Consider the following 144,179-nt stretch of genomic DNA (forward strand, 5'->3'; position numbering starts at 1 on the left):
TATTTTTATTGGCTTTTATGCGATGTTTAGATTTCTGATCACATGGTTCTCAATTAACACACACAGCAACTTTATGTTTAAAACTATACTACGAGGTAAAAGAAAAAAGTATAAACGAAAGTTTTAAGAAGCTACAAACTTGTAAAATAATATTATCAATAATACTTATTATTATTTAAACTGCAATTTGCAAGAGAAAATTATGCAAATTCTCATTTTTTACGAATTCATTTTTAGCAGATTTTATATAGAGAAAAGGCATGTATGAATTTTCTTTTACTTTAGACTGCCTGAAAAGCCATTTTTCTGGATTTGCATAAAGTTCTTAATTTTGCATAACATGTATGTTATTTATATAATTTTTGAAAAACAAAACATTTTAATGAAAAAAATGTCAACAGCATAAAGGTTAATTATCTAAACCTAAACCTAAACCTAAACAAATCATGTTTTTATTAGTATTTGTACAGTGCAAAATTACCGATAAATTAGGGGATATTAAATTAGAAGATTGTTCCAATTTCAGTACCGTTTTTCTATTTGTTTAGTAATCGGATACAGATTCATATTAATACATTCGTATTAATTTATTATGTTCTGAAATAAATACATATATACGTATATATACGCGCGTGCGCGTGGGTATGTGTGTGTGCGTTATTCTTATTGTCAAAATTTCATTTTAAATTGTTTTTTTGTTTTTAATAAATTAATATATAATTATAATTATAAAAGAATCATATATCTGTTGTTATATTATTTAAGTAGTAAAATATCTAGACTCTCTCTCTTGAATAAAAGCCATTTAATCTTTCTTTTTATAAAAGCTATCAATTAGAGTTTTATTATAAAGTTATTATAAAGTTATTAAGTTTATTCTAAAAACTTTATTAAAAAGAATTTTTTAGACTCCATTTTTTCATTACTCTATTCAAAAAATTTTTTCTTAATAAAATGAAATGAAATTGATTCAGTCCCGATACCCAGTATATAGTGTATGTGTGTCTGTGTGTGTGTGTATGAATTTTTATAAGTTAATAAATAAGACAAATAGATAGAATCACATCTTGATAAATTTGGAGAATAAGCTGTAATGGATACAATAATTCCTTTTTTGGAAATTTTTTCAAATATTTAGTAAGATTTCCCTCTTGCGTTAATATGTGCGCTTCTTAAAGATAAATTACAAATATATTAGATATATTTTCACTAACAATAAAATATGTATACGAATATTTTTATTGTTAACTCTTTAAAGACGAATATCACAAAATGACATAATTTCACGTATTTTATACATCACAACCGTCTCGAAAGTTGGATCAAATTATGCTATGAAATTCTATTTCTTATAATATATGTCATTATCATCCTTTATCCTATTATGCACTAGATAAAGAAAAAAAATTTTTAGCCAGTTTCTATTACAATAAGCAAGACACAGTACGATCATATTTGTTAATTATGCATATGTTTATTCTTATATTGATTAATAAATAGTGATCACTTTTATCTTTTATAAATAATAGACTTATTGCTTATTTTGTTTTATTTGATTAGTTTTTTTCGATTTGGCTTCGATCCTGTTTTTCAGTTTATGAATCAATTCATCTAATTCGTCCTGATAAACATAAATTATTATAATTACTTTTAGATAATTTATTTATACTTTGCATATATTATCCCATACAGCATTAAGAGAACTTTGCAGAGATATAACTATGTTGAGGGAATGTTAGAATGTGAATGTTTTTATAATGATGAATGTTATATTAATTTATCTTTATTTTCATTGTTATATTGCTGCAATATTAAAACGATTGAACAAATATATTTAAATAAATGATATCTTTTAAAAATTAAAAAAAATTATATGTATTATTATTAAATAAATTTATATGGATAAAAAATTAATTTATATTGTTTTCTAAGTAGCAAATTATCATTTTGATATCAATATTTTATCATTTTTCACATTATTTATTTTTTATTTATTTAAAATATAGTAATGCACAATTAAAACAATTTAATATTTTTTAAAAAACCCTACTACTTAAATTAAATATTTTACAATATTTTTATAAAGTGTTATCAAAGCCATGAAAGTTTTATTCAAAATGTTTTTGCCATATCTCTAATAGTTTAGATGATATTCGCTTATAAATGTATATGGGTTGTTTTCAAAAACTAAAATTGACTAAACTATTTAAAACTCTAAAACTGGTTTTGTATACCAATGAAAAATTGTTTTTACTACATGTGCGGGTTATTTACACATCCTTTTTTGTTCAAAAAATTCATTTTTCCACAAAGCATTTTTTTCACACAAGAAATTCAAATTATTTCATCTTTTCTGTCCACCTTTTTGTCTTGCTAATGGATGGTGTAAACCGTGCAGTAATCTTCTTCGCATGCTTATCTCGTTTTTCGCATGCTTGCCTTCGTTATTACACTTGTATGCGCGCTAATTCGCAGCACACATACGATAACGTAAACGAACATATTTCGCGGCATAAATATCGCAGAAATAAAAGATTTCATCCAAATTTAGACCAATCCGTTCTCAATAGATTATCAATTAAAAAATCAATATAGATTCTAAAAACATTCGCCCTTTAACATTCAACATTGTCTCATCTCAATGTTCTGTGTTAATGTGCTATATGGGTAAGGTATTAATTAATTAGTTATAACGAATTGTTATACTTACTTCGTCGTACGTGTACATCAGGGTACAATGTCTTAGAATCTGCTTCTTACAACTAATTAAATGCAATGCATGCGGTAAACAATAAACGCTATCATCTTGTGAATTGTTTACCAAAGAGACAAATAAATTCGCTCTGCACGTCTCACATTCAAAGTCACCATCATCTTCCTTTACTTTTTTTCCTTTCTTCCCTTTTCCACTTTCTGGCAAAGGCAATCTTTTTCTATTAGTAAGACCAGCATTTTCCAATTGTTTACGATAATCCAATTCCTTTTCACGAATTTTTATCACGCTCGGCAATATCTAAAAATATAATAGTCGAATGTAACGCTAAGTATTTAAAGGTTGTTGTTCATGTGACAATATGTGACTATTTAATAAAGAAATTTTATTTCTTATAAGAACTTGATGAAGTTTTTGAGAATATGTATTTATGATAAATATATAAACATTCTTGAATTTATGCAAAATTTGATGGTATAATTTTTTATGAATAACTTTCTAAAATTGCATTGAGAGTCTTATTGCAAAGATGAGTCTTAAGTAATTAACAATCGCAAACAAAATATATGAATTCTGAAAAACTATATAAGAAAAAATAGAGTTTTAAGAACATTTTGAAATTAAAACGTTAAGTTTTACTACACCATTTTTCAAATAAGTCATTTTGATGTTAAAATGTCATCAAAGATATTTTGATGGTCAAATGGCAATATAACGTCAGTTTGCTATTTGAGATTCATAAAATATTCATGAATTATACAAGTGTTTAAATATGGTAATTTCACACTAGTGAAATGAGGCAATGTCATCTGTATTACATTTAAATCATTATCATTACATAACCATTCTTTTTCAAATTATTTCTCATTAATATTTATCAATATTCTAAAAAATTTTTAAAATAATAAATTACTAGGTTTTGTTGTTAAAACTTTGTTCATTATTTATTATTTTAAGGGTGACAATGTCCCAAGTTTCTTTAAAAGATATACGTAAATAAATTATAAGTTATGTAGACTTATTTTAAATTAGAGAATTTCCTTAATCTTAAAATTAATTTTCTAATAATTATAGCATAAATTTATTCCTACCTGTTTTAATATATCTACATGAGATCTGGTATCATTAATAATATTAAACAATAATCTTTCGAATGAAAAGATGGAAGGTTCGCAGCTGTCTTGTATGTCCTGAAAGCATATCTTATTTTAATATCATCAAATAATAATGGAAAACAATGGTATAGTCATATATAATAAATCCTCCATTACTCTCATATGAGGCGAACGCTTAATTCACATTATCCGTTTTATACCCCCCCCCCCCTCTGTGTGTGTGTGTGTATCTTATTAATTTCATTTTTTCTCAACGATTACCTATATGCTCTCAAAAAACTATGTGGCAATACAGTGATACATATGTGCGTACTAATTTCGTTTGTCGAACAAAAGTAATGGAGAGATAATCATATGCAAATAGATACAGAAAATAAATAGGTCAAATAGAATATATTCCCATCGATTAAAAAAGCAATGTGAAAATTCTTTTTCTAATTATTATTATCTACATTTATATAAAACCAAAGATTATATAAGATAAAGAAATCATATATAAATATATTTTACATATAATTATAAACTTAAAATCTCATATGAAATATTTCATATATTTCTTGGATATATATATACATATATACCTTAAATACTTGTTCTGCAGTTTCTAACCATGATGACTGTGCAAAATATACGCTCTCGGATACCACATAACCAGTACATATGCTTGACGTAAATGCTTTTGGAAATACTATTATAAATTGCCCCGGTTCTTGCACTATCTGACATAATGACACACCGTTGCTCACTAATAAATCTGGCGGAACCATGGCAGTATCAGAGGGTAACCATATGGTCTTGTTTTTACAATATCGCGGTACCATTTTCGAGAGAGCTTCTTGAAAATTATTATTATGCTCATTGGGTATCCCATACCAAATCTTTTTGGCGCCTGTATGTAGATATTCGATCCATGGTAGACCATGTGGATCACGATACCAGCAACAAGCGCTGAATAACATACCCACATGTAATGTTGGCACAGTCACTCCTAAAAATACGAAAATTATATTTATATAAGAATATTATAAATGCATCTTATTAAATCATAATAATTTTAATAATATTCTGTCAAAATTTTATTCATTTGATCAGCAATTTATCAAAATATAATAAAATCTTCACTAGTTTAACAAAATTAATTTGTCATGTTTTTTTCATTAATCTATAATTTTTTGTATATTTTTATAAAAAATTAATTACAATTTCAATAAAATTTCTTTATTCTTTCATTAAATAGATAGTATTAATAATTTGCAATCCATTTGCTACCTTCGTGCATGCTTGACATGATTTTAGTTAATTTGACGGATGATACTTATCAAACAACATATGAAATACTTGACTGCATTATAATTTATAACTTTTTAATTGACGTTACATAACGTTACATAAGTTGACATAACGTTGCTTCATATTTCGTTGGTCCGAATTTATTAAGTGGTTATGTCGATCAATTTGCAAATATTGTATTTGTAACCTGAAAAGGACTAAGGGTCGAAACTGTTTCTGTAATAAACGGAATTTTGCCAGAAAGTCGACTTTTCAACATTCATTTATCGTTATAATAATTTATATTTTTAAATTAAATTATCATTAAAATGTTATTTATTTTTTATTAAATGCAAAAAAATGATCTTTTCAGTAAAATATAATTACAATTTTATTGCATCAAAATTTTATCTAAACTTCACAAAAAATTTTCTATTATCTAAAATTATCCAAAAATGAAGATTGTTAAATTATTTATTGCTTATTCTTTCATCTATATAAGTCTATATAATCTCTCTAAAAAATTTTTAATAAAATTTTGATAACATTTCGATAAAATTAAACTTTATGTTAGTTTTGAATATTTTAATCATAATTTCATCAAAATTTTATAAAAATTTATTAGCTTAAATAAAATCTTAATTTGTTTTACGGAGTGTCTGCTATGTTTCGTTACAATTTCATAAAAAATTTCAATAAAATTTCTTTACTGTTTAAAAATAGTGTTGATAACTTTTTGTTTAAGAATTTCATTATTTTTTTATCGAATTCTCATTACCCCCTTTAAAACTTACTGCACATAACTATAATGTATAGTTTGGTCCATAAGTTTCTGGATTAAGCCCAGATAAAAGAAATAAAGCAGGTGCAGTTTTACTAGTTATTTACTCAAAATAAGTTCTCTCTGATACAATACATTGGTGAGCACCTTCAGACTATGTTCTGTTTCCCAAAGTTACAGTTGAAGAGTTTAAGGTTTGACACAATTGAGGACATTTAAAAGGCAGTGACCGACCATCTGAAGATTCTCGCGAGAAATTTTTTAAACTTTTTTATGGTCTTAATCCTGGAATTTAGTCCTAGACTGTGCATATTCACTTCGAGTTCTTCCCAATCAATAATATATCGATTACACATCGTGTGTGTGTATCAATAACGCATAATACTCGTTCAATATAATACTCTTGATTCATTCTAGATGGAACTAGATTCTTTGTCCTAATTCAAAATATAATAAAATTTCATTGAACAAGTAATTTTTATGAAAATTCATGAATTCATTATTCAAGAAAACAGATAAGAAACTGATAATTTTTCATTTTCTTATCTATGGACGGAATTCATAGACTGATCTTAAGTTCAAGAATTGTCTTAAGTCTAGCTTCGAGCCAATTTGAGACTTACTTAACCAATGAAATAACAGTATTGACGTCTCAAACTCGTGCGTAAGATGGGTCTTGAATAAGATTCGACTATGAATACCAGCCTAGGTCATCTTAAAGTATAAGATTGGCTTTTCATGATCATTATCATAATATAAAATATTTCATTCTATAGCTGGGGCATACATGTGAATATAAATGTTTATAATTATTGTACATTCAGAAAATCATATTTCTTAATGATTAATTTTATTCAACTCACAACATTCTTCATCGGGAGTATCTTTTAATGTCGTATTATGAAGAAAAACATTTATTTAAATGAAATCGAGCTTTAATACCTGAGCTTTAAAGGATTAAAATGTCATTTATATTTTATTAAAACACAAAAAATAATTTTTTTGTTACCAGTGCATCAAAAGTCCCTTTCGCCATTTTTTCGTACGTAAAGTCGCCAATTTAACATTATTACATAGTTTTTGTCCTCTAATAGGCGTAAGTCATGGAAAAATCTTCCAACATGACTTTCTCTACACGTTTCATCATTTTTCATACTTTTGCCTTCGTACCACACTCATATGCATATCATCTCGCGACACGCATACGGTAACTTACAGAATTACCAACGTTTCATCACTTTCGCGAACTTAACTTTAGCTAACCTGTCAATTTGTGAGAACCCAAGAACCGTATTTCGACGCACAGGTAACAGAAAGTACAGCATGTAACACGTGCGGATCAACTTTTTCCTACTCATGCGGGTGAATACACTCGTACTAAAAAACCCGACCTTCTGCACTTGTCAACACAATGTACTATTATTAGAAATACAAAAAAAAATATCTTAATGCTATTGTACTATTTCAACAAAATATAATTAAAATTTAGTTGTATATTCATTGAAAATTTATCAAATTTAATTAAAATTTTTTCTATCGACCATATCCTGATTATGATAAAAAAATTGCATACCCATTAGTGGACCCAGAGCTCGCAGCACTGATCCAGCATTGTTAGTGAGAACTTTAAGATTCCAAGGATGTCTAGCAAACGGGCTATTCTTCGCAACGGAAAATCCAAATCCACGACCGCTTGAATCGATGCTAGCTGCATGCACGCAAATATGACGTTTTCTTTCAGCAACGTGTTTCCAAAATGCACTCTCTACCTCATCAGCGGAAGCACCCTCTGCTTCATTTCCTCGTTGATTTTCGCCAAACCACATACGTTGCGTATTGCGGGCAATTCGATAAAAAGCGTTCAACGGCATGTTTCTTCCCTTTGATATTACAAAGATACGTATATGTATATATATATATGTGTGTGTGTGTGTGTGTGCGCGCGCGCGCACGCGCGCGCACACACACACAGAATATTTCATAATTATTGACATAACGCTTATAGATAGGTAAAACAAACTGAACAGAAAACTGTCCTGTACCATTTTACGATTTTCGTAAATTATGATAAAGAATTTATAAAGATTTGCGAATCAATATGCGCAATTCAGCGACAAGATCAACATTTACGGTTTCTTGGTACACTGTGAGATAGTGAAAGGAGCGCTCTATAAACGCCTAGTAAACCCTGGACTGTCTTTTTTCACCGAATCGCACAGACAATTTACGAAATATTAAAACTTCAAAAGCACAAATAAAAATACTTTCTACATTTGTCTTCTAATAAAAATAAGATTGATAATAAATTATTGTGTTTTATACTTTCACAATGCATTCTTCAATTTCATCAGAACTGTCCTCATCCTCTTCCTCATCGTTATCATTGGATGACATCTCTTGCCTTTGTAAGGCTTTGTTTTCTTTTCTCATCCATTCAGTTTCAACTTGATCAAACAATTTATCACGTTCATCTAAACAAAATATTTATAATTTGTAATATAAATTTTTCAACGTTTAAAAATAAAAAATTGTTATATAAAATATACCTGGAGATAATGTGTCGTATGGCAGTAAATATTTACAATAAATATCATCTAATTTAGTAACGCGATCCTGTGCCGATTTTGGTATTTTCATGCCATCTGCGACTTTTTGCCATTTCTTCTTCTCTATAACTTCTTTCAATCCACCCAAACTTTGAACTGTTTGATACAAATGAGGTAAATCTACCTCCATTCCACCAATCTAAAAGAGTGAATAAAGAGTTGATCGAAGTTAATAAAGGGGACTTTATTTTTAAATATTATTTTTAAATAATTTTTTAATTTTCTCAAACTGTACAATAATTACTTAAAAAACAATAACAATTTTACCCATGGAGGTTGAGTCAAAGTAATACTCTGAGTAGCTAAATATTTCTTGATAGCCATCATTTCTTTTACGTTAGGACCCCACCTGTGGAGCATGCGATGTACGTATTGATTATATGCGGTAAATCTCATATCATCAGACACCTTGCATTCTGGCTAAAAAATTTTAAAAAATTATCATATAATACATAATTAAAGTAACTTATATTATTTGTTATTTAGTAAATAAAGTACATTGTTTTATATTACTTATCTAATATAGCTCTATTTCTTCATGCAATATTTACCTTAAAATTGGGTGGGGGCACCACTCTACATATCCCAAATTTTTCGGCGATTGGTCTTATCTTGTCTATATACTCCAATGGATCCTGGAATTCTTTTTCTGTTGGATGAAACGTTGGCGCCTCGACTACGCGAGTTTCATTGTTCGTGATTTTCGTGCCTAGAAGCATCGTATTGTTGCTCGAAGAGCTCCGATCTTGTAACTCTGATCCTTTTTGTTTGCATTTCACTTGTGACCTAAAAGTTTTTTACATAAGTGATGGAGATACGCTACAAAAATTTTGTGTTGATATTGCTTGTGTTATTTGGAAAATATAACATTACTCTAAGAACAATTATTCTCATAATATAATTATAATATTATACATTTATTATAATATTTTTAAGAATTTTTCTTCTTTATATTTATTTCTCAAATTTTATGCAAAAATAACATTTTTTTGTTTTAAACAATCGTTTTCTTAAGAATGGATAAATCTAAAATTATAAATTATATAAACTATATAAAATCACATTAGAACAAAATTACTTTTTTAAATAAAAGAACAAAGAATTATTCTTTTTCACAAAAATAGTATCAAGAAAATACGCCAAATATAAAAATAAATATTTATGCAGACTAGAAAATTTATTATCCATTGTTGTTTTTATTATTCTTCTATATTAAAATGTTATATTCGATAATATAATTTTTTTAAAAATTATATTAAAAAATTACATGCAACAAAATTGTAATGCAATCAAAAGTTGAATAAAACAAATTTAAAAACAAAACTTGATGTGCCCGATCGCATTAAAATGCAATAACTTAAATCAATGTTTACAATATAAAGTAATTAGTAAAAATTAAAGAAAAAATGTATGTACAATATTTACAAAAATACAATTAAGGGAGTTCCGTTGCTAAATCAAAATGAACAGATTTTCATGAAACTTTATAGAGAAGTTTAAATTAGTGGTATAAATTGACTGTCAAAATTTTAGAAAGCTGAACTAGCTAGTTATTTAGATATTAAATATTTTATTTACATGGACTCTTGTGGAAATCGGTAAATTTTCACGATTTTTCGATTTTCATCATCGTATTAACGTAGAAGTAATGAACAAATGTTAGTAAAACTTTACAAGTACATCTTAGCTGTCCAGAAAAGTACTGTTAAATTTTTGAAACAATGCACTTGTTTGTTTGAATGAAATAATTGATAGGATAAGAAAAATTCACAATAATCGCAGCAATACAGTAAGTGTAGTAAATGTGTGCTAGTGATATAACATAAATTTCAAATTGTTGTATTTAGTTATCTAAGGGTGGTATAATAGTGAAGAATGTTAGTCTCAATAAAAAAAAATTTTTTCAGTAATGAAGGTAGTACTTTATAGGCAAATTTTTTCTCATAATCACTATTATTAATTTTAAGTCATATACAGCAAAAAAAGAAAGTAACAAAATGGTTATTTGAGTTTTTTTTTTTACTTGAACCCCTGTGCCACTTGTGCCAAACCTGAGCAGAAGAACTCTCTTAAGGCAAATTGTTCCTATTCTCACATTTAAAAATCTAGCTCAGTGAGAAGAAATTCTATTTTTGGAACAACTACATCGTGCGTTTCAAATTATCGAAAATAAATAATACTTCATTTTTTGCTGAAATTTAATCTAGGAGAAGAAGGGATTGAACTCTAACTTCGTAATTTGCGATTCATATTACATTCATGAATAATGTGGACAAAAAATTCGTCAATTCGTCATTCACACTGATTTGCTAGCCGAGACGTTTTTTGATAAATCTTAAAAGATGCGAATCAACACGAATCAATATATTTGTGATACACTATTTCGCGATGATTTGTGGTTCTTATTCTGGCTGTTATAATAGAAACCGACTCGATAAATAAATATAATCGTATCCTTGCACTTTTAGAAGATATTTTGGATACAAATAATAATGATTAAGTAAACGTCTGTATTGCTGAAACTGGTTGAAGTAACACGAACTAAGAAACGACGAATTATAAATTACGAATGATATCCTACGAATCGTAAATAGTGTAAAAAGGTTTACGAAAGATGAATCTTCCCGAATGTCAAACAAATCTTTACAAATCGCGAATCGTGAATTATGAATTACGCATAGTCTGGCCTTAGTATAAGAATTTTAAGAAAAATTTTAAGAACAAATATTACCTCTTTCCGCTTTTTGCCGAGTCTATGGAAGCTTTTCTCTCCCTAGATGACTTGGGTGACTTTGTAAGCTTTTCTACATTGCTATTTGCGCTCGTGCTGATATTCTGATTCGGACTTGACACGGAGATTTCATTTTTCGCGGTTGTTCGCAGTGATGAAGGTTGTGTTTCCGCATTTACTACCGTGGTTGACATAGTTGCAGTTGTTGACGTCGACGGTACTTGTTGCTCTACTGTAATTGTCGTAGGAGTGGGTGGTATACGCGTGGTCGGTTGTACCGTTCCTATCGGTGGACAACGTGCCACAGATAACGGTGTTTTAGTCACCAATTTGGCTCGAAGAAGAACTCTTTGATTAGGACCGGTCGGCCCTTCCGTGCCAAGTTTAACAGCCACGCCCTGTATTAACTGTTGACCTTGCACCAGATTCGGACCGCTTCTCGTAACAGCCTGCAATGGAATGTAAAATAGCTGTCCGTCGTTGTCATCGTCGTTCTCGTTACTCGTCTCAGTTTGAGTAGATATCTCGGTACTTTTCTGTTGATTCACATCATTCTCCTGTTCCTGCGTGGTTTCGTCAAGATTTACTTGCACTGCTATGGAAGCACTGCAATTTACATTGCTCCAACTCGTTGTGAGTTTGTCGAGCGGTAGCACCTGAACACTAGTTAAACTCGCAAAATTTTTGGGCAGCTCAAACTTATTCACGCTTGGATTTGCTGCATTCATCAACCCTTGCGTCTCATCTTCCTTCTTCACGGGTGTAGCAAGATCGTTAAATGGTTTTTCCTTGTTATCCAATAATTCAGAATTCTCCTTTAGACTTGATTTATTGGCTTCAGCCGCTTTGTCGATAAGCTTGGTCTCAGATTTTGCAGCCGCTGCGGGCATTATTGCGGTTGAGCGGTTTGCATTGTCTCTAATTTTTCTTCGAAAAGGTGTGCTAACAGGAACTTCGGTGTCACTTTCAAATGCATAAACGCTGCTTTCGTTTTCCGGTGAAAACGCATTCGCGTTTGGTGTTACAGTCTTACGTTCCTTAACCTTGGGCAAAAAAGGTTTCCGCGGAAATATTTTCTTTTCGGTCGGTGACTTCTTCTCTATAGAACCATCCATCGAGTTTTGATCTGATTTGGACACTGTATCGCTAGTATCTTCAACTGGACAAGTATCTTTTTTCTCAGTCTTATTCTTGTCACTGACAATATCTTTTGCCTCGGTAACGATTTTACATTTGTCGACAATTGCATTTTGTTGCTTCACTTCGCTATTTTGCATATCAGATGCTATCACATTTTTACTGTGTATTCCTACACGATCCTTCAAATTCATCTTATCCGATAATTTTGAAAGCGTGACATTCACCGGGCGTACTAAGTGTTGAATTTTCGTCGAAATAGACAGATGCGAGATATCCGCTTTCAACTTTTCTGTAGAATCATACCTAAAGTTGGAAACGTTTTCCATCTCCAGCTTGCTCTCTTCCTTAGCGAGCGAACTTTCGTTCAACCATTTTTCTATTTGTTCGGTCGACATATTTACTCGTTCTTTTCTCGTATTCAAAGTAGATAATGGCATAAGATTAGAAGAAATTTTGTTTTCATGATTACATTTTTTGCTTGTCTGTTCCATAGATGGGAACAATGAACTTTGAGTTTTAATGGATAAATCCAATACCGATTTTTGATCTTGCACAGATACACTGTGCTCATCATTTAACAAATTTGCGTCTAAGGAATCGGTTTTGATCGGTGATGTTTTTACTTTACTTTCCCGTGAAATGGTACTTTGATTCGCTGTTTGTGACACGCTGTCAAATGTTTTAGGCAAATTCAACTTTTCATTAGACTCTGTGACTAATAAATTAACATTAGCATGCGTCTGACATGAATTTAAAACTTTTGATATTGCCTTCTTAGTAAATCCACGAAAAGATTCCTCGTCATCTGATACCTTTGATAAATCCACTTTTACGTTTTGTACATTCCCGTGAACTGTCTTTCCATTTTTCGTATTGTTAGCATTATCAGGAATCTGTCTTTCTTCTTTCTCTTCCTTTTCAACGTTTTCTTTCTTCTTCTTTATTTTACTGAGTAGCATTCCCAATGTTTCCTCTTCGGATTCTATTTTCTCGGTTTCATTACTTTTAAGGCTTTTTTGCTTAGTCTTATCCGATAATGTTTTAGGTAGATTTTGTTCGCGTTTACGTTTTATCACAAATTTTTCCTTCGTTGATTTTACATAATTTTGAACTTGAGCCTTTGATTTGCTATTTATGTTAGTTTGTACTGCTATTTGTACAGTTGTATTTTTGGAAGATGATCTAAGGCTTCTGCTAATTGGTTTATCAATTTTTCCAAGACTCTGTCTAGTAATGGGTCTTGTATTATTCGCTTCTATTGAACTCTCGGATTCTTCATCGCTGTCCTCTTCGCAATATTTCTGTAATTTCATCAAACGTTTGCTCTTTAAAATTAGCTTATTGTTTTTGTTTTTATCCAATTGCTTATTAGTACTACTATTGAAGGAGCTAATTTTAGAATCCTTAGCTTTAGAGCTAGTTTTAGTATTATTCTGTTTCACTTTAGCTTTTAATTCGCTTTCTGTTTGTGCTATTCTACGAGAATTTGGCAATTCAGGAAAGCTCTCAACCGAAACATTATCATCATTCTCTAAATCTGGGCTCACTAATTTTCTTCCAAGAATTTCCATATATACAGCGGCTGCTTCCTTCGTTTTTCTGGTCGGCCTTCTAGACAGATTTTGCGAAGGGACTATGCCACTGGATGATCTCGTAACTCTCCTCATTTCTGACTTACTTCTAGTACAAATCTTTTTTTGGATGCCTCTTTGTATGTTGCGCTTTACTTGCAATGTCGATTTCTCCACATGTAATTCTTCCTCTTCATCATCCTCGATATCATTGTCCTCTTCAAATGACGCGTCTGTATTCGACATATCGCTATTTTTCGGTTTTAGACTGACTTTCTTCTTTGGTTTGGTTAACACTTTTGTTTTTGATAGAGATTTGTTGGTTTTATCTGTTGGTAATACACCGCTTCTTAGACCATGTCTCTTCGTCTTGATTTTAGGTAAAAATTTTCGCGGTGTCAATTGAAGACCAACTTTCAACATAGCTCTTTCTGTACATGATCTTGTTCTCATAACGCAAGTGGTTTTGAATTTATTTTTAATTCTTTGCTTAGCAAGACGTTGTTCTTGGTATTTCTTTTTAAGCGCTTGGACTGTAGATGTAGCAGTCTTAAGCTTAGTAATGTTTTTGTGTAACGTGCTAGTCACCTTTTTCTTATTTGAAACAATAGATTTTACTTTGGTCACATTCTTTTGGCATGTATTTTCTTGTTTCTGAATTTCTGAGAAAGTAGTAGCAGTAGTAGCAATAGTAGTAGTAGTAGTAGTGATAGTAGTAGTAGTAGTAGGAGCAGTAGTAGTAGTAGAAGTAGAAGACAATGTCTTCTCTGTAGAAATTCGAGCACGTTTAGACTCCTGTTTTTCCTTTTTATTGCCAATATTGAAAAAATTTAAACTAGGTGGCAAAATAGATGTTCCTAAATTTGAAGAAAAAAATTTGTTATCTAAAGAACATATCTAATGTTGATTTTATCAAAATTAAGATATACTATAGTAACTACATAAATCAATAATATGTTTTGTAATAACATAAATTCTTACAATAATTTTTTGAACAACTAATGTTAAATAGAAATTCCCAGAACATATATTTTATACATTTCACAAGATATTTCATTTTATATCTTATTAGAGAAAAGTCATCATATATAATTCGCCAATTCCTTCACAGTTTTTATATACCATATTTTAAAATTAATTTACATATTTGATATCATTAATTATGTTCCTAAGATTTGTATAAATATGTAAATAACATAAATATATAATTGTTTTTTTATGTGCAGACATCAAAAAGATAAGTTACTTCAACTTTTTTAGAAAATCTTGCTGAAAACTGTGTTAACGAGTCTTGATCTCTTCATTATCATTTAACAGAAAATATTTTTAAATTTATTTGAGAAAGAATAAATAAGCTGTTAAATAAGAAATTCAATAATAAAATAATATAATAGTATTTGCAACTGTCCTCTAATAAAAAAAAATATATATAACTAAACATCTCTCTAAATGTTAGATATCTCATATAGATACCTCAAAATTTATCACATTGTATAATCCTTCAGAAGAATATTTACATCTTTTTGGCTAAAGATTAATTTAAATTAAAAAATTAATATTTTTAACTATTATAAATGACTCACCTCTAAAGCACAAAAATGTTAAAAAATCCTCTGTATTTGGACGTTTGTGCGTTATTAATTCTGTGATCGTGGCAGGTTTAGTTTTCTCCTTGTCCTTAACAGGTGTGGGCGATGTATTAAGCACTGTGGTTGCACCCTGTGCAAACTTTCTTTGTGCATGAACTTTGGTCCTATAGTGAATAATTAAAAACTTAATTTCATGGCAAGCTTTTTGAAAACTACAAATACATAGAATCACTAAAACCTGTTTGCACTAATGCAGAATAATTTTAATCAATTTAATTTACTATCTTTCTCTAATTCTTAAAAAGATGCTGGAGTTATCTAAATTACTGATCAAGTACATTCATATTTTTATTTTTATTTTGTTCTCTCTTTCCTTATGCAGAATAAAAAAAACTTCTCAAAAATAAATGTGAAAATTTTTTTTCTTTTTCTCTTATACTGCATCATATGCAGATATGCATGAAGATTAGTAATGTACACTCAGCTTGTATTTTTTATTTCTTTTAAACTTTAGAATCACAGATTAAAAGTTGTAAAAATGTAACAATTTTATTATGTTTTTTTATAATATATTATTCAAATATAAGCTGGTGCTTTCAAATTAAATTGTATTGTTTATATCACATCAAAGAAGTTATGATATATATTTTAAGGTTGTGTTTTTACATATATTTTTTTACGCGTTATCTTTACAAGAATCTTTTTCATGTAAACACAATACAAACAATATTAATTAATATAAATTGGATAATATAATATGGAAAAAGATAATTAAGTTATAAGATTATTAATATATCTAACTTTAATAATAATAATAAAATATAATATAATATTAAAAATAAAAATGGAATATAATTTTCAAATATTGATAAAATATATATCTAATAAAATTTCAATCTTCTACAATCCATAATGTACTGTTAGCTAAATGATACGTAAAACATTGTGTATATTGTATGTGCCGTTTATTCGTCTATCTTTATTTAAATTATGTTATTACATATATGGTCTTTTACTTTGAATTTTAAAGAATAAACCCATTTTTTTATTATGGGGGATTACTGACTGCAATTCTAATACACATATATATAAAATATGTATGTACATATGTCATACATATATGTATTAAGGTTGCAGTCGATAATTCATGATAAAAGGTTAATACATCCATTAAAATTCACCCTGTATGTTACACAGTGGAGCAACAATGTTTTTATGTCTGATCAAAAATGCCAATTTTTATATTAACGTGTATTAAATTTACTTTGTAGAACATAAATATTTGAAAAAGTTATAAAAAATTGTAAACTTTTCTTTAGAATTCATTGCAGTAAGATATAATTCTTTAAATTTCTGAAATTCTGTATGAAAAAAAAAGAAAAGTCCACCAGTAGTTCACGTTCTCGAATCCTAGGGCACAACGAAAACTGCTACATATGCATATCACTATTTAAATTTATGCTTCTATTCTAAATGTGTACTTCACTGGAATCTGAATTTTGAGTATAGCGATTTAGTATACAAATTCTTATAATTTTATGTAGGGTCTACAATGTTAGCAGGAGTAATGGAGTAAGAAGTAAGAGTAACAATTGACCAATGAAAAACCGAGAGTAAACAAAATCTCATTTCATATTTCTTACTTCTTACTCCTACCCCATTACTCCTGCTGACATTGTAGACCTTGCATTAGAGATAAAAGTTTGAAGTGTACACAAAAACAAAGTCTAGGTTGTACTATCCTTTTTTCTAATTTTGAGACTCAAGAAACAAATTATTTTGTTTCTATGTCAGACATAGAAAAATATTTAATGTATTAACGATTTATAATAATAAATTAATATACTGAAAATTAAAATTACATTTTTCAACTAAAAAGTTTATCAAATTCAAGCTGTCATTTCAACCTGTGTGTCATTCAAACTTTGTGATCAAATCATTGTAATTCAGAGCTTGTTTAAAAAAAAAAATCTTGAGCTCTATTCTGTACTACATACCGACAACTATCGGTGTCATTGCGCAGATATTTTATATAGCAAAAAGCCTGCGCAACGATACCAACAGTTGTTGGTAGCAGGTACAGAATTGAGCCCCTTAATAATAAAACCCTTTAACATAACTTTTATGTTTATATAAGATAACTATAGCCCCTTTCTATCAATGTGGATTAACTTTAATCCCGGTTTAACTTGTTTTCTTATTCTAGTCAAAAATTAGAAAAGAATAAAAAATAAATTATAAACTTAAAGTTATTCTCCATTGGTGGAAATAGATCTATATCGAAGATATTCTATGTTTTTATGTATCTAACAATTTCTGAAATATAATTGCACATTTTTATGAGCTACTTTAGGAGATTAAGACAATTTTTAAAACTACTTACTTTATATACACATAGACAATAAATAATTATGTATATAGCAGTGTAGTTCCTTTTATTATTAAAATTATAGGTTATAAAACATTTTAGTAACCAAACAGTGAAATCTATAATTTATTAAAATATACAACAAATAATTTTACAAGTTAACATGTTCATAAGTACAATGGGTCAAAAAAATATCTTTCCCTTTGTTTTCAGTTGAAGAGGCGATACCATTAAAATAAAATATTAGTACAGAGTTGAATATTAGTACGAAAAGAATTGTGTTACCTTTTCGGAGATTCAGAGAGTGGCTCCATGAGGTCCACCAGGTCTCCTTCCTTCCTTTTTCTCTTATCGTTGCGACTCAACACCATTCTGGTACAACGTGCAACGGGGATTGAAACATCAGCAGGCACAAAATTCCGTCGTTTCAATTATTCCATGAAGCGTTTTTAGAGCATGTCGTATCCTAAACGCATTCCTCGCACAATCTCACTTCTCAATTTCTCAGTCACTTACGCGAACCTATATTCCGGACGATCGATGAAAATCATCACCATCACAATAATAGCCACCGCGTTGTAAAGAAAACTTATGCCAAACAGCACAATTCAAGCTAAATTATTCTAAGTGGCAAATTCATCTTGATTGGGATTACAAGGAGAAAATCGCAGTGTTTTACACTTTGTTATGAAAATCGCATTTCTCTATATGATCTTTCTCATCATGCGATTGTTTACTCGAGATCAAATTAAATACCTCAATTCTCTGATCTGCGACCAGTCACCAGCGATGCAAAGTGATGCAAAGATTTCAGACTTCTGTCACAGTTGTGGAGGGGATGATGAACTAAAGCGCCTTGTGTCCACGATCACAGACTTCAAATAATAGACTGCTAACTCACACCAAAATAGAGTAAGTTTTCACCGAGGGTTCAAATCGGGTCAGAGTCGGGCCAATTAGCCAATGGCTATGATGGTCACACCGGAAATTAGGTTACTTCCGTTGTAACCAGCATAACTATTGGTTAATTGGACCGACTCTAACTCGATTTGATTCACTCATACTTGACCGGAAGTGAACGTTTTTTTAAATAATTGCTATGTGTAATCGTTTGTATTTTGTATGAAGAGATTTGAAGTGTAATTAACAAGTTTGTGAGTCATTTGTTTATTTGTAATTAATTAATTATTTTTTCACCCGACACTTAGCCGGAATATATTGATTGAACAAATTAATTAAGTTATTATACAGAATTTGAAGTTTGTATAAAAAGTTACCTAGTTTGATTAAAAAGGTTTGTGAGTGATCCAAATACATTTTATTTAATTCGTGAAAGTTAGCCGAAATTTACCGACAATATGTAACAGCATGAGTATGCGTAGCTGTCACATTTGCACGCTCCTTAGCTGTAGACGCATGCTCTGGCTGCATTCCGATATTACTGCCAGTACTGAAAATCTATAGTGTACGTAACGGAAACTATAGATTTTCAGTACTGGCAGTAATATCGGAGGTTTGGTTTTTATTCCTGCACTGCTGCACTGGTGCAATGAGATAAAATAAGACAAACATATTTTTTCTCATTCTAACTTGGCTGCGTTCCGATATTTACTGTTAGTACTGAAAATCAACAGTATATGTGACGTAAACTATAGATTTTCAGTATTGGCAGTGAATATCGGAACACAGCGCTTATTGCACTAGTGCAGCAGTGCAGAAATAAAAAACAAACCTCGGAACACAGCCTCTGCAGACACAAGTATGCAAAAAGTGCGCGAAATTCAAATGTGTATGTATTTAATGAGAATCTCGTGCATCTCGTTTTGTGTTGAAAGTCGCAAACATATGTGATGCAGAGAATGTTTCGCATGCGCGCGCGCGCATGCACACACACACACGCACGCACGGTGCAAGGGGGGGGGGCTTTGGCCCCTTCGCAACCACCTCGTCTAAGTCACTAACCCATGTACACTGTATTGAAAATTTGCAACACATATGAACTTTACTCACCAAGAATTAAAAAAATTTTTCAGATTGCTCTTTTAAAACACGAAATATTTACCAATGTGTATCTTTTTTATTAAAACACTTAAGGGGATGCTAAAGCTGTCCTGTTTTATCGATTATTTTGCTTATTTTCAACTCACTAATCTTTTAATTGTATTTTACAGAATTAAAAATCCTTTTCCACAATTAAAGTATAGACGGTAACATATATAACACGCACGTAAAAATTTTATATAAAAAACGAAAAAAAATTTTAATGTAATTTATAAATTAAAATTTTTCGTTTTTTATATAAAATTCTTACGTGCGTATTATGTTACCGTCTGTACTTTAATTGTGAAAAAAGATTTTTAATTTTGTAAATGCAATAAAAAGTTGGACATTGGAACAAATTGTACAATTTTGTTGGTAAAACAAACGACTTTAGGATCTTTTTAATATAGGTATTAAAAAAATTTTTTAATTTTATATTTTTAATTTATTTTATTATCAATGTATATTTTCATACGTAGCAAATAGATATATGGTATACTGTAATGTTTTTTGTTGATCACAAAATTTGCAAAACAAACTTTCAAAATTTGAAAATATTGCATTGGCTATATATTACATTGGCATACAATAAATGCTTTTTATTAAAAAAACAAAATCTTAGAAACGACAAATATTAGATCTTTGAATACATCAATAGTAAGTAATACAACAGTGTTTTTAGAACAGTATTTTTAGAACATGATTTTTTAAATAAATAAGTACTGAAGATATGAATAAAACACGTTAATTATGTGATATTTATCGATTTTTTTGACAATGTTGAAAATTACTTATCTAAAATAACTTTTTATGTCGAATCGTCATTAAATCGGTATTGAAAACATGAAAAAAAATTTTTTTAATCTTGAAAAAAGAATGCTAAAACTATTGTTATCAACAAATACTGTTTATATGTACACGACATCACAAATTATCTTACATTATCTAACATCAAAATAATCTTAAAATATTTGAAATTTCGATATTTAATAATCCAACAAAATCAATAAAATTTGACCGAATCAATTGTCAAATCGACGTTGACCAATTTTCACTGGGTAAAAACTGAAATTAATATTTGTTTTCCTACTCATTAACCTTTTCTTGTCAATCCTGTTAATGATAATAATTTATAAGTTATATGTAGCGACATTTTTATCAACAATATTGACACTCATAAAATCTATATAGTTTCACACTTTCATTTTTGTACTTCACATTTTTTAATAATATTTGTATCTTATTCTTAGATGACAATAATATATAGAAATAGTACATTTATACATAACATTTCACAGCAAATACATATTACATTACTACTAATTAAATCTTTCGTGATGTGTTGAATGTTGCAGAGAGAAAGAGAGAGAAGATGGGCGAGAGACATTATTTAAATATTTAGAAGAATCATAAAAGATTAAAACAGTCTATAGTCTACTTGACGCTACATTTGCTACAATTGCTTTGAAACATTTGATTAATTAATGACAACAAAGTATTTTATATTGATTAATCAATCAAAAACTGCTTCTATCTAAAAGAACGAGATTATTATCACCTTTTTAACGTAAAAGGTTGTTTAAATCTGTGGCATGTTATTTCTAGTTGTTAGCAAAATAGAAAAAAATATTTTTGAAATATTTTTCCTGGTTTCTCTGGTCACTTTTTAGAAAAATTTTGTGACTTAAAATAATTTAATAAAAATGCAAAAAATTTTGTATTAAACACTAACGGTACAAAACAAATAAAATAAAACTTAACTTTTATTATATTTTTAATACAAAGCATTTTTAACACAACTAATTTCAATATTGCATTATAAAAAAGAGCATTTATCTTTCTAGTTCTGCAATTTTTAAATTATGTCGAACACAATAATTTTGAATCACATGATTTTTAATTCCTTTATTACATTAAATTTCTTCTTTTTTTGGGCTTCCCTTCTTTTTTAATAATTTAAAATATTTCTATATAAGAATTTCACATTTTTCAATTATCAATTTCATTATATTTTTATAAATTTAAACTCTACAAAGAGACAATTAACCTTCCTACATTTTGTTCAATTTTGAATATAATAAGTATATCTTTTCCACTAATTCACAATAACAGAAAATGTGATAAAGTCCTGATTGTCCTGTCATAAACCATTTGTAATTTGGATTTGTATAATAGTAATTGATGCAATAGCTGATCGAATGACTTGATTTTTTACTTTAATGTGTATTTGGTCTTTGTTCTGCATTTAAATGTTTCAACGATTTGAAACAAAACTAAAACATCTTTCACAATAAATCGGTTCACGTTAAAAAATACACAATTGCAACGCTAAAGCAATATTTTTTGTAATTTCTGTAATATTTTACAATATTTTCTGTAATAGTATGTGTATGTTTTAAATTCTATTTTGCTGTAATTAGCAAATTGTCATTAATATATACATTATAAAATTTAAGATACTACATATAATAATTTTTCTTTTTAATTATATTAATGACTGTAAATCAAAGATGCAAAATTAAAAAATAAAATAATCTTAATCATTTCCTTATTTAATTTTAAAAATTCCATTTAACAATTTTTTAAAACGTCAAGTTCAAAGTTAATATTACAATCATTTAATCTTGTTTTAATAAATTTATTGATTCTTTGATTTTTCCCGATGTTCCTTAACTTTTTAAAATTTTTTCGAATTTTCACAGATTTTCCAGTTTTCTTTGATAATTAATAATCCATTTCTGTCATATGTGTCGTAACCAAATTACAAAATATTTTTTTATAAAACGCTTGATTATTTTATAAAATGTTAATAAGCAACATGTATATTTGTCAAATGCAACATAAGTTATGGCTAGTTCATTTTTTTTTTGTGGAAAATAGAAAATCCTCATAGACCTCGTTTCGCGTGGAAAGTCGAAAACCTACAGTGTGGAACAGATAAATGTGAGTGGGATGCAAAAGGAGAGGCTGTGTTCATTCCCTACATATTCGCATAAAAATTATAACATCGTATTTCTGTGCATTTAACAATGTAGAAACAAACAACGTGGACTTATCCTATTTGTTTGTTTTTATAGAATTTATAGAATTCGTTTTTGCACGTATTTGAGAAATTTGGCAAATCGCTTGTTAACATTTTATAAAATGATTAAAATTCTTAACCAGATTGTAAAATATATCATATTTAACCACAATTTGATAACAAAGCCGTACTTTATCAAACGCTTAAATGTTTTATAAAAAGACACGAATTTATAATCCGACTTATATTAGAGACATATTAATTTTATAAAACAAAAGTTTGTAATGTAAAATTCATGATATCGATAATTTCACTATTGACTGTACAATGGTTGTATATTGGCAGTAAAATTTACACTGGAAAAATATAAAATGCTATAAGCTATAAATGTATATCGTTTGGAATGTTCGCTTTAATAAAAAATAGTTTCCTATATTTGGGTTTATATAAAACTTTACTGTAGCTGTATCACTGTTCTCTGCGCTGCAAAATATCTGATAATATTTGGGTTGAGTTATCATCCTCCTTCAAATCGTCCTCGTCTGAACTAAAGTCGGCATTAAGAAGATTCATTAAAGATGTTGATTTTTCCGTTAATAACGGCATATTAGAATCAGTTCCCTCTTCATGTTTAGCACTGTTGCTCGTCATTTTCGATTGCAATTCCATATTGTCAACTACTTTCTTTCTGTTGAATAATACCTTTTGGACAACATGAAGTATTATACCACCAATACACATTAACAATCCTACAAAGTTAAGTCCAGTCATTTGGTCACCTTTTAATACAAATGCCAGCGCTAATGTACATATTTCCTGTAAAAAACCATACAATATAAAAAATGTAGAAATTAAAAAAATAGCTAAACAGAATGTGTATTAGTAATAATAAAGTTTTTTAAACATAATATAACAAAACTTGTAAAAATATATAATTATCTAATATTATATTATATTTTTTTTTATAATTAAAACGTTATCTACAAAAATTAACAAATCCACTTATTAAAAAATGTAGATTATGGCGCCAAATCATTTTCTATTAGTAATGCCACATAAATAATTTTGTTCGGCAAGGATTAAATAAGTTTTCAGTTTATACAGCGTTAAAATCATCAAGGCATCTTAAATGACTCATTCTTAATTTATATTACATTCAAATGTTATAGTAACAGTGATTAATCTACATATGTCGTTCAAATAAAAATTTACAATGTATGTATATTCATAATAAAAGAAAATTTGAAGGTATTTAAAAAAATTTTATTAAAAATTATTTCAGAATTTATAATTAACATAGATCAGATTAATATTATATCTGAGATATCACACGTCGGTGACCTCAACAGAAGGTTAATTATGTTAACCCCTTCAACAATATTGATGCCATATGGCACGGAAAATTATTGTACTTCTGTGGGTATTGACACGATATGGTTTACATCATTTTGTTTTCAATTGATAAGTCCAATTTTATAAAAATTGGTACTTACTTGCGAATGTTTTTAGGTCGCTAAATACGAAATTAAAATAAATTTAAAAATCTAATTAAAAAATGGCAGATTCAACACGATTGCCCCCAAAATTTAAAATCTGATCAATGCAACCTAGTATTTGAGTTTTGTGGATCAATAAATACAAAATTAAAATCGAAAATATCCAAATTAAAAATGTAGGACCTAATATGGCTGCCGAAAAAATCCAAATTTTCTGATTTATCTGATGCTTGAGGATTCCGTGGATCATTAAATATGAAACAAAATAGGTCGCTATCTCATTAAACGTAGATGTATACTGTATAATTGCATAGAACAATAAATCGTTTCTCAATACGACGAGAAACAAAAAAAAAAGATGGAAGGCCAATTAAAAACATTTTATAGAAATAGGAAGTGGATAGAGAAGGAAAAAACAATATAAGAAAGGAAAAGAAACTCGTGAAATTTGAAAAGGGTCCAAGGGCTCGAAAAAAAAAAGAAAGATAAATAAACTCAAATACAAAAGAAATAGAAAAGGAGAATTAAGAAACAAAATGAGCAAATTGAGAATGAGAAGATATGCTTTGAATAGTAACTCTGTACCATTTTGTTTATTAAGATCATTTTTTGTTTAATAATAAGAATCTCCGAAATGAGTATCTTATAATTTGACTCGTTATTTAATATCTTAACAATGTTTCAATACAGTTATGGCTTGTAATTATATGATCAAAACATATTTTTACATTTTTTACATTTGTCATATCTAATCAAATCTACTTATAAAAAAATGAATTAAATCAAATCCACTGTGATTCAATTCGATTCGATTCGATTCAAAATTCGATTCGATTCAAATTCGAATCACACCTATAAAATTTTGAAAATTTGATTAGAAATTCGTAATCTTCGTTCTTTGAAAAACTGAACAATTTTCATAATCAAATTATAAGTGTTTCACTCGTTATTGAAAACTAACAAATGCGTTTAAATGGATCAAAGACAAACAAAATTAAAAGATGTTATATCATAAATTTTAATATTTATTATATTTAATTTAATAATAATACTAAGCATTATTTTTTACTAGATGCAATATTAAATTAATGTAGTAAATATTATTAAATTATTAGATTAAATATAGTAAATAATAATATCTTTTAATTTCGCACATCTTTGACTTATTTGAATATATTTATTTTAATAATATTTATAAAATAAAATGACGATTAATTCTATGACATCTATAAATGTCATTTATATAATCAAGGAAATTAATAGAGATAGAACATAAATGTGACATGTATGTTGCAATATAAAAAACATACAATAAAAAATTGATTAATGTCATTTTACCTTAAATACTCCCGAGATTGATAATGTCAGACTAGAGGTATAAGTAACAACTAAGAATTCCATCACTTCCATACTAAATGCTAAAATGGCACCTGCTATTACAGCACTTGTAGTTAATAAAACGCTACCGATATTGCCCCAATCGGTAATTCTAATATTGTCGTATATTCTACTACCTAAAATATAATACATAATTATTATTAGTTAAATATTGGAAACTATAATAAGATATGCAATCAAGATGTTTACTCAAATTTTGTAAAAAAATTTCCTAGAAATTTTCAAGTTTTTCAAGATTTTTATTTAAAAAAATTCTCAGTCTTTTTCACATAATATAAGAACTACAATAAAATTTTGACAATAATTTCATGGTTAATATATAGAATATTCCTAATTTTTTAAATTTTTAATCGTACAATTTTTTTAATTTAAAATTTAATATATTATTTAAAACAACACATTAAGTTTTATGGGAATAAGTATCATAATTTAATTGCAAATAAACTAAAAATTTTTGAAAATCACATTCATAGAAAAGAACGCAGAGAAGCGTTAAAAAATATTTTATTTAAATAAAATTTTATATTATTTTGGTGTAAAAGTATACAATGTTCATTAATCCTAGAACACACATTGGGTCCCCAGAGCGATTTCCTCTCCTTCCATAGTGCCGCCCGAAATCCCGGACTGGGGAAGAGAGGAAATGTTTGTTAGTTATGACATAACTGTTATGCTATAACCTTGAATGGTTGCCGGCGTCAGTCATCCTTCAGCAACGAAAATAAACAAATATAAACTTTTGCTTGAAGTCTCAGTGACCCCAAAGCGTGATAACGCTACTTTTTTTAACAAATTAAAAGTATACAACTTTGCAGTTAAATAGATTATTTTGTAAGTATTATCATTATTGTTGAGAATTATAAAATTTTATGTATTATTATAATATATAGAGGAGAAGGTGGTAATATGGCCAGTGCGGATAATATGGTTAGCCATATTATCTCCGTTATTAGCTGATAAATTCTAATAATTAATTATGATATCATTTGTTTAGTAGTCTACTGTTATATAATGATGCTAATATGACAAAACACAACAGTCAACATTTGTTATAAAACATTTTTACTTTTAAGAATTTCGAACATTTTTTAAGGTACATTTTAACATTTAATTACACATACTTCTTCATTCTTTTTAATCTTAACTAATTATCACCCAATTGTATGTACACTTGAGTACTTTCTTATTACTTAACTCTTTATTCGGCTATATATTTCGAATTATACAAAGTTAAACGATGATATAGAATGTTGTCAATGTAGCCATCTAAGTGTGCTAGTAAGATTTCTTCGAGTTAACGTTCTCAAAGGCTGTTAATTTAATAATGTTAATTAAGACTGTTTAAAAGCTGTAAATTTAAGAGTGTTAATTTTTTAAAATCCTTTAAATGAATAAGGTTTTTTAGATTTAAAATTATTTTTATTTAACTTCCATTAAATGTGAGTAAAAATCACTGTTTTGATATAACAACTTATTTTATATAAATATACAGGATGTCCAAAAACATGTAGGTCAACGCTCGTAAAAAGATAAGGGCTCAGCCAAGAGAGCTCAGTATCGGAGCTTCTAGGCCTGATGATGCAAACTGCAACGTTTGCGAAACGTTGGCGCAACGCTATACCAGAACGCATACATCCGGAAGCCCTTTCTATTGGAAGCAAAGGTAAAAGGGATTGAGATGAACACAAAAGTCCAATATTGTCTTGGGTTAGGTCCACCATTAACGTATGAAATCTGCAAATAATCTAATTAATTTCTAGAGACATCCTGTATGTTTCTAACAAAATACTGTAACCTTTTTAAACAAAACCAATTTTTTTACAATTATTTTTGTAGTGGCCATATTACCCTCCCTATTTCTCTTCGACTCATTATGCAGTATCGTTACATTTTTATAAATAATATATAACATAATAAATATTTTATAACTTTGAATTGAAAATCTAATCAGCAACACTTTGATGAATATAATCGTAAAATTTCATCTCAAAACATTGATTATTAACAAAGTTATTAAATAAAATATAAATGGGTGGCCATATTACCACCTTCTCCTCTGTGTGTGTGTGTGTGTGTGTGTGTGTGTGTGTGTTTGTGTGTGTGTGTGTGTTCGAAGAACTCTTATAATAACAGTTCGACCGAGGTTTATACATAGTGCAAAAAGTACATCGCTTTCGTTTTGGTAAAGTATTATTGCGATTAATATAATCCGGGTATTGTACGTAACTGTTTATATCGTCTTCACTGATTAAATTTTTAATTGTTAGGTAATTAAAAATTTAATCAGTGAAGACGATATAAACAGTTACATACAACACTTGGATTATGTTAATCACAATAATACTTTATCAAAACGAAAGCGATGTACTTTTTGCACAAAAGAAGACGACCATAAAACAATGATTTATTGCTTAAAATGTCTACGTGTTATGTGTACCAATCATGTTGCAAAAGTCTGTTTACAATGTTCCACTAATTTACCTTAATATTTTCTTAAATTTTGATTAATTAATAAATTTATTTTTTATATATTTATGTGTATATAGTCTTATTTTGTCTTCAATTTAATATTTTCGAAAAACTGTGCGTAGCGAAGAAAACCTCTTTTGAAAATCGGTAATTTTCAATATGCAAAATAATTATATTTTTTGAAAGAACGCGTCATGACGTATTTTTTTCTTAAAATTTGAATTTTTTCCTTCAAGAAATTGTACTTTAAAGTTGTTCAAAAGTCATATTTTCATTTTTTTAAATCATGAAAAAAAGCAAATTTTCTCCAATTTTGTCACAAACTCTTCCTCATATTTTTGTTTATAATTTTTTTTCAATTCTTAATAACGCTTTTTCATGTAGATATTCTAAAACTAGACAATTCTGACGAACAAAACTAGACCACGAACGTTTAAATCTATTTAATTTTCAGAAAATCGCACCTGTTTGAGTGTTCATGAAGTCACGAGGACCCCCCAGAGCGGGTTTATGAAAGTTTTTTTACGTGCGTGTTCTAGGGTTAACTATACAATTTTCTTTATAGATAATATTCTCTTAAATATAATAATATATTAGTAAAAATGTAACAACGACGTTTATTACTACATTTAAATCATTATAAACAATATTTTCCAATATTTATGCGAGTGCGGTGAATCTCATGCAAGTGGACACACTCGCCTTCGGTTCCATATCTCGCACTTACAAGCAATGTCGCATACAATATTTTTTACTACCTGTGAAAAGGACCATTTTCGGTGACTGATAGCAAAAAAAAAAATTTTTAATTGTTTTTTTGCTTAAATTTTGTTCGTTATTTATTTAAAAAATGTCAATATCAAAATTTTCTTTGTTAATATATATATATATATAAAGAAAAGTCACGTGGCATTTTTGAAAATTAATCATAAAAAAACCACTTAAGTTTTAAATTTAATGCTAAATGAAATAATATGAATTACCTACAATTATTTACCCACAATGTAGATTTAACTTACTGGAAAAATAGAATTCGAAAAGTAATAAAACACTGTTATTTATGTATATGCACAGTAGTTTAAATAAAATTCATGCGTAAATTAAATGATGTATAAAGGGACTATGCACTAAGGAGTTAATATCAAGTAGATAGAATTTAAAATTTCAAAAAATTCTTTGAGTAAATCCTATAAAATTTCATGATTTTCAAGAGTATAAAAGAAATCCTTAAAAATTCCAGGTTTTTCTGGGTTTTCCAATAAATATTAGTAATGTTATTAAACAATAAAATGTTTAAGAAAACTGGATTTTTATCCAATTTATAAGATCTAATTATATGTATAATTATATAATTATAAAATTCAATTAAAATTCTGTTGTAAAAATACGGAATTACCTTCAAACCACAAAGTTACTGATATTGCAGGTAGCAACATCCAAGGTTGCATATAATACATCATATCTATCGGATCATGAAGGCCTAGTTTGGATTTTTGCATAATGAGTTGTGTCATCGTCCATCTAATACCACTCGCAAATGATGCTAGGAGGCACAATATAAATCCAAGAACAACAAATTGAGTAGATTTATAAGTAAACATTGCTAATCCTCCTGCTATCATCACTACTATCCCTACTAGGGACCATGACTAGAATAAATAATTATTATTATTTACTTTATTATTATTTATTGATAAAAAAAAGATGCTTAGGGGATGCTAAAGCTGTCCTGTTTTACTGATTATTTTGATTATTTTCAATTCGCTAATTGAAAATTCGCTCTTTTAATTGTATTCACAAAATTAAAAATCCCTTTCCACAATTAAAGTACAGACGGTAACATAATGCGGACATAAGAATTTTATACAAAAAACGAAAAAAATTTTAATTTAATTTACAAATTTTAAGTTAATTTACAAATTAAAATTTTTTTTTCGTTTTTTGTATAAAATTCTTACGTGCGCATTGTTACCATCTATACTTTAATTGTGGAAAAAGAAGTTTAATTAGAAGATTAGCGAATTGAAAATCATCAAAATAATCGGAACAGAAAGACAGTAATTTTTATATCGTAACATTTCTTTCTTTTACAAATTTGGAAATTCTTCTCCATAATAAAAGTATACGCGTTACTATCAGTCTATGAGATGGAGTTTATATAAAAAACAGAAAAAAAATTTTAATTCGCGGTCGAATATCTGGAGTTGTCTTTGCTTAATATAAAAAACAGTTTATGTTCATGAAATTTATATCCATAAACTGGTAAACGACAGAAACAGTGTCGAGTTTCGAAAATTAGATTTTGATATCTAATTGAAACGACATTGCGCTATAAAAATTTAGGTTACATATGCGTAAAAAGTCGATAAGTAGAACAATATAAAAACAATTTTTTTCATTCTCAATATAATTCGATAAAGTTCAATTCATAGACTGATAATATGTATACTTATTCTTTTTAATTCTGGAAAAGAATTTTCATATCTATAAAAGAATACATACAATATCTTATTAATGGTGTGCACAAATGACTATACATTATCGATTCCGATCAAATTTGAGGGGCACTCCAGCATCCCCATAAAGGTCCGGCAAAAGTAACAGGCCCAAGTCATCTACATCTTATTCATGATGCATACATTTATATTCTATCATATTTTATCTTGTAGAAAAAACATTTTGCCCTTGCAGATTTTTAAAAAATTAATTTTCTACAAGACTACAAAGGTTTTTAAGAAATCAGATTTTACTATTTTGTTTTTAAAAATATATATATTGTAATAAATAATATTATTTACTCCTTACTTGCGCGGTGCAAATCGTATTCAAACAGTTCAAACATTATGTTGCGTAAAAGCAACATTTTACCACGAGCCTATTTTGCTTATGTTTTACGAAATTGCGAAATTTTCTAAAAAATTGGATTTTATAATTTAGTCCTTAAAACATTATAATAAATAAGATTATTTGCATCTCAGCTATACTACTGTGCAGATCGTGCGAGACGTCAAAACAAATTTTTATTTTTATTTTTATCTTTTTTCCAAAAATTGTTCTTCAGAAATATAAAAAAATTCTGATTACAAATATCGCAATGTTGTATGCAGTATTGTGATTTTTGCAGTATTTAAACCGTATTCTATTAGAATAGAAATTTGTCTCCGACAGATGTTTACATAGTCTCTTCTAGTCCAGATAGCCAAACTTACCAAAGCAAATAATATTTAAATCCTTGTTAGAAAGTTTGTAAGCAAATTGACACTAAATTTGACACAAATTCTGTTATACAAAATCTTGTCGACAAATCGTCGGCAGAAATATAACAAAATGTGCTTTACAAACCACGTCAGCAACTAGTTGCTAAATATTAAGACTTGATAATATACTAGCTGCCAAATTGTCATAAAAAAGCGAATAACGTCTGCATAAATCAGTTTGACGTCAAATTGCTATCAAAATAAACTGATTGCGGACACAGGTGCTAAAGTATTTGATACGAAGTTTTGAGCTAATTTGTTGCCAATTTGACAACAAATTGTTTTTTGAGATGCACTGAGCCTGTCAATCCTTAAAAAATATTTAATAAATATCTTGGTTCTTTACTAAAAATCACAATCTTACCTTTCTCTCTAATTTAAATAGAAGAGAAAATCCAAGAATAAATATAATAGTAGTTGATTTAGTCATAGTGACTCTAGAAAGAAATGCCATATATAACTTCGTAATAATTTTTTTACATTTTAATTAGAGATGAAAATGACCGAAAAAAGTAGCGATTTTGAGTAAAATATTCAGTAAATTTTTTTATCCAAATATATATTTCTCTTTTTCGATATTTAACGCCATATTATTGTTCTAGAATTTTAGTTTTAGTAATCATCCAAAAGATTCTATATAAAGATAACAGTAAACAATCAAAATGTAATATAATGTCTAAGTGGCGGTAGCCATGGATATATTTATAAAGAGATTCTCCAAGTAAAAAACAAGAATCGTAACCCAAAGATAATGAATAAAATAATCCAATTTTGATCCTTGGCAAGTAAAAATAGTACATTTTTTAAAGGTATTAAGTCTAATTCGAATCTTGAAAAAACAATTTGTCAAAAAATTATTAAATTTAGCATATTAAGTTATTAATTTTCCGATAAGTCTGAGACGTCCAAGTTTAAATAATATTTGCTCGTAACTTAAAACGGTAAGCCTGCATGTGTGTTTCCTATCTCAAAAAAGTATGTGATAAAGAGACTTTGTCGTCGCAAAGTCGTTATAAAAATCAGATCAGACTATCACTGAATAAACAAAATCTTAAATGGACACATAAAATAATTATTGGTTCGATAAGTGTCATTATGCATTTATTTTGATATAGGTATAAAAAAATATGCGTAACAACTTATCAAACTAACAACTATCAGTAATCGCATACAAATAGCATATGTAAGTTTTCTCCTGTACGTAACAATGTTGCTAATTATTTATAATAAATGTTATTTGTAATTAAAATAAAGTCTCTTTAAAAAATTTGACAAACATTTTCGCTTTTTTTCTTTAGTTAATATTAAAATTTCATAGAAAGGAATTAAAATATATAATAAACAAACTTTATCAATTTTTTCATTTATATATATTATATATTATATTTATATATATTATATGTGTTTTATACATATACGTGTAATAAAATTTTGTAAAATATTAAATATATTCAAATTTATATATTATTTTATATTTAAATTCTGAATTATTAATCCTTTTTCTTCTACTTACAAATTGTAAGTTTACTGAATGATTGAATTTTATTGCAAATATCGATTAACATAATTTTTTTCTTAAACATTAAACTTATACAGAAAAAATCTTAAGATGATTTCTCTGTATAAAAAAAAAATTATATATTTAACTCTTTCTTTACTTACATTCAAAATTAAAAATAAAATATTCAATAAACAATTTTGTACGAAATGATTATGACATTATCAATTAATGTTGACAGATATTTTATAAATTTATTCAGATTTTTCTTTACTTTAAAATACAGTAACCAGAGTCTGGCGCGACAGATCCATATTTCGACGGTAGTAAAAACAATGACACAATTGTAGGATTAAAAATCTAGTACTGTAAATTATTATTGAATTATTAGTATTAGTATTGAAATTTACGACATATTAAATCGCATTTTTCTGTTAGTTAAACATAATAATTCTCTTATTTTTAATAATACATATTCTAATTAATAAAAAATAAAATTATTAATATCTAAAACCAAACATATTATCGATGGAAACTATTTAAATCTTGACCAGCACACTTGAAAACATTGTTCATTACACCTTTCAAAGATTTTTTTCCTAGGTATTTTATATTTTATTATGGTATTTTACTACTGGAAGTTGTATAAGATTCATGCACAAAAAAATATTTTTAAACGTCAAGATCCGTTTTATAATATCTTATAATAAGATTTTTTTATTTATTATTAATTTGTATTGTTGTCATATCAGTCATCTTTTTACTTGATATAATTCTTTATTTTATTATAACTTTACACTTTCGTTAATATAATAGGTTTTCCGATATAATACATTCCCGACAAATTAAAATTTTTTGAAGATTATAAAATTGAGCAACTCAAAAATTACAAAAAAGAAAAATATATTGATTTTTACTTTTTTACTTATGATTAATGTTTTATGATTTTTACTTGCCAAAAAGCCAAAATAGATCATTTTATCTATTATCCATTAATAGTTTGTGAAAAACCTCCCCAATACTCATCAAATATTGAATATAGATTCAATTCCATAGATTTAATAATTATTTAAACAAACATTATACATCTTTATTCATTAATTACTAAAAATTCATAAATTAACATACAAAATACAAGAAAAATATATAAAAATAAGATAAAGATATATAAAAATTTTTTCATTTATTTTTATCTTTAAAAAATTTCATGGAAAATTTTGGTTTCTTTGTACGCTTTTACACACCAAAGCAAAAAATGTGTTTTTTCATCTCTAATTTTAATTGTTCTACGATTATACTTACAAAGATATAGAGATCAATGAAAGTGCCCAATTCGATAAACCAATATCGACACCACTGGCTATGCCAGGTACTATTATTGAATAAATAATATTTCGCCATGGAAGATTTATCCATTTACCATTGTAACACTTTCTAATGCATCTTATTAACGCAGATAATGCAAACTTTATAATTAAGTGGCAAACCACCACTCCAAGTGGAAAATTAAATCCCTAAAAATATTGTAAAAATTAAGTTAATAAATTTATATACAATTAAAACTTATATATAAGGTGACAAAATAGTTAAATCAATTTTTTATCCTATATGTAAGACAAATTGTCTTACAATTCACAACTGTAACCGGAATTGGTTCGATTCTCCTTAAAATGTTAAATACAAGTCTAAGAGATAATTATTTTATTTGTAGTTAATTTGAGATTTAAATAGTAATAACTCTTCAAAAGGTAATGGTTATATGTAATGTCAAAATTGTAATAATTTTCAACAAAATAGTAATCCTTATAATTTATATAAAATTAAAAATTTTGAGAATAATAATTAAAGAAATTTTGTACAATAATGTAATAATATTACTTTACAAAATCTTTAAAAAATTGAAGATATTACTGCGTGTGAAAGGGGGATGGGATAAAATTGTTTATAGCGAGTGCCTCTTTGAAGAATAGGATAATACACATGTTATCCCTTTTTAAATTAAAAAAATGTGTTCTTTTACTTCGATTTGTTTTAAATTCTCTGCCTAAATACGTGAACTATGGTGTTGGACATAAAATAACTTTAAACTTTAAAACAACTTTAAAATCTACTTGACTTTTTCTTAAAAAGGCAGATTGGGCCACACAATTTTAAATTTATTGAATTATGAAAAACAAATAGCATTGAGAATACCAAATAAATAAAACATGTGTAAAACCCTCACGTGATTTTTTTCTGTAAGAAACAATTTTATTAATTAATAGAAATTGTTTTCAAACAAAACAACTCTTCTTTTTAAAATTTTTGACAAAATTATCACTTTTTAATTTAGTTATTGTCAAAATTAGAATACCGGACGACGGACAAAGTTCGTTACTTGTTTCGAAGTTTATTAAAAATAAAATATTCAATAAAATATTCAATAAACAATGTTTATCAATGTTAAACAAATAACTGTTAGCAGATGATTCATAATTTAGATTTAAAAAAATTATTTTAAGATAAAGAAAATAGTGGAGAAAATATGAGATGTGACAGATTCATATATTCAGATATCGAAAAAAATATTCAGGATTCAAGAGTAAGAATATGTAAAAAATATTTAACAGATTTATATAAAAATCATTTAAAAAAGTGTAGGTATAGATATTTTTAAAAAGTTGATTTTGGTAGAATCTTTTAAAATCAAATAGGTTACACTTATCTTACTTCTCCACAAAATCAAATAACTTTTATTTGAAATATCTTTGTAAAAAGTTTATTTTTTATTTCTTTGTGATTCTTATATTACGTGAATTACCTGTAAATTATATATATATATATATATATATATACACAAATGTTTATATATATATATATATGTAAACATTTGTATATCTAAAAGGTATGTTTATTTTATTCCAATAAAATGCAGCCTGTATTCGCAAGATTTTATTAAAGTTTTTTTATATAAGTAAAATAATATAAAATAAGAGTTATTATTTTGTGGATTATCAACATAATTACTCACATATGTATTATAAAGCCATGGATTATAAAATGTAAGGCCTATTGACAAAATAAAGTAAGTGGAGATCAATAAAAACACGTGGAATGCTTTTCTCCAAAATGTGGATTCTGGTTTCGTCACATTTTGAAAATCTGGAACATTTTGTGGCAAGTATTCGGATGTATCGACATCGTCTCTAGCAATTTGATATTTTACATGTGAGCGTGTCATATTCCCAAAGTAAAAGAATTTCTGAAAAATTAAAATATATAATTGATGATATAAAATTTTCGATGAAAAAAAAGAATAACGCGAGCAAATAAGACAAAATATTTATGCTTTGTCTCACTTTATTTTATACTATTATCAATATAACAAAAAAGAACAGTCAAGAAAATAACAACAACAAAACGTTCTATATTTTTTTATGTATATTTCAATAAAAAGTAGAAAACCATACAACATACAAATGTCAAATCAACATTTTAAAAACATTAAATTAGAACATTACAAATATTAAATCAATGTTTAAAGTTTCAAAAAGTATGAAAAAAGCGTTCTAGAATTGTCTAATGTTCATTCAGTTAACATCCAGTGAATGTCCTATAAACATTAATCAAAATTATTTTTTTAGTATTAATTCAATATTTATACAATGTATATTTCATATACATTATACTGCTAAAAAAATAAAAATTAAAAAGTTAAAAGTGTATAAAATAAATTTGTAAAATTAGTTAATTTTGTAGTAAAAATTAATTATGTAGTAAAAATGTGTGTGTGTGTTGTATATATACTACATAGGCTGTGTTCTAATATTCACTGCCAGTACTGAAATTCTACAATGTATGTGACGTAAATTATAGATTTTCAGTACTGGCAGTGAATATCGGAACGCAGCCATAATTACTTTCCTAATTTATTTAAAAATTTATTAGTCTTATAGAATTATATACTCCATCTAATAATGGCTCCATTCGGTACATGTACCAAACGATCGCCAAAAATCGCTACAGTAGGTTATATCTTTCTTGCTGATTGACAATAAAAAGTCTAGTTACATAGCTATATTTAGTTAGAAAAACTGAAATTACTAGACTTTACTAAATTTTCGCCTTTTTGCCGACAAATCTCATGGCTAAAACATTCACGTGAAAAATTTCACATTTTAGCAATTCGAAAAGTTACATAATCGCTGAAATCATTAAAGTTCAAGTGAAATTTTTCATTTTTCACATTCCATCCTAGAGGAAAAGTTACATGATCGATACCCAGAAGCGTTGCAGTGTAAAATGAAAACTACCAATCAGATTGCTTAGTTAGGTAGTGTAAATTAATAGGGTTTAGAACAAATTTGTATAATGGAATTAGTGATTTGTTCTATATTGCATTCATTTGGAATTTACACAATTTTTCTTTATTGATTGTTGCTGCAATCATAAACTATAAATATATAATATGTATTATTAATGTAAATTCAAAAAAAATCTTTACAATGCTTTATCTCAACAATTTTGTTAAAAATGTTTGGGCAATATAGATACTTTTTCCCTATTAAAAATTAGATTACTTGCATATAGTCTTTAGTAACACACAGTAACTGTCTCAAGTCTAAAGCTAAAAAGCAAATGTTTGTTATTTAAGAGAACACAAGACTCAAAACACAAGACAGTTATTGTGTGTTACTAAAATGAAAAATTAAAGTATAAAACATTGTCTTGAAATTATAAATCAGTCATTCTATTAAGACTCTATGTTTGTGATTTAAGATTTGAAACACAAAACAATTATTACTAAAGATAAAAATTTAAAGCATAAAACATTGTCTAACTAAATGGTAAATCAGTTATTCTGCTAAGATCCTAACCAATTATAAAACCATATTATTATTACCTTAAAGTTTAAGATTTAAAAAAGCTTAGTCTTAAGAAAAAATATTGGCTTCTAAATAATTTCGATAATAAATAAATATATCTATTAAATCTTTGTCTTGCTAAATAAATGAGTTTATAATATAATAAAAATAATAAACATTAAAAAAATTAACAAGATCCCAGTGTAAGTATATCATAAATCACAAATAAAAACAACCATATACATCTATACATCTAAGGATTTACAATAAGTATAATAGTTGAATCTTATTTCAAAATCATCTTAAGTAATATCTCAAAATTCCAATACTCTATAATTAATTAATGACGTCTTAAAACAATACTTAAAATAGTCTCAAATCATTCTCAAATTTAAGATTTGACTATGAGTATTGACCGGAGCCTAAATGATACATTGTAAGTACACATGTTTCAAATTTGCACATTTTTCGTATGTGCATATGGCCATGAGACATATTGATGTTTCTACATTTCATTATGACAGGTTTTCTAACCTAAATAATTGTCAGTGTTAACACTTAATATTTTACTTTGCAGGGCAGAGCCTTTCTTTGCCAGATTCTTTCGTTTTATTCATAAATGTATCGAATAAACATAATTTTATTTTGATATTTGTACTGGTGTAGCTAAATTGAATAATTACTAAAAATATTTTTTTAAAATACACACATACACACATTTTATATATATAGCAAATAAAAATATATCAATTTAGGAAATAAATAGAATAACTAGGAAATAAAAATATATCATAAATTTAACACAAATCTCAAAATAATAGCTCTTGTGCATGTACTAATATCTTCAAGAATTTTTGTTAGATATTTTTAGATGTTGATTAAATGTCGATTCTTTTTGTTTTTGTTCTTGTATTTTCTTAAAACATTATCAATTTTTGTAAAATATAAAATTTATAAAAAAAATTTATAATATAAAATTCAGAATAATTTGAGAAACATACCGCCCTATTAGTTTCCTAGAGGGTAGAAAGATTATTAACGAACCATCACGTTCTTAATATTTATGCTTTCGTTCAGTAACGAAAAGCATCCATATGCCACTCATAACATTCATGTCATTTTTACTTTCCTAAAAAGAGATTAAAGGATTAAAAGGATCATTGATAATCATTAAAGTTATTCGATTGCTTACCTTGATTTCAACATAAGATAATGTAAAATGTCGTGGACGAACATAACCTACAATTACAGTGTAAACACGATTACATACTATCACTAAAACGTTCAAATCAATCTAAATCTTTGGCTTTTGTTAGCTTTTTTTCGTTGTAATGCCTACGTGGATAAAGAGTTTGTCTTGTCTATCAAGTTAACGATAAAGAAAGTAATATATATGGTAGGAGAATATTGGTTTGTTCTTTTTTGCTGCATTGCTGTAGTAAGTTAGAATGAGAAAAATATATTTAAGGGCCATCTACAATGGAGTGTTTTAGCCGTAACAGCACTAAAACTACGGCAATGCTGCCTAGAATAAAAACGACGTAGCAATAACATACAAGCCGGCCATCAAAGAAAGGCGACCAAAAACTAATCCCGAATGGCCCAACGCTCATCGTAAGCACGCAATGAATTGGCTCAATGTCTGCTGTAGGCTGTAAACAGTAAAGCAATACGAAATGGAGACATTTTCTACGACTACTGCTACGGCCTACGACTCTCCATTGTAGATGGCCCTTTAGGCCTGGGGCTTGATTCTTGAATTCATTCGCAAGAAAACGTATGCGCAAATACCCGCTCTAACAGAAAAGTTGCAAGTTTATTGGTTAAAAGCCATACGATAGTCAATAAATTTTCAACTTTTCTGTAAGAACAGAATTTGCGAATACGTTTCTCTTGCAAATGAATTCAAGAATCGAGCCTCTGTTCTTTTAGGTCCGGTTCCACAACTCACGGTTAAATTAACTGGCCAATTATTCCATTGGAATTGACCAATCGTATTTGTCGTTAAGCAAAATTAACAAATACGATTGGTCAATTTCAATGGAATAATCGCCCAGTTAATTTAATCGTGAGTTGTGGAACCGGGCCTTAAGTCCGTATCAGACTAACGATTGAGATTGAGATTGGAACGAAATCTAACCAATCAAAGCAAGTAAATTAAGTAAAAGTTTTAAAAACTTTGTTCTGATTCGTCAAATTTCAATCCAATCTCAATCCCAATCATTAGTCTGATACGGGCTTTAGCGTTTTCGATTTGTTGACTCGACCCTTTGAGTATATTGTAACGTCCCAGCGTCCGGAAAATTTTGTCCAAGTTTTCTCGCAAAACTTGTCCGGATGCACGCGCGCTGAGTTACCTTACTCAGTAATGCGCTTCTATGGCTCATTCTTACTTTCGTTTAAGTCGTCATTATATAATAATAATTCAAATATTAAGCACTTAATCGTACTTTAAAATTACGTACATATATATATCAAAACCATATATTACATATACATATACTTTAAGTTATATCTAACATTATTTTAACTCTCTTATCGGTACGAACGCATAGGCAATCGGATCGTTTAAACTTCTAAATTCTTACTCTCGTATTGCTTATGGGTTCGTCGAGGATTAATTAACTGTAAGATAAATAAAAACCGGATACTTGTAAAGGCCCATGCACGTGCACTGTCGGATGATTAAAGAAATGATATCTCGTCAACTAAATCCTCAAAGATTCAAACCGAACGGTTCTAAAACAAAATCTGCTATTATCAACACGACCGCGACAGGATGTCGCGCTTAAAGAAATACAATACGAAATTAATCCGCGTAATATCCGGACTGCGTGTCGGAAGATCAGGTGAACCATAGCTAGGCATTTAACATAAACAGTCCGTAAGATATCCATTTCACGTTGGCGACGAGATGTCGCGCCCAAGAAATAATTAAGATTGATAAACCGGCGAGATATTTGGTAGTGAAAGCGATCCTAGCCGAAAAATATTCCGGATCAAATGATCGACGAAATCCTAGATGAGATATCTCCAATAAACATCCGCACACGTGCAAACGGTCTCACGCGCCTTATCAGCGGCCCCCGAAACTCGGTTCCCGCCAAGCCGCCGAATCACTCCCACTCTTACCGACTCTTGCGCTTCGCGCGTGTTCCCTACTCCGGAGCGCTAGCGGCCGCTGAGCGCAGCGCCGATTTTGCTCGATCCCTTTGTTCGCGCCCTATTTAAATCCGCGCACAGAGGCCGGATGGATCATCATTATTTTTTCGACACTTGTTCAGCATACTCATTCAGCGATTAGTTCAGTTCTCAGTCAAGCGTCACTTTTTAATCTTCAAGTTATCTGCAACCTCTCTCGTACAGCTTCGCGATCAACTCATTGTACTTAAGTTAAACGGTGCGTGCTCCGACAGACTGCCGTCATCAACACATCTCTGCGATCGACCACCTTCAACCGTCAACCTACATCAACCATCTAATTGTTACCGGACCGAGCTATTGCTTCAAACTATATTATAACTGGTGAGTACTGATTAATTATTGTTTACTTTCGCTCCCTAGAATATTTTCCGATATTTTCTTAAATTGAACTGCGCCATATTATAAGGAATCCTTTCGATAATAAGGATTATAAGGATTAATTGTCGATCCACTTCCAAATAATTGTAAATCAACTCCTCTAGGTACAACCCTCTCCCCTCCCTTGTGCCGCGATGAATTCTACAACACCTAAAGTGAGTAGGCTCAATGATTAAACATCGTCAGTGAAATTAGAAAAGCCGGTATATTCGTGCTCAACGAAACCATAGATTCCGCTAGCGAGCATTCTATCGCTCGCCAGCGATATAAGTGAACAAAACCGTAGATTCCGCTAGCGAGCATTCTATCGCTTGCCAGCGATATAAGTTAGTTAATTATTCACAAGCACGAATATACTCGACGGCCCTAATTTCCCTTGACGCAGAAAGATGCTTAACTAAGCGTTCACTCGCTTAACCAAGCGTTTATTTGTAGACCATCAAGAAGAATCGCCACCGCGCTGGAAAAAGGAAAAGAGAAAAGATCCTTAAAGCCCAACAAAAAGCTCTAGAGCGGGCTTTCGAGGAAATTGAGAATTTTGTGAGCTACCCGCTGGAATACACCCCCCTTCCTCCTCCAGTCACAGACGCTCCGCCAGGAAGAGCAATCTCTTCCATTGACTTGTTCCAAGAGGACACCGTCCCTCTGGAAAATTATAACCAGTTAACGTCCAACGCGCCTGAAATAATTACGCTCAGCGATTCCGACCACGATTCCCCAGAGCTAGAACCTTTAGATCCAACAGCAGAATACAATAGCGATACAGTAGCACAAATCATTATATTTCCACCCGAAAATTAAGTGATACATGTAATAATCCTATACGTTGTTTTATTAATAAATATATACATATATATATATCCAGATTTCTTAATCTTAACTACATCAAGGTCACACTAACCAAATCCCACAAGATTTTCCATCGGCAACAAGCTCTCGCCATACCCGGGTAGAGTTCGTGTAAGCGGGCTGCCCGAAATTCGAAAGGAGAGCTCCCGCGTCGGTCAGGCGACCGAGGTGTCGCGACGCACACATTGCGAGAGAGAAAGGTATATCATGATACCTGCTCTCTCTGCGCATGCGTCAAACGCTATATGTACAATGGCTGGCATTGTATGTTTTACACACACATACAATAAGTACAAAAGTGCACAAGAAGTGCACAAGAAGTGTTGAAACTGCGGTGCAGATAATGATATTAACGCATGCGCAGAGAAAGCGAGTATCATGATATACCTTTCTCTCTTGCACAGATCTTGGACACACTTACGGTCTACATGAAACCATAGCAATTCCTCCTCCATGTATATATACTCAAAGACTCGACCCGACTCCGGGTCAATGGTCTGTTCCTTTTATCTTCATTTCTTGCACAGTTTATCTCTTTTTTTGCAGTGGAAAAGAACAAACCATTGACTCAGAGTTAGGTCGAGTCAGCAAATCGAAAACGCTATACGTTAGAATCCCCCCTTGGGGCTCGATTCTTGAATTCATTCGCAAGAATCACAAGAGAAACGTATTCGCAAATTCTGTTCTTGCAGAAAAGTTGGAACCTTATTGGCTATCGTATGGCTTTTAACCAATAAACTTGTAACTTTTCTGTTAGAGTGGGTATTTGCGCATACGTTTCTCTTGCCAATAAATTCAAGAATTGAGCCCCTGATCTTCATATACGCATGTCTATGCTTGCTACGGACTTCCGAGTCTGTCCGAATGTGCGGAAGACACGTCTGCGCATGCCTTTTATCTTTAAGTGACGTGCAGTGATCAGCAGTGACGTGGCCTGCCCCAGTGTGTTTGAGACGTTTTTGTTAATAAAAATTTTTTTAATAAAAATTTGTTATTTTCTTGTTAATATCTTAAAGAAAAGTTATTTAGTAAACATAATAGTGCTAATTAATGTACACTTTGTATGAAGATAATCGTGAGTGTATTAATTTATGTTTATGCTACTATAATAATTTTTTACATTATTTTATATTTCTATATATATATATATATATATATATATATATTATATTAATTCCAAAACTGTTTACTATTCCTCTCTGTCGATAACTATTTATTATACTTTTGTACAAAAAGCAATTATATGAAAAATAGAAAAAAGGTTAATGTCGAAAATGTAGCTGAAAAAACCAAACTACTTGCATTTAAAAAATGAACTGTTATGTCTTACAGCATTATGACGACATATGAAGATTTTATTCAACAAAACGAAGATCGCGATGGTGTGCGTTTCACATGGAATGTATGGCCCTCGTCACGTATTGATGCTACCAGATTGGTCGTACCATTGGGTACCTTATATCAATTGATTAAAGAACGAGATCTTCCACCAATTCAATATGATCCAGTTTTATGTACGAGATCAACCTGCAGGGCTATCTTAAATCCATTATGCCAAGTAGACTATCGTGCAAAGCTATGGGTCTGCAATTTGTGCTTTCAGAGAAATCCTGTAAGAAAAAAACCTGTTTTTCCTTTATATGAACTAAATTATTTATTTTAACTGTACTTCTAACTTATTAATAAATAGGTTTTAACAATATTAATTACTTAATTTTCGGAATATACAAATAGAGAGATTAGATTCTGCATATTGTTAAATTTTGTTGACGGAAAGGCAATATATATTTTGATATAAGTTCTAGCATAATGCAGAACACTAACACAAAGTATGAAAAATCTATTAATAATATTTGATTAATTCAAACATCACACTTTATTTGAGAGGAAGGATATTGGATGTGCATGTATAATTATATATAGTTTAGCAATTATATATAATTTAGCAATTATTATTTATATAGCACAAATGTTTAATTGATTTTATTTTAGACATGTTAAATTATAACATTGTGAATGTATAATATTGAATTGTACATGTTATGCACATTATTAAATTGTTAGAAAAAATGAATATGAAATAAATATTTAAAATAATTTTTTTAATTTTTAGAAAATAATCTAAGTTTTAAAAATTAAATTGTAATGTTTATTATTAAAAAATTCTTTTTTCTTTTTAAAACTATATGTAATAAACTATGTGTTATATACATATATGTAATATACTATATGTTCCTAAATACATTTTAGAAAGTCAGAAGAATTAATGTTAAGTAATAAGATTCAATATTATATATTTTTTAAATTTATTTATTAGGTAATTAGAAACATGTTTTGGAACCTTTTATTTTTGTTATTATTGATTTTATTAATAAATTAAATTTATGTAATGTTATTTTTTTATTAAAAATTACTCTTTTAAATTATATAAAAGGAATACGAAAAAATATTCATATTTTAATATTACTTATTTCATAAATATTCTTTCGGTATTCTGTACTGTATGAGATATGCAATTGTGCTTTAGCAATATGCTTTTTTTATTAATATGCAATTGATTAAAGAATACTTTTATATTATAGTATTGCAAGATTTTTTTTTTAATATGAAAATTTTACTTTAGAAAAAATATACAGATTTTTGCTTAGATGATATATTTATTTCCATACTTTGGTCGTAAATCGAATTGTAAATCGAATAACCTTTATACTTCATACATATACATATATAGATACATATATTATTTATGTAAAATAATATTTTAATTTTATAAAATTATAAACCTCTATTTATATAGGAAATGACAAAAATTTTTTAAAAAATATAATTAATATGTTTACTATATTACAAAAAAATTAATATTTAGTTTAAAGATTAATTTCAACAAGTGAGAAATATCTTTTAAAGTATAACTCTTAGTATAATATTTAATATTATAAAATTATTATTTAATTTTGATTATTATATTTAACATTTATTTAGTCAGCTTCGTTATAATTTTGTGTATTTTTTATCATTAGTGTGCTGGAAGAACTTGAGATAATCTTAAGTAGAGAGATGCCTGTATATATTTAACATATATAATCGGATTTTAAATATGATACTAATTTTTTGAGTTACGGTTTTACAGGCTTTAAAAGTAAAATATGTTATTATTTTACCTCTATTTTTAATGAAAAATAGATTTGAGATTTGCATACAGCTTTTTATCACATGTAGATTTATCGTATTTTAATCATCAAATTCTTAAATTTTTTAATTTTTATTATTTATAAAAATATTTGAAAAAGGAACTGTGATAATCATTAATTCAAGTGAGATGAAAATAGTAAATACAAAGAACATGAAATAAAGGAAAAATCTTGTATTTCTGTTACCGAATATCAATAAAGAAAATTGCTAAGGTCTTCAGATTGGTTGACATTGAATATTTTTAATAATCTGTATTTGTTTGTGTGTGTGTGTGTGTGTGTATTCTTATAATAGTTAAATTTTTAATTTACATTTACTGAAATTTCTCTGTTTTTCAATATTAGTTCATGCATTCAAGATTTGTAACTATAAATTTGTAAATACTCTCTATGCATGTATACATACGGTGTCATTAAAATGTGTGTATATATAATACATATATACATACGTATACACGCGGACAGGACTGCCCGGTCATTCAAAGTTAGTTGCGTTCCAATTTCAATAGAAGAATATGTTACATACACTCTAGAAATTCCAGAACGCAGCTAACTTCAGATAGATAGGCATTCCCGTCTGTATGTACACACATACATGCATATAAACATACATACATACATACATACAAGGTATTTCATTTTAATTGCCTATTATTAAAATTATTAATTTGCAATGTATTTGCAGTTACATATCTTTTTTGAAAAGTATGTGTTGTTTTTATTTATTACCATTGATTTATCATCTTATTACTTTGTGCATAACAATATTAAGGATGTTTAGATAATATTAGTTATCAAAATTTAAAAAGTGCATATTTCTTAGGTTAATTCTTTTTTTTCTAATTAATAATAAAAAATTTCAATCATGGATATTTAAATTTTAACCTTGAAATTATTGCAAAGAACAAAATAGTTTGACTTAAGTAGTGCAAATAACTGTATTTTATTGCAGTTTTAGATAAATAACTTTTAAATAAGGAAGTGAAAAAAAAATTATTTATTACATAGAGTTTATATATTATACATATAGAGATTATATATTATATAGATATTATATACAGATTATTTATTATAGAGTTTTAATTAGTATGTTTAATAAATGAGATTTAATTCACATAATGCTATTTCTTCATCAAATTTGTAAATATTACACAAAACGCAATTTTATGTATTTAAGTATCAAAAATAAAAAAATTAAAGAACTTTTAAACCAATAAGAGAATTGTGTTCAAATTTAACATAGATATTTAAATGTATAATAGAACATTTTCTAAAGTTTGATATTTTCTGTAATATTTTGAAATAAGAAACATATATCTTTAACGTCCATTTGTTAAAAAATGAATAATTTACATTGAAATATGCCATAATAAAATAGAAAGTATTTTGTACTGTCAATATAATTATTAATTTTTTGATAGCTTTACTTTAATGCAGAGAATAGTTAGAAGAATTATATCATGTAAAAATCATGTAAAAAAATTGTATAATTGTATTTAAAAAAGAATAGCTACTTTTATGTAAGATGCGATCTTACTTAAAAAAATCGATTTTTTTTTGAAAATTAATTTTATATATATTTCCACACAGTACCAATTCTTGAAGAAAAATACCAAAAAGTTTAAAATTTTAACCTTATATTTTATGTGTAATAATTCTGAAATAATTTTGCAATATGTGATATGAAATAGTTGTAATGGAAATGTTTTTAGATCTTTCATATTCGGTAAATTTGAAAACATATTGAATATTGTGAAAAATTTCAAAAATCGCGAATATTTTGTTATTCCACAGCTGTCTCAGAAGTGTTGTATATTTCGCAATTTTTTATGAAATACTTTACTTTTTGGTTGAAATATTTCTTAGATACTTTTGAAAAATTTCACTGCTGTATGGGTTATTTGCTTTCTTTCAAATTATAACTTTTGTCTGTAATATTTTCAGTAATGTGTTATTTACAAAATTTTTACAAAATGTTGACAATTAAAATGATACACTCTGTATATAATTTACAGAATGTTTTATATATATATTTTATATATGTATTTCAGTTTCCACCACAATATGGTGCAATTTCAGAACAGCATCAACCTGCAGAACTTATCCCAATGTTCTCAACAATCGAATATACGATAATGGTACGTAAATTGTAAATAAAGTATCAAGCAAAAGCCTAAATTTTATTAATAACAAATATATAAATATAGATATTCTAACATTTAATTTTTGCTATAAATTAACTAAAATCAAAATTTCTTTTCAAGTGACAGTGATCATGCTGATATGAGACAGTCTCTCTCTCTCTCTCTCTCTCTCTCTCTCTCTCTCTCTCTCTCTCTCTCTCTCTCTCTCTCACATTACAGAAACACTATAAATCCATACCATCATACTTGTGGAGATAATGTCAATTGTGCAATAACGTTCATCATGATAAGATTAATTTGTAAATGTAAAAAGTAAAATAAGTAGAATTTGTTATAACACGTCGGTACAAATAAAAGACAAAAATAGTCTTACTTTTGTCTTTTTTAATGAATTTACGAAACTGTTTATTATGACAAAAATTATTGTACAATTAATATCAGAAATATTATTTGAATTATAAGTTCGTGGTTATGAATGTTTGGATTTATAGTGTTTCTGTAATGATTATATTATCTTATACCAATGTGGTCACTGTCATTTAAAAAAGACCTAGTGAAGTTGAAACATCGTGCAACTTCACAATAAATAATTTTGCATTTGTGTCAACTAGAGTTACTTACTTTGTAATTTATATTATTTTCGGTGATAACAAGATTTTATACCGTCGATTATATAATATTATGTTTAGCGTGCCCAATGTTTACCACCTATATTTCTACTTGTTGTGGATACTTGTCTGGATGATGAAGAATTGGGAGCACTTAAAGATTCATTACAAACGTCACTATCTCTACTACCACTTAATGCCCTTATTGGTCTCATCACATTTGGCAGAATGGTTCAAGTTCATGAATTGGGATGCGAGGGTTGTAGTAAAAGTTATGTATTCCGTGGCACAAAGGATCTTCAACCGAAACAAGTTCAAGATATGTTGGGTAATACAAGTTTTAAATTACTTATTTAAAATTTTATATGTATATATACATATTTTTGTATTTTGATAGGTATTGGTAGACCAATTCCAGGACAAAATCCAAATCAGCCAAGAGGACCTGGTATGCAATCGTTACCACCTGCTAATCGTTTTTTACAACCGGTACAAAAATGCGATATGAGCTTAATAGACATTTTGGGAGAGTTACAACGTGATCCTTGGCCTGTTGGACCAGGAAAACGTCCCTTACGATCTACAGGCGTGGCATTGGCAGTTGCTACGGGTTTGTTAGAAGCTAGTTATGCAAATACTGGTGCTAGGTATTTATACATGACAATAAATACTGACTATATTGTCATTAATATTATATTTCTATTAAAGCTAATATATTTAAGGATTATGTTATTCGTTGGTGGACCATGTTCTCAAGGACCTGGCCAAGTAGTGACTGATGATTTACGACAACCAATTAGATCACATCATGATATTCAGAAAGATAATGCTAAACATATGAAGAAGGCGACTAAGCATTATGATGCACTTGCATCACGCGCTGCAACTAATGGTCATATAATAGATATTTATTCTTGTGCCCTTGATCAAACTGGTTTATTAGAAATGCGTCAATGTTGTAATTCTACTGGTGGTCATATGGTGATGGGAGATTCATTTAATTCTTCTTTATTCAAACAAACTTTTCAACGAGTATTTGTTAAGGATGCCAAGGGTGATCTGAAAATGGCATTCAATGCCACTTTAGAAGTAAAAACATCTCGAGAAATTAAAGTTTCTGGAGCAATTGGACCTTGTGTATCATTAGGAGTAAAAGGATCTAGCGTTGGAGAACAAGAAGTAGGTTTGGGTGGTACCTGTCAATGGAAATTTTGTTCATTGACACCATCTACAACAACAGCATTATTCTTTGAAGTTGTAAATCAACATACAGCTCCAATTCCGCAAGGTGGGAGAGGCTGTATTCAATTTATCACGCAATATCAACATAGCAGTGGACAAAGAAGAATTCGAGTTACTACTGTCGCAAGAAAGTAAATATCTTTTTATATTTTTCAACATACAATCACGAAATTAATTGTTCGGACATAGAATATGGAGGATTATTTTACACAAAGTTACCAAACATTATAATTTTTTAGAAAGCTATTGGAAGTAAAAATTCTTGCCGATATTTCCACCAAAAATATAATTTTAATTTTTGTAGTCTAAAGTAGTTTAAAGTAAACAATAACTTGTTTGTTCGAACAATTAGTTTCGTAACTATATTTAAGATTTTTTTGTCTACTTAAAATTATTATGCTAGAATTTATTATTCTTTATATTATATTTTTATTTTTATATTTTATTTTATATTTTTTCGTACTTAAGTAAAAATTGATAAAAATATAGATAAAATAGAATTGATGCTTTGTTACAATTTTAAATATATATTTAATTTGATTTTTTTAAATAACAGGCTAGTGAATTTTTTTCAGTTTGAACACAAGTTTACTTTTGATGGAAATTTATTACAGGCACTTTTACTTTCAATCGAGTTTTCCTAAAAAATTATATTTTAATTTATAGCGTAATATAAACTCCTAATATTTTGTATCTGAATAATTAGTTTTGTGACCATATACTTTGGTAAAAATTTTTCTCAGAAAATTTCTCATAATTTTTAAGAATTTTTTAATTTTATAACTGTGTTAGAAAATTTCTCATATTTTCATTCAAAAATTAAAATATTTACGTAAATTTTTTTTAAAAAATACTCAAATAAGAGTATTTATATCATAAATTATTGGACATAGATATACATGTATTTAATATACTGTATTTAAAATACTTTATTTTTATTTCGGAATCCAATTTTAAGGTTCAAAACATCACTTTATTATTATTTCATTCAAATATAATTGAGAAACCTGCTAATGCTGTACCTTTTTTAATTTCATTTTCATTTCACCTTTGTTCGATCTCATTACAATAGATAGAAAGAAAAAAAATTGTTTTAAAGCAAATACGACAAGATATAAAAAGTCTACATCTTTTCTAGTAATAATTATATATGTATTAGGTTATCGGAAAAGTCATGACGCATTTTTGCAACATATGGCGCTAATTCATTTGTAGAAATACTAAAGTCATTCGTATCTTCGTTATTGCATTGTCATTTAATAGCTGACAGTTCTAGCTTCATTCTAAAAAGAAATTGAGCAATTTGGTTGAGTTTTGGAGAATTTACAAATTGAAGATGAAAGACCAAACTGTATATTTTCGCCATATTTTACTGTTGTACTTCCGTAAAGGGAAGAACGCGTGTCAAGTTTGTGAAAAGTTGTGTAAAGTTTACGTTGACAATGTTCTACAAGAACATCAATGCCAACGATGAAATTCCGTGCTGGTGATTTTGATTTCAACGACGCTCTTCGGTCAGGAAGGCCTATCAAGGTTGATGAGAAAATAAAGCATTGATTAAGTCAAACCCACATTATACGACACGAGAAACTGCAGAAACATTGAACATCCATCATTTAAGGCATTTAAGCATTCACGATTACCTCAAGAAGCTGATTATCTCAAGATACATCGAACAAACTCGATATTTAGGTGAAAAACGTAGCAAAATACGTCATGACTTTTCCGACAATCCAATAAATTAATTTTAAAATTTCTTCTATAATTTCTGAAGAAAATTTATAAAATCTGACAAATATAAAAAATATCTAGTTTAGATCTTTTTTAGAAATCTTTATACATGTAAATTTTTACAGAGTATAAGATTTTACATTATAAAAATTTTTCTAAATTTTTGAAAAAATTTGAAAAATTTTAGATAATTAAAAAAATTTTTTTATAAATTCGAAAAATTCTGAAGAATATTATGAGATACTGTAAGAAAAATTTTTACTATAGAATTATATAATTACAAATTTTGAATCAAAGATTAGTGAGCTTTTTTTATTTAATAACGAAAATGAATCGAAATAATGGTTTTAGGGCTAGATCTTGATGTTGGTTATTAAGATTTATCTGTTTAAAAAAATTATGTACGTGTAAACGTTTCAATGCATGGGTTTTGATCATCTTCAGATTTTAAGATTAAAAAAAAGAGGACTATTAAATATAAAATGAAAAGAAAAACATAAATTTATAATTTGTTAGGAGATTGATTGCGATAGTTATTATGTAAAGCATAAGCATATACTGAAGAGAGCCAAAGCTAATATGTTGAAACGTTTGTACATATATTTTTTTTAAATAAATAAATCTTGAACAATCGTCATCAATCGTTGGTTCTAAAAACGTTGTTTTGATTTATTTTTGTTATTATGTAATAATTTATAGATTTTTAATATTTCTAAAATATCTTGAATTCTAGTTGGGCAGATGCGTCATCATCATTACATCATATCAGTGCTGGATTTGACCAGGAAGCAGCAGCTGTTCTTATGTCACGTTTAGCCGTATTCAGAGCAGAAAGCGATGATGGTCCGGATGTTTTAAGATGGGTCGATCGTATGCTGATTAGACTTGTTAGTAGTTACTTTTAATAAAATTATGTAAAATAAGTTAATTGAGTGCCTGAATGACATATATAATTTTACGTTATACATTTTTGTATATATTATACAAGACGAGGAATTTAAATTTAATCGTTTAAATATCTTGAAAAAAAAAACATTTTAGAAAAAATGTTTTAAATGAAAATTGTATGATTTGCATGTGAAAAAAGATAAATAATGATAAAATCAATATTTTGAAATAGCTTTTTAAGATAATATGAAAGTATATTACTATTTTTTATAATAAAGATACGTAATATTTTTAATATGTTTCTTCTCTAATTATCTAAATACAAAAGTATATAAAAATATTTTATAAGTATATTAAAGTAAAATAAAAAAAACCACTAATTTATGAGATATGCTATACTTTATTTTGACATATTTTAACGTGAAATATAAAATATTTCGTAAAAATTATTAATATTTAATAATTGCATCTCAATATTTTTATATATTAAACAGTGAGTAAATCGGTTGGTGTAAAGTAAATACATAGTTGTGTTTTAAAAAAATTATTACAATTTATAGAATACATTTATATATTTTTTGTAAAGCAGCTATACATTTTCTTTACACCAGTAGATTTATTTCATTTTATGTATAAAAATATTAAAGTACAATTATTAAAAAATTAATGTGCCATGAAACATGTGCCAGAATATAAAATATCTTCTAAATTATTGATTTTTTAAATTAGAAGAATTTGTTAGAAGAATTAAAAAAAAATTTATATTTAAAAAATAATATAATTTTAATGCAAAAGATTGATAATTATTTGTATCCTAAAAGTATTGTTTCTTTTTAAATCAATTTTATTATTTGTCGCTCCTCTCTCTCTCTTTCACTTTCTTTCACTCTCACTCATTCGCTCACTTACACAGGGCGGTCATATAACTTTTATTTGGAACATTTTTTAAATAAAATCTTTTCTTTTTAGTTTTCAAGATATTCAAATGTTTTAATTTAAATGTTCATCTTGTATATATTTTTATATAACTTTCAAAATATAAAATCTTATTTTATTATTATAATTCTTATATATTATAGTGTCAAAAGTTTGGAGAGTATGCAAAAGATGATCCAAATAGCTTTAGATTGGCTCAAAACTTTTCCATGTATCCACAATTTATGTACCACTTACGCAGATCCCAATTTCTGCAAGTATTTAATAATTCACCAGATGAAACCAGCTTTTATAGGTAAGCTTATTTCTTATTTTTCTGAAATATAGAATAGAATTTATTACTTCAAGCATTACATTGCCAAGAAGGAACTTGATATTTCGATAAATATAATTTTATTTAAAAATTAATTTACATAGGAACTTTACACACACACACGCACGCACACACGCACATACACATTCTTGGAAAAACTATCATTTTTTTGAATATATGGAATATAAAGTATGGAATTTAAGTATTCTTGGAAGGTCTAAAATTTTGAATGTTTTTTTTACTAATGATGGAATATTGTTTTTATTGTAAAGATATTTTGAGAAATATTGTTTAAATGTTACTTTGGGGTATTGTACACATTTCATGAATATGTCAGGAATGTTTAATTTTGTCTGGTGGAATTAATGTGAAAAGATAATAGAGAGAATCAATTAAAATTGATTGTATAGTTCTTAAGATATTAAACTTTATGTAACTTCTTCACTATATATACACCTATGAGATTTATGTATTTTTTTATTTTTCAGACATATGCTTATGCGTGAAAATGTAGCAGATTCTTTGGTTATGATTCAACCAGTTTTATACAGTTATGGATTTAATGGTCCTCCAGAAGCTGTATTGTTAGATACTTCATCTATTCAACCTGATAGAATTTTGTTGATGGATACGTTTTTCCAGATACTTATATTCCATGGAGAAGTAAGTAAAATAAATTAATAAATTAACAAAATTTCGAGTTTTAGAGCCAATGCAGAAAATGCAGGAATATATGCGACACTAGATAGAATTTATAATTTTTTAGTTTGATTTAAGTTTGTAGCAAATATATATTATATATAGTAATTATATTGATTATTTTTGAAATATGAAAAATATCCATTTAGCTTCTTATATATCCATTTAAATTTCTTTGCTTTTGGTAGAAAAATTTTAATGAAACTCTGATTTTGTTTTTAATTTTAACGTTTTGATGAAAACTCTTTTTCTCTCCTTTACCCCTCCTCTTCTTTTGTTAATGTTTCAGAATAACTAGCTAAAAAAAATCAGGAAAAGGCTTTAAAAAATATCAATAAAATTTATATATCTTAGAAAAAATGCATGTTATAAGATATATGTATAAATTTTATTGATATTGTAAAAACTTTTCCTTATAATTTTTTGCTGTGCATATTTTAAAATTTTGAATTACATTTAAAACTGATAAAAAAATTAATCATTTGCTTATGTTTTACATTTTACATTCTTTTAGACTATTGCACAGTGGCGACAACTAAAGTATCAAGATTTACCAGAATACGAAAATTTCCGACAATTACTAGCTGCACCTGTTGATGATGCTGCTGAAACATTAGCTGTTAGATTTCCTGTGCCTCGATATATTGATACGGAACAAGGTGGCTCTCAAGCTAGATTTTTATTAAGCAAAGTCAATCCAAGTCAGACTCACAATAATATGTATGCTTATGGTGCGGTAAGTAAACATATATATTTAATATTTTGTTGATAAAATGTACGTAATTAATAGAAAATAATAGGAATAAATATTTACACTACTACTTAAAAATTTTAACTTGCCTGATTTTCTTACACATTTCACGAAAAATTTTTACGAATTATGTATGTATATTAATGCTAAAACCATTTGTAAAACAATTGAATGAGATATCGTCCTGTAGCGATTACATTTGATTGTTTATTCAATTAAATAAAAGTACCTTTGTACAGACGAAACTAAGAATTCGTCTATACAACATTTTGTTTCTAAGTTATATAAAATTGAAAATTGAATGCAGAGACAGATTTTCTATCTTTCCTCTTTAAAATGTATTATTAAGAACTTTACGATTTTTTTTTACCGAGAGATTTAATTTTTTTGCGGGACGCGAGAAAATCTCAAACGTGGTGAACTTTTAAACTGAAACTTTTGTAGTAGTATATATCTATTCTTATTGTTTGTTACTTTTGTGTATATAACAATATAAATCTTTTTTCACTAAACAAATTTGACTAAACAAATGAAAAAAAATGAATTTTTGAAATTAAAATCATCTTTTTTTTCTATTCAACTATACAATCATGCATAATACATAATAAAACTACTAAAATGTTCAAAATAATATTCAGAATTTTGAATATTACAATTTTTAAGAAATGCTAAATTTTAATAAAATTATAATTCTAAGGTTATAATATATTCAATTTCCATTATTAATTATTATAATAAAATTATAATTTTAAGAAAATTTTAGTGCAACTGATAGGAAAATAATTTTGTATATTTATACAAAATATATTTTTAAATCAATTAAAGAATCTATAATTGAATCTATAAATAAAGAATCTATAATTGACTAATAAAATAATTTATATGAATGTTCAAGAATGTTAACAGGTTTATGAGTCTTGATCCATTGTTTATGCCAATATTTCGTAAATATTAGAGCTTAACTTTATTAGGACGAAAAGCAACCTTACATTAGAACTCGCAAACTTTTTATTGTCTTGAAGAAAATATTCTTCAAGATAATAAAATTCATTCTTGAAAAAATACGTGAAAATCTTAAAAACATATAAATGTTTTTATGAAAGTTATTTATATAAATGTTTATATGAAAGTTACATATGTAACTGTATTTTATATGTAATATTGTTTTTTATGTTACCGTGATCCTGTGAACTAGGGGATGCCGATACCTAATGGGGTGTGTTGATTTATTTTATTTATTAATTTTTTCTTCTATTTGCTTAGCCCTTGGTGATTGGATTTTTTAATATTAACAGTATTGATATTTATAAAAAATGCAATTTTTATTTTATAATTTAATTTATTGTTATATTAATACTTTGTTTTTTTTAATATTTTACTAAAAACAAAAAAAATATTTAAAAATTTTTCAGATTTTCTAATTTATAAGTATACCTTTTTTTTACATATCTATATAAATATACACTGAGAAAAAAAAGTAATTGATTCAACAAAATTTTTTAGTTGCAGGCTGCCAACAAAAGATATATTCAATACAACAATATATGGTATTGCAATATAAATACATAGTCCAATCAACGTTATCGCACTTGCATTAACAGCAAATATTATTGTATTAAGTATATCTTTTGTTGGCAGCCCGCAACTAAACGTTTTGTTGAATCAATTACTTTTTTTCTCAGTGTAATATATATACACATACACACACACACACATTTTTTATAATGTATTTTAATATGTAAAAGACAAATAGTTTAATGGAATCATATTTATTGCAGAAAAAATATCAATCTCTATATTTTACACAATTTCCTCAAATTTTCCTACATTTAAAAATTGTTGCCAGAACAAAATCAGCTTTCTTCACTTAGAAAGCTGATTTTTTGTAAAAATGCAGTGATTAAACGTAACAACTTTCCCACACTACCCAACTTTAATAAAATTTAATATTTTTTTATTGTGCCGTGATATGTATGTGCGTGCGTGCGTGCGTGCGTGCGTGCGTGCGTGCGTGCGTGCGTGCGTGCGTGCGTGCGTGTGTGTGTGTGTGTGTACATAAAAACTATAAATATATATATATATATACAGTGTTGGGTAAGATACTTTTAAAATGTATCTCGATACAGATACAGGTACTTATAAAAAAATGTATCTAGATACAGATACAGATACACAAATCAAAATGTATATAGATACAGATACTCAGATACTTTAAAAGTATCTCAGATACGTATCAGATACTCTTAAATTATTCAAATAAAAAAATCTGAAAAATTTAAATGTTTGTGCGCAACACGAAAAGCGCATTATAAAATAAATAATTACATTTTTGTGTTGCGCATAAATACCTGTCGCTGAACTCTTACTGTCTTTTCCGAATTTTTTATTTGTTTGTTGAGTTGTTGAGTAAACTTGCGTTTCTCTCGTCTTTTAAATTATATTTTATTGTAATAATAATAATAATATTAATAATGTATGTAATATGCACAAAATCTAATGATTCTATAGACTAGTTAGCAAAGTTATTTCATACATAAGTATTATTTGCGCAAATCTAAATGACGTTATCGACAGTAATAGCAAATCAAAAATGACCTTAAAAAAACATTTTTTTCCCAATAAAGACAAAAAGTACGTGAAAACGTATTTGAAAATGTATCTGAAAATGTATCTGAAAAGCAGTTCAGATACTGCGTTTTGTATCTAGATACAGATACAAATACTCTAATTCAAATGTATCTCAGATACAGGTTCAGATACATAAAATGTATCTCTATACATGTATCTAGATACATGTATAGAGATACTACCCAACACTGTATATATATATATATATATATATATACAGGGTGTCTGGTATTTTTTTATGGGATGTTTATGAGCAGGTAGAGCGCATGAAACTGAACAAAAAAGTCCTTACCGTTTTTCCATTTTCGCAATAGTTAACAAGTTAGTGACTTGTAAAATTTTCTGTATTAGCCCGGCCTACCGGCAAATGCAAGCGCGCTGAGCGCCCGGCCGCGGCGGCCGTCCCTCCCTAGCGCTTGAACCTTGAGATTGCTAGGCGCGCGGAAGGAGTTGTTACAACAAACAACAATGACTACGCACAAGCGACGCGTAACGCTAAATTCTCCCTTTGAATTATGATAGTTCCTTATCTTTTTTAATGAAAATAAAATTTTCTAACGACAAAAAGTATGTGTGTACGTGTACATACATGTGTACAAAAAATATCAGTTTTAATGCTTAAAGAAGTGATTACTAAATTTATTTTTTTAATAAATAACAATTATTTTTAATAAAAAATATTTTTTGATGATAGTCTTAAACGTCGTAAACGGTCATTATAAATTTTAAAAGAAGCTGTTATCATGCATATGCTCGAAACAAAATTTATGCTTCTTCAAAAAACATTAGAAAATTTTATCGATTAAAATGGAAATGACAACCAAATAAAATGTTTGTTTCAACTTTATATTCTTAATTAAAAATTAAATAACTAGGATATTTATATTTTTAATAAAATTAATCCTTGTACATACATACGCGAGCTAAAGAATAATCATTTTGTGATAGGAAAATGATTACGCCTTAGTTCCGCGATTTTATATCACTATTACTATTTACGCTGGTTACTATACACGTACACGTAAAAAAATATGATTCTAGTTAAAAAAAAATCAATTATTCACTTTTAATTTTATTTTTTTTAATAATTATTTTATCTTTAATGACTGAAAAGAGTATTCTCTTGATAATAAACATCACACTTTACATAAAACAAATAATGTTTAGCATTTTCGCGTATGTACACACACATACACACACACACACACACACACACACACACACACACACACACACAAATTACAAACCAATTCTTGAATTATGGAATAATCATTTTCCTGTCACAAAATGATTATTCTTTAGCTCGTGTATGTATGTATCCCCCCCTCCACACACACACACACACACACACACACACACACACACACACACACACACACACACAATAAATATTGTTTATAAGTTTTCATACATTTAATAAATTCATATATTCGTAAATTTACACGGAGAAAATTTTTAGTAAAATTATGTATGATTTTATTATTTATGATAGTAACCACGAACTGTAAGAAGAAATTTCAGAGAATTATATCATATAAGTAGTGTAAATATTGTCGTAATTTGATGAAAAACAATAAAAATTTTCATAATTCCTCCTTGGCCCGCGTTTACTATTTACCATAGTAATTTTTACCATAAAGTTTTTTTCCATGTATTATAAATCTATCACAAGGATTAATTTTATTAAAAATATAAATATCCTAGTTATTTAATTTTTAATTAAGAATATAAAGTTGAAACAAACATTTTATTTGCTTCTCATTTCCATTTTAATCGATAAAATTTTCTAATGTTTTTTGAAGGAGCATAAATTTTGTTTTGAGCATATGATAACAGCTTCTTTTAAAATTTATAATGACAGTTTACGACGTTTAAGACTATCATGAAAAAAATATTTTTTATTAAAAATAATCGTTATTTATTAAAAAATAAATTTAGTAATCACTTCTTTAAGCATTAGATCTGATATTTTTTGTACACATGTATGTACACGTACACACATACTTTTTGTCGTTAGAAAATTTTATTTTCATTAAAAAAGATAAGGAACTATCATAATTCAAAGGGAGAATTTAGCGTTACGCGTCGCTTGTGCGTAGTCATTGTTGTTTGTTGTAACAACTCCTTCCGCGCGCCTAGCAATCTCAAGGTTCAAGCGTTAGGGAGGGACGGCCGTCGCGGCCGGGCGCTCAGCGCGCTTGCATTTGCCGGTAGGCCGGGCTAATACAGAAAATTTTACAAGTCACTAACTTGTTAACTATTGCGAAAATGGAAAAACGGTAAGGACTTTTCTGTTCAGTTTCATGCGCTTTACCTGCTCATAAAAATCCCATAAAAAAATACCAGACGCCCTGTATAAAAGAAAGTGTCAAAAAATAGGCCCTCTAAATAGAAAAGGGTACGTATCTAGTGACTCATATACGAGCTAACTGGCTCTTTAAAGCTTAAAACAATTTTAGTTATGAAATATTATGTGATAAATAAAATATTTCTAGATATTTTAGTAAGAATCTTTTTTTTCTTTTCTTTCTATTTCTTTTTTCCTGATATATTCTCGCTTTCTTTTTATCCTTTTTTAAAATTTTTCTATTTTCTTCTTTAACAAATAATTGGGTAAATAGAAATTTGGTTATTTCTTTAATAATTTAATGTAATTGAAAAATTAGATTAAATATGTTTAGAGGTATTTTTGAATCTCATTGTCAGTCAAAAACAAAAATTTTTAATATTATAGATGTATTTAAAGAGCGCGCTATCAGATCTATTGCGATTCTATCTTCAGCGTTAGATTGTTTATTAGACGCAAAACAAAAATAGAATAATGCAGTTGGAAGAATGCAACCTGTAATAATTTAGCAAAAAATAATTATATCGTTTGGTTTGTTTTATTTAGGAAAGTGGTGCCCCTGTTCTGACAGACGACGTCAGCTTACAAGTATTTATGGAACATTTGAAGAAATTAGCAGTATCATCTACAGCATAGACTAATATATTATGTTAATATTATAAGAGATATATTATAAGAGCTATAAGATATACATTTTATGATAAATATTTACTTATATTATATTCATTTATTGTGCGGACAATTAACATTCAGAAGAACAAGAAAAATTAATATTACAAAAATTATATAGAAGAATAAAATAAACTAATAAAAATAGAATATGTACATATGACATATTTCATGTAACAATATTATAATAAATTGAAAAAATAATTAACCATAGTGCATCTTTTGCGTAAAACATAGTTTTTTAGAATAAAAAAAATGTTGTAAGCTCATTCTCGAGCGCAAGACAATTTCGTCGCGTACTCGCGACATTGATGTGCGAAAGTATCTCCCCAAAATTAAACTGTCGGTACTCGAAGCACAGAACAACAGTTAAGCGCTAGGCATGAGTGAGTTTGCCATTTTTATGTTAAATTCGACGAAATCTTGAAGTCTTTACTTTGCAAAATGCTTAAATAATATAAAGTAATTTTATCCTTATATGAATTGATTACTTTTTTTATGGCCAGTCTGATGATATATATAATCAATGTTTTTAAATCGTTGAATATAAGACATCAAAATGCAAAAGTGGTTCTAAAATGTGCAGGATCTTTTTACATACAGTAGAGTTCTTGTAAAATCCTGTAATTTTTACATTCTTTCACAAAAATATATACTTTCGTAGATATTAATGTCGTGTCGTTATAATGGACAGAACATTTATTTATTAGATAGCTCACGTAGCATTTAAATGTATTTAACTGTATTTACAAGGAGAACTCGCCAAATAAGAAACACAAATCAGAATTAAACTTTAATACTACATTCTGTGGAGTAACAATTTTTTCGTCATTAAGAAATTAAGATAACGGATTGAGCAGCGATTCTTGGTTCAGCTAATGGTTCGACATTACATAAATTGTAGATTGTTGTTGAGATATTGACCCGGTTCGAATTACCGAAAACCAATTAATTAGATAAAAGCTAATATGAGGTCAAAAAATATAATTCCGTGAAAGATGGAAGGATTATTATTGTTCAATTTTGGATACTCGATTAATCGAAAAATTTGTTGTCATGCATTAGATAGATAAGAGTAATTAAATTTCCATTCCAACCAAAAATTTGAACGCACACAATATCCATATATTAGAACGAAAGAGCAAACAGATGGATTTGAAACCCCGATAAAAAAATCCTTACGGAAAAAAACACTTTAAAAAACACCGAAAATAATTCTCGACTTAAGTGTTATTTCGGACACTTAACTTTAATGTAACCCTCAACTCGAGAATTAATTTCATTATTATCATTTTCAATTTGAGTTAATATGAATTACTCTTAACCCTTTAAAGCCGGGATGGATACTTATTTTTTATTCTTATCCTCAACGCAGTATCTCAAGATCAAAAACTAATTTTAAAAATACAATATGGCGATTTGCCTGGTTCCATCGCGTAACTTTAATTCATAGAAATTCGAAGTTTCTTTAAAACTAATGTGTAAAAACAGACTATCTATTTTGTACCAAGTGTAAAGAATATTATTGCAAAGAATGCTTTTCCCATATTCATTTGAACTGAATAGTTTTTGAGTATTTTGATTTAAAAATTTCGATATTTGTAAAAAATAAAAACTAAAAAAATTTTTTAAACAACAAATATTACAATAAAAAAATAAACGAAAAAGAGGCTCTCTTAAGTGAGAGCCGGACAACGACAAATTTTGCTACTTATCTTTTGTCTACTAAGAAATGTGATTTTTCAACACTCGATCAGATCTACAATGCTCAACTGTAGAATTGGTTGAATTCAATGTTTATTTAATTTATTCTTCTGGAATTAGAACGCCCATTTTATAATTGTATTTGATATGCTTGTAAAGCGAGTGTGCGTGCGCGTGTGTGTAAATATTACACAATCACCAGTAGTCTGTTTTTACACATTAGTTTTGGAGAAACTTCGAATTTCTATGAATAAAGTTACGTGATGGAACCAGGTGAGTCGCCATATTGGATTTTTATTTTTTTATTAGTCACACATGGTCTAAAAATGCATAATCTGACGCTTAGATATGCAAAAAATCAGTTTAGTAAATATTTGAAAACATTCTTACTGTTTTATAATGCTATGAAGAAAATTTTCACCTTTTAGCAGCCATTTTAGAGCCGCCATCTTAAAATTTCGATAAACTAAAATTACTATCTTAAAGTTCAGACATTTTTGACGCGATATTTTTACTTCTTAGAGCTTCTCTGAAGGGCTATCCATCATATTGCTCATATCTTTTTTGGATTAAATTTTTGATTAATTTACGCTACGGCATTTGAAAGAGCGACTCAAAGACATAAGAAATGACCCTAGCAAAATTTTTAAAATTAGTTTTTGATCTTGAGATACTACGTTGAAGATAATGGAAAAAAAGTGTCCATCCCGGCGTTAAAGTGTTAAGTAAAAGTAACATTCATATTAACTCTCAAGTTGAAAATAAAAATAAACTGAATACATAGTTTAATGAATAAATTACAATTAACACTTTACAGTCTATGAATCTACACTCTGATATAAAATATTAATTTAAGATATTTCTTAATACATAATCACAATGAATATACTATCGGTGATTTTTGTTAACTTGTTAAATTTTTGTTAAATTGTTCGTTGTTTATTCTGACCATTACTTTCGATCATTGCTTTTTACTATTTGGTGGAAGGGAGAGCAATCCTGATAATTAGCTTTTCCTAGAAAAAGTCATGCGATATCAACGCTTGCTTTCATTTCATGCAAATCGTTATTCGTTTATTTAATTAAAATTATAATTAGTAGGTGGGGTATTGGCACTCGAAGTATCAGCCATTCCTGCGAAGTGCGATCTTATTCAATTTTTGATAGAATTCTTATCGAGTTTTTATTGAATGTTTTTTAAGTCGCCAATGTTTACCGTTGGCTGATGTCCATGTCGCTAATTGTTATCAAAATATTACGGGTCTTCTCAGAAAATAATTATGATAAAACATCCACGATCGCCTTCGTCTCGTGACGTCATCTCCCCTCATCATCGAAAGTTCTCCCGCTCACCTTGGGTTAGAACCAGGTCTGTAATATTGCTTCTCTCATTTGAAGTTTTCGCGCTAATCTGTTCGGTTGTGTCGATAAGCACGTATAAATGGTTTCAAGTCCAACTGCGTGTTTACGTTCTCGCGGGAAACGAATGCGGAAGATAGTTACATTAATAACAATGTAGCATGGAACATACTGTAAATCGATCGATTGAGCGATTACTACTATTTACTTAATTATTTACAAAGACAACACGATAATTCGTTTAAGCATACAAATGAAGAAGTGCCGCAGACGATCCATCGTTTAACTCCGAAAAAGATAAAATAATTGGTGTGTGAATTAGGGAAAGAACTAGGTGAGCAAGATTGAAATTTTTCAATTAAACATCAAGAACAAATAAGTAACTTGGTAAATTAATTGCCTGTTTTTACTATACGATATGCTAATTTTCTGCAGATAATAAACAAAATAAATGTTTTTTAATATAAAAGAGAGGAAGATATATATAAAGATTCGATTTATAAAAACGTTACAATTTATAAATATTTAAAAAATGTGATCTTTTTAATTATAAAAGAATATTGAAGATCTTGATTTTAAAAATTAAAAAATTACGTATTACATAATTGTATTTTGATATCGAATATTGTATAATTTTAAATTATGATGATATAAATTAGATAAATTACATTTGAAATGAAATACAATTTTATGAGATTGAATTAATTAGATTTGGAATGAAATAAAATATACACACTGAGAAAAAAAGTAATTGATTCAACAAAATTTTTTTGTTACGGACTGTGAACAAAAGATATACTCAGTACAACAATATATGGTATTGCAGTATAAATACATAGTTCAATCAACATTGTACTTGCCTTAACAGCGAATATTATTATATTAAGTATATCTTTTGTTAGCAGCCCGCAACAAAACGTTTTGTTGAATCAATTACTTTTTTTCTCAGTGCAGAGAAAAAACGGACGCGAGTATATATGCAGTAAGAAACTAATTGTTTTTAATGTAATTGCAAGGTTTTAAAATGTAACTGCAAGGTATCTGAAGTAATAATCGGAAAGTAGCAGTTTGAAACATAACATGGAGTGATGTCCAGAAAAAGAAGAATAATAGAGAGAGAGTGTTTGTATTGAATAAACGATTAGTTACAGTTTTACGCTACTATGTCTACAACAAGGTTCGTTTTGCTCAGTCTGGTATTATACTGGACAAGAGCATCGTCACACTTGACGAAATGTTGCCCATCAGGAGAGATATTCTTAGAAAATTCCACCTTAAAGTGCGTTTCAGTACCAAGAATCGCGATACAGCTTTATGCTCCTGAATGGAACATCACTACAAATTTTCCAAGAATCCCTCAATGCGACGGATCCGAGAATCTTATGACAACGCTACTCGAAGATCTCGATTTCAACAATTCCTTAGAGGTAAATTGTGATTTTATTTATTTTTAATTAAGAGAACGATTGACGAAAAAAAAAAATACCTTCAATAAAGATGTAGAAAGAGAAACGTATTTTTAATAAAATGTATTATAATAAAAATTTTTGAGATAAGACTTAATATAAAACGGACACACAATACAATAAAGTAACATTTATTACTTGTTTATATTTTGCCTTGTTTTTCTCTATTTTATTTTTAAAATTATTATTATATTTTAATTTCAATTTAAGTGTTGTATTTTTCATCACAAAATAAAATATTTTACACTTAAGTAATATTTTTCTTTCATCTTAATTACATTACAAATCCTTTCCGTTTTGTTATTAATTTACAATTTTTTGATCAACCATTTTTTCATTATTCTTTTTTTTTCCAACATCCAATTTTCTTTTATATCCTTGAGCAAAAATATAATAAAAATTATAACATAAATAAATTTAAAAACGACAAAATAAATAAAAAGAATCTTGTCTCCATTTCAATAGAATCTAGAGCTAGAGGTATTCTTTTGAAAAAAATAAATGAATGTATTTAGCCACAATAAAAATAAAGAATACATTTTTATATCGTTTGATACAGATGAAGTATCCGTAGTGCCACATCTGATAGAATTTTGATTTTCTGTATTTTTTGTAACGCATGTGGTCATAGAAGTTAAAATACTGTTTCTATTAATGTACCTTTCCCTCCTCCCCTTCTATAATACAAAATGTACTAATATATCGATAATAACTATACGCCACATGGCGTATCGAGACACAGAGATTTTTTTATACAAAAGAATATTTTGATTTTTCTAAAATAGGAGAAGCTTAAATAAAAAAAGATTATTTAACATTTAGTTCTCTTAAAAGCACCATAGGAAAATGACTAAGTTATTTTTTAATTCATATATCCAATTGCACTGTTTAGAAAAAAAAAACATTCTTCCACACTTGAGAGTTCTTTCGATTGTATTTTTATGAATTATTATATCGACGCATGATATAAGAGTATACTGTTCCAATTATACAGTACAATTGATGACAAACAATATTTAATGACAGTTATATAAAACTATATTTAAATTATAATGTTGTTAAAAACGAGTAAATCTTATTTGTCTATCTAATTTAATAAACTGTTAATTGTAGATACCAGGTTGCGTCGAAATACTTCACAAGCAAATAACGAAAGAGAGTATCGTAATAGTCGTTTATTGTCGATCAAATAAAGATCGACAAAAGACGGTAATTAACGCATCCTTTCCACAACTCCTACACATCAGAAAATGTTGTCCTCACGATACAGTATTCGACAGTCACACAAAGGCTTGTGTGACCCGATTGAGGAAATCGGAAAGTTTTGGAATATTTTTGCTAAAAAGATCGGTTGATGCGGAAGTTGTAGTGAAAGCTACCGAAGGTCCACCCACGTGCAAAGGACCAATCGTCGATTACAAAATTGAAGAAAACGATATCTTTCTACGGAATAATACATATTCGGTGAGAAAGCCAAAATAAACTTTTAACAAGGATGATTTCCTTTTTACTGTTGTATATCCACCAACTATTATCTCAAGAATTTAACTTTAACTTTAACTTTAAGAATGTATTCTTTCAAGTATGAGGAACAAAAAGTTTGTGCACTGAATTGTTTTGCAACATGACAACACAACAGACTTCCATGGTAGTTTTGACATTTAAGAGGAAGCCTCATGAGTCATCGATGTAATTAATAGGATATCCGATCATTATTCTCTGGAAATTTATCTCAGTGCATCTTCTTTTCTCTATAATCAATTGTTATCTTTAGATTGCGTTGATGTAAACTAAAACAACATTAAATGTATCAATCAAATAACTTAACAGGTGATGATTCCAGTGTTCAATAATAGTATTATCATCAAAAAGGAACCGGTAATCAAGAATAACATTTGTCTCGAGATGACGCCAAATTTTACATCTGATCGAATATTAATAGCCCGTGTCTGCAAAGAACCAGAATTTTGCGATATAAATCCTTGCATCAGAAAATGCTGTCCCGACAATAAATTTCTTTACACCAATGGATGCGATAAACTCGTTATATCGGACAAACCTACGGAATTTTACAAAACTTTTGTCATGAATCAAACAAATTTGTTCACTTTTGACATAACTGAAGGTATATTTAAACGCCCTTATTGGTTTTTAAGAAAAAATTATCTTTTTATTCTTATTTTACTATTATTTTATTTCTGTCCTGATAGAAAAATTTTATTAAAATTTTACTGTAATTTCATCCCAAATAATTTTTTAACAAAAATAATAAAAAGTCCCTAAAATTAAATTAAAATTTTTTTTACAAATTTATTCAAAAATTTGTTTTTGGTACTTTGCCAGTAAAAAAGATTTATGTTGTTAAATATTTTTATTGAATTTTAATCATTTTTTCTCCGTTTCTATTTATATTTTTTTCTACGCTCTCTTTCTCTCTCTCGTTTCTCCCCCCCCCCCTCTTTCTCTCTCTCCCACTAGAATAGTAATATCATAATATTAAATTAACTTAATAAAATTAATGCTTATAAACATATCTATAATATAACATCTAGGAAATCAATCTGTATAATATACAAAGTAACATGCAACATTGTTTTAAATTCTATTAAATTTCATTAAAATTATGATAAAATTTGGCTAAAATTTGATTAAAAATTATTTTAAAAACCAGAAAAATTTTTAATTTTAATAAATTTTTCGGCCAAATTTTTTTTATTCAAAATATATGTTATTATTATTAAAATTTATTGATAATTAGTAACAATTACAACAAGTTATCGATAGTGGTAATATAAACAAAAAAAAAAACATATTTCCCTTTAATATTTCGCTTAGAATATGGTGTTCTGATCGAGTATCCATTTGATTGTAAATATCCATCACTCATCGATCTAACAAAAAAAGGACAAGGTCAGTGGATGCTGACAACAAAAGGACACGTTTTAGTTGATAATATTGTATATGACAAGTACTGTATGGATATCTTCCACAACAAATCGGAATTCGGTAGCTTTCAATACAGCTTTTCTTTGTTAAATTGTATGGAACGAGAAACAGAGGTATATTCAATGAGGTAACTAATAAATTAATATTAATATTATTTTCTTTTTCAAACTATCATATATGTGTATTAATCGACCACTGTAATATATAATAACCACTTGTGTATCTAGTTCTATTTTGTATCTTGATAGATATGATCAAGCAGAGAGAGTGTTGATCCAACAGAGAAAGTCGTCAATATACATATATACCGACATAGGTCTTTTATTTAAAGCAACTTCTTATTTGTCAGAAATTAAAGATTGCACTTTATTAATATTGATAGAAACATTTGGCCTGTTCTTTTTAGCTGCACTGCTGCACTGGTGCAATAAGTTAAAATGAAAAAAAAAAAAAAAATATATTTGTCTCACTTTAATTTGTTGCACCAGTGCATCAGTGCAGCTAAAAAGAACAGGCCAATTATCTATTTAACTAATTAAAGAAATAAAAATCCATAATTCATATATATTTAGAGTTTTTTTCTATATAAAATTTGCTGAAAATAAATTTTTCAAATGCGAAAAAAATTTACATAATTCTCTTTTACAAATTGCATAGTTTAAATAATATTCAGTATATTATTAACAATAATATTAGATCGTTTTAATATTAGATGTTTTTATACCTAAAACGTTTATTTATTTTTCTTTCTTATTTTTCTCATAATGCAGTTTTAAACAAAAAGTCGGGGTGTACGTAGCGCAAACTGGTAGCTATATCTGTTGATAAGACAGGCTACAATATAATATAAATTAGAATAGAATAAAAGACATAGCATTAAGAGATCTATATTTATTAAATTTACTAACTAAAGTTTACCAATCTAATCTAATTTTTATATATTGCCCCGCTACACATACTGCGAAATAATGTAAAATGCAAAATATATTTCTCTCGCAGCACTGACAGGTTGTTTCCCGCATGGATATTCAACTATCTTTGTCTATTGATGACATTATTAATGTATGCATGCTGGCCAAGTCTGCAGAATTTTCACGGAAAAATGTTCATGTGCTATCTAATCAACCGCCTGCTGATCTCTGTAGTCGCTTATATCAGCACTTGGTTCACGCCCGGTGACCCTGCTAATAAACAAATTTTGACAACGTGTAAAGCTTTAGGTTTGTATGTGAACGCGTCTTAGACAATATTTTTATACGGAATGTCTTTAAGGAAACGAAAAAATGTCTTTCTAGGTTACATAAAGTATTTTTTTGTTCTATCGACATTTTTTTGGCTTAACATCATGTGCTTTGACATATGGTGGACTTTTGGGTAAGTCATATACAAGTTTATCGTTGGATTAAGTAAGATAATCGAGAATTAGATAAATGAGGTGGCACAATAATTTTTTCGGGTAGAAAATCAATAATAATCCTTTTTTGACTGCTGAATGACTTAAACAGTCTATATTAATAATTTTATAAAAGTTATTATTGCACAAAATTGTATTTTCTTATTTATCTTGATTATATCGATAGTATTTGAATCGCCTATTTTGAAATTCAAAATGGACCATATTGGCCTAACCATTTCAAAAAAGCCAAACGATATTATAAAGTTTATATCAAAACCTACATTTTGAACTTTGGTAGAACATTTTGTGAAAAAAATTGTTCTGGGAGAAGGAAAATGTTTTAGTTGACAAAAAATATAGAAAAATGTTAAGAGTTTTTCTTTTCTGCAGAGCTGTACGTGAAAATGCAATTATAAAACGCAAGCATATAAAAAGAATTCTGTTATATTGTTTATATGCATGGGGCATGTCTTTTTTGCTTTCAATTCTCGTTATTGTTGCCAATAATACGGATATCTTGCCAGATTATCTACAGCCCAATATTTGTAGCATATTTTGTTGGTTTACAGGTGAGTCATTCACAAACAACAATTATTGTCAGAAATAATGTAATGTAAATTTATCAATGCTAATTTCGAGTTTGCTTCTTGTAAAGATACATAACTTCTTGTAATGACCCAGATGGCCAAAGCTATTAAAAATAATGCAAATGTATATTACATATTATAGTGATCAAAAAACTACTTTTTTAAAGAAAGATAAACAGACATCAAGTACACATGTAGTGTGTATAAAAAGTTATTCGGCAGAAAATGTTACTTTAGAAAAATTTTTAATGATCTTTATAATATGGTTCAAAGCAAAGCTAAAGACTCACAGAAACCTAGATTAATAAAAACAATGAAATGAAATAATTAAACATAAATCCGAAGAAAAAACAATATTTTCATATTGATGTTCCAATTTTTTTTTTATAAGCATATAGGCATAGCATGACAAATTTTAATTCAATATTTTGATTCAATATTTTAATTTAAATTCAAAGAAAATATTTTAATCAAATGTTATAGAAGAACAAGATTCGTACAGTGAATTAATTTTTTTCTTTATACCGATGGTGATTCTTTTAATATCCAACGTGGTGTTCATCACTCTCACATCGATGTCTTGTAACAAGATGGAAGCTGAGTTTAAAAGATTAAATCCTTATGGATTCTGGAAGCACACGATTTTGTTTCAATAGGGAGAGGTGAGTGCTTTTTTGTTAAGCATATCGATTTTCTTTTAGTTTTCGACAGTAACTGTAAACAAAAGAAGATACTTTGGCAATAAACTTATAGTTAGTGTACATTTATTAGAACATCTTAAATGTATACTATACGTATAGTTCATACCTTGGTTTATACTGTATAAAAATATATTATATTATATTATACGGTATAAAAATCGTTTATGCATATACCTATTCCAATTCTAAACTATTCATATGTATATTATATACATATATCTACATATTTATATTAACAAGTGTTTATTGGATACATATTAGAACAGAATATCTATCAAATTTGAAAGTTGCTTTACCTACAATCACTATCCAATACCATTAAGTATCATTTATTTTACGTAAAATTTTATTTTAGAAAAGGGATTGTATTTATATTATTTTTCCATAGATTCGTCATGAACATCAAACTGTTAATTTTTCTAGAAATATTTTGGATCTTTGATGCAGTGAGGATCTATTTACTTAAATATTTAGATGAGAAGCACTGGACAGTGCAAATATTTGACTACATTAATGTTGTCTACACGTATCTTGAAGGTATTCTGATATTCATTTTCTTTGTCTTGAAGAAACGCGTGTATCAAGAGCTTCGCCAACGATTGGGATTATAAGACATCAAGTAGAAACCTTGATGTGCAACGTGACTTTTCACAATGCACATATGTTAAAAAAAAAAGTATAATATCATGACTATGGCTCAATTGATTGCACTGAGGAAACAGTGCTATTTTTTTTCAATTGAACGTCAAAATTAAGTCACATATTAGTTTCTTTTGTCGTTAATAAGACGTTAGAAAATAATGTCTCATGTAACATATTGATGTAACATATCGACATCATTTTCTTAACTTAGGACGTCTAATTGGTCATTTTATGGCCAAAATTTATTGTCATTTTGTTACTTAGTTGTTATATAGACTATAAATGAATTAATCTTAATAAATGGACTTGTTGAGATTTTATTTATTCGCCTGCTGCATGTGATTGTGAAAACAAATTTTACATTTCCGCAAGAATTTTTTTTAATATTAAAAAATTAAAAAACTATTTTTTTATAAAGAGTAATTTTTTTTGCATATGTTTCACTTTAATAATTGTCTTGACTATGTTAAAATTACAAATCTTTTTCGAATACCATTTAGTTATTTCTCGAAAGGTTCAACAAATACTCGGAAATTTTTTCGATTCCTAATACGTCATAATTTACGCATGAGAATCGCAAAAACACGCTTCATAACCCATAGTGCATAAACTTAATGTTCATGAAGTATTGCACGCGAGGGTTACATGAAACTTTGATCATTTATTAATTCAGTAAATACTTTGCTACATAGAAAAAAAAGTAATTGATCAAATAAAATGTCTTGTTACGGGCTACCAACAAAAGATATACTTAATACAATATTAATATAATATTTGCTATTAATGCAAGTACAACGGTCTTGATTGAATTACGATGTTGATATCGCAATAGCACACGGAGAGAATTTTCTCTTAAAAATTACCCTGAAAATCGTGGTAATTGTGAGACAACGTAAACCTTGAAGAATTTTAGTATACTTTTAACAAAATTTACTAAAATTTATTAAAATGTACTAAAATTATAATAAAATTTGGCAAAGTTTTAGTAAATTTTGTTAGAAGTAAAGTAAAATTTACAAAATTTTAGAAAATTTTATTAAAATTTTAGAAAATTTTTCTAAAAGTATAGTAAATTTTTTCAAGGTTTACGTTGCTTCACAATTACCACGATGTTCAAGGTAATTTTTAAGAGAAAATTTTCTCTGTGCATATATTATTATATTGAGTATATTTTTTTGTTGTCAACCCGCAACGAGACATTTTGTTGAATCAATTACTTTTTCTCTTAGTGTAAAAAAACAATTTTTTTACTCTTGATTTTAAAAGATAGTAGAAAATAGTAGAGAATCAAAATCTACTAAGAAGTGTTAAAGATGGTCTTAAGTAAAATAACTGAGAACATTGTAAACGAGAAATCTTATAATGGTACTTATAAATCAGCGATTGTTTATAATGTGGGAGACTATGTTATGATTACGATGTGGATACCGCAGCTGTTGGGGATAAAAAACTAATTTCGAGGTACAAGGGATCATAAATTACACACAAAGTCTTAGGTCATTAATTGTTTACGTTGTATGAACAATTCCCAGATTTCAAAATACGCAGATGCCTTATGATATATCCGCTGATCGCATAAACATTAGTCTAGGTAGCATGTACTCGTTTAAAAAAACGATTTATAAGCGTTTATTCCGAACATTTTATAATCAAGGTTTATAATCAAGGTCTAGAAATGTTTCTCATAAATTAAAATGTCTGTTAAAAAAGCGTTAAATGAAACGTTTCTTTTCTGGTATATATACATTAAAAAAATTGTTATAGAGAACTGTATTATATGGATGAAGAAAATTCTAAAAATAACGTTTTTATATTATAAATAACATTTTTTCCACAAAGTAGAGGAAAGAAAGATAAGATTGTAATCTTAAGATTTACTAATATTTCTTAATTTCGGTAAAGACATAAGAATGTTGCTCATATTTTTTTTAAATTTTCTAACCAGTTATCATGTGTAAACATTGAATAACTATACATTAAAATTTTTTATTGTTTTTGTTTAAAGACGTTAATTTGTTATTGTGTCCTTATGTGCAAGTACTATAACTTTCATTGCGTTTATTTACTTATTTCATTAAAATGTTACAATTTTTAATTTTACAATGTAAAAAAAAATATTTTAGCACATTATTGTGTGTACATGTTTGTACTTGTAATTTTATTTAGAAAATAAAAGTATAATTAATATTCCTTGGATAAACACTAAAAAATTATATACATATAAATGTGCTTATAAATAGCTTGTAATGCTCGAATTATTTTTTCTTTAATCCGCAAAGTGGTAGTAATCATTTGTAAAAATCATGTGATGTTACGTCGAAATTGGAGCAATTCTCATTTCGTTCCTCTACGGTGATCTGTCTGATTGTGTCGCATCGAGAAGCGCAAGCGCAAGCGAGAAGTGTAAGCTGATAGTTTCATCCCGCGTTCACGTTCTTGCGCAAAGTGATACGAATACGAATTTTGAAAAATAATCACATGACATATCGACAGATTGCAATATAAAATCAATTAGTTGAGCGTGTCCTTGATTATATACAAAGACAACACGATAATTCCATCAGCACACTAATAAAGAAGTTCTTAGACAACACATTATTTAATTTTAAGGAAGACAAAATGACTAGTAAATAAGAAAAAAGCTGGGTGAGCAAGACTGCAATTTTTTAATCAAGCGCCAATAAGTGATTTGATTAACTATTAATTAATTGTTTGTCTTTACACTGCAACTAAATTAAATATATTCTTATCTACAAATTTTCTATGGATAAACAAAATTAATGAATTTAAGAAGATATATATATGTATATACATAAAAGTATTCGATTTTTATTAAAAAAACATTATAGTTTATAAATATAAAAATATACGATAATCAAAGATATAAGATAATACTCTATTCATTAAGTTTCCTTATCTCTTTCACGTTTCATTTCATAAATTTTATTACTTGCAGGCTGAAACAAAATAAGTATTTCAAGGCTTAATTTGTATCTCTTTTAAACAATATAGAAAGAGATAAAGAAATTTATGTCTAATTATTTTTTACCTTATAGTAAATGAAATATTACTAATTAAATTAATGCTGAAATTATAATAAATTTATAATAATAAACTTGTTTTTTGAAGCATATTATTGAAATCTCTCGAATAGTAACTGTTACTTGAATAAGCAATTAAATTAAACTTTAAGTATTATTTTGTCAAAAGTAAACTTAAATATATATGTTCAAATTATTTAAAGTTTCGAATAAGTAAATAATCCCATCTGTATGTAATTAAAAAGTTAACGCCAATAAGCATCTATGAAATTTTCTTTTCCCTCAAAAAACTTTAAAAAGTTTATGAAAGTATTTATACTGTAAAAGAATAACACATCAGAAAACATTTTGAATAAAATTTCAATGACACAATATTACGTGCTTATCAAGATGTTTGAATTATTGCAATCTGTATCAGTACATATAAATGTATACACATATATATATATATATATAATTCATAATACTTTAATTAATCTATCATAATCTATCTAATCTATCTAGTTTTTATAAGAAAATTTGTTGATAATTACTAAATTGATAATAAAACCTTATTTATACGAAAGTAGAGCGATACAATTAAAAACATATAAATTCGCGTTGACGTGATTTCAAGCCAGACTTCGGTTAGTGATCATACAATGGCTTTGAGAATCGTTTGTCTCCTTAGTCTTATGGCATTCTGTCATGGTGCGTATGTGTGTGTGTTTAAGTAATGATATTTTAGAGTTAATCAATATTATATATTTAAGTACATGTATAATGTATAACTCTCTTACTTATTGTTAGGCAAAAAACTATCATGTTATTTAAATAAATAATTTCTTTTATTCATCTGCCAATTCAATGTTAATAAATACGAATAAAAATATATGAAAAGAAATACAATCGTAAAATTGTTTTATATAATAGTCGAGGAAACATTCTTAAAAAATTAAGATTCAAAAATGTATTTAACAAACTTTAATATTTAAAAATTAATAAATCAAACTTTATTCGTTATAATGTAAATCTCTTTGAAAAATGTATTTTTGCTTCATTTTACGTATATAATGATTTGTAGCTGGGGTTCTTCCGTTCTTTGATCCTAGGATTGTGAATGGAGAAGAGATTCAACCAGGTGAAATTCCATATCAGGTAAGTGTTAATAAAATATATATTTATTATCAAAATAAATAGATACTACTAGAAGAAGCTTGTCAACACTGCTGCATTACATTATTTTTTATCTATATTTTTATTTATTTCTTAAACAAAATAAACATTTAAAAGCATAAATTTAAATTAGAAAGTATCTTCTATCAGATGGTGTATACATATAACAGTTGTTATATTTTGAAATAATTAATGTTTTTGTAAGACAACTAAAAATAAACGCCTAAAAAATTTGCATGGATCCTAAAACTACCATTAATATTAATAGCAGAATTCTAACACAGCTTTGAAAAGTGGTAGTGTAGGAGTTAATTACAAAGTAATTTGATAAACTCTTTGTAACAAAATATATTCCTATATAATGAACAAAAAATGTTATAAGTTTGAAACAATTGAATGTTTTAGAAATAAAAGCAATTAAAAAATCAGAAAATAAACAATAATACAATAATATATTGGATTTTTACAATATGTTGAAAACAATATGTACGAGGGTTTAAAAAGTAAAGCCTCACACTTTTTTAAACTGTTTATTCAACATAATTAAAATTCATACTCAGCAAATGTACATATTTCAGTTGCATATGTGTCATTTTTCTATAAATTTTTCATTCAGTTCTATGGTTTTGCGCTATCGCGAAACAAGGGCATGTATGTCATCCCTGTACTAGTAGGCTTATTTTGAAATTCTTAATGACAATTCGGTATCGTTATAGTATTGTTGCGCACATATTATGGTCAAAAATCTGTGACAATGTAACGATACCGAAGTGTCAATAACAATTACGGAATAAACTTACAGATCCCATCTTGTTCTCATAGCCAGGATCTTTCTTGACAGGATCTATAACGGTTTCGTCGCTACAAACCTTGTTTGGAATAAGATAAAGATCTGAAGATGCAAGTTTGAAGAAGGCGTTATTGGGGTATCAAGATATGACTACGAGAAAATAGGATCTGGTACAAGATATATGATTTTTCATTCCACGATATCACAAGGCCATGAGACACAATTATAAACTGGAACTGCTACGAACATTTTAAAAATTGTAAAGAATTTATTGCAAAAAATATTAATCCAGCTAGAATTATAATTTGAATTTTTCTCATTCCATGACAGGTGTTGTACCAATTCGACTATTAAATATTACTACAAGATATGTTCACTGAAAAGAGTCTTTTTGAACTAATTGGAAATGTGGTAGGTTCAATTATATTTCTAATTAATACAACTCTTTTTTCAGTGTAATAATATTTGTCTCAATAACCAGATAATAAGATAATAATATATATGTATATAATGTGATATAATGAGTTTAAAAAAACGTTTTTTTTTCTTAAATATTATTTTCTTCTTAAATATATTAATTAGAATTATATTAGAAAATAGAAATAAGTTGTTTACTTAAAAAAATATATAATTATTTATTAGAAATGAAGTACATAAGTCATTTGTCAAATATGTATCAACATATTTGTATTATAGTTGGTCTTATTCATTCATTCAACTACATTATACAATAACAAGTCGGACTCAGGTCTTTTTTCTACGCATATCTATGATATCGCAGGCAGATTAGATATACGGAATGTATAGTTTAATGCCGATTCCGAACCATTAAAAAAGAAAGATCTCCAGGCATAGAATAGAATATTCTTGATGGCCTGCCATTTCATCAAAGAGGAGAACAAACGTATAATAACAAATACAATTTGGTTTTAACCGGAATCGAACCCGAGACTTTTGGCGTAACAGACCAGTAGTGCGATTCTATAACTCGTTAAGAGGTGTCGGTATCGTTATACTGTCGTTGCACAGCTTTTTTACCATATAAAATATCTGCGCAACAACTGTATAAAGATACCGATACCTCTTAACGAGTTACAGAATCGCACTGCAGTAGGCCTATTCTGTAACTCGTTAAGAGCTGTCGGTATCGTTATACTGTCGTTACGCAGCTTTTTTACCATATAAAATATGTGCGCAACGACTGTATAACGATACCGATACCTCTTAACGAGTTACAGAATCACACTACAGTGGTGGAATACTGTAACTCGTTATCTCGTCGTTATGTGTCATAACGACAGTTGCGCAGCTTTTTTGCCATATAAAATATCTGCGCAACTGTCGTTATAACACATAACGACGAGATAACGAGTTACAGAATTCCACTGCAGTGCGCTATCCATTATATCACGCTCGTCTCGCGGTCAGTCCTCATGTAAACTGACACATTTTTCTATTATTGTAAAATGTAAACTTTTACAATAATTTTGTATTTAAAACCGTACAGACAGCAGACTGTGATAAAAAAGAAAAATATAAACAAAAGAATTTTAGAAAATTACAAACATGTAAAATATAATATTATTTAAAATATATTCATTTTGATTTAAATTGTGCAATTGGCATAAGAATCCTCAAAACTCCACACTCAATTTGAAGAATTGATTTTTACCTAATTTTTTGTAGAAAATAAGCCATAAATATATAAAATATAGATTTTTATTTTTTTTATTATTCAAGTAGATCAAATTTTTATCAATCAGCATTTATTAATATAGTGCAATGTTTAATTTCTGAAATGTCGCTTTATATGATCGATATCGTATCAGTAACTAGTTTATAATATATATAATGTTTATATTAAAATATATAAATATATAAAATATATAAATATTGAATATATATAAGAATATTTTTAACTATAATTGAAAGCGTACATAAAAACATTATAATAAATGCATAAATATTAAAAGACAAAAATTAATATGTGTGATTTTCACAGGTTTCTCTTCAATACATAGTTTCTTCATTCCACTTTTGTAGCGGATCAATTCTGAATAAAGATTACGTTATTACCGCAGCTCATTGCGTTTACGGGTAATTTTTGATCATTAATATTTTTATTTAGTTGCTTAATATTTTTAAAATCAGCATTCCAGTTCTCTCTTTCTCTCTCTGTCTTTCTCACGCTATCTTTTCTTTACTATTCTTTCTCACATACATTCGTGTAAATATTATTTTGTCAATATAAAAAATGACATGTACATATGTATATATTACCACTTTATTAATTAATTCGGTAAAAATTTAAGAAATTTTAAATTTCGTATTGTAGGGGATACGCCAATGAAATAAAAGTTGTTGCTGGTATTATCGAATTAACTTCTAGCTGATCGGAACACAGTGTCGAAAGATTTATTACGCACGAAGGCTATAATTCAGATGATTCTTGGATTAACGATATTGCTTTAGTGAAGGTAAATACGACGTAAATTTTCTTTTTACACAAAGAATTTCGAATTTTAATTTCATTTTCTGATAAAAAAATCTCTTATAATAAAAAATATAAATCTTAAGTAGAAAAACTTGTTTTCCAGGTGAAAGAACCCTTTATTGAATCTAACATTATCGGATACGTTTCTCTACCACCAAAAGAACACGTCGTCAAACCCTTTGATATTGCTGTTTTGTCAGGATGGGGTAGAGTTAGTGTGAGTTTCTCATCGTTTTAATTCTTTGAGAACGAAAGTTTTCTAACATAGAAACCCTTTGTTTTCTAAAGAATCGCTAAACTCTATTTTGATTTTACAATATTAAAATTTAAAATTTAATGTGGAGAACAAAATAAAAAGAAATAATAATTTATCATAAAAGTCACGGAAATCAAACTAAAAATTAAAAAGAGTAATAGCCGTCCAATAGAGGGAAAACTTATGTTACAGAGCTCATAATCAGAATTTGGAAGTTTTTATGCTTATAAGCACACATGGTTTCCGTTACACGCAGTCAATATACAGTCAATATACGAGTTTTAAATAAAACAAAAACTAAATAGAAATTTATTGTTAGTATTATTTAACAATGTTAAAAATTCTCAATAACCAAATTTTATAATAATCAGATTATTCTTTTTAATTCTGTCCCTTATATTGAATCCGATATTTTAAAGTTTTAATATTTGAATTCAGAATTTAAATAAAATTATTATTAAATTGCCTTAAAGATCAAATTCCACAAAAATTGAGCAAGTAGTTTACAAAATACAAAGGGGCAAATCCAAATAGGATGCACAAAAGGTTAAATATATCGTTCAATAAATTTTATAAATTCTACTTATTCAAAATTCATACAGTAATAACTTATAAACTGCGATATCAAGAATAGTAAATATTTAAAACCATAATGAAATTAAGGCATAATTTTAAAGATACGTTATTTTTTCTAGGGTGACTCTGGTGGTCCTTTGACTGTCAATAAACAACTCGTCGGATTGGTATCCTGGGCGTATGGTTGCGCTAGTACCGTCTATCCCACTGTCTACACACGGATTGTCTCTTATTTGGATTGGATTAAAGATAATGCGATAACCAATCCCTAAATCAATCCCACTCGCTTCTCACTATACGGAGAAAATTTTATAGTAAAAATTATTATAGTAAATAATAATCTGAGCTAAACTAGCTAAAGTAAGCGGATCAAGAAATTATAAAAATTTTTACTATATTTTTCATCAAATTACCATAACATTCACATTACTTATGGTATAATTCTCTGAAATTTCTTCCATAGCTACTATCATACATAATAATTTTTATTATAAAATTTTCTCCGTGTATTCTTACTCATAAATGTCCGCAGTGGGAGCAAGAAAGAGCACTTGTCCCCCTTCCACCCCTGAAAAATCATGACGCATCAGATTTATTAAATATCTATTTGATATTCTCAATAAATATTACGGATATTTATAAATATTTAATGTCAAATCAGATTACTCAATATGTCTAAGCAAAATTAAACAAATCTTGCTTGTAATACTAGCAACTCGTCATATATATTTATTTTCAACAATTTCAAGTAAAATACGATATGAGCCGAGTAAGAGCCAAGTATTAAAATCCACTTAAACTTAATATTTAAAAAGGCGTTTCTTTATGCCTAAAGTAGGCCTAGCTCCGCGGCGCCTATAGAAAACATGCTCCATTTTCTCAGTGAACTCTAGGATTCCGTTCCCTTTGACACTTGTAAGCATCATTTGTCCTTATTTAATCACGAACAACAAGGATGAAATTATGCTCACAGCGCTGTGAGTGACAAATGGAACGCAGCCTAGAACTCGTCGAAATCTTTCAGAATTTGCAAGAAAAATTTGTTTTTCGAAAAGTGGGAGGCTTCGTGAAGTTAGTCTCCTCATTTTTCAAATTGTGATTAACGGTTCCGTCGCTTTAAATGACTGAATTCTTTTTAAATCTGACTGTAAACTCTTGAACTCTTGCGAGGACAAACGAAATTCTAATAATTTTTTTCGAATTTTAAAAAAGTGGGACTAACTTCACGGTCGTGAAGAAATCTAGAAAAAGAAGAAAAATAGAAAAAGATAACCCATATTAACGATAGTTATCCCTTTCTCAGTGACAGATATCTCTACCACCGTTTTTTCACCTCATAAGTAGTCTATTCTAGTAAGTCTAATGAATTTAATACGTACACGCAGTCACGCACTCTGTGCGAGTAGTAGGAGAAACGAGGAAAGTTCAAGTACAGTTTATGAGTCAGGTCTGATCTAGAGTATATGCTTAAGGAGAGCAATACATGTAACCGCTTCAAAAGGCGTGTATTAAGTTAGCCCCCACAGATTAAAATTCAATAGTTCTAATAAGAGTTTCATTTTGAAGAGATAAAGAGTTCTCTGTAGTTTAGAAAAAGAATTTTCTTGATTAACAGTCGAAAATTAAAATTTAACAAACGGGGTGCTAACATCTTATCGAAATTTTAGATCGAATAGTTCTGAATGGCCCAATATCTTCATTTTGCGATTATCTAGAGTTCCTAAAGCATAAAAAAATTTCGATTAATTAAAAAAAAATTAAAAACTGTTAGAAATTTGATTTTTTGATATGTACATACTAGTTTTGAGATGTTTCTATTGTCATTTATTTCAAAGAGTTCTCGACGAATAAAAAAAAATTTAAATAAAAAAATTAAAGAATTATGGACTATAAACGAAATTTCAAAATCAGTTAAAAAAGACATGCATCTGCTTATCATGTCATCCAATCACTTTGACTTGCAAGATTTTTCGTCAAAACGTGTCAAAAACTAACTAAAAATGTAATTAGAACTATTCGAAACTCTAAAAAATTTTTCGATCACGGGACTTAAAAAATTTTAAAATCACCGTTCTAATATATGTGATACTACCTCGCAAATGATTCGATTGCTTTCACTTGTAAGACATTTTACTAAAACTCGTCGAGAACTATTCAGAAATGCAATCAAAACTATTCAAAATTCCAAACCGTTAATCACAAAACTTTTTTTCTAAACTACAGAGAACTCTTTGTCTCCTCAAAATAAAACGGAAACTCATACCAGAACTATCGAATTTTAATGTGTGAGGCCTAACTTAACACAGGCAGAATGCGAGCCATTTGACACATCGGCAACGCTAAGACAACAAAGCGTGTAAAACTCAGCAAATTATGCACTTTTTCTATGTAAAAATATTTTTAACTTGTTAAAACTATAAATAAAATTACTGTAAAATTTTAAAAAAATTAATGAAATGTTTTTAAGTAAAAATATTTTTTTTAATAACTTTTTTAAAGCAGTTACATGCATTGCCGCTCTTAAAAGAGTATTATAGGTATTATAGGCAGTAGAGAAAGAGAAGCTGAATAATTGGAATCAGTCAATGTGTCTGTTTCATTTTAATATCAAATTTGCAACAAAATAAATAAATGAGTTATTTGTATAAAAATTCACAGCAAAACTTTCGAAAACGCTTATGCTTCAATTTAGTTCAATTTAGTTTTCCTAATTTGCTCTAGTCTATCCAGTGTAAGACATTAGATATATTAATACATATAATACTTTATTATCATAATTCAATATAAACACTTCTTTGTATTATATTTGACATAATTGTCACATATCTATTATCTCAGTTATGAAAATTTACTTATCACTCACCGACCGATGTGGAGTTATATATTGTAATGTCGCTGACAATTCTGTAACAAATAAATGCAAATTAAAGCATGATAGAAAAACAATTAATATTTTTAAAATTATTTACTGTATGTAATTCTGTTAAATAGAATGATCGAAAAAGTTGAAGCCAAACTTATGCAATAAAGTTAAGAATATGAAAAAAGTTTATTTAAACTTTTGACCAATAATACTATGTTAAAGACATAAATGTTTAATGATTTTTTATCAATTGTTACAATAATTAAAATAAATGTTCAAAAATTCTTTTAAACTAATAGCGAATTTGATCAAACGCGCACTGGTGCACATTAAAAAATACACAAAATAGACATGTGATATGTGAGATATATTATTTTTATATTTGGGTTAAATTAATGTACATATCATATCACAACAGTTCAATATGCACCAGGGCACATTAGCCCAATCGAATTTGCTAAGTGTCAAACACTTTCAAATATTCCTCAAACATATATCACAATTATTGAAACACTTGAGAAAAAATCTTTAAACGTTTATGACTTTTGAACGTGTTGAAATAAATGTTTAATAGACTAATCACGTAATTTTTGAAAATATTTTATGTGTTAAATATAACCTTCCATAATGTGTGTGTGTGTGTGTGTGTGTGTGTGTGTGTGTGTGTGTGTGTGTGTGTGTGTGTAGAAAAGCGGGGTGTAGAAGCAGTAGAGGATGCCAAAGCACTTAAGAGTATAGAATAAGTTAGAGATAAGGTAGTTTTTAAGATAGTAATAAGTTCTTTTTTGTATACAGAAAAAAAAGTAATATAGCCAATAACATATGTGATTGCGAGCTGCCAACTACATAATATACTCAATACAATAATATTTGCTATTAATGCAAGTACAATGTTGATACTGCAATAGCATATATTATTGTATTGAGTATATCTGTAATTGGCAGCCCGCAATAACATATCTTATTGAATATATTACTTTTTTTTTCAGTGTAGAGATTGTAAACCCTAAGGGGACACAATAAAATTTTTCATCAATTATAACCTTCCATAAGAGATTTCACAAATAAAAATATTTTTGAAATATTCATTTTTTGAATATTTAATTAAAAAGGCGAATAATATTTTAGAACACAAAAGTATATATAAATAAGAGTATAGTAAATTATATAGGCTGTATTTTGATATTACTGCCAGTACTGAAAATCTATAGTATATGCAATGGAAACTATAGATTTTCAGTACTGGCACTAATATTAAAACACAACCATAGTTATACATACAAAAAAATACTACAGTATATGTAAAAAAATTATATATTTACCATTTGTCGCTCCACCAACGCCTGATGTTTTTCTTAAGTCTCCTCTTCCATTCAGGCTGTCCAGATCAAATTTGTAAGGATTCCTTGATATAACATTTGAAAACGTGATCACAATAACTACGCTTGTATGGCACTCCCAAAGATAAAATTATAAAAACACTACAATCATTGCGATATTTTGCACTCCCGAAAATAGAACAAAATTAAAGCTGTAATTAAACCCACGTAAGAATCATTGAATGATTTGTGACATTGCTGTGTTTGTTTACAATTATCAAAAGAATGGTTATTGGTTTTAAATGAAGTGAGATAATTACATATTAAAATTATCATTTTTACAATAGAAGTATGTTTTAATTTAATTATATTTAATGATAGATTAAGGGCAATGGGGATAATTTCTTAAATTATGAAAATCATTTTTAAATCAAAATTTATAAATGTAATACTTTACTTTAAAAAATTGGATAATTATTGAATTGGATACAAGATATGATGTGGTATGGGATAAGGTAGTATTTAAATTTTTCAATCTAAAGATTGTTCAGATCCTAGTAGAAGTAATAAGAGAATGATAAATAAAAGGTAAATAGATTTTAAATTAAAAAATTTAAATAGATAGATAAGGAAGATTAAGACAGTAATTTTGATGTCAAAAATTAGAAAAATAAGTCTAATTAGGAAGAAGTGGATATTAAATGGAATATGAATTTTGGAAATTGAATCAAATTCACATTCAAAGGGAGATATTTTTTCTCGAGCTTGAAAGGATTTCTTAGAGAGAATAAAATTTAAAATTAGTAATATTAAAGAGATAGAAAAGGAATGTAAAAATATTTAAATAATTATTTATATTAAATTAAATTATATTGATCTTCCCTGTAAGGTTTTTACACTTTACTATGCCATCATCTTTAAATCGTCACATTAAATGCTTCGTGGCAATATTATATTAATTAAAATTACAATGGGTACAGTTAGTTTTCCTGTCTTTAAGTTTTCATCCAATTCAACAAAAACATTTTTGAATAATTAAATGGAAATTATTTCTCACAAAAGATCCTCTTTATAAAATTTTATTATTATTCACTGATATATTCTTACTCGACACGCATACACAAGCAGTGTTTAGATGGAGGTGCGACACAGGCGAGACGATCAACTGAATAGTCTCTTTCATTGTTAGCCGAGATGCACGTGTAACTCCCACCGTATCAAAAGGTCATATCTATATGGCTTTTTATTATTATCTTGAAATAATTCTTTTCACAAAATAAGAGTTTACTGTTCGAAAATAACTGCGTAATAATTCGTATGAAACACAACAAAAATATATATGAACTATTCAGAATATTTAATTTAATGTAACTTTTTCAAATTTTTGCACAAACCGACTTGTCTGTCACCCCAAACTTTCAATCACACCAGAGCAATGACGAAATAGATTTCCGTAAATAACGTTAATATAGATAATGAATCGTATTATAAATTTTAATTTAGGATGATTTTTTAAACAGAAGTTATTTACCTTGAAAAATCCTTTTGATAAAATTTTGTTATTAATCATCGATAATCACTCAGCACCCGTGATGCGATTTCAAGCCCGGGCACGCTCACGCACACATCGCACTCCCCCTATCGTGAGGCACGCGCGCTCGGCTGCGATCGGCGTGAGCCGTCGCGCACTCGGCTATGTTCGCGGTTGAGTTCGTCCCTTTCTCCTCTGCGTCTTTTCCCATTTAACGTTCTGAGGTTCTGACTCCGAGGCGGTTGCCGGCGTCTTATACCTACTCTAAATAAATCATTTATTAACCACTAGATGGACAGTCACGATACTTTTGAAATACACTTTAATATATTTCTCACAAGTACTGTTCGTTTATTCTTTACTATATATACAGGTATCGAGAATTCTGAACTTGTACTGATGGTATATTAGTACACATACTAATATAAACATGAGAGCATAAATGGGGGTGATAGAGCCCTTTGGGCTTCTCACTCTTCCTTTCAGAGAATAAAGGTCGCTCTCCATTTTTTTTTTCATCAAACATTTATAAAATTAGTTTTTCAGAAAAAATATAAAAATTAAGTAAATATAAATTATTTTATAATTATACCAATCAAACCAGATTATTTTCTTACAATGAAATTACTGTATAAAATAAAACAGCACTTTTAAAAAACTTATTGAATTGAATTTAAAAAGAAAAACCTAAAGACTATTATATATATCTAGTGGCAAAAATAACTGATTATGATTACTAATACTAACAAATGTTACATAAAATTAATCATGGAAAGTATTTCCATATTTAATTTCTGTAATATTGGTTAAATATAATTCAGAAAAATATTTAGCTCATAAGTTTGAGGTTATTTTTGATTACGCGGATTGAATGTATTATGCAAAAATTGATGATAAATGTATAATAAAATATATGTAAAAATATAATTTTTATTTCTTTAAATTCACACAGATGGAGAATACATTGACATTAATTCGTCCATCGGAAAATCCAGAGAAGACGTGTATCAATTTGAAAGAGATCCAAGTATTCTGGCATATAGCCAGAGACCGTTTCCCTCGAAGGATACAAAGAAGAATTTGCTCTTGTTATATGAAGCCGAGGTAAATAATTCCACCAATGAAAATGTATCTCAACACTGACTCACAGACTTTACAATACACACATATGCAGAATGTTTAATTGCAATAATTTAATTTTGTAGGTACTATAAATTCAGGAAAACTCGAATGTGTACAAGAACTTGAGGCAAAGACCAAATTGCTAACATTCAATTCCATGGATAAACATCAGTACTTGAACACTTATAAACAAATGCAAAAATTATTGCAAGAGGAATCAATTCGCCCCAGTCAAAATACCAAAATTGTGTCGAGTCCCGCTGTGTGGGACTCTACTTTTGCAGATTTGGTTATCTGGGTAGTTACTACCTACAACCTTCTGTAATTATATAAAATAGATTTATTGTTAAATTTTGGTATTTTCTCGAAAAGAGTAAACATAAAAAGAATGAAACGTACATAAATTAATTTAAAATTTTTAAGAAAAATATTATACATACGTGCTCACTTCAACTGTATTGAGTCGATTTTCCGCATAATATTTTAACAATATAATTGTGAATATACAATGAGACCTCAAATCAAGACTTTTTGCGTTTAACACAGTTGCGGGTACTTTTAAATTGTATTGCTCCGCCAACAAGATCTGATAAGCTTCCGCTGCCAAATTCACATAAATATCTTTAAATCTTTGATAAATGCTCTGCCATTGGAATCATGTTCTCAATTTTAAGGATATCCTATTTTTCTGGCATTCACTTGATAATAAATCGTACACAATTTCGTTATAGATTTTCGCAAACAAAATCCAAACTGAGCAATAAGCGTCGTAGCATTGACTGGGGCGAATTGATTCCTCTTGCAATAATTTTTGCATTTGTTTATAAGTGTTCAAGTACTGATGTTTATCCATGGAATTGAATGTTAGCAATTTGGTCTTTGCCTCAAGTTCTTGTACACATTCGAGTTTTCCTGAATTTATAGTACCTACAAAATTAAATTATTGCAATTAAACATTCTGCATATGTGTGTATTGTAAAGTCTGTGAGTCAGTGTTGAGATACATTTTCATTGGTGGAATTATTTACCTCGGCTTCATATAACAAGAGCAAATTCTTTTTTGTATCCTTCGAGGGAAACGGTCTCTGGCTATATGCCAGAATACTTGGATCTCTTTCAAATTGATACACGTCTTCTCTGGATTTTCCGATGGACGAATTAATGTCAATGTATTCTCCATCTGTGTGAATTTAAAGAAATAAAAATTATATTTTTACATATATTTTATTATACATTTATCATCAATTTTTGCATAATACATTCAATCCGCGTAATCAAAAATAACCTCAAACTTATGAGCTAAATATTTTTCTGAATTATATTTAACCAATATTACAGAAATTAAATATGGAAATACTTTCCATGATTAATTTTATGTAACATTTGTTAGTATTAGTAATCATAATCAGTTATTTTTGCCACTAGATATATATAATAGTCTTTAGGTTTTTCTTTTAAAATTCAATTCAATAAGTTTTTTAAAAGTGCTGTTTTATTTTATACAGTAATTTCATTGTAAGAAAATAATCTGGTTTGATTGGTATAATTATAAAATAATTTATATTTACTTAATTTTTATATTTTTTCTGAAAAACTAATTTTATAAATGTTTGATGAAAAAAAAAAATGGAGAGCGACCTTTATTCTCTGAAAGGAAGAGTGAGAAGCCCAAAGGGCTCTATCACCCCCATTTATGCTCTCATGTTTATATTAGTATGTGTACTAATATACCATCAGTACAAGTTCAGAATTCTCGATACCTGTATATATAGTAAAGAATAAACGAACAGTACTTGTGAGAAATATATTAAAGTGTATTTCAAAAGTATAGTGACTGTCCATCTAGTGGTTAATAAATGATTTATTTAGAGTGGGTATAAGACGCCGGCAACCGCCTCGAAGTCAGAACCTCAAAACGTTAAATGGGGAAAGACGCAGAGGAGAAAGGGACGAACTCAACCGCGAACGTAGCCGAGTGCGCGACGGCTCACGCCGATCGCAGCCGAGCGCGCGTGCCTCACGATAGGGGGAGTGCGATGTGTGCGTGAGCGTGCCCGGGCTTGAAATCGCATCGCAGCTTAGCACCATCGACATATAGGCCGGTATTCATAGTCGGATCTTATATTTAAGATTATCTTAAGTACTGTCTTAAGATGCCATCAGCCAATCACAGAGTCGTATTAGCATCTTAAGACATTGCTTAAGACGATCTTGAAATAAGATTTGACTATGAATACCGGCCATAGGTCGGTATTCATAGTCGAATCTTATTTTAAGATCGTCTCAAGTAATGTCTTAAGATGCTAATACGGCTCTGTGATTGATTGATGGCATCTTAAGACTGTACTTAAGATAATCTTAAATATAAGAATCGACTATGAATACCGTCCATAGAATGGACTGAGCATTGCAATGGGCACGCGCGCGCCTGCTTTAGAGTGAGAGGTACTACATCTGAGGCCTATGTTTGTCTCTCTTGCAAGCTTCTGATTTGTTATTTCGTCCTGGAGGGGGACAAAATAACAAATCAGAAGCTTGCAAGAGAGACAAACATAGGCCTCAGATGTAGTACCTCTCACTCTAAAGCAGGCGCGCGCTTGCCCATCGCAATGCTCAGTCCATTCTATGGACGGGATTCATAGACCGATCTTAAGCTCAAGCATTGTCTTAAGTCTAGCTTCGAGCCGACTTGAGACTTACTTAACCAATGAAATAACAGCATTGACGTCTCAAGATCGTGCTTAAGCTGGAACTTGAATAAGATTCGACTATGAATTCCGGCCTATATATCGATGCTCAGCACGCACACGTAGGCATTAAATGGCACGATCGAGATTTTAGATTGTTGTGACTCAAATAGATTTCGATCAGTTTGTTCATCACACGTACAATTTTGGGGGGAAGGGAGGGGGATTATTTAATGTGCCTTCCGCCTTCTCCACTTCTCCAGTATAATGGCAATTTCGGCACTACCACACGCAAGATCAGGCCTACTCGGTTTAGGAGTGGGGGTATAAGCATACGTAGAAAAGGACAAACGTAGAAAAGGGACGGACGATGTAACATGTATTTTCTTCTCTTTCACACGCAGGCGTGTGAAAGAGAGAGAAGAAAATACCTGTTATATTGTATGTAAGCCTTACCCCCACTCCTGAAATTTGGGACAATCCTCGGTCTAGATATACTATGTCTATGCGCAAGATCAACGGAGGTTAGGTTAGGTTAGGTTATTTACGGCGTACTACCTCATACAGCCACTGGAATCACTGCTGCCACTTTGCAAAGCGGTGAGAAAACCGTTTGAATGAAAATTACACGCCGAGATACAACGAACAGAGACAAATTCGTTTTGAGAATTTTCTATTTCGTATGCTCGCACGACGACTAGTAGCATTTCACTTAATTGGCACTCGCGATGTTCTACCAAACGATCCCCTTCGAACAAACACTTTGCTCGAACACACACGCGAACACTTCACTCGAAACCGAAGGCAAACGCACGATGCCGCGCTTTACAAATAAATACGATCTCTGTTACGTATCTCACATGGCTCGCGGGTCGTTTGTTAGCGCGACGCACTCTCAACACAACTGATCTGTTCTTTTTCGCTGCACTGCTGCACTGGTGCAACAAGTTAGAATGAGAAAAAATATATTTGTCTCACTTTAACTTATTGCACCAGTGCATCAGTGCAGCTAAAAAGAACAGGCCAAGCACCGTACCTGCTCATAATGAATTCTGAACACGCGAGTCGACAGAACGTCTGACCGGCGCTGGAGTGGCGTACGTGACTGCTGGCAGGCAGACTCGGCGGTACTCGGCGCTAGTCGGCGCCACTTGGCGTTGCTAGGCGACCGACTTGTTGACTCGCCGCGCCTGCGCCGCCATGTTGCTCCGTTGCTTCGCGCAGCAGTCACGTACGCCACTCCAGCGCCGGTCAGACGTACTGTCGACTCCGTGCGTGTCTCGCGTATTCAGAGATCATTGTGCGCAGGTACGGTGTTGTGTTGAGAGTGCCGTCGCGCTAACAAACGACCCGCGAGCCATGTGAGATCGTACGTAGCAGAGGTCGTATTCATGTGTAAAGCGTGGCGTCGTGCGTTTGCCTTCGGTTTCGAGTGAAGTGTTCGCGTGTGTGTGCGAGCAAAGTGTTTGCTCGAAGAGAATACGTTTGGTAGAATATCGCGAGTGCCAATTAAATGAAGTGCTACTAGTCGTCGTGCGAGCATACGAAATAGAAAATTCTAGAAACGAATTTGTTTTCGTTTGTTGTATCTCGGCGCGTAATTTTCATTCAAACAGTTTTCTCATCGCTTTCCTCGGCCTGCGCGTTTCCACGAAGTTACGTGACGTCACTTTCGTGCCATGTTGATTTTCGCCGCTAATCAGACGAGCCGTACTTTTCACGTATTTTTCCAAATGTAACGTTCGCGCTAAGTGAAATTCTCGCGCGCGGTTTACGTTTTACTCGTGTGTGATATGTGTGATATATTATCCGTAATATCGGGATTGCCGAATAAAGTATCCCCAGTGAGAAATAGTACATCGATTCGACGTCGAAATCATCGAATCGACATCGATTCGACGTCGAAATCATCATTTCGATGTCGATTCGACGTCAAATTGATGTCGAATTCGTTATTGTTTCTCACTGGGTCGGGCGATCGTTAAATTATTAATGTGCGGTTCGAGAATAGCAGGATGATGTCAGCAGAAAGCGGCATCCATGGAGCGATATTCCGGAAAAGGAATGTAGCAGTAGCAGCAGCATCAGCAGCAGGAGCAGCGACAGTAATCGGTGAGTGAATTTTTATCAAATTAATTAATTGAATTTATATCATGTATATGTGGTATTGCACATTTATAGAATACGATTATGCACATTTGCATAAAACAGATTTAAAATATGAATGCATATAATTGTAAAATTTACGGGTATAACATAAAACAGAACCAAATAAACGTGGACATAGCATAGAAGAGACCCAAAAAGTCATGCACATTACCTACGGGATTCATAGATATTTGACTACATAGTTCAATGTGCACATTTTGTGCACATAGAGGCGCTGATGGAAACACCTAAAACGACGCGATAACCGCTCTCTGGCGGAAATGAATAGTTCTCAATAGTTCTCATTCGTGAGGCGCGATAATCGTGTGCTTGTTGCGTCGCTTCAACTCAAATTTTCGCGATGAATATTTCGAAGGAAAACTGCGTTATCCGCGTAGTAACTCATCATTTCGTAAGATCGCATTCCTCACGCGTTATTTATCACGTTGGAGCGGAAATCAAGTATGCGTCACGCGGAATTATCGTTATATTAAATGCCGCGCGATATATTTTAACGTTTCTATTATGCGGATAATAATCGTCATCAAACGTCTTTTCGCGAATGAAAACGTACGTATCTTGCGCGAGAGTTATGGAAAGACATCGTCGGGCGAATTATAGTCTTGTGGAATCTCGTGTCCTTTGTGTTGCTTTCCGTCTCGATACCACAAAATCAGGTGTGTTCGTCATTGAGAGTGCCGTACAAAGTGGCGCGCGTTTTTGTTTTCCGGTTATTAATGTGCAGACAAATTTCGCACGAGTGCTATGAATGAGCAACAATAGCGAGATCCGTGAGGTCGTGAAGGAGGCCCGGGGAGCATCAGGCATCATCAGCAGAACAACCATGGGTAAAAAATATTGTTATGCGAACTTTAAATCTGGTTGCAGTGTCGTTTTGTTATATTGCAGGCCTTAAAATTGCAGGCTTTATATACTCTTCATTTAAACATCATACTTAATTATAATTAATGAATCAAATTCATTTTTAGCATGTCGAAACTCGTGAAATTACCAAAACCAAAAATCGTCAATATGAAATATGTCGGAACTTTATTTTACCCTTCGTACTACTTTTTTCGTACAATGCACGATATTCTCTCTTCTCTGTGCTTCTAATTAATTCGACGCAGGAATTGAAATTCAATCGATTCGAGTAACCGTGATTTTTCTGCGATCAAAAATAGACTGTTTTTGCAATCACTTTTAAAACATAACCCTAGTAGCAAAAAACATTGGCTGCGTTCAGCAGAAAAAGCAGCTTTGCAACTGTTGTAAAATTCTTCAACACGATTGGTTCTTGCTCTTAGTTCCTCTAACCAGTTGCAAAGCTGCTTTTTCTGCTGAACGCAGTCATTGGCACAATATCGGAAAGTAATATAAAAACAATATTCCCAATATTGGTCCAATATTGTAAAGTTGACGCTTTATCTTATTTAGCCAATTTGTCTAAGAAAAAATATTGGTTCAATATTGGTTCAGCATTGGGCCACAATTAAATCAATCGATTTTTCATATTGAACATTAATTGCATTTTAATTTGGAGCCAATATTTTATAACCATTATTGGCGTTACATTAGGAAACATTGGGAAAACGTTGGCCAATGCATTCCCAATATAACCAATATTTAACCAATATTAGCCAATAATGGCCAATATACTGCCAATGTATTTTGCTACTAGGGAAGTGAACGAAACTGCGATTGCATTGTAAACCCATGTCAATTGCAGACTATAATCGTTTAACAACTCGACGATTGCGTTGTGTGTTTCAATATTTGTGTTGCAAATTAAATATGATTTGTGATATGCAAATTAAATGTGATTGTGGTATTTAATCTATTTAATCTGTTAAAATTAATATATTTAATGAAATACACTGATCTCTTGATCTACATAGTACTTTTTATACAATTTCAGTTTTATACATAGTCTTATAAATTAGTGGAACAAAAGGAGAATAAATTCTAATTAATATTTTTATTTCTTGCTAAAAAGAGTTGTTAAAAAAAATGTGTTGCTCTGTGACTTGTTTTTAAAAACCATTCTACTAAAGGAAGATTAAGTTAAAGGAACAATATATATAACTACGACATAGCAGAAAATAATTTTGGTTACCGCCACTGATAATTAAAAAAAAAATTGATGATTTGAGGTTGACTTAACTGGCATTTATTTGATTAATAGTTAACACAACGTTTCAGCCCTAGCTTTGGGGCCCTTATCAAGTGATGTAAAAGTCAGAAATGCATGCTTAAAAGTATTTAAGCATAATAGTGTTGGAGGCTTTAACCTAAATTAAATAACTAGAAAACGAAAAACGATAGGATAAAATTAAAAGTACGTTGTAACTGACACGCAGTAATTGTCAAACTGTTTTACAATTACTGTATACAACGACAAAATTATATGTAATATTACTATGAGAATTAGTTGCTAATTTGTTCCTTGTGAATTACCCTATTAATTGCACCCAAGGTTAATTTAAACAATAAAGACTCATACAATCTGCAAACTAGAATAAACTATATGAAAAAACATTTGTTGTTTAAATTTGATACTGAGATATTGTTTGAATTTGTTGCTCTCAAAATATGCAAGTTCTATATTTGTTGTTACAAGTTATAACAGATAAGTTTAAGTAATAACAGAAAATTTCTTCATATAAAAAGTTACTACAAATAGAAATATTCTCCTAAAGTAAAGCAAAAAGAAATTATGTGCGTTAAATAAAAAATTAGAAGTTATATTGTATTAAATTTTATAATTTAAATATAAGTACATATTTATATTAAGGATCTGTTTTGTGTAACATTAATATATGTGTGATAATATTAAAACTTGTGAAAGTTTTTTATATTTATGAAAGAAAATTAGGCTTGTAGATATTTATTGAATTTTATGACAACTTAAATCTCCTCAAAAGAATTTTTGTAATTGCAATTTAATTTTTTATTATATTTAACAGACAAATAAATTGAATGTATCTACGTAATAATTATCTTTTAAAGTGTTGATTATTTTGGGCATTATATTAATACTTCTATATATTTATGTTACAGATTAATGTTTCAACTCTGTGTTTCAACTATTGCGTATTAGTGTTGGTAAGTTTAAAACTATTTTTATCCTAAATTAAAGCAACAGATTTATGAAAATTATACTAGAGAAAAGCTTGAGAACAGCCATAATCATGGTTAAACCTTGTCTATATTTTGATGCATCTCTGTTCTGTAAAATATTGACATTTGAGCTAAAACCAGTGTCTATAAATTTTGTAGATAATTTCCATAGATAGATCAAGAATTAAGTTATTTTTATTTGTTTATTTATATACATAAAAAACAAATTAATATATTTAAAACAAATATGTACACAGAAAAAAAAGTAATATAACCAACAAAATATGTAGTTGCGGGCTGCCAACTACATGAAATACTCAATGTAATAATATTTCTTGTTAATGCAAGTACAATGTTGATACTGCAATAGCGTATATTATTGTGTTGAGTATATCTGTAGTTGGCAGCTCGCAACTACGTATTTTATTGGATATATTACCTATTTTCAGTGCATATAAATTTAAACTTATTTTTGAAGCGTACCTACGTATCTATAAAAGCGACATAGCTACTTCAGCATAATCGAAAAAGACTCGCATAAATATTTAGTACTGTTTTGTAACTAATCAGTTGTAGACTTTATTGTTTTATTTGGATTTCGAAAAATTTTTTTAATAGGTATTATTTATTGTAAAAGACCTTCTGAACAAAATTTTATCAATTATCGGTTTTTTATATGGCATATAACAATGTGTATATAGTTTGAAGAGAGGTACGACGCAAGTGAGACTTAAGAGAGAGGGGTTGACTACTATCAGGCGAGATACACATGGTACTGATGTACGTATAACAATCGCTACGTCGAGGCCATGTGCGATGGCCTACTTATGTGATTACCTTAAAATATTTTATTTTGCAAAATAAAATATTTTAAGAATGTAAAAGAAAGTAAAGATTTTTTTATTTAAAACAAAGAAGTGGACGTCGATTCGTCTTGAAATAACTTTCTAAATTAAAACAAGTCACATTAATACAAGTAACATTTCACTCACAAATATACAACTTTTATTTGAGAAATTTTTTTCGTAAAAGATATATTTTAAATTATTTTAAGACTATCATGGTCCATGATATCAAAAAGATAATGGTATCCAATGGATATATAGATATCTTTAATGGTTTGAATGAAGCAATAATATTTGTTTTATTGAAAATATATATAAAATTTTAAAGTCTATGTTTTTATGTCATCGTTATTATACATTTTTTTACATTAAATTAATCTTTCTTTTACGGTTTTATAAATAGATAATTATAAAATTATATGGAACGTAAGACAGTATGAATCATAGTTGGAACCGAGTGGGATTGATTTAAACTGTATGATCTTTAATCCAATCTAAATAAGAGATGACACGTGTGTAGACAGTAGGATAAACAGTACTGGCGCAACCATATGCCCATGATACTAATCCAATGAGTTGTCCATCGACAGTTAATGGGCCACCAGAATCACCCTGCAAGAAAGAATCTTTGAAATTTTTCATTTTATTCATTACGCTTTTAAATATTTAACTATCCTTAAGAGATCGCAGTTTATAAGTGACCACTGTAAGAATTTTGAGTAGATAGACCGGTGCAATAAAAATTGAAATTTTAAGAAAGAAAAACATACCTGACAAGATCCTTTCTCGCTTGATGGGTTATACGCACAAACTTGTGTGGAATAAACGTTGCCTCCAATAATGTTATACATAAACTTGCAATAGAATTGATTAGCGATGCGGATGTTAACTCGTTGTAGTTTAGTAGTAGATGGTCCTCCTTGCTATAATTTTGTAATAATATTTACAAGTACTGTTCTTAGAGAAACACTAATTTTCTTTTATTCTTTTTTATACTAGATATAAAAATGATATATTTAATCTTTTATGAAAGGGATTTTTTATGAAGAAAATTCTAGTTGGAATTACTCTCTTATATTCTATAAACTGTTTGTTTACTGTTGATTTTCATGAAATTTAATCCATCAGGTAATTTGATAATGCATTATTCGAATCTGAGGTCAAGAATGAAAAAATTCAAAATAGTAAATTCAATATGAAGAACAGAATTTAAAAAAATTGATTATTATAAAATTCAATTTTTGGGAATTTTTAATATTGCTAAATAATATTAAGTTTTTAATTTTATTTATTTTTTTATGTGAGAGCGCTGGTCCAAAATGAATGCCTACGAGTACATCAACTTCCAAACTCTGATTATGAGGTTTCCGATAAAAGTTTTTCCTTCATTGAAGGCTATTACTTTTTCGAATTTTTATATTTTTAAGTTACATTTGAATTCAACGAGTTTTATACTAATCAGATTATTTAAAAAAATTCTGTTTTTTATTAAATCTTGAATTTAAAAATTTGGAGATAGGATATAATTTAACTGTCTTAAAAATCTTTTTCAAAATTTAGACAATAAGATCTTTAAATTATTTGGTTAAAAAATTTCCATCTTCAAAGACATAAAATGAAAGTTTTACCCAGAGATTGCCCCATCCTGACACAACAGCAGTATCATCAGTTTCAAAATCTTTTGATGGTAGAAGAACGTGTCCGATATTGGCAGATTCAATGAAGGGATTTCTTACCTGGAAGACAAGTTTTTTTACTTGAGTTTTTTTACTTTATAATTTTTAGATAAACTGAAGATGGAGTTAAAATTTTAATTTTCTTGTGTGATAAATTTACTATGCTTACCTTCAGTAAAGCAATATCATTAATCCAGGAATTATTTTCGTCATATTCTTCGTGCAAAATAATTCTAACGACATTATGCTGTGATTTCGGGTCAATTAGATTGATGGTGCCAGCAACAACTTTTATTTCATTGGCGTTTTCACTATAATATAAAAATTAATTTTTTGTTTTTATCAAAATATATATAATAAGATGCCATATTTCTTATGACAAAGTAATATTTATATGAATGTATATGAAAAAATTATAGTAGATTTCAGCTGAAGAGAGAGAGAGAGAGAGAGAGAAATAACAATTATTTTAATAAAAAGTAATAATAAAATTACCCATAAACGCAGTGAGCTGCTGTAATAACATAGTAATCATTTAAGATAGATCCGCCACAAAAGTGGAAGGAAGAATCTTTATATTGAAGAGAAACCTGTAAAAATTACACATTCTAATATTTGTATATTACTTACAACATTTTCATGTACGTTTTTAATTATACTGAAAAATTTATTTGATTTAAATGTTAGATTTATATTTTATATATAAAGAAAAATCAACAATACTGAAATAGGTCTCTCAAAATAACATAAAATTTCTGAGAAATTAAATATAGCATTATATTAATATGATACAATTTGATCTATTTGTAAAGAAAGTGCATTTTTTTATTCCATTTGGAATTAGGATTTTACTGCACTTGAATTTGTCCAAACTTTACACAAATATTCATCATGATGGATACATAAAATATTTTGTCTAATATTATATAGGTTAGTGAAATCCAGGATAGTTTTTCCAGGAAAAGTTATATAAAATATAACTTTGTAAGATTTTATTTAAAAAAAAATGAGGACTTTTATTTAAATATAAATATGAAATTAGAATAATTATTGAATAATCAAAGCAGAATACATGTATATGTTTAATAAACGCATAAGAAACTAATATTAAGAAAAGTTTTTAGTTTTCACTATTAGAAGTCTAATTAAAGTGAAACAATATTCAAATAGTGTTACATAATGACTTGATGAGAAGATAGAAAGTAAATAAAAAAAGCATGTTCGATAAAGTCTCTGAATCTTGAAATTCGAAAAAAGAAAATTTTTATAATTTTAAGAAGTTATATGTGGGGCGTTCTTTGTGAAAACGCTCTTTCCTGCACATTTTATTTTTTGACATAAATGTTTAAGTGCTGAAAATTTTGATCCTTTTACTTTTGAATGCCGCGTAGCAAATTTGGAAATGCAAAATGGCGGACCCAAAATGGCGGTCAAAACAAAGAAAGAAGTCATTATTTATAATAAAAAATAACATTTGCACATTATTTGACCCTGAAAAGGGCTGATTTAGATGTGTCCTGATCTTGTTAACTCTTAAAATACACTCTGGGTTAAAATAACCTGAAAAGAAATTTATAAAATTTAAGTTAAAATTTATTGATATCTATTTTGAAACAATTGGATTAACCTTAATCTTAAATGTTTAAAAAATTTATCTAATTTTTAAAATAATTCATTTTTTGTTGCAGTAACCATTGAAAGTGGTTTTGAGTCATTTTGACCCAGTGTGTATTATATCTATGTCTCATACAGGAAGTGTGTATTTTAAGAGTTAAAAATAGCATAATTTTTCTAATCTGTAGCTTACAAGATGTAGTATTTCATATTCTATAAAATGAAAAAATATTTTGTTTTTAACAACTCTGCTTTAAGGTTACTTAACGTATATACACTGGAACCCCGCGTTAGCGGACTGTTCGGGGCTTTGATCCACTAACGCGAGGTTATCTCCTATTGCTTGGTTTCACTCCCACTCCGTGAAATACGCGACTGCATTGCTCATTGCTATCCCCCACACACGCTACTCATGTGGGCCGAGTGCATATGGAGGGGATAGTTTTCGCTAACGTGGAGTACGCTAATGCGGGGTTCCAGTGTACTTATTACTTGACCTCTGTGAAGTTAGCCAGCCAACTTCAGCTTTAACAATTGGTATCGTTTGGTGGTCGTTTGGTGGTGTTTGGTGGTACAGTTCTATCGTTTGGTGGTTAGCCGCTCTCCTGTAATATCAAAAATAAAATTTGGGTGTGAAGTTAGCCCGACATTGTTTATTTTTGCACCAATTTTAATTTCAAGTAGCTCATTCGATTCGGAATCGTTTGGTGGTCACGAATATGCTAATGAAATTGTTTGGTGGTCAACCGTTTTCGTAGAAATTATAAAAAACCGTTTTTGAGTATCTCTAGTTTTGGTAACACTGGAAATTCCCCACATGAATATTATTTATTATACAAATTCATTTTCAAAGGCGTCATCAGATGTAAAATCGTTTGGTGGTTACGAATAAACTAACAAAAACGTTTGGTGGTCAACCGTTTTCGTAAAAATTTGAAAAAACCGTTTTTGATTGGCATCATTGTAAACTCACTAGAGAGATATTATTTTTCATACAAATTCACTTTCAAAGGCATTAATGGATGTAAAATCGTTTGGTGGTCACGAATATATTAATTAAAACGTTTGGTGGTCCACCGTTTTCTATAATATTATAAAAAAATGCTTCTCAATGGCCTTGCTGTATAACTCCCAAGAAACATTTTGATTTTTCAAGCAAATTTACTTTGCGAAGGATTATTCGACGCGTAATCGTTTGGTGGTCGCGAATTTCGTAATTAAAACGTTTGGTGGTTCATCTCATCGGCAAAAAACCTGAATGACGCGTGCAATTAAATATTAAATATAACAATTAAATTTTTCTAGGGAGTTATACAACAAGGCCATTCGGAAGCATTTTTTCTGTAATATTAAAGAAAACGGTGGACCACCAAACGTTTTAATTAATATATTCGTGACCACCAAACGATTTTACATTCAATAATGCCTTTGAAAGTGAATTTGTACGAAAAACAATATTTTTTTAGTGAGTTTACAATGATGCCAATCGAAAACGGTTTTTTCGAATTTTTACGAAAATGGATGACCACCAAACGATTTCGTTATTATATTCACGACCACCAAACGATTACGCATCAAATGACCCCTCGCAAAGTCAAATTGGTCGAGAAAAGTAAAATTTATTCAGCTAATTCCAAAGTGTGACATGACCTGACCCTAACGAAAAGTCCCACGCAATCATTTAGCTCTTTTGACGACGTGATGAACCACCAAACGTTTTAATTACGAAATTCGCGACCACCAAACGATTACGCGTCGAATGACCCCTCGCAAAGCGAAATTGGTAGAAAAATGAAAATTTTTTCGCTAATTCGGCGATGTCACATAGTGACCTATCCGCATGAAACGTGCGCACGCTGTCATTCAGGTTTTTTGCCGACGAGACGAACCACCAAACATTTTAATTACGAAATTCGCGACCACCAAACGATTACGCGTCGAATGACCCCTCGTAAAGTGAAATTGATAGAAAAATGAAAATTTTTCCACTTATTCCGCAATGTCTCCTAGTGACCTATCCGCATGAAACGCGCACACGACGTCATTTACCATTTTTTGACGACCACATTAACCACCAAACGTTTTAATTACGAAATTAGTGACCACCAAACGATTACGCGTCGAATAATCCTTCGCGAAGTAAATTTGCTTGAAAAATCAAATGGTTCTAGGGAGTTATACAGCAAAGCCATTGGGAAGCATTTTTTTTGTAATATTAAAGAAAACGGTGGACCACCAAACGTTTTAATTAATATATTCGTGACCACCAAAAGATTTTACATCCAATAACGCCTTTGAAAGTGAAATTGTATGAAAAATAATATTCGTTTGGGGAAATTTGCATGATGCTACTCAAAAACTTTTTTCTAATTTCTACGAAAACGGTTGACTACCAAACGTTTTCGTTAGTTTATTCGTGACCACCAAACGATTTTACATCTGATGACGCCTTTAAAAGTGAATTTGTATCATAATTAATATTCATTTGGGGAATTTCCAGTGTTACCAAAACTAGAGATACTCAAGAACGGTTTTTTCTAATTTCTACGAAAACGGTTGACCACCAAACGATTTCATTAGCATATTTGTGACCACCAAACGATTCCGAATCGAATGAGCTACTTGAAATTAAAATTGGTGCAAAAATAAACAATGTCGGGCTAACTTCACACCCAAATTTTATTTTTGATATTACAAGAGAACGGCTAACCACCAAACGATGGGACTGGACCACCAAACACCACCAAACGACCACCAAACGATACCAATTGGTGAAAATTGTTAAAGCTGAAGTTGGCTGGCTAACTTCACAGAGGTTATTACTTGTATCAATATGGCCACCATTTTACTTTATTTTTATCATTAGAGTACCTTTTTATAAGTACAGTGACAGAATCAATCACAAATTCGTGATTTTATAGAATATGTGGTAACCTCAGAGCAAAGTTGTTAAAAACAAAATATTTTTTCATTTTATGGAATATGAAATACTATATCTTATAGGCTACAGATTAGAAAAATTATGCTACTTTTAACTCTTAAAATACACACTTACTGTATAAGACATATATAGGTATAATACATACTGGAGGTTAATGCTCCAAAGCCACTTTCAATAATTACTGTGACGAAAATATAAATTTTGAACTAAAAATTAAGTGTATTTTTTAAATATTCAAGATTAATCCAATTGTTTCAAAATAAATATCAATAAATTTTAATTTTAATTTTAATTTTATAAATTTCTTTTCCAGTTATTTTAACCCAGAGTGTATTTTAAGGGTTAACAACACTGCCTAAAAACAGTTTACAGAATGCAATTTTTGACTAAGGTGCGTTACGAGATAACGCATTTATCGTTAGCAAATATATAACGCAAAAAGTTACAGAATAGACCCGCTGGAGCTATTATGTAACAATAATATTTGCTTGATATAAAAAGTTCGCAGTTATTTGTATTTACGAAATTCGAATTTTTATATTAGATAACAAATAATGTAGAGTCCTTAAAGTTAGACTTTGATGCCTAATTGATACGAAATTGTTCTACGAAAATTCACGTCACATATGCGTGAAAAGTCGATTGTAAGTAGAACATAAAAATAAATTTTTTTGTTTTCGATATAAAGTTAATTCACAGACTGATATTTACTTTAATTCTAAAAAAAGGATTTTCAAATTTATAAAAGAAATACATATGAAATTTATTTGTTAATGATGCACTAATGATTCTACATTATCGATCAAGTTTGATAGGTGCTTCTGCATTTCCTATTTCATGGTTTATCATGTGTCAGTTTATGCTGTACTTCAATTTTATATTTAAAATTACACAATGAGAAAAATAAGAAAGAGAAAAATAGAAACAAAACGGTTTTAGGAAAATACAAACATGTAAAATGATTTAATTTTGTTAATAATATACTTACTATTCGTTAAATTATTTGCAAAACAAAACAAAAATTTGTTTTACACTTGAAAAAAGTGTAGTTTTTTAATGAACTTATAAAAAGCTATAAATTTGACAATTATGAAGTTTTACTTCTTTTATTATCTTAATAAATTATTTTTTTATTATAGTTTTAATACAGTGAAATGTTTACAAGTTTGCAAGAATTGTAAATTTTAGAAGATTTATTATGGAAGTTTCCTTTAATCTAATTTAAATATTTGAAATATAATTTCATGGCGTTGATAAGGTGTTTTTATCACTGGTCATTTTTCTTGATTTTTAATTTGCATAATATTAGATTAAAAAAAAATATTTTATATGTTCATCTCTTTGATTACTTTTGATCTTTGATAAACATTGTTATATGTCAAGTTTTGTTAAAATTCGAATGAAACAAGAAAGATATTAACTTTGTTAAATAAATAAAAAAGTAAAAGCTAAGAAATTGCGTCTTTACTGCTATGTTTTGCAATTTTTTAGATATTTTTAATTATTTTATGAAAAATATTAATTATTTCAAAATGCGATACAATATCATAAAACTTGCTATACCTTTGATAGAAGATATTTTTTAATTTAAATTTATACTTTCAAATTTATATTTTAGTTTTTGTTGAAGAAATATAGAACAAAAATGAAAAAATAGTACGACAGTATTGGCGATATTTTTCTAATATCTGTTTATTTTCATAATAAATATACATATATTTTGGCAACACTTACCTGATATGGAATCTCACCTGGTTTAGCCTCTTCTCCATTTACAATTCTTGGATCAAAGAACGAAAGAATTCCAGCTACAATGATAAGTCATTATATAAAAAATGAAGCAAAAAGGAAAAATATATCTTCTTAACAGAGATTTTAATTATAATAAGTAATAGTTCCTCAGACATTGTAAAATAATAAATTTTCGAATTATAATTTAAAATAGTAAATTATAAAAGAAATAATTTCACGAATATATTTCTATTCAAATATATCTATTCATTTTTAATAATCGATTGGACAAATGAATAAAAAAATTATTTATTTGAATAATACGATAATAAAGTGATTTCAGATAGGTGTTGCTAAAAAACTAAGAGTTATATTTTATTTAGATATATACTACCCTACATAAGGATTAAATTAATGATTTATAAATAACTCGAACATACACACCATGACTGAATACCAGGAGACTAAGGAAACACAAGATTCTCAATGCCATTGTGAGATCACTGACAGAAGCTTAGTTTGAAATCGACGAGAATTTATATGTACTTCTAATTGTATCGCTCCACTTTTGTATAAATAATTTTTATTATCAATATTTAATAGTTATCACTAAGTTTTCAAAGAAAGTAGAAAAGTAGATTAGATAAATTGGTTAACAAGCAATATATCAGACATGTATTGATACAGATTGCAAAAATTCATCCATCTTGATAAACACGTAATATTGTTATTGGAACTTTATTTGAAATATATTTCTGTAATTTGATTTGCAATTTTATTTATACAAATTTTATTTGTTCATATTTATCAATTTTATTCCCTTTTTATTGCAAATATTAAAACGATTTAAAACGATTAAAATAAGTTTTAATTTTCAATTGTATAATATTTATTCGATTACGTCGCATATTTTATAATCGATTTTTAAACGTAGAATCTGAACACGAAAGACCGCACTCAAGATAAAAAATTTAATATTGATGCAACTAACAAGGTTATAATTATTTGCTTCTATACAGTTTTAAAATGTAAACTTTTGATTGTATTTATATTTTTATTGATTTCCTCACAAGAAAAAGATGGACAAATATTAACGTGACCGTAAAAGTTGGGGAGAATTGAAGGTAGTAAAAAATTTAAAACGTCAAATTTATATTATTACAAAGTATATTATTACAGAGTATAGTATTCTTTTATTATAAAATTGTTGCACTGGTCACCTTATTACTCGATATTCTCATTATTGTTGTTTTAGTTTTTAATAAAAGATGGGTAAAATAAACAAATACATAAATAGATAATTTATGATGAATCAAATTTAAATATAATTTATAATGATTTGAAAAAATACAAAAAAAGTTTGCAGGAAAATTTATTTTAAAAAATGTAACATAGAAATTAATATACGCTAAAATGGCCATAAAGTGAACCAACTGAATACTATATAAACTATAATATTTTTATACGCTGCTGTCTAATCACTTTACATTTGTAAATACATAAAATGATAAATAAAACGCACAATATTTCTATTTTGAATGTTATTTGAAAATAGAAATCAGAGGAAAATGTACATTAGGAACATAATTCGGTTCTAATAAGTTCATAACATTTTCACTCATTACATATCAAATATTTGTGAATAATGCATATTTTTTTGTTAATACAAGATTATTTTTCAAAATATTTAAATACAGATAGTCCATTCAATCAATTCCCAATTAAAAAATAATAGGAATTTCGAGACAAAAATTTGTTCCGCACTCTTGCTCTTTATAATATAATAATATATAATTATAAATATGTACAATGCCAAAATAATAATACAATAATTAATATAATACAAACACGTTGCATCGCTTAACGTGTGCAACAATTATTATACAATGACTGATATTACGCATGTAACTAATATGTAAAACATAACATAAAAAATAAAAATACTAACAATAGCAATTGAAAGATTCTTTGTGTCTTAAGAATATTATTCAAATCTGTGTTCATATATAAAAAAACTGTATTCGCATCATATATCAATCATAAATATATAGTACGACATGTATATACATATAATAAAATATAAATAGCTATAGATAGATAATCCAGATAGCAAAGCTTGTAGATTTTGAACGGAGTATGTTACTAATTTTTGACGATAACAAAATGCACACAGTCTGTAATATCTACACTGAAAAAAATGCAATATATCCAATAAGATATGTAGTTGTGGGCTGTCAACTACAGATATACTCAATAATATATGCTATTGCAGTATCAACATTGTACTTGAATTAACAATAAATATTATTGTATTGAGTATTTTATGTAGTTGGCAACTCGCAATACATATGTTATTGGCTATATTACTTTTTTTCTGTGTATCCAATAAGCAAATTTATAGCAAATTGTCAAAGTTAGTAATAAACTCGTTCACAGATTGGTGACAAATTCCCGGTGCCATTCTTGGAACTGTATTAAATTTGTATTTTGTAGATAAGTCTGCTGACATGATGTGACAGCAGATTATCGTCAGAAACTGAGCAAAAAGCCTCTTAGGATTACCGGTCAATAGATTGGCGGTATAAATTGAGCAGAATTTGTAGCTTTATTTCTTGTATCAATCTGCCATAGATTGCCCACGCGCGCAGATCTTGCTCAATTTCTGCCATCATTTTGTTGATACAGCAAGTTTTGTCAACAGGTTATCAGTAAATTAATCGAACAAATGGCTGTGGCTCTACAGTCAAAATTTGATTAATTCGCTGTTAATCTGCTAGCAAAGATAGTATTTTGCTATTTGAGTAAGATTATAAAACCTTAAGACATATTAAAATATATTTTTTTATTAAAAATTCGCAATTCTATGAAAAATGCTTATTCTTCATAAATTTATTTTATACGATATATAAGAATAATATAAAATGCATTATCTAAAAAATGTTGTTTTATATATGCAAATATTTATTTAATTTTACAATAACTATCTTTAAATGTCTGCTCCACGGATTTGAATCTATATTCTGATCAGAGTCTGATAATACTAAATATAAAATAGAAGATCAAAAATGCTCAAAATATTCAGTTTTGTAGTACTTGAATATAAACTAGTAAGTTTTATTTATAGGATAATTGTGTGACATGTATTTTATAGATAATTTTGATGTGTATTAAAATGCAAAATATTAGATGCGAATACGGTTTATAATTTGCTTCCGCTTGGACTACCTTTGGCTTTTTGTTACCTTTCTATGATATACAACTATAAGCAGCTGTAATTCACTGCTACTTACAGTCTCCACGTTCCTTCGTATTCTTAATATCTTTTCCTATTGCTCTTTTATTATTTTATATTTATATCGACTGTGTGTCATTTATTTGCTACAATAATTTTGAAACAAAATTTTTTAACAATAATTTAAATTTTAAATAATTTAAATTTGACTGTTTAAGTGTAATCACATAAATAAGAAAAGAAATGCCTACTGTGGCCGAGGTTGAATCTTGATGTGTAATATTTTTGTAATATGTTTTTTATTTTTCAAATACATTTTCAGTTTTATAAAAAATTTTCAGTTTGAATGTTTTAAAGAATTAAAATTTTGTAATATTATTTTTATGCAAATGTAATGTGACGATTTTATTTGGATAAACGATTTGATCTATTGATTAATTAATAAAATCATCATTAGCTCTTTATTCAGTATACTAAATTTTCATCAGAATTTTTTTATTTTTACAACAATTTAAAAGTTACAATTTTTGAGTTATGTTACAAATAAGTTATTATAACAAATAAATGGTGTAACCATACATGTAATCATAAGGAAACGAATAGAATCTGTAATTTCATTTTTTGCATGTCATAATAAAATCCGAGAGAAAATGTTAAGAATAGAAAGTTTGGTCCCGTTATTAAGGATATATTAAGAATACAAAGATTGGACTGTATATTATTAATTGGATAGATGTATATTGGACCAATTGTTTTACAAGATCCATACAATTATAGTAGCAAATACTGAAAGTTTAAAATATATTGGCTTAAAAATTATTGGGTGAGTGCAAAAATTGTACTGGGTTTTCAACATATTTTGTAACCAAAAATGTGCAAAAAGAATTGATCGCTCGCGTAGAAAAATAATTTCACTGCTCTAGAAGATGGTGACTTCTATTTTAAAAAATTGAAAAAATTGTTTCGTTGACCTATTTAATAACCATCAAAACACTTTTTCACTCATTCAATACAAGCTTGTTTTACGGGTTAAACCATATCAGTTATTACTAATTAAAAAAATTTTTTGATGCGCGCGCGCGCGTGTGTGTGTGTGTGTGTGTAGCAGCGAAGAAAATTCTCAGGTTGAAATATAAACGAATTTTTGTTTTCGGAATGTTACAAGTTTACGGACTAGTAATATGTGTATGTCTGTATAAATCACTTTATATCAATGTGTAAAAGTTTATAGATTAATGTGTAAAACTTTGTTTTTAAAAATTTGAAAAAATAAGATTTTCGGTTTACTGACTATTATTTTTTTACACTAAATATTTTGTATATTCTATAATATACGTATATCGTATAATGTAATATTGTTTTCATCTGTAAGAGTCTCCTTTCACACTGTGTGAATTATAATTAACTATGTACATTTCAGTTAAAAATAATTTTTATGCATTTTTCGATTTGCGTGGTAGTATTTCAAAGTTTATCTGTAGTCGGCATGTCACATATTCTTCTCACCATTATTTTCTACGTATGAAATAACTAGATAAGATTCAAACTTCCAGTTTATAATCAATCAAAAGATAATTAGATAAGATTCAAAGTCCTCCTAGTCTATAATTAATCAAGATAAAAAAACTGAAACTTTTCTAAGAAACAAACTGTTTTTAACTCTTCAAAATTATAAAATTCTGTGTTAAACTCATGTTGTTTTGTAAATCTTAAATATTACATGGACGTATCGTTTTGTATAAGACGTTACGTTCACTTGAAATTATCTTGGAAAAGTTTTCAATGAAAATGTCATTACCGATTTTCATTATCATTACTGGTTTTTTGCTCAACTTTTTCCACTTTGGATTCTTCGGTAAATCCTTCGTTCTTTATAGTGGCGTTCAAACTTTTGAAAAAATTTCCCAGATGTTCAGCAGCTATAGGATTGTTCGCCCATTCAGTTGAAGGAAAAACTGCTAGCAATCTTTTTTGCACGGAAGTTAATTGTTTCGCGATTTCACTTGCTTCCGATTTATTGACAAATTTGTTCTTGTCGTCGATAGTAATGGAATCGTCTACGGAACTGTTGTCTGGATTTATGGTCGATTCTACGGTCTTCGCAGAGTCTGATGACTGGGCATCTGTCGGCATCTCCCGATCCGTTAAGTTCTTGTTCGCCTCTGAATTTTCTACTGTAATCGAACTAGAATCTGGACTATCCGGCGATTTGCTGCATGTTATCTCAGAGTTAGTACTTTTTGGCTGATCAAATGTTATTGTTTCCGTTCGAGGCATCGTGTTATTACTTCCGTTCGAATTGTTATTGTTGATATTATCATCACCATTGTTAGTACTATTTTCATTCCTCACCTTTATGCTATTATTGCCTGGAGGCGGTGACGGTGAAGCCGTTGACGATACGATATTAGGACTTGTTGTCTCACGATATTGTTGCTCCTGCTGTTGCACCGAATTATTTATCGTTTTATTTTTGGATTCGGTATTCAAATCTCTAACTGTATTAGTATTGGTTTGATCATTATTCTTCACACATTCACTTTGCGACAAGAATTTATTTATTTCGATATTTAAGGAGTATTTCTTTTGGACCTGAGAAGTTTTATTTGTAGCTTCGGAAACTTCATTGTTACGAAAAATTGGAATCTTATTTGGGTCAACTGGATCTGTCCGATTGATGCCAATATTCGTGGATTTTTCAGTGGATTGTTGTTTGTTGATGGGAACTGCTAAGGGAGCCACAGAAGACCTTGCGGGCTTAACGGGCGCACACTGAGCAGCCAAATGACTTTTCCCCGGTATATTACTGATATTAGAATTAGCGTTATCACTACTTGCAATTGCAGATGTTGCTTCACTTTCTGCAGCAGGTCGTGACGGCAATCTCAACCGTGCTGCGTCTATCTGAAACTGTTGAAGATTCGGTGCTTGATGAAGAGCGTAAAGACTTGGTAGGCTCGGAAAGACAGATGAGAGATCCGAATTTGATCGATTGATGTTACCAAAAGACGGCGCATAGACAGGTGTGCGTGATGGCGATAAAGGTAGCGAATTATCGTTAACACGATGAGCGGCGGGTGTCAAAGAACCTGGTGGCGCTCTATAATATCTGTGACCACCCACGAGCGTTACTACTTGACCTTGCTCAGAGATACCTCCAGGTTGCACATTATTTCTGCCTCCCATAACTTTATTAGTTTTGTTAAGTTTCGTTACCGGCTGTGGAATTCTCAAAGGATGTATGTCCATTTTTTTATTGGTTCCGCTCAAATCCAGAATGTCCTTGGACGATTCATGTTCTTTTTTCCGTTTAGTAATTAATGTGGTACGTTGTTGATTCACTGTCTCTCTACGATCCGTCGTCACTGCCTGTTTTGCTACTGTTGCTACTGTCCCTGTTGATTTAGCTTTCGACGGAGTAGTTGGCATTTTAATCTGTCCAGTCTTCAAAGCTTTTAATACACGTGGATCAACCGAACGATCGTTCAATGTAATGCTGGGATTTACTTTACCCATTATGACTTTTTTAGTATCGCTGGAGTCATTGGGTTCAACAAATTGTCCGGAAGATCCTGGAGATTTAGGCGAAGTCAATGTTATGCTCAAACTTGCCGGAATATTTAAACCATAGCCGTCCACTAGTAGATCTCTAGTATCGTTTGAAAGCAATGGACCAGTTGATGCTTTCATACTATTTACGTTGGACACACGACTCGATCCAGCATCGTGATCTCCTACCATATCAATCGTTTTGTTTGTAGGAATTCCGTGTTCTGTAGAAGTACGCGGTAACTTATTAACAACAGAATTATATGAAGAAACGTTTTGTTTCTTGTTAATTTCTTGTTTTTGCATGACTTGCGACGTTTTTCGACGTTTCAACTCGGCGATTGGTACACCTGGAGGACATTTCCTTTTAACCGCTCCAGCTGGAACAATTGGTGGATCGCTGGAGAAAGTATACACGTCTGTCTTGGCGGTATGGTTGCTACTTGTAATGTTTATATTGTTTGTTGGATTTGTTCCTGAATTTGTGCGTCCATCTATATCATCAGTTTTATGTATATAGGTTCGTGAGTTGACAGACATTCCAACAACACATTTGGTAATTAGATTTGTCGTGGTAGTACTATTACTCGCGTTCGAGTTGGAGTTTTCAATGTTAGTTTTCTTGTCGTCAATGTCTTTCCTAGAGAACTCTTCCATCTTCGGTGTCACATTACTCTTTTGAAAAGATTTAATGGTGCTCGCAACATTAATATCTTGAACGGGAGATTTTAATTTACTATTATCCGGCATTGATTCTTTAGCGGTTAATTGAAAACCCTGTAGAAACTGTTTTTTGTCCTGTTGCTCCACCGGTTTTTTCAATGCAGTTTTCGGTATGCTAACACCGGTAGTAGGAGAAGTTTTCTCAGACGTAGGAGAACGATCCATAAAAGTTACTTTACGCCGTTGCTTTTCTTGTTTACCTGACAATATCGGACTTGTAGTCAGTTTATTCTTGTCTTGTTGCACTTGGTGAATCATTAATGCGCTTGATGATTGTGATGTGTCTTTTTCTATTTGGCCACAGCGCAATAAAACATTACTGATAACTTTAGGTTTTTTTGCGCTACTATTCTGTGGTGGCGAGCACTGTTTCAGCGTTATCTTTACACCATTAGAATTTACGACACTAAACTCGGGATTAGGACATTCATTGGATCCAGGGCTCCTAATATCCGTTATAGCGCTGGACGGACTTTTTAGCACTTCGTATTTTCCATCCGAATTCTTTAGTATCTTAATTGGACTCTTTATCTGCTTATTTGAATCATTGCATGTCATGTTTGTCCCTGATGAGGAAGATACGGTTGTCACTGTTGTAGTCAACACTTTCGTGGAATTTGTTGTTGTTAACATTGATGGCGTTGTCGATATAGTCGTCATCGTCATTTTTGTTTCATCTTTCTCGACTTTCGTTGTTTGCTTGCGATCAACGGATGAGAATATCTCATAATTAGCAATTTTGTTCAAATCTTTTGCTGACAATATCTCAACATTATTTGCAAGTTTAATTTCTGCTTTAGAAGTTTCCAAATGATTAATAGAATTATTCTCTATGTTACTATCGTTTCGCATTTCATTCGGTGGCAAACAGTCCCGAGCTCCGAGTCCCGGAGTCGATGGCCTTTGATGCAACGGTGCTTCGAGTCTTTGTTCCTCTTGTGCCACTCGATAGAAAAATCTCATCGGTAAAACCTGCGTGAAAGGCAAATTAAATAATTTTATTAATAATTTAATCAAAGGTTCTAACAGCTAATTTTTTTACTGAGTAAATTAAAATGCCATTGACATTCAGCACATGGTTTACGTAAGTTAATTTTATTGCAAAGAAAAAATCGAAGAATGTTTCTTGAACGTTAAATGAAAGTAAGCGCAGATATTTCGACTCACATTTCTTTACAATAAAGTCGGTTAACTCATATATGTAAACCCTGTGCTGGCTCTCATTAGCATTATATACTCGGTGCAAATTATTTTTTATAATAAATATTAATTATAAGACACAATTCAGTTATATATTGCAGATATATATTATATTACAAGAATATCTAGTTTATAATGCTTTTCTTCTATTGATCAAGTTGATTGATTTTATTAATTGTTATTAATTATTTAACGAAAATTAAAAAAGGATTTAAATAAGAAATTAATGAGATAGTACAAACCCTTTTCCACGCGTAAATATAAGCAACGTCCATGAGAGTCCAGTTTTCGGGAAGGGGTGCACGTCGATGACAAATCTCGATAGTATATCTCGTTACATCAACGCTGTATTTCATTGCTATAAATTTCTTCAGATGTGCAACAGTTACTAAAGCCGGGCATTGCAGATATCTTCTGCTATTACCATTATTATTATTGTTATTATTATTATTATTATTATTATTATTATTATTATTATTACTGTTACTATCATCAATATTATTCGCATTGTTTGAGTTGTTTGTATCCATGTCATTGGTGTTCAATATAATCAACGGGTCTACTCCTGGTGATAAGTACTCCAAGCTCAAACTCACTACGTCCTCTGGATTAAATATTAAACGTCCACTTACATCCTCGCCACGTTGCTCCGGCGTTGCCGAGTTCACTAATTGTTTGTAAAATTAAAGTTTAATTAATTAAGTTTTATTATGGGAAGATATATATATTGTGTGTGTGTGTGTGTGTGTGTGTGTGTGTGTGTGTGGGTGTGGGTGTGTGTGTGTGTGTGTGTGTGTGTGTGTGTGTGTGTGTGTGTGTGTGTGTGTGTGTGTGTGTGTGTGTGTGTGTGTGTGTGTGTGTAATACTTAGATGACTCAAAACGAGATCGAACTTTACAAATTTTCTTATGGAAAATGGAAAGACATGTAGTAAATTAGAGAAATTTGAATGACGACGCCATTTTATATTACTTTTACTAATAAAATTTAAATATCATATAGAGAAAAGTATGATCTTTGTAATGAAATAAACGTGATTTTTCTATTTCCTTTTTTCTACTTCGTTTTTCCATAAAAAATTGCAAGTTAAACTCGTTTCGACCCCTCTAAGTGTATAAGTCGTCAATCTCGAACATTGTACAGATGTTATACAATATAATTACCATGTTCGGGATGCTTCTTGTAAAATTCTTTTCTTTTTAGCATTTCCTTATGGTATAAGCCAGGCACCAATTTATATACGATCTCTTGTAACGTCATGTCAGCTCTGCAAAGAGATCGCGATCTTTAATAATTTTAAAACAAATAATAAATTAATTATTTATTATTAAAATTCACAAAATTGCGAAATAATGCAAATTTTTGTATATAAATTGTCAAAAACCTATACATACTTGATATTTGGCTTCGCTTTGTTGATAGTGTGTTTGCAGGATGGGCAGTGCGCTGCAGTATTAAGATATTTCACGATGCAACTTCTACAAACTGGATGAAAACATATAGTATTAATTAATTATTGGTATTAATTCAATAAAAAAATCTGAACTACGTTAAATCTCAATTTTACTTACAGGAGTGTAAACACTCTACCACAGTTGTGGCATCTATAAGGTAACCTCGGCATAGTAAACAGATTAGATGTGGATTGACATCACGTAAAAATATCCTTTTATCGATACTAGCCATTTCTTCGTTGTAAGTAAATTGCGAAATCTGAAAAAAAAAAAAAACGCAATTAGTATTAATTATTTATAATTATTTAAATAAAGTTTCTTAATGTGTAAATATCTCTTGCTATTTAATTATAATTATCTTATAATTTTTAAACAAAATGTCTTTAAATACATATCGCTCATTTGCTACAACATAATTTAAAAAATTGTCATTTTTTAGTTGTTTGCAAAAAAAGAGAATTCTGATGAGAATTTAATGTGTGGCTAAATAAGTAATTATACTAAATTAATTATACTTTTACTTTTCTACAGCAAATCAAATTGTTACTCCAAAATTACATTTCAAAATATTACGAAATTTTAAGTTTATGATTTATAACATTTAAATTAAAAAACTTTTTATTTAAATTTTTGGAGTTATTAGGACGTTTGGTAATCGTGGTATAAAAATGCGAACCTTTCTGTTTAAAAAATGTGGTTTTAAATCCATCAAGAACAGTAATATTTTTAATTGATTATTATTTCTCGAAAGGCAATGCCAAATCACTGAGAATATCTTTGCTCATAGAACCTATGTAAGCATGCATTAAGTGGAGATCATGAGCTTCATGAAGAACTTGGGGGGGGAGAGAGAGAGAGAGAGAGAGAGAGAGAGAGAGAGAGAGAGGGGGGGGGGGGGAGAGAGAGAGATGTAGCAAATGAGCAATAGTCATCTCTCCTAATTTATTATTTAATTAAAGTCCTAATTAAAGTTCTGATTGCTGTTTTATATGCACATTGTGTATACTATTTTCTATATTAAAAAATAACAGGTACTAGGAAATTCAATATGTGAAAACGGTGCACCTCCGTTTTCGATGAAGAAATTATCAGAAGTTTTATTATAAACTAAGAGGAAAATTTTTTAAAGAATTTTTGATGATTCCTATGAAAGAAAACTTTAAGATAAAATATTAAAAATATGTTTTCATGAGAAATAAAGTTTATTCCTTATTCCCTCTGCTTACAGGGCGAGAGGAAGTCTATAATTGTACTATTCTATATAGCTTTTCAACTTTTCTCGTGAAGCGAGATCTACCCCATAGACTAACTATAGACCGAGCAATAGGTTCTGCTTAGAGCAAGGGGGGCTGTGATTTGCGGGGAGAAGAATATTCGTGCCAGCTCGGTTTATTTCGTACGACTCGATTATGTTCGGCTAACATATGCTGTGAAGCGAGAGGTGGAGGGGAGAATCACCGAGAAAGAGGAACAGAGAACAGAGAAAAAAGAGAAGAGTTCGGCGCATCCCGAGAGCCAACAGCCAAGAAGAGAAAGCCGAACATTTCCGATCGGTGATGAAAATGGCCGATTTGGCACTAACATTCCCCTTACCGCGATTATCACCTACCTCTCGTAAATCGTTTGGTCTATAGTTTGTCTATGATCTACCCAATTTCTCTGTTTACAGGACAAAATGAGGTGTATAATTGTATTGTTCCAAATGGATTTTCAACTTTTTACACGTAAAACTTCATGCCCCCTCCCGTTTGTAGAACAAAATAAAATCTATAATTTTATTAATAATAATAAGAGAATATATATCTAATGGGTCCCAGATTTGATATCTGGATGAGGTATTATTTTTCGCAACAAATTCTTTATAATATATGGAAGGAAAGGGGTATGATTGTTAACATCATTATCATTAAATTAATTGTTAATATTAATCAATCTAATATCGTGATAGTATTCTTGTTCATCTTATAATTGTGTTTTAAGGCTGAAAATCTATGTGATACACAATCTTATGAATTGAAGTTATATAAAATCACAGAAATATTAGCACAAAAATCCTGCTAAAATCGAGTAAGGCTTGTTTTTAATTAGTTATAATTTTATTGTTTTTACATGGTTTTACAATTTTTTCGAGCAAAGTAATTTCTTATTTAAAGTTTAGTTTAGATTAGATTGTATTTCTTATGTCTAAAAATTACATTCTCTCTCTCTCTCTCTCTCTCTGTGTGTGTGTGTGTGTGTGTGTGTGTGTGTGTGTGTGTGTGTGTGTGTGTGCGCGTGCGTGCGCGCGCGCTTACAGCCAAAAGTTTGGAAATGTTTATAATTTTCTTGCTTACAATTTTTTTAGTTTAATCCAACAAAGTTTTTAACAAAGCTTCGAGTTAATCGAAAGTACATTGCATTTTCGGAACTTTATCCAAATATAGTATTATAATATTGTCTTAACTGAAAAATTGAAAAAGATAATCTCTCATTGGTATTGTGAGAATATTTTTTGGCGTTCTGAAAATCGTCGAAATCTTCCAAATGATTGTACTTGCAATTCAAGTTTTGATACAAAAGTACTAGTGATTTATTATTATGCTGAATTTTCTGAAAGTTTCTCAGGTAACTTTTATTCCTTGTTCCCGGTATTCACTGCCAACTTCCCGCTTAAACTCATCAACCTATATAATATACGGACATGCGATCTTTATTTTTGTTTCTGTTTAGAATCAGCCTTCTTATTTTTCCATCTGTCCAGTGGCGCGGTTAACTGCCAAACGTCTCTTGTAACGTCATATACATTTGCACGCTCTCGAATATACCTGATGATATTGATCGAATATCGCAATATTTTGTGGTTCAATGATAAGCTTGATTCATCTAGACTCACAATTGCAATCGCATAAAATTTGTTAGTTACGTAAAGAATTTCGAATTATATATTTTTTCTTGTCTTTTTTCTTGTAATGGCAATTAAATGGAAATCGCATATCACCGAACTAACGAGCAGTATGCGTCTCATCATGATAACACATGTTCAAACAGAAATTCCGTCGTATTATTGTAATTATGACGTCAAAGCGTGATCTCTATTTACTTGAATCACAGTGCTTGTCTTAAAAAGAAAAACCTTAAATTTTAAACCTTAAAATTTTTAAGATGAAGCGAGGAATGGTTGCTGAAGAGAAACGAGTTTTCTCATGTTAACTTTCTGAATGAATTAAAATTTGAATTACATGATTGATTTAATTATAAATACTTGAGAATGGAAGAATGCTATTTTGAAATTTTTAATTTAATAACTCCACTTACAATAAAGAAAGATACACGACAATCTATTTTGCAATGGTTGTCTGCTACTCTTTGTTTTTTGGCGAATGAAAGAAATTACGAATATTTAAGATTTATAATTATTATATCATCTCAAGCACTTGAGGAAGAATTGTGCACGAAACTTGCTAGGCATTAATACGAATACTAAAAAATTATATGAAAGTAAAATGTCTTTTTTAAATTAAATGTATTTTTAATTGAAAAATGTTTATTTGAACTGTAAGAATAATGCATTCTGTTGAAGTTGTTTATATTGTATGTATCTGAAGTGAATGAAGTATTCGAATATCATAATTTTGATCTTGTATATTTGATGATATATTTCCATTTGAAATAAGTCCAGTCTTGAAATAAAGAATTGATTTTGAATAGCTATCTTTGTCTTATTTTTTAAATTTATTATTTGCACGATTTTATTTGTCTCAAGACATAAAGAATGAAAAGTAACACTAAATTAATTTTCATAATTATTAAAAAAAAAAACAATAAATCTTGTTTTATTAAAATAAAACTTTTAGATTTAACAATTCCAATAATAATTATCAATGCTAGTATAATACTACTTGATAAGTGCAATAAAGAATAATATTAAAAATCAATAAGAGATGATAGATCAATGCACGCTTGTATGTAATTATGTGCTAAGTGTGCGAATTTTAAGCAATATTATTGGCTATCTTTGGCTATTGATTAATTATAATTTAAAAACTGTGATCTGGACATTTACATATTTGGATTCTTTATTTTATTTTTATATATCTCTAAAATAGGCTATTAATATATTGTAAGATACTTTGTGTGTGTCATATTCAGATTATAAAATGCGTTTTTTTATAATCTGCTCATAAAATGTTTAAGTATTTTACAAAGTGTGGCAATATTTTCAAATTATGCTTAATTATAAAATATAAAATATTTTACAATCTGGTTAAAAATTTTAGTTTTTTTTAACCCTAGAACGGTATACCTATATTTTTCGACCTCAAACTATTTAGAGCATAACTATTTAGAGCAATGAATGCTTAGAGTTTTTCTGTTGGACCGTCAATTAGAAAAATTGTGGTCAATTGAAACGTGGTCAATCGGGGTGCTCCCAAATGTTTTACCGGGTTAAAAATGTACCCCATTCGTTCCTAAACTGCATTGAACAGATGAACTAAAATCAATATTGTGCTACATGAATTTCTTCCATCTTTTCATGATGAAGACGATGGTGTAATCCGCAATAGTATTAATTATCATTAAACACATGAAACATTAAACAAAATAAGGTTCGAAAAATCGTAAAAATGACTTCTTTTTGAAAATCTATCGTTTTTTTATCAATTTTTGACGAATTTTAAAAAACCGAATAGTTTTGGAAAGATAAAAGATAGATTCTAGAACCGAGATAAATGGATTTTAGGTATCGTTTAAAAAGTATAATTATTTCAACAACTAAAAGTTGAAAAAAAATGAAAAAATTAATAAAAACACAATCAATCCTTTTCATTTTGCTATAAAACTGTAAAAAATGTTTCTTTTTTTAAGTATAGAATATATTATTAAAGTAAAAAAAATTATTAAAATATTTTTATGACTTCAAGCGACACTCGCCACACTATTGTTCTGTTTTCACACATAGAAATGTTGTACCAGTCTTTCTACAGTAAGTGCCCATCTGAACGAAATGTAAACATATAGGTAAACATAAGCGGCGATTTTTTGTAAAAGTAATTGTAGTATTAGCATTGGCTGGTAGATCTCGCGGCATCGGTATCGGCCACATATCTTGCGGCTTCTTTGATCGGTGATAAAGACGCGAAGCCGCCGAAAAATAATCGCGGTTTGTCTTTTGAAGAAATACAAATACGAAAAAACACTATTTCATACACCGAGAAAATTTTATTGAAAAAATGATTATAGTAAATAGTAAACGCGGACCAAGTAAGAAATTATGAAAATTTTTACTACGTTTTTATTAAATTACCATAGTATTTACACTATTTATTATGGTATAATTCTTCTGAAATTTCTTCTTATGATCCACGACTACTATCATACAGAGTGATTTTTACTATAAAATTTTTTCCGATATCCGAACTAATACATACACCAAACATGGGGTATGTTCGTACCCCATTTTTACTTTATGTTTGTACTGCTCGGAAGTTAGTAACGTTTTGACGCCAGCTAGTGTCTTTCGATTCTTAGGACTTTAAATTGAATTATGGTCAGTGTCCCGAGTCGATCCGTTCATCTGCTAAATTAGGAGGTGAAATCAAATTCGCGTTGGGGTACAAAATTACCCCAGTAAGCCATTCTAGAGTTATAAAATTTTATTACGAGACACGGTAGTGTCCCGCGCCAAATAAAAGCGCAGCGCGAAACACCTGCGTATCTTTACGCGAGAGGACGACTTACAAGCATTAATATTTTATGAACTAACAACCCACACGGCATGTAGCATTAATGAAATATTATCATATTCGGAGATGGTACAGAATATAATATACAGAAAAATTTCATTAACATTTTAATTGTAACTTTGCATCCAAAATATTTCAGAAATGTACTTGCTTTATGTTTTTTATAATATTTCAAATGCTATATTTTTTAAATCTCTTAGGAACATAAAGTTTTCTGTCATATTTGAATGTATCTATAATATTACAAAAGAAATTGGCAAATGTAATATTGCAGAAATATTTCTAAGACATAAAAATAGTATTTACATTACATAAATAATATTTCTATAAAATATTAAACGCAACAATGTATTTAAAATATTTCTGAAAAATTTATGAAAGATAGATAATGAAAAATTAAATTACAATAAAATAACTACTATACTATAAAACTTTATTGTATTTTTGTTATTAAATAATATTTTACAAAATGTTCTATATTTTTGTGAAAGTGTTACATATGTATCTTGGATAGATATAATGTAGTGACCTGTTTCGAAAATAACTGCAACGCGTTTTTCTGATTTAAACTTAATTTTTTATGTATTTCTATCCTATAATTTTAACTAGCCTTATCACAAGAACAGATTAAAAACAGATATTTTTGTAAGTTATTTAACATAAACTATAATCTTGACGGGTGTTAAAGGAAAAAGAGTATTCTTATATCTTTGAGTTGTTAAATTTGATTCTTACATTAGATAGACGCCATGAGGTTCGACATTAAACAGAAATTAGCCATCATGTTTACAAAATGTAAACCAAGACAGTAGATACACAAACGTACGTTATTATAGAAAAAAATAAATAATTTTTTAATCTTTATGCTGTCTTGATTTAGGTCTTGAGAAGATCTTCTACCCCCTTCCCTTCTTCCCCCAGGGTATGTGGATTTGGGGTCTACTGTCTTAGTTTACATTTTGTAAACATGATGGCTGATTTCTGTTGAATGTTGAACCTCATAAGGTAAATTTAATGTGAAAATCAAATTCCCAAAAGCAACTCAAAAATATAAGAATAATCTTCCTCTCCCCTTTAATCTAATCGTTTCAGTCGTCAAGATTTAGCCGAAAAAGGGCCACTTTAGGCGATTATTTTTTGAGGTATTTAGAGAAGAAACCTAATCTGATAAACCAATACGGGCTTCGGATTCAGCGACCCCAAAAACATAAGGATATCATGATCTAGTTTGTCGGACAAATAATTTTTTTGTGTGCTTCTTGTTTGAGTAATTTAACTAGAAAAAATTATTTTTTAAATTTAATATATAAATAATGCTTTTCAAAATTAACTTTTAATTTAATTTAATCTTAATGTAGCTTTTGACTGAATTCGTTAATTCGTTTTTCAGCTCTTGTAACTTTTAACGTAACTAAATTAGTTTTATAACGTTAACTTTAATTTAATTTGTTTGTTAAAAAATTAATTTACTCAATCCTGTTTGTTTTGAGATTATATTTTGATTTTGATTTTATTAAAAAAACGTTTTATTTAAGCAAGTTAACATTGCAATATAATTATGTTCAAATCATTAAATGTTTACATCTGTATTTGTTAATATAATATAATCTTTCATTTATATTACATTTTAACGGTGAACATTATTATTTATAAACAAATCAAAATATCTTTGATATCGAAATAAAAGATATCGATGTCTCAATAGAATACGCAATGTGCTCGTTTGAAAATCTGAATGGATACATATCACAAATTTCTTTCTTTTAAAAATATTGCATAGAGCACTGATTTTAAAATAAGTTTCAAATTTTGAGCTCCATATTCGATATGATGCAATATTAATAATTTCAATTTACATCGATTCGATGAACTATTTCTCGTCGAGATGTTTATTTACCGACGAGCTAATTTTACACGATTTCGTTGAGAATAAGGCAATACGGAATAAAAAAGGGTATAATATGTACATACGTTAAAAAGAGAAAGGGGGGGGGGGAGTTTTGTTTGTATGCGTGGTGCGCGTGCGCGAAAAGACAAAAATATCAAAGGAAAAAAAGATACAAAGAAAAAGGAGAATACGTAGAATACGTACAACAGAAAACAAACGAAGAAAACACTATCTATTCGTTTGTCCATCCCGTTGCTCCATCTTTCGACACACAACGAAAATGCTTTCTGTATACACTGCCAACCGGTGTATTGCGAATGCGTGAAGGTGGCGTACGATTCTACTTTGTGTGCGTGCATACATACATACATATATATATATATATATATATATATATATATATATATATATATGTACGTGTGAGTCTAGAGTATGTTGATAAGTACTTACATATGAGCCCACTAGCGAAGGCAAGAGAGATGCTACGTGCTTCCAACACGTAATTCAGGAGCACGAGTGAATCTACAGAAGCACAGATCAATGGCGACACGTTTCTTACGCGACGTAACGATGCTCGATTGACAAGATCAAGATACGTACGCACTACAATCGATGGCCAGAAACGTTTGGGGATCTTACTACGTTCTCGTTCTCTTTTTCTCTCTTTCTTGCCCCCTCCCGCTTTGGCGGTCTTTCTTTGTTCAGAGTGGCTAGTCTATGATGTTTGCTTGTTATGGTGCGATCTCGCCATTTGTTGTACGCATCATTCCCGAACCAATCAACCGTGATCCGAACGATATCCCATGTTCGCGTCGGTTTGCACCTCGTTACGAGGCGACCGTCTCGGAAATGGTGAAAACCTTGTGAAGTTGCTTCTTGAGAATGGACGAAGGAATTGCGGCGGCAACGTAGGGCGGTCACGAACTTACGAGTGTTGACGGGCAGCGCTTTGTGGCGCACTCGCAAACTAACGGCACGACTTCAGCCACGAACTCTCAACGCGAGATGACGAGAATAGGCGAAGAGAGAGCACGCGCAACAGTACGTTCCACCAACGATGTCTCATACCAAACTAATGGGAGAGTGGAGCGGGAGATGCCCTTTCCTCCCAGAATTCTCTCCCTCCCGTCCTTTCCGACCCTTCTGATCTCCCCCTATTCTTCCACTCGTTCGCTTGCTCTCTCGATTCCCTCCCCTCGCTTTCACCATTATCGTCTGTCTCACTTTCCTATCCTTCGTATCCAATGTGGCCAACTCTGCCGGTTCGTTCAGCTCTTTTTTCCTCGTCCCTCGTTGTACATCACTCATTCCCCCTTCATTTTTCTCCCACCATCTCTGACTGTATCTCCTCGCCTGCTTTCCCTTTTCCCCCGCTCTTCTTCTCTCCCTCTCTGTCTCCCCCCCCTTTCTCTCTCTCTCTCACGGATAATACATACTTCGCACTAACATAGCCATATTGAATTGCTGCTCTCACGGCAGCACCCAGTCCCCTTCCTGCGCTAGTCGTTACCAGCTGGGGTTACTAACTTCGCCCTTCGTCCCCGTGCACCTCGCCCGTTTCATGTTATCCCTCTGTCACACAGCCCCTCCCGGTTCTGCCGTCTCTCTATTCCTCTTCTCTACGACAAACCAAGAGCAGTAGCTCTTGTCTTTCTCTTTTTTCTTTGTATCTCCGCTTTCCTTTTCTCCTCAGTATTGCGTTTCTTTGCCTCTCCTCTTTATAGAGAGCTTCTTTCAATCTCCTCTTCGAGTCTCTCGATCATCCTTTATCTCGCAACTATGGTTGTTTCTTTTTCTATTTCTCTTACCATTTTGTTCTTTTTTTACTCTTTTCATTAGCTCTCCCTCTCTTTCTTCTTTCCCTTGTCTGTCTCTCTCTTTCTCTCTCCTTTCCTCTCTTTTTCCCTCTCTTCTCTTCTTTCCAAGCGTCTCTATTCTTCCCTTTTCTTCCCACAAATCCCCCATTTTTAACCTTGTCTTTCTTTATGTGCTCGTACTCTATCTACTTCGTAATTCAAGTTTCTTGTTCATTTTCTTCTCTTTGTTTTACTTTCGTAATGATCTTTTCCGCCATCTTTCTTTTATTAATTCTTTCTCTTATGAGATATTGCAAGAATTAAAACATGACGTCCATGATCATTGTTTTCTGTAATCTCAACTAGTTCGTCTGACGGCTACGACTCGAAAGAAGAGCTATGGCGATAATGTTTTTGAATGCAATACCGATTTATAATAAATCATGTTATTTTCATTCTAGAAAAAATTTGAAGAAGTTATTTACTTCTCGAATAAAGCTTGTTTAATATAATATAGTATATTGAACATATTGAGAACTGGAATAGTACGTTGTAACGTAATATAAATAAAATACCTTTCAAATTTCTAAAAAATGTTTAGATCATGTCTTGAAATATTTTGTATTTTTTCGAACAATTTTAAAAACATATTTTAGCAATCTGAAAGCTATTTTATACAACGTTTTGATGTATTATTTTGAGAGAGAAATGGAGATATCTTGAAAATATTTTTTTAGAAATCTAAAAAACGTATCTTTTAAAAATATCTTGAAGATTTCTTTAATAAGATAATTTGTACATAAAATCCAATTGACATCATCCTAAAAAAATATCTAAGATATTTTTTTAGGATGATGTCAATTGGATTTTATATATATCTTTATAACATTTTTTACAATTGTAAATATTGGCAACAGATTATGTAAATCAAAAAGCCACAAATGGGAAACAGACTTTGTTATTGTAATTCTGTTACTTTCGTCAATGTGCAGCACAACCTCTGTTGCAAAATATATGATAGAATGGCGACTAACAATAAGCAAATATCTTATTGATGGAAGATTAATAGCAAATGATTAAACATAATTTTACAAATATGTCATCAGACATCTTGCAAAATGCAACAGTATTGATGACTATTGGCAACTGACAGCCAGTACATCCGAATGACAGCAAAATGATAGCAAAAATCTAAAAGATCTGTCTTCATTAAAGTCACTCATCTGTGAGCAATGCGCAGCCAATAGATGGACATGGCGGGGTTTTACTTTTTGTAAGTAAAAGACGTACAAATAATGGAATAAAAGGAGTAGCAACATAAAATTTTTTACTTGTAATGAAATGATTATGAAAATGAGTACTCAAAATTGGGTTTAAAGACGAAAATAAGTGAAATGTACTTTAAATGTACAATTTTTTATTTTGAAAAAATTAATACAAATATTTGTTATTGATCTGTTTTTGCTTGTGAAGACAGATTTGGTCTGCAAACTTGCTCTGATGTTCTTAATATGACTTTAGAATACGTTCTTCAGATTTGATTATTATTAGAGATCAATTAGATAGAGTAAGCTCTAGCTTTGATATAACCATTCCGCTGCTAAATGCGTGCAATATGTTGGCAGATTAGCAACAGATTTTCTAAAAAATTGCTAGTAAATTGGTATCTATTATTTCAACAAAATGCTTACGATTTGCTAGCAAAGTTCACAAAATTTGATAGCAGATTTATGACAAAAAATCGAGAATCTGGATACGCGGGCAGATTGGCAGCAAAAATCGAGCAGAAATTGCAAGTCTTGTTCGATTATTGCTGCTAATTGCTCTCTCAGAAAGAATTTCTGATACCAAGACAAACAATTTTCTTGACATATTTAATCTTATTACAACTTTATGTAGTATAAAAATAAAACATGATTAAGATTAAATCAGAAATTTCTATCTTCAGATCGGTCTATTCTTAAATCTAGAATATAAGATTGTCACAAAATTACTAAATCATTCTGAAAAAGTTAATAAGATAGCATCAAAAGTCATTTTATTCTAGATTTAAGAACTTTCCATTTAAAAATAAAATATTTCTTTTTTGATAATAAATATGATTGGTTATATCGATACTATTTTATGATACATCGAAGAATAATAGGATGAGGTCCTCTTAGAAATCTTTTCTGTGGGTATGGCATAACATGATGAGCAAACAATTTGTCGATATTTTCTATTTACAGACTCTGTACAATTTGTAGTCTTTTTGCTGATAATGGTTGATAGTAGACACTTAGCATGATCTGCTTTCGACTTGGCTATCTGGGATTTCACGATTTGAATGTTTGGTGAATATATTTACTGCAATATAAATAACGACATCGATAAATATTATATTCGAGTGACAAATATCTAACACAAAGAACTAGGAATTATAATATGTTAATGTATAATAAGAAAATCTGTATGACACGAAAAGTACTCAAACTATTTGTAATTAAAATAAAATTAAAATTACGAGTTCTAAAACGCACTACATATTTAAACGAGAATAAAGATGTTTACAAAACTTAAAAATGTTATTTTTTGTCGATACATTATTTTAAAATGAGTATTATGTAAAATATGTTTACAATAGAAAATACTAACGATATAGGTTAAATATTAAAGTAATAGTTTATCCTCTATTTTTTAATGTTTTACATGCTCTGTCTATTGTATGTCTATTTAATAATGTGCATAAAAATATCAATTGCAACATTCCTGAATATTTAAAAGTAATTTTGATAAATGAGAACCACTGATCCGTACTTTCCGTCGTAGAGGTAGAGGTCGAATTAAGAAAGATGGCGGCAGTTTTAATGGAGAGGTGCCAATGGTTGAATAGTGACGCAACTTTAAAATCACAGTATACTTATCTTAAAATAATTTTAGCTTAAAAGTGAAATATAAATTTCACTTTGAAAAAAGTGAAAAACTTTGATTTTCATTTTGTTCATATTTTAATATGGATTTTATCGAACACTTATATTTCATCATATACTACGATATGACATTGCATGATTAATATGATGTATAAATGACGCAAATATTAAAATAAAACCTTGCTTTGTATTTTTAATAAAGTTACTTATATAAAAGTGAAAAATATTCTTAATTTTTTGAGTGTGGCTATAAATGCAAACTCGAAAAAACTTTCAATATGTGTGACGGCTATAGCCACATAAAATTATTTATTGCATGTATTTTTTAATAAGTTATCAAAATTGTTCAAAAAATACATTTTAATGGATTTTTGAGTCAAGAATTTCGAATTTCTAGTCAGAATTCCAAAATTCACTAATATAGCAGCGTTAAAGATCACAAAATTTTCCAGTATTTATAATCAATTATGACAGTTTCTTGTTTCAATAACTGCATTGAAAAGAAGATACAAATGCATAGATTGGAAATTGGGTTTATTCTAATTTTTAAAAATAGTGAATTTACGTTTAGAAAATAACGGACTTATTTAGAACAAATATAATATAAAATTAAAATTTTATAATTTATAAAAATATATTATAAAAATGTAATAATATATTATTCTATTTAGAATCCAAATCGAAAGAGTTGAATTCTCTGGTGCATTTCTCTAATACAAAACAATTTTTTAAAGACTCCTGGGTTTTTGTCACAACCATATTGAATTTGTGAGAGACAAGAAGACACGTTGACAACTCAATTTGTTGCCTGTGCTATTTGCAAATAAAAATAAATTTGGATAAAATAACAGATAAGATTACTTTATTACGCACTTTTAAAATATAGCTTATATGCTATCCTTTCTTTCTTGATAGTCAATACATAATTGTAGAGTGAATGTAGTATGAGATCGATTTTTGCCTGTCGTAAAGAGAAAAAAATCTTTTTTATGTGTATAATAGTTGCCATAATTTGAGGATTTTATAATGATTCTTTATTATGATTAGTTTTTATTTCCATATTCAGATCCATATTCAGTAAAAAATTAAAGGTAAGAATCAATCATATTAAAGAATTACTGAACGCTTATTGATTTGTTTTGTCTGCTGAATATGCCTATTTTCTGGAAGTTTAAGAAGTCAAATTATAATTTTTTTTTGAAATGTTATTTATGTGTTGCCTTTTTTTCTTCTAATGCATGTCGTTAAAAATGTCAAAAAATCAACACATTAAAGGACTTATCATTATGTTGTCTTTAAGGTGATGTTATTAGATGTCCAACTCTCAAACCTAAGTAATTAAAAAGATTCTAAAGCCATCTATTTTATTGACATTATATAAAGAAAAAAAAGTTAAACTGCAAATTTGTTTTTTTATATGTATCATTATATATCATAATATGTACCATTTCTGAGATCAAGCGTTTTGAGATCAAGGAAGATATTACTTTATTCAAAATTTCAATGTTTTTTTAAATCAAAATTGTGATAATATATTATCAACGATCAGACATTTGTATCATATTTCTTCGGATGTGACTCTTGTATTCATTATTTTGCTCTTAAGCATTTTGCCTGTTTGGTCTATAATACCTCACAATGAAATGTTTTTATAAACAACTATGGGAATAAGTGGGTAAAGGATCTTTTAGGACTTAGATAAATCTGTTCAATTTGTTAGAAATTATATGAACGTTGTTTTAATAACGGAGTTACAGAATAATGTGAATTTATCAGCAACTTATGAAATAGTAAAATAATGTTGTTAATTTATCCTTATAAAATAGTAAAATACTTAAATTATTCATCTACCGAATTATTAAATTAAATTGGTGAAAATAATAGCTCAGTTTTTATGATGGAAAATATGAAATAGAGCGGACAGTTAAAAGAATATTAATTACAAACTTAAAGTTTTTTTTCGGCAATTGCTTTGAACATTAAATTTTATTTTATTATAACAATACAAAAAATGTTTTATACTATTTGATATTACTTTATCACTGTTTCCTTTTTTGTATTTTATTTTTTTTTTAAATTCACTGTAGAAAATAATAAACGTTTTTTTCTTGTCTCTTATTTTCGCTCTCTTCTCTTCCTTCTTTATCATTTCCAGGGACTAATCGCTTCTAAAGTTTTTACTTTGGAAAATTGTATTTCTTACTCTCTTTACCTATCATCTACATAGTTAATTCCCACAAAGAGAGGATGCAGCGAATGAGATGCTACCTATGAAAGCACGCGATCTCTTTTTGTCTTATAATCCTTTCTCTAATAATTTATGTTTTTGACTACAGTGGATTTGAATCCAGCCAAAGGTAAATTAACAACATGCTCTACTTGCAGTTCTAATTTGACAATTTCGACATGTGACGTCATTAACCCTCTCGCGTTTGGTTTAAACTTACTATAGTCGAAAATGCTGTAGTGCTAAGTATCCGTTTCACGAATTATTGTCCTCATCATCACATGTGTAACCTGTATAGGACATAGGTGATGATGCGTGGGTGGCATCATCTGATCGGAATATATCTGTGCCTGCCAATACGCATGTATGTGCGTAACCGTATGCGCATGTGTATATGCGTGCGCGCACGTCGGTATTCGTAGTGAGTCTGCGCCGTACGATATCGATCGATAGAAACGCTTTTGGAAAACACTCCACATTTCACAGCGAAGAAAGTGGAGGAGTCAACTTGCTCGTACCTGCCTTAAGTATCCCTTTTTTTGTATGACAAGAATCTTAGGTAGTCTAGGAAACAATGTAAATTTAGTTGTATAGATGGATTCTTTTGGACAAAATATTGTCGATTTATCGTAATAAAACGATAGGCGACTGATTTGCTGAATATCCCGAGGGCAATAGCAAGGATGTAATGCACATCGATTCATCGTCCTGTCACTGATTTTAGAACAATCGCACTACAATTCCGCTTCACTCGATTCTACTATCTCTCGAATTGAAAAGCGCGTAGTAGTAGGGATATATATGTATATGTATGTACGCGATCTTAAATATAAGATTCAATACTTGATTGTCTCAACTAGGAACATATCAGTAATCATTTTTTAGTTTACTATTATAGTAATCATTTTTGTCTTTTTTGTTTATTCTCTCTATGCCACAAATAAATTTTATCGATTTCATCATTTTATATTTCTTTCAATAATTATTTTTTACATGATATTGCTGATGATCAGATTAGCCATTAGGTATGATCAATGATCATTAATCCTAATAGCACAGATCTAAAGATATTCATAAAATGCTCTAAGGACATATTCTTTGATGCCAAATGTTGTTTTATGGATATATTACTATCTGCATTAAAAAACTATATCGCGACACAAAGAATGAGATCGAATACAAGAATTATTTCGTCAATGGTATCAAAGTTTAGTTTGCTTACGCATAAACCGTTTACGTCGTCGTTTTGATAAGAACATAGTAGTGGTGTGTGCATCTCTTTTGAGATAGAAAGAGAAAACGAACGGGGTTCTCGCATTCCCCGGAGCCCCTCCTGATGTGAGAGGCCTCCTATACATTATTCATTCTCCACATCCGCAGGCAGTGCGAAGAGTGTGCTGTGTGGGTGCGCTGTGCACGCGTGTATACGGATCTGCACGGATGTGTATGTATATATATATATATAATATATACGTACGTTGTGTATGGGGGGGGGGCGTACATGCGTGCGATCTGGTAGGGTAGGTGGAATTAGGGGGAAGGTCGAGATGGAAGAAGACTTCCACGTTGTGCAGAGCGGTGGCGTTATATACGACTGTACCGTGCGTCCAACGTAGCGGGGGAAAACGAGAAGAAACAAAATCCCGAGGATTGCCCGCTAATAGGGTGAAACGAGATAGAACGCAAGTGAACGAAAGAGAAGGACAATTTAAGCGTGAATGTCCCTTATACACGATAAGAATATTATATTTACGCCATTTTCGAACTTAGACTTATTGAGTAATTTCAGATATTAGGATACAATAAAATTTTCTATTTTTAAACAACTGTTATCCGGTACTCTTCTCTAACTACAAAATTATTAGAGGGGAGAAAAGGGTTATAAACCATTTTGTTTATTTAAATAACTCCGTAAATATTTATATAATATAATTCTTGTTGGTATAAAATTGTAGGTTTATTTTTTATTCCTGCACTGCTGCACTAGTGCAATAAGTTAGAATGAGAAAAAATATATTTGTCTTATTCTAATTTATTGCACCAGTGCAGCAGTGCAGGAATAAAAAACAAACCTCATTACCTATAGAGTTCTATTAATCTTATTATAAGTAGTTCTTCGAATATACATAACAAACATAATCAACAATTTACTGAAGAAGAAAGGAAGATTGAGGTTATGGAATCTGTATGTAGAGGGTTATAAAACACTACCAACAAATATTCTCAAAATTTTTATTTCTAAAAAATAAAAAATTAACGCTTTTTGGTGCATTTTGCACATCAGTATCACAATTAGATATTTGTGTACAAGTGCGAGAAGTCGGCTATTTCCTTCAAGTTTGGGGAGTGGACGCACGAGCCATAAGCGAGTATGTTTATTTGCACGAGTAGGGATAGCCCATCCGCAAATATTATATACAATATTTTTTATGACCTGTGCGTCGAAGTGTTGTCCTTTACTGTTAATTAACAGGTTAGCTAAGGTTAGGTTAGGTTTGCGGAAGCGACGAAATGTTGAGAGTTACTGAAGCGCTTTATGAGAGGGCGATGAAGTGAATAGAGTGCGAAAATAATTCTTGCACGACTATTTTCGCACGCTTGATCGGTAGGGGAATTACTTGTGCGAGAAAACTGCAATGTCCGTATACAATCGGTGATTTTGCGGCCGGTAGAAAACCACGAGAAGGACGCATTACTTTTGACGCACAATATATTTTACATTTCCAGTGTACGCCATTAAATTTAATTATGTTATTTAAAAGTCATATTCAAACCTTTAAGTTACACGAAAATTAAATTATTTTATAGTTGTTTTACTTTAATGTAACTTGAAGAGCTTGAATAAAAATTAAAAACCGATTTATTTCTTAAAATGATATGAAAAATGCACACTTATAAAACTGTCGGCTATCTGTAATATTGAATATAGTTTTTGTGATAACACAGCAAACAAATTAACAAACGCTTAAGGAGTCAAAGCTGGATGATATACGCTAATTGTTTATTTCGTTATATGAACATTAACGATATAGACGTTTCGGCACATGGGTTTCGATCATTAGTGTCCTTAATGTAATTAATAAACATTGTGCATATTTTAGTGTCAATGCTGAAAAGAATTTCACGTGTCAATTTTATTATTGGTTTCAGATTGGATAGGTCAAGTGTTTCAATATACGTCATTGACGTTATGTGTAGTTATACAGATCGCATTATCGCATTGTGTAACCGCGCCTCCTTTGCGCCCCGAGAGCGCTCAGCCCTCTTCACTTCCGACATACATCCCCAGAGAGACCACAGCCAATCAGTGATCGAGATTTGTGGCTGCAGGTTGACTCTTTTATGTCTAATGCAGATTGCCAAAGGTAACCAGTGTCTTCCTCCGATAACACCTCTTACTTGAAGAGTATAATTGAAATTATTCTCTTAGCTAAGGGCCGGGACATGAGAATATTTGCAATATATTATATTAAGTACACTGTAAACCTAAGCTAAGTTCTTAAGTTCTTACTTAAGGATTTCTTTGTGCGTAACTTAAATTTATTTTCAAGTACGAGCCTAGGTTTATAGTGAATACTTAACATAACGTAATGTATGTGTTACGTTCTATCTATTAGTCCTAAGCTAAGGATACACAAAAACTTAAGCAAAGCAGTCAATTACAATCGAGAACTTAAGCGGTAATAAATCTAACATTGACGAATTACAAGAATGTGAAGAGAATAATCGACAATTAGTTCTATGAGGTTATCTGATAATACGGTGAAGAAGAAAGGAGGACAGATATTATTTAAAGTTCCTGATTAAACTATGATTTTGACAATTTCTCCATGTAACTTGTTATAATGTATCTCGTATGAAATTAGCTCCCCAACATTAGAAAAAAATAATTTTCTTTAAGATGTGTTACAGAATTTCGAAAATAATACTATTACCATATTTTGTTAAGATCCTAATTAGTGTTTTTTTTAAATTTTTTTTTTAAATAAAATTTGAAGTCAATAGACCATATTGTTTACAAGAAAATTACGAAATATGCTTACCGTAACACGTACTCTTATGATGGACAGTGACTTTTTATTTGTCACAATATTCTCTATACAAACCTCTTTATACTACAAAAATAAAATGAAAAATCATTAATGTAAACTGGATTTTTTACCAAATGCTTAGACCATAAAGCATAATCAATTTACTATGTAATTTAGGAAAAAAAATTCCTAATACGTGAAATATGAGAAAATATTTCTATATAATATGTCTCCTAAAACTTGACAACACACAACTACAAATAAAATGCGCACAACTATGTATGTACTACAACTAACGAATAATCTCTAGACATTACAATAATGATCGTCAAGCTAAGAAGGCTAGCATCAACAAAGAAAGGTTCAATTTTTTCAAATTCTAGCGTCAAACTGATAAAAGCTATTATCAATGGCAGAAGGTAAAAATAAATGCCGAAAATGTTAATTTATTGATAAGTAACATTTAATATGATTATTACATCCAATATTCAATTATATATTATTTGGAAAATTTAATTGCAGGAAGAAGAAAATATATAGTAAAAACTATTGCTTGCTTGAAGTAATGGATCCATCTTAAAGCGTTTCTTCACATATTAAAAGTATCGAAATTTGTTTTCCTTTTTTCTTTGTTTTATGTTGTAATAATTATATTTAAATATTTGTGATATCAAAAATAATTTTTATAGGCATAAGACATTTTCTTCCTCTTCTTTCAATGTAAGTTCCTTCTCGGGCAGGTCTTTGATATTGGAACTCAAAATATCTGTGAAATTTTACTTTACTCTTTTGCGGAGCAACTGCCGAAATTTATGGAGTAATTTCGTGAAAATTAGAAAAGATCTTATTGTAAGATATTGCTTGATTACAAGCAATTAAAATATTATTTATTGTATGCATATCTAACAAAAGAAAATACAATATATCCTAATACTAATCGGACCAACGACTGGAACAGCCATTTGACACTTGAAACTAAATCTTTTTTAAGCATTTTTCGCTATACAACATCAACTTTGATCATGTGATCTATTTTGGTGTTTAAATCCGTAAAGCAAGATGTCGCTGCGTGTCTTTCGCGGAATCAAGGTCTGAAGAAATGACATGCGGATAGGCGAGACAAGCATTGAAATCTTTGTATTATAAAATCACCAATTTCGCCGTTAGGTTGTATATCGGTATTATTTAATATTGCAGATATCCCTTGCGAACACCGCGTAAGAGCGTATGTTTTTACGTATGTTTAGAATTTTACGTATGTTTAGAAAGTGCAACATTACTTCGTTTGATTCCGCCGCGTTACGTAATTGTAGTATGATTCAATATCGAAAGTAAAATGGGAACAACAAAGTCCAAATAATCAAAATGACCTTTTACGGTAAAGAAACTAAAGTAAAAACAAAACATAAAATTAATCTTGTCAAAATATAACAATAAATATGAAGTTAATTTGTAAAAAGTTACAAAAAGTAAAATAAACATTGAAACAATATATAGTATTGACATCTAACATTTTATTTAATATAATTTGTAATCTGCGTGAAATCGTGTTTTATACTGAGAATACTGTTACAATAAAAAAGGATGAGTAAATTAACGTGAATCATATATGTAAGATATTATACACTTTATATTTCATTTATGAGCAAATCCTATAACGTACAATATGATATAATATTCAAACAGTTTTACAGAAACAATGGGTTAAGTAGTATAGTTAATAATGTGCTAGTAATAAATACGTGCAACAATTACTGTCATTCATCCATTCAGCATTTAATTTTTCACTTCCATCAAGTTAGATTTCTAAACTAAAATAATTTTTTCCCCCATTATCACTGGAGATTGCATCAGGTGGTTTCAATTAAATTAAAACTTGAATGATCAATAATATAAATAATAATATTAAATATATACTGTACTATATTATGCATATATACGCATTTGCATATTGCAAAAACCGAGTTCTGTATATATATCGATCAATTTTGTCAATTTTGATTTTAGAAATCGTTAATACTCGAATTTTTAGGGAATGTGGTCGTTTTAAGTATAGATATACTAATAATAAATTCGATTTACTATCTCTAGCTTATATTTATATTAATTTGTAAGAATAAATATTTGCCCACGAAAAAAAATTCGATAAATTAAAAGTTATTAACAGTAGAAAATGTTAATATACCAACGAATTTAATTACATAGGAACGCGAGTTTAATAACGCAGAATATATTAAAATATATTACTTCTTAATTTAACAATTATTTAGTCAACTTATTTGATGTAGTGTCAACCTATCTCGGTCCCGAGGCTATACTTAATACATAAAGAATGAGTTCGAAAACTTTTTAATATTATTTTCCAAATATTATTAAAATTATTAGATAGCCAAATGCATGTAACTGTCATAGAATTTCATTTTTCAACAAATCTCTCAATTTTGCAAAAATTTAAGACTAGAATTGGCCTACCAACCCTACTTAGTATTAACCTACTCTCCCCTAATTATTACTGCTGATTATATTATAATTTATATTAGGCCACTTGAGCTGGATGAATCCGTTCAAATACTATAGAATACTGTATATGATACGTTTGTTATTTGTAATAATATAATTAGTAATAATAATAAGAATAAATTATGATCGAAGGAATTTCTGAAATTTTTGGTTCTCGTGAAGCCATTTCTCAACACTTTCACAATTGTCCTTGTTATCGACATATCGTACATGCTGTTGAACAGAATAATGTAAATACACGATTGTAAGATACACGAAACAAATATAAAAGCTACCTTATGGGTACCGCGTGATATTAGTATCACCGCATCGATACCGCGTTGGTTTGCGCGAGATTGGCATGCACCGACTTGCGCTGCGAGAACGAAGGCGCCAGCAGCAGTGTAACAAATGAATGCGATGAACAATTGATCTACCGTTTATCGCTATTTTTGTAAATATAACAAGAAGTTTTGTATTATTTTGTAGATTCAACAAGAAGTTTTGTAGATTCAACAAGAAAAACTTAATCAAATCCTTATAGTACAGTTAACCAAACGGTGTAGTTATAAGCTGTAAAATCTTGTTATGATAACCAGAAATTCTGTTTCGTTTAATAAGAATACGCTCAACCAGAACCAGAATATTATTATAATAAAACCATTTTTCTCAGTGTATAGTACTGGACAGAATATTGCGCGAAACACTCCGTTCAATACTATATCAATGATCTTCGTATACGTCGTTCGAGATCGTCGATATGTTAATGACATGTATCTTCGTCTGTGATAAGATTTACTGAACTAATTTCTCAATACAATTAATACAAGTGATAGGAAATAATGTGTTAACTGATGAAAAATTATAATAATTCTCCATCTCTTATCGTATTGTAAGTATTCACAAAATCTCAAAAAGATGCACGAAGTGCTATTCTAGAAAGAAAAAATCTGTACGTCAAGCTAAGTCACTAATGTCGGTCCTGATCACTGTAGTGCCCACGCCGAGACAGAAAGATAAGGTCAATGTAAATTTTTTCCAAACTGTAATTTTTCTATTTTGGGGGTTTTTTGAGGCCGCTAATTGCGGTTGTAACATCAAATTTTCAAAATTTATTATTCTTGTAGTGATACCAACTTATGCTCATCAGTCTCATCACTAATAGTTTATTATTTGATACTAAATGGCTTGTATATGTATATGGGTATGTTGTATTTGGATGTGTGTTTTGTGTGTATAATTATGTACATGTAAGCTTCTATAAAACAAAATATATTCAAAATTTAACTCACACTTGTTTCTAAAATTTTACACATTAATCATTTATTGAGGATTACTATCGGGCCACTTCGGAACTCTAAAGTTTAATTTAATTATATTATTTGCTTATTTAACAATTATCGTGAAAATCACTAAATAAGACCACATTGCATCATAATACGATGAAATGCATGTCTTTCTCGTATAGTAGAAGTATGTAATTTTTTTATGTATCGCTACTTGCTTTTATATGGGATTTAAAGATATAATTATAAAATTAATAATCCTGTTTGGATAATTAATTTTATGACCATAGGAAGTTTATTTTATGCTATAAATATATTCCCCAAATATTATATTACATATAAATATTATAATATTGATAAGTTTTAATTTTAATTATATTTATAAAGGGAAAATATTTGATTAGAGAAGTAAAAACTTTAATGATATATTTTCATTAAAAGCAACTTATATACAAACTAAGAAGATTCACTGTTCTATTATTAACAAAATCAGATCGAAAAATCTACTTAAATAAAAATGTAATTTTTTATTTTTATTTATAAAATTATAATTATAATTTAAATGTAATAAAATAAATTCTTCTGTATCACAGACAATTAATTTCGTGACTACATGTCACTACTTTGAGATTAATAAAAAATTGTAATAATAATAAAGTATAATAGAAAAATTACACACACATTTTTCTTAGAAAATGCATTAATTCCACAAATGTCAGATTAATATTTACTGAAATTTACGTGTTCTATGATGTAATTTGAAAATCAATACAGATCTTTTTTTTTTTTTAAGAATTTAATATCTTTCAAAAATTCGTAGCTCATGATTTATGAAAAAATAAACATGCATTGATTCTTTGATCATTTCAAAACGCTCTAGAAAAATAGCTTTAAATGTGGTGTGTTTATATTAAAAAAAAATGTTCTTCCTATAAATGATACACAGTGGCATCTCTTTCACAGAAGAATGAAGAAAAATGTAATTGGTGTAAAACGTTATTGTTTCTTGATGTACGTATGCATATATGTGTTTGAATTTATATGCATATACCATTCTCTTTTCTTTCTGTTTGCAGAAGTGGTAGTTTTGATTTAATCATTTCTTTTTTTTACATTGTCGAAAAAAGTCCTATTGTCGGTCCAGCGATAAACGCGATAATTAATCGACATAATTTTATTACAGATCAAAAATCGGTTTAGTTAGCAATAATCTTGACTTTCTTTCTGACTTTTTTGCATTTAACCAGTAAAGGACAAACAACGTCATTTGGCGTTATTACTTTAATTTGAAATTATTTTTGATAAGAAAACTACTCAAAGTTAACAGCGAATATTATTATGTAATTTTTGGGGCCATTAATTACAAATTTGCTCAAATTTTTAAAATTATTAAAATGGCGAATTCAAAAATGATGGGCAAAAATAGCGTATTTTTGTTTTTCAATTAATTACTTCAAAACTTTATTTTTCTAAGGGTTTTTAGGGTCATCAGTTATAGATTTGCTATCAAATTTTTTAAAATTTAAAATTGCAGATAATGTAGAAGAAGAAAGTTGCAAACATTGATATTTTTTAATTGCTTTTATTTTTATTAAATCTTATTCTTATAGGTTCTTATAGGTTTTTGGATTGTTAATCACAAATTGGTAATAAAAATTTCAAAATTTAAAATAATGTTCTAATATGGCAGATAAAAGTAGCAAATTGAAAAACTATATTTTTTCTACGCGCTTTTTTATCATTTCGTAACAAAAAAACTGCTTTTAATTAAAACAGAGTCACGATAAGGACTCTTTCGATATTCGAATCTTTTTTTTTGTTTTTTTTTTATTTTTATTTTAAATTTTAAAATAATTACAAATTTGAATTGTACAAAATGGTTATAGACTTTCGGAACTACTAAATATATAAAATTTTATTATTTTTGTGTATGTTGGATTTGCCACTTTAAATTTTGGAATTCTAATAATAGATTTGTAATCAACAATCCCAAAGACCTTGCAAAAAAATTTCAGGTATTTTTATTTAAAAAAAGCTGTCCTTGCTGGTTAATTACTCTTATTCGTTTCTTTTCATCTCTGTACTTTTATTATGTTAGTTTGTGCTTTTTTAATAAGTATTCTTTCTTAATTTTTTAATTAATTTTGCAACAATTTATACTTCTGATTAATCTAATTGTTGTTGAATCTAATTTTAATAGTGAAATATATGTATTTATGCTTTTATTATCAATATTTCTTCATTTCACACTTCTCACATTGAAAATGAATATCATTTGTCTATGTTGTTATTGCAATAAACTTATTTAATATCAATATCATTCGTATTCGTTACTTATATAATTATATATAATCTTAAATGACTTCTCTTACGAATAAATTTTGTTTGCATTATTGATTACTTTCTATCATTATTAAAAAAAAAATAAATACGTAAAAATATTATTTATAATAATAAAAATGTTAGGAAAATGTATGGGAAAATAATTACATCTTTACTCTAAAATTTGTAGGAAAAATGACTATTCAAGTTTACATTGATTTTTTAAATAAAAATTAAATGCTATATGTTTTTTTTTTCGTTTATTATACATGCATTATTAATTGATGATTTATTTGCGATAAATTAAATCAAAACCAAGAAAATGCAATCTCTTGCAATTTGGTATCAAAACTTACAATAATAAAATGCATTATAATGCATTTTATGGTGGATTATTTTTCATACTATAAATTGATTTCATATTATGAAATACTTTGAATTTTAAATATATTAAATATATTTTGAAAGTATTTATTTATTCGAAAATTCTAGCAATTCATAGTATTGAAATTCTATAAAATTAGATAGTAAATACAAAAAGCGTGTATATTGGTGAAAATATCAAATTTGCACTTCGCGTTTTGGTACATGAAAATAATGTAAATACGAAAGACATTGCAATATTAGATATAGAGAGTTTCCAGCAAGTGATTGCAATAAATAAATATATATATATAATATATATATACATATATATCCATGTACACATAATATTAACATGTACTATAGAAGCATTTAATAATCCAGCAGTTTGCAAAATTCTTTATGATAAATTTTATTTCAGTCAATTTTCTAAAATATATCAAAATATATTATTATAATTATTAAAAATTATTTTCTAAGCTTCCAAGCTAATTATCTTACAATTAGTTTTGTTTAAAAGAGCTTTAAAAATTATGATTATAAATGACGATAAGGAAGAGTGATCGTTCAAAAAAATTTAAGACCATTTTGAATAATTTCTTATTGAATACGCATTTTTATTTTTTAAATCGTAATTGGTTCACATTATGTCACGTGTATGAACTTGTAATGTTTTCAATGCACGTGTTATGACAGAGGAATTACATCGGTTATATCTTATATTGTAAACGCGTGTGGAAATAAAATCGGATTTTACGAATACTCCTACATTTTATCATTCGCTGCAAATCGCACTTTGATATATAATTGTTAATATATACAGAATATTTTTGATAATTATTCAATAAATTTCTGTATAATAAGAAAAGGTTCAAAAATTTTACGTTGTCTATCGTCTGATGCTATATTTTGCGATTGGTCATTTTTTCCTCAAATGTATTAGAATATTTTATTTGAGATATTTTTTATAATTTATGATTCAGTGATTTTTACCTTTACAATATATAAGTCTCTATTTAAGATACTAGGGGTCTAGATCAGGATCTATTACTTGTTACAATATCCCGTATTCCATTATACACATACATAAGAAGCAAAATTCATATTTTTAATTTTAAGATTTTTTATGAAATTAAAAGACTTTTACCGCAAATATAGATTTAGATAACTCTGATAACAAATGTTGTATTTTTAATATTTAAATTAGAAATATGCTAAATGTTTAGTTTTGTTATATTTGCCGTTTCTAATTCAATAGCGAAAGAAAAATTATGAAAATATGAACTTTTTTAATATAAAAATATAAGTGTACGCTGCGAGAATTATTTTAATATAGGAATTACAAAACATCACTCGAATTTAAAAGAATTTAATAAAACTTGATAAAAAAGTTTGATTCTTCCAAATGGAATTTACAATATTTTTCCTTTATATTACCATTTATTTTGCCAGACCTATATGCGTTTGTCAATCAAACTACTTTTCTTGGTCATCGTCGTACACTGAAGTGCACAGCCGCGATTTGCAACGATAATTCTGCAATCTAATTTCATAATAAATTTTTTTATAAATTCCACAAAAATGTGCTGTTGTAAAAAAACATCTTGTCTTTTAGATGTCTATATATGCTGCGAAGTTCCTTCTGAGAATCACAAATTCATGTGTTCGTATGAATACTATCTATCTATCTTTTATAATCGCTAATTCGATTAAACATTTACATTAAATAATAATTAAATTGCACTAATACATTGCACACGTTCTCAGGCGTTCTTTGGCATCTCTACACATACATTGTTATATATACACATATTTTATTAACCATAAATTCTGAGAGAAAAAAAATCATCCACGTAGGCCCGTGCATACGCTCGAGAAAAATGACTCATACGAGTTCGAGTCTCGGATAGATTTTTCTTAAAAGTAACGTTAACGTAACACAGACAAATGTGATTCAATTCCGCTTCAATCGCGAATGAAATTTTATTATTTACATCTTTGGGAGATTTATGTAAATTACATACACTTATTGTAATTATATAAATATTTCCTAAATATTTTTCCAACAAGACAAACATTTTAAGAACATTATATATATACATATACAATTAAATCAACAAACAAGCAATTAAAATAATTCAACAATAATAAAACGCTGTAATAGAACATCACAAGGAATTTTTTTTAAACTAAAATGTATTCTTCCCTTACAATAAGAGTTTGATAAATTGTAAACACGATATAAGTTTTTAATAAAAATATACATAACAAAAAATATACGGTCAGCTTTGTTGCTGATAACTTGAAGAGACTTATTCGATTATAATAAATATTAAACTTGCTACAGATATCTTTGAGTGACTCGAACCCGCAACTCACTTTCCGCGAACTCGGAATCCTCGCACAGTCCTAAAGAAGGAACAACAAATGATTAAATTTGTCCATTCTGCTGTTATCATTCTCTTCCATTCATCGATTACTACATGTTGACATATTACATACATATACAGAGGTCAAGTAACAGTCCACACAATTTTTGGGACAGCAGTTAAAAGAAAAAAGTTAAAAAAGATTCATATTCATCTGTTTCGCAAATTACAACTTGCAATAAAAAAATTAAAACACTTTGTAAAAAGTCAATATTACCTTCAATTTGTGTAATAGCGTCTTGTAATTTTTTTCATAATATGTATGGGTCTTTAAAACAAATTAAACGCACCACGAGAATATCAGTGAGCATTTATTAATGTTTTATCAATTTTATTAATATTTAATATCAAATTTATAGCATTTTTTTAAATTGTTGTAAACGTCTTAAAAATTATGTGGACCGTTTTAATAAACACCCTATATATTATATGTTAACTATCGTCTCCAATGAATATTGATCCATTGAATATACTTCCATCAGACATCTGGATTTTTCTCACGAGAGCCTGTTTATTGTATCGATCCACCGTAATAGAGTATAGATCTCCACACAGGTGTATAATATTACAGTCATACGTAATTTTCATATATACCTAGGTAACAATAATCGACACTTTCCCTTTCCTTTCCCTTTCTTTGAAAAAACAAAATGCGCTGATGGCAGCAATTAGATCGGAAATAATATCATTTGTGCGTTTTATGTAATAAAAACTTTCGTGAGATAAATGCACAAATGATAATTGTTATTTCGGATAAAATAACTTTGAATATTATATTTGAGATTTTTGTCGAAATAGTAATAAAATTTTTTATCATGTCTTAAGAAAATTGTAATTGGATTTAAATATATGCAAAATATACATATACATATTTGTATGACAGAATTTCTAAATATACATATGTATATATCAAAATATACACATGTATATCAGTCATATACAGATTCCGTCAAAGTTTAATGATTGAAATAATGTATAGAAAATAAATATTAAATGAAAAAGGGAAAGGCAGGAAATGAAGAAATTAATTATATTAATGATGAAAGACATATTTACGGTGGCTTCTGGACGACATTGAAATAACTGCGTTGAAGTAACTTTTGATTACGATATTGGGAGACCACGACGGCTTGGGGATTCGGGATGTGACGAACTTGATGATTCGGCTTGATTTTCATGCCAAAACCAGAAATGCGATGATGTGGCTGCGGTATGCGCAGAGCGACCTTACTGGTGGCAGCGTTTACATTCGCGGAAGCTAGTGTTAACGATTCTGTCGAATTCTTTTCGGTCAAATCGCCGCTCAAGCGTGACACTGCAGCATCCGAGAGAGTCTTCAAGTTCGATTCCTGTTGTCCCTTGCCGCGCTGTTGTTCTAGCTCCTTAGATTTGCAGAAACTTGCAGCAATGTTAGATCGTGCTGACAGTCTTGACGGCAACGACGGTAAAGACGAGCATGACGATGGCGAGGAGGAAGATGAGGAAGAAGAAGAAGAAGAGGAGGAGGAAGATGAGCAGGAAGAGGACGAGAAAGATGGAAGAGTGGACTGACCGCCACTAGATAACGTAGCAGACAGATCAAGGACATTATCATTGACGGTGATACCACCACTGCTAAGATCCAACGGAGTTTCATACTTGGAAGTGATATTTGATACTATTACACTGGTCGCGGCAAAACCAGAAGGTTTTGCGACACGTAGAGGTGTTAATGGCGGTGGTTCTTTCTTCTTTGACATTACCGGTGCGGCCGCGGCTGGCGCAGGTGTTGCGACAGTGGCAGCAGTGGAAACGGAAGTAAGAATTGACGCTGATGTCTTAATGACGGACGACATCAGTTCTTCCTTTGTTGACATAATGGTCTTTAGTGCGTCTCGCATTTGTTTTTCTGCTAATAAGCTTCGCACGCGATTCGCCTTGCTTTCACGCAACTGTTTCTCCAGCTTCTCGCGATTCGTCTTGTCAGCACTACTCTGCGTGCGTTGCCTTGTTGTTTTATCACCACCGGCCTCGTTGACGGCTACCAAGCCCAATCGTCGCAGAATTTCTTCGTCTTTCTTTGGTCTCTCTGGTTCGTCACTTTTCGATGTTTTAGTCGGTTCTATTATCTCCTTACTAGTGATTTTTTCCGCCGCGGTGCACTCCTTAGATTTATTTTCCTCGTTTTGATTACTAAGATTCTGGGCGATACGCAAGACCTCGTCAGGAATACTGTCGATGATATCCTCGATTGTTTCTTCCGCCTCTGCTACGGCGCATTCCTTGGATTTAATTTCTTCCCGAGCTAACGGACTCGCTGCTGATCGCTGCTGGACAATCGTCTTCATCTTATCACGTCTAACCGCACGCATCTGCAATAGTTTCTCTTTCGTTTGATTGTTTGCACCAACACCTCCGCCCCCAACACTTCCCCCACCGCCTGTCGCTCCGGAAGTAATCCTTGGAGGACACGGCGTCAAACGGACCTTAAACTTCAAAAGATCTTCACGCGGCATCGTGGTGATCTCTGCGATCACCCGTTTATTTCGCCGTTTGCGTCGCTTCCGATGCTCCAACCTTGTCATATTCTTGGTTCTTACGGTTTCCGACTGACGACGATCGTTTGTCGATAGTTCAGTTGTCGCTGGTGGGTCTGGGGTACGCATAACAGGTGTTACCTCACAGCGTGGCTTTTTCGTTTTTGTTTCTTTATCAACGTTTATCTCGAGAACTCGAGGTGGATCCATGCTACGAGCTTCCTCTTTCTGCTCACGACTAGGATTGGGACTCGGTGGTGGGGTTGGTGGTCGCGGTATATTTTCAATTATTGGCAGGACATCTTTGATCGCGTCGTCCTTGTATGAAAAAACTTTCGAGATCGGACCAGACTCTTCATTTCGTAACACTCGGTAGAATAGCCTCATTGGTGCCTCCTGCAACAGATGAGTCATTGCGCCGCCTTTCATAATATGTGCATCGCACCGGGTGGGCAGACTCTTAGCAAATAGAATATACAGCTGTTGCTACTTGGCAAGTTTACTTATTTGATACACAAAGAATTTCTCGAAAGTACTTCTCTTTCAAGCATAGTTAATATTAATATCAAGCAAGTTAATATTTTAAAGCATAAATCAACGAAGCACAGATCGAATCAATTTACAAAAAAAAAAAAAATACGAAATGCCTTGATGAGTCATATTTATGTTTGTTACATATATTTCCTAATATGTTTTATGTTACTAATAATAAAAAACTCATGAGAAATCAATATCATCACGCTGAAAATGTTATTTAAAAATTTTTCTTAAAATTATTTTATTTTTTATTATTTTTGGCATAGCTATTATTAGTTTAGTTCTATAAAACATCATGTAA

At 29.3% G+C, this 144,179-nt stretch overlaps 8 protein-coding genes and 3 long non-coding RNA genes across 14 annotated transcripts in view; 5 read left to right on the forward strand and 6 right to left on the reverse strand.

The window, feature by feature from the left end:
- Nucleotides 1-514: 514 nt before the first annotated feature.
- Nucleotides 515-18,757, reverse strand: LOC105832017 (protein Jumonji). The gene is made up of 12 exons (XM_036282350.1): nucleotides 18,169-18,757; nucleotides 15,510-15,679; nucleotides 11,216-14,783; nucleotides 9,036-9,270; nucleotides 8,752-8,904; nucleotides 8,425-8,623; nucleotides 8,201-8,349; nucleotides 7,452-7,758; nucleotides 4,410-4,816; nucleotides 3,805-3,903; nucleotides 2,711-3,013; nucleotides 515-1,621 (listed from the first exon to the last, which is right to left on the reverse strand). Exons 1-12 carry the CDS (start codon nucleotides 18,252-18,254, stop codon nucleotides 1,532-1,534), a joined length of 5,766 nt encoding a protein of 1,921 aa, XP_036138243.1. The 5' UTR covers nucleotides 18,255-18,757; the 3' UTR covers nucleotides 515-1,531.
- A 1,596-nt stretch (nucleotides 18,758-20,353) lies between these two features.
- LOC105832018 (solute carrier family 35 member C2) lies at nucleotides 20,354-39,355 on the reverse strand. The gene is made up of 8 exons (XM_012672587.3): nucleotides 39,100-39,355; nucleotides 38,909-39,036; nucleotides 36,074-36,304; nucleotides 34,366-34,577; nucleotides 31,930-32,002; nucleotides 29,705-29,957; nucleotides 25,780-25,955; nucleotides 20,354-23,761 (listed from the first exon to the last, which is right to left on the reverse strand). The coding sequence occupies exons 3-8, from the start codon at nucleotides 36,281-36,283 to the stop codon at nucleotides 23,414-23,416; spliced, it is 1,272 nt and encodes a 423-aa protein (XP_012528041.1). The 5' UTR covers nucleotides 36,284-36,304; nucleotides 38,909-39,036; nucleotides 39,100-39,355; the 3' UTR covers nucleotides 20,354-23,413.
- On the forward strand, nucleotides 26,167-29,369 carry LOC114255486. Its single transcript, XR_003626739.2, has 2 exons — nucleotides 26,167-27,502; nucleotides 28,763-29,369. It is a non-coding gene; the product is annotated as an uncharacterized LOC114255486 (long non-coding RNA).
- Nucleotides 39,356-43,233: 3,878 nt separating the features above from the next.
- LOC105834173 (protein transport protein Sec23A) lies at nucleotides 43,234-60,632 on the forward strand. Of its 3 annotated transcripts, none has more exons than XM_012676462.3 (12): nucleotides 43,234-43,419; nucleotides 43,671-43,950; nucleotides 47,581-47,667; nucleotides 48,363-48,609; nucleotides 48,679-48,928; nucleotides 49,004-49,654; nucleotides 51,988-52,141; nucleotides 53,222-53,373; nucleotides 53,880-54,054; nucleotides 54,605-54,826; nucleotides 56,037-56,057; nucleotides 60,363-60,632. In XM_012676462.3, exons 2-12 carry the CDS (start codon nucleotides 43,675-43,677, stop codon nucleotides 60,450-60,452), a joined length of 2,325 nt encoding a protein of 774 aa, XP_012531916.1. In that variant the 5' UTR covers nucleotides 43,234-43,419; nucleotides 43,671-43,674; the 3' UTR covers nucleotides 60,453-60,632. The 3 variants fall into 3 exon arrangements, with proteins under 3 accessions (XP_012531916.1, XP_012531915.1, XP_012531917.1); XM_012676461.3 differs by having other exon boundaries at nucleotides 43,234-43,413; XM_012676463.3 differs by lacking the exon at nucleotides 56,037-56,057 and having other exon boundaries at nucleotides 43,235-43,413; nucleotides 60,363-60,630.
- A 159-nt stretch (nucleotides 60,633-60,791) lies between these two features.
- Nucleotides 60,792-72,167, forward strand: LOC105834169 (G-protein coupled receptor Mth). The gene is made up of 10 exons (XM_012676452.3): nucleotides 60,792-63,882; nucleotides 64,565-64,975; nucleotides 66,128-66,478; nucleotides 66,845-67,139; nucleotides 67,850-68,087; nucleotides 68,960-69,180; nucleotides 69,256-69,334; nucleotides 69,747-69,925; nucleotides 70,427-70,605; nucleotides 71,033-72,167. Exons 2-9 carry the CDS (start codon nucleotides 64,712-64,714, stop codon nucleotides 70,597-70,599), a joined length of 1,800 nt encoding a protein of 599 aa, XP_012531906.1. The 5' UTR covers nucleotides 60,792-63,882; nucleotides 64,565-64,711; the 3' UTR covers nucleotides 70,600-70,605; nucleotides 71,033-72,167.
- Nucleotides 72,168-74,350: 2,183 nt separating this feature from the next.
- On the forward strand, nucleotides 74,351-80,812 carry LOC105834175 (trypsin epsilon). Its single transcript, XM_012676466.3, has 6 exons — nucleotides 74,351-75,017; nucleotides 75,391-75,464; nucleotides 78,275-78,369; nucleotides 78,608-78,749; nucleotides 78,870-78,983; nucleotides 79,718-80,812. Exons 1-4 carry the CDS (start codon nucleotides 74,969-74,971, stop codon nucleotides 78,663-78,665), a joined length of 276 nt encoding a protein of 91 aa, XP_012531920.2. The 5' UTR covers nucleotides 74,351-74,968; the 3' UTR covers nucleotides 78,666-78,749; nucleotides 78,870-78,983; nucleotides 79,718-80,812.
- Nucleotides 80,813-82,412: 1,600 nt separating this feature from the next.
- On the reverse strand, nucleotides 82,413-85,564 carry LOC118644478. Its single transcript, XR_004962255.1, has 3 exons — nucleotides 85,312-85,564; nucleotides 83,784-83,866; nucleotides 82,413-82,502 (listed from the first exon to the last, which is right to left on the reverse strand). It is a non-coding gene; the product is annotated as an uncharacterized LOC118644478 (long non-coding RNA).
- Nucleotides 85,565-94,946: 9,382 nt separating this feature from the next.
- On the reverse strand, nucleotides 94,947-103,759 carry LOC105830443 (trypsin-1). Its single transcript, XM_036282710.1, has 7 exons — nucleotides 103,640-103,759; nucleotides 103,199-103,272; nucleotides 97,405-97,499; nucleotides 97,079-97,220; nucleotides 96,862-96,969; nucleotides 96,004-96,156; nucleotides 94,947-95,845 (listed from the first exon to the last, which is right to left on the reverse strand). Exons 1-7 carry the CDS (start codon nucleotides 103,686-103,688, stop codon nucleotides 95,702-95,704), a joined length of 765 nt encoding a protein of 254 aa, XP_036138603.1. The 5' UTR covers nucleotides 103,689-103,759; the 3' UTR covers nucleotides 94,947-95,701.
- Nucleotides 103,760-104,334: 575 nt separating this feature from the next.
- Nucleotides 104,335-122,829, reverse strand: LOC105838371 (probable serine/threonine-protein kinase DDB_G0282963). 2 transcript variants are annotated; one of them, XM_036282709.1, is made up of 7 exons: nucleotides 121,564-122,829; nucleotides 121,414-121,485; nucleotides 113,470-113,611; nucleotides 113,293-113,383; nucleotides 113,062-113,165; nucleotides 112,142-112,566; nucleotides 104,335-111,671 (listed from the first exon to the last, which is right to left on the reverse strand). In XM_036282709.1, the coding sequence occupies exons 3-7, from the start codon at nucleotides 113,582-113,584 to the stop codon at nucleotides 108,222-108,224; spliced, it is 4,185 nt and encodes a 1,394-aa protein (XP_036138602.1). In that variant the 5' UTR covers nucleotides 113,585-113,611; nucleotides 121,414-121,485; nucleotides 121,564-122,829; the 3' UTR covers nucleotides 104,335-108,221. The 2 variants fall into 2 exon arrangements, with proteins under 2 accessions (XP_036138602.1, XP_028050326.1); XM_028194525.2 differs by having other exon boundaries at nucleotides 121,414-122,828.
- A 7,057-nt stretch (nucleotides 122,830-129,886) lies between these two features.
- The window catches only part of LOC118644587, a 21,932-nt gene continuing 7,639 nt past the window's right edge, over nucleotides 129,887-144,179 (forward strand). Inside the window, exon 1 of the long non-coding RNA XR_004962358.1 lies at nucleotides 129,887-131,260. This is a non-coding gene — a long non-coding RNA (uncharacterized LOC118644587). The remainder of the gene's footprint in view (nucleotides 131,261-144,179) is intronic.
- The window catches only part of LOC105838365 (polycomb group protein Psc), a 20,495-nt gene continuing 14,132 nt past the window's right edge, over nucleotides 137,817-144,179 (reverse strand). The window contains exons 4-5 of the mRNA XM_012683885.3: nucleotides 141,882-143,737; nucleotides 137,817-140,805 (exon numbers count right to left, since the gene is read on the reverse strand). Coding sequence (XP_012539339.1) covers nucleotides 140,772-140,805; nucleotides 141,882-143,737 — 1,890 coding nt within the window. The 3' untranslated portion in view covers nucleotides 137,817-140,771. The remainder of the gene's footprint in view (nucleotides 140,806-141,881; nucleotides 143,738-144,179) is intronic.

The sequence above is a fragment of the Monomorium pharaonis genome, chromosome 2 (assembly GCF_013373865.1).
Source record: "Monomorium pharaonis isolate MP-MQ-018 chromosome 2, ASM1337386v2, whole genome shotgun sequence".
Taxonomy (NCBI): domain Eukaryota; kingdom Metazoa; phylum Arthropoda; class Insecta; order Hymenoptera; family Formicidae; genus Monomorium; species Monomorium pharaonis.

Bases quoted from the DNA above. Each gene is read 5' to 3' on its own strand.
- LOC105832018 (XM_012672587.3), bottom strand. From the start codon at position 36,283: ATGACACGCTCACATGTAAAATATCAAATTGCTAGAGACGATGTCGAT. The intron at 32,003-34,365 runs GTAAGTATAATC...ATTTCTTTCTAG, and splicing joins TCATTGATCTCTATATCTTT to AGTCACTATGACTAAATCAA. The intron at 25,956-29,704 runs GTAATTCCGTAT...ATTATATTTTAG, and splicing joins AGTAACTTTGTGGTTTGAAG to GTAGTAGAATATACGACAAT.
- LOC105834175 (XM_012676466.3), top strand. From the start codon at position 74,969: ATGGCTTTGAGAATCGTTTGTCTCCTTAGTCTTATGGCATTCTGTCAT. The intron at 75,018-75,390 runs GTGCGTATGTGT...AATGATTTGTAG, and splicing joins TCTTATGGCATTCTGTCATG to CTGGGGTTCTTCCGTTCTTT. The intron at 75,465-78,274 runs GTAAGTGTTAAT...TGATTTTCACAG, and splicing joins CAGGTGAAATTCCATATCAG to GTTTCTCTTCAATACATAGT.
- LOC105830443 (XM_036282710.1), bottom strand. From the start codon at position 103,688: ATGGCATTGAGAATCTTGTGTTTCCTTAGTCTCCTGGTATTCAGTCAT. The intron at 97,500-103,198 runs GTAAGTGTTGCC...TAATTTTTACAG, and splicing joins CAGGTGAGATTCCATATCAG to GTTTCTCTTCAATATAAAGA. The intron at 97,221-97,404 runs GTAATTTTATTA...TTTATATTATAG, and splicing joins GCAGCTCACTGCGTTTATGG to TGAAAACGCCAATGAAATAA.
- LOC105832017 (XM_036282350.1), bottom strand. From the start codon at position 18,254: ATGGTGTTGAGTCGCAACGATAAGAGAAAAAGGAAGGAAGGAGACCTG. The intron at 14,784-15,509 runs GTGAGTCATTTA...CTTCAAATTTAG, and splicing joins AACATTTTTGTGCTTTAGAG to GAACATCTATTTTGCCACCT. The intron at 8,624-8,751 runs GTAAAATTGTTA...TCACTCTTTTAG, and splicing joins CTTTGACTCAACCTCCATGG to ATTGGTGGAATGGAGGTAGA.
- LOC105838371 (XM_036282709.1), bottom strand. From the start codon at position 113,584: ATGGCTAGTATCGATAAAAGGATATTTTTACGTGATGTCAATCCACAT. The intron at 113,166-113,292 runs GTATGTATAGGT...ATCTCTTTGCAG, and splicing joins AAAGCGAAGCCAAATATCAA to AGCTGACATGACGTTACAAG. The intron at 111,672-112,141 runs GTTTGTACTATC...CCTTTCACGCAG, and splicing joins ATATTTACGCGTGGAAAAGG to GTTTTACCGATGAGATTTTT.
- LOC105834173 (XM_012676462.3), top strand. From the start codon at position 43,675: ATGACGACATATGAAGATTTTATTCAACAAAACGAAGATCGCGATGGT. The intron at 43,951-47,580 runs GTAAGAAAAAAA...TATGTATTTCAG, and splicing joins TGTGCTTTCAGAGAAATCCT to TTTCCACCACAATATGGTGC. The intron at 53,374-53,879 runs GTAAGCTTATTT...TTTATTTTTCAG, and splicing joins GATGAAACCAGCTTTTATAG to ACATATGCTTATGCGTGAAA.
- LOC105834169 (XM_012676452.3), top strand. From the start codon at position 64,712: ATGTCTACAACAAGGTTCGTTTTGCTCAGTCTGGTATTATACTGGACA. The intron at 69,181-69,255 runs GTTTGTATGTGA...ATGTCTTTCTAG, and splicing joins GACAACGTGTAAAGCTTTAG to GTTACATAAAGTATTTTTTT. The intron at 69,335-69,746 runs GTAAGTCATATA...TCTTTTCTGCAG, and splicing joins GACATATGGTGGACTTTTGG to AGCTGTACGTGAAAATGCAA.